This window comes from Diplotaxodon limnothrissa, linkage group LG23, assembly GCF_057381915.1.
Source record: "Diplotaxodon limnothrissa isolate DT_005_m linkage group LG23, D_limnothrissa_male_GT1.1, whole genome shotgun sequence".
NCBI lineage: Eukaryota > Metazoa > Chordata > Actinopteri > Cichliformes > Cichlidae > Diplotaxodon > Diplotaxodon limnothrissa.
The window spans coordinates 50,212,554-50,356,732 of NC_140617.1; the positions used below are offsets into that span (position 1 = coordinate 50,212,554).

General features: G+C 41.4%; 2 protein-coding genes across 3 annotated transcripts; both read left to right on the plus strand.

Moving 5' to 3' along the window:
• Positions 1 to 24,478: 24,478 nt before the first annotated feature.
• runx1 (RUNX family transcription factor 1) lies at positions 24,479 to 55,502 on the plus strand. Of its 2 annotated transcripts, none has more exons than XM_085348857.1 (8): positions 24,479 to 24,566; positions 29,471 to 29,622; positions 29,692 to 29,802; positions 31,856 to 32,012; positions 39,803 to 39,907; positions 45,643 to 45,843; positions 54,736 to 54,882; positions 54,961 to 55,502. In XM_085348857.1, exons 1-8 carry the CDS (start codon positions 24,479 to 24,481, stop codon positions 55,500 to 55,502), a joined length of 1,503 nt encoding a protein of 500 aa, XP_085204983.1. The 2 variants fall into 2 exon arrangements, with proteins under 2 accessions (XP_085204983.1, XP_085204984.1); XM_085348858.1 differs by lacking the exon at positions 24,479 to 24,566 and adding an exon at positions 28,094 to 28,121.
• Positions 55,503 to 66,185: 10,683 nt separating this feature from the next.
• Positions 66,186 to 85,137, plus strand: donson (DNA replication fork stabilization factor DONSON). The gene is made up of 12 exons (XM_085347787.1): positions 66,186 to 66,684; positions 66,812 to 66,886; positions 67,014 to 67,208; positions 77,756 to 77,934; positions 78,956 to 79,031; positions 79,102 to 79,204; positions 79,569 to 79,671; positions 83,294 to 83,431; positions 83,517 to 83,715; positions 83,817 to 83,886; positions 83,983 to 84,113; positions 84,575 to 85,137. The coding sequence occupies exons 1-12, from the start codon at positions 66,262 to 66,264 to the stop codon at positions 84,713 to 84,715; spliced, it is 1,833 nt and encodes a 610-aa protein (XP_085203913.1). The 5' UTR covers positions 66,186 to 66,261; the 3' UTR covers positions 84,716 to 85,137.
• Positions 85,138 to 144,179: the final 59,042 nt, after the last annotated feature.

The window sequence follows — 144,179 nt, forward strand, 5'->3', positions numbered from 1 at the left end:
ACCTGGACACATGCGCAGAACCCAGATGTAAAAGTTCAAGTTGTTTATGGAATAATTATGGAATAATTAGCACGATCCATTATGAATAAAGATCCAGGATGAAGGCAGCTGTGTGATCTGTCCCGTGCTAACCTGCCATGTCATGACTTTCTCTTGCTACTGTCATGATCCTGGGTCCTTTTGACCCAGCGTTTTGTGTTTTCTCTTCGCGATTTTGGTTCTGTTCTCCTCTAATCGGTGTTTACCCTGTTCCCCCCCCCCCCTGTGTGTTCCTGTTTTATTGTGAAGGTCTGCGTCTTATGTGAGTGTTTTCAGTTTGCCTCCCTGGTCTCGTCATGTTAATCACTCCCAGCTGTGTCTCCCACCTGTGTGTAATCTCCCTGTGTTCTCTGAATGTATTTAAGTTGTATTTTCTGTCTTAGTAATCGCTGGTTCGTCTGTGTTGTTTCCCCTCGGTCTCCCTGCGTCTCCCCGTATGTATTTCTCCGGACCTCCCTGCATCCTCATTCTGGTTTGTCTTATTAGTTTACCCAGTTTAGGTTTCCGGTTTCATGTTTTGTTGCCACCGCTGTTTGTACTTACACCCCTGTAAATAAACACTCACCTGCACCAGAGCTGCTGCCTTTTGGGTCCTTTTCTACATTCCACACGGCTTGCCCCGGCAATCCGTGACAGTATGAACCAGCCACCATGGACCCAGCGGCAGTAAATCCGTCCGAGGAGCTCCAGGACGACATTACGTACAATGTGGAGATTCTCCTCGGGCTATGGCTAGAGAACCCTCCAGAGGAGCTCCGTCGTGCCGTGGAAAGTCGGCTACAATGGCTCTTTTCTGGCCTGCCATGGCTTCTGCAGTCGCTCCCTCCGACCATGCAGGCTTTTCTCCGGCTCACACCGCACCTTCTCTCAGCCACTCCTGCCTCGCTGCCCGACTCGCCGGATGTGATCTTGCCCGGCCCGTCGGAGCCGTCTGCGGGGAGGAAACGCCGATCGTGCCGCACAGCCGGACGTTCGGGCTTCTAAATCGCCGGCTGTGGTGAGTGAGGACTCTTTTTCATTTTCGGACTGTATGACTGTTCATTCAGGGGCGATGTTCTGTGCAGCATATGATATTGTGAACAGCATATCACCTGCTCAGTTAGCTCCCCCGCAGCCACTCCCAGCTCAGTTAGCTCCCCCGCAGCCACTCCCAGCTCAGTTAGCTCCCCCGCAGCCACTCCCAGCTCAGTTAGCTCCCCCGCAGCCACCCTCAGTTCAGTTTCCAAAGCCTCCAGTGTCGCTTTCAGCTCAGTCTCCAGTGTCCAGCTACGTGTCTGTGAAGGTTCTCAGTCATACAGGTCATCATAGCTTAAGGAGCTTGGAAAGAAAAGCGTCTGGACTTCTTTAAGTTGCTTGAAGACGTTTCACCTCTCATCCGAGAACCTTCTTCAGTTCTAAGGTCAAATGGTGGAGAGTCCCAGATATTTCTTGCTACGTTTTTCCTCTAAGATCCTTGTCTGTGTGTGTGTGTGTGTGTGTGTGCGCGCACGTGCATATGGGTTCTGGTGTTCTTGTTTTTGTGCCGTGTTGGGACTTTATGGAGGGTCCCCGTCTTTTGGCTGTGATGACCTTGACAAGAGCCACTACTGAAGGCAGTTGCTGAGCTTGAGTCTACGCTAGCTTGTTGAATGACAACCATTGAAACCCTGAATCATGCATGAAGCGATTCTATCCTACGACTCTAAAGAAACCTTACCTTTGTTCTCTTTGTTCAGGAAACCTGTGGTTTGGGATAGAGTACTGAGTGTCTTGTAAACGTGATTTTGTTTACAAATAATATGTATCACTTATAAATAAAGTCAATGTTATTTTTAAGGAAGTCCTGTAACTGAGTCCTGTTTTGCTTACAACAGACCCGACATAATTTCCATTTCATGGTTCAAACTCTGCTGAATCTCAGCTTCTGTTTCACTTTTTGAAGCAAAACTTTTCCTCAGCAGTGGATACATTGGGCACAGCCTACAAGGTAACTCCAAAATAGTTACTTCTTTCCAGTACTCACAAAGATGACAAGCCGAGCAACTTAACACATGTGGGGTAACGATGTAGTGTCTGGTGAGGAAAAACCTCCATCCTAACTCAGCCAGCAGAAATCTAACAACTGCAGCCTTCAACAAACATTTCTGGTGGAGACCAAGGTAAAACTCTGGAACACACAAGGCTCAAGACACAGCCACAAACCAACCCAAGTATCACGGTGGGCTGGCGTGTCTATTACACATTTTGCCTGATATCAGGTCGCACAAACACAGAGACAAAGAAGGGAAGAGAGTCAAAGGGAGAGTCAAAACTGGACAGAGAAGAGGAAAAGGGCGAGACAGACCAGTAGGACCAGGACACCCTGACCAGGGATGGGATCTGATAAGAATTTAGCAAATCTGATTTCATTGATATCACCTATCAGTTTGATTCCTTATCACTTCTTTTATTTATTGTCATTATTTTCTCATTGGCCCCACCTTGAGTGTCACTGCCATCTATTTCATTTGTGTAAATTAATTGCATTTTTGCATTAGCAGCAAAATGCAGTTGTTTCTGTCCTGGATGCAGTTTCAACTTGTCTTTTTATTTAACGTATAAATAAAATGTTCATATCCACACTGTACGTTGTAGACTGCGCCACTATTTTCCTCCTCCGGCACAAGGAATGAAAAGTTGATTGTAGTGTAAGTAGAACTGATAAGGGGGATTGATAGGCAGCAGACTAACAATATCAAAGAACTGAACTAGTCATTTCCCAACCCTAGTTTAGAGATAGTTTTATTGATTCAGCTCTTTTAGTCAGAATATTTTTGTCAGACAACCAGACTTTCTGACCTGGAGAGTAGTTGGGGCCTGAGATTTGATGGCAATCGGCTTGGTGCTTGTTTTGTTCCTGCATCCTTAGAAATGCTGTTTTGGTGTCTCTCCAAAGGCAACAGCAGCAATGGAGATGATGCTGGATGGAGGGAGCACAACACTTGCTGTCCTGGGAATGCAAACAGAAAACATCTGGAGTTGTGTACCTACTCTAGCTAAGCCAGCTGGGTACTCCACATAGGCTGGTTTGATTGGACCACACAGAGCCTGGTTGGCTGTCTTGGTCTGGCCGTTGGTCTGTGCATGGAACTTAGCAAAGAGACTAACCTTGTTGACCGAGGCCCAATGGGAAACTTGAAAATTTGCTTTGGGCACAGACAGGGCAGGTGGAGACATATTACACCTGGAACCAAAGACAGACACCAAAACAACCTCTGGAGAAATAAGACTGTCCATTACTGCCTTAGTTGGCAGTTGAACCTTACAGTGTGAGCCCAGAGGATTACCTGGGGCCTTATTGCTGTAGGAACATAGAGTCAAGTAGGTGGTCCACCTCCAGGATTGGGTTTGGTCTGCTGCTGTCTTGACCAAGTATCCGATCTGTCAGGAGACCTTTAGGACAACACAGGTGGGCAACAGAACGGGCTCAGGTTATCAGATTTATAGATTACCAGTCTTCCTTCAAAGAACAGCTCGCTTGAAGTTAAACCCATTCTCACTCCATATGTCTGTGTTTGGGTTTTCTCTCTAACCCATGAGTCCTATAGCTACCTACAGCCTTCTGACAGCTTTTCTTTATCTTTTTTTAACGCCATCGTCTATCTCTATTTTCAGTCACCTTCTTCATTTCGCTACACTTCCCTGCTGACTTTAAGCTCCTCTGAAGTTTGGAGAAACCGCTAACAGCAAATAGCCATCTGGCAATCGATGAATACTGAAGCTTTTTCAGTATTCCCTACATTTTCGCACAGCCACATTGGTTCCCCCTCAGCCTTAATGGGCAAAATGCCGGGTGCATATCTGTAAAGTCTAGTGTGACAGGTGTCCTATGTGAGGCAGGGCAAAGTCCCTTTAGTCTTGTGGTTAATGAAGAAGTCATGCAAAGAGTTGCCTCACCCATTTCTCACTCTTCCTCACCCTCTATTTTCCCTCCATTTCCATTTGTTCCCACATTGTGGTTAACAAGTGAATGCAAAGTGTTGTCTTTGTGCTTGGACTGTACCCATTAGTGCCCTTATATTCTGTATCGTAAATGCCACCAAGTGACTAAGCCTTCTGATTTATTCATTGGCTCGTTTGGGATTTGTGTCTCCTTGTGTGGTTGGTTTTAAGATTGGCTGCCTCTGCTGCTTGCACCACTGACCTGCTTATGTTTTAACAGATCTTCTGGGTTACTTAACATGTGCACATACACAAACACACATGCTACAAAGGCATAAAGTAATGACATCTTGAGGGGTGTGAATGGCTAATTAGTTAATTGGAAGTCTCCTTCTCAAGCTGTCTGAAATGATCTATGTCATGAAAGACAGTCATTGATTTTTGGGCTTGTCTGTAGTTACTTCTGTATTGTGTATTTACTGTCTGTGCCTGTTCACAATCCAGTGTTTACCATCTTAAAGCCAGATGTATCGTCAAATAGCTCTTCTATTGATATATCACTTCAGTTCTTACAGTTACTCTTTAGACATTACACCGAGTCAAGGCCCATATACATGAACTTTTAAAGATTAACCTAGTGAGGTTTCATGGTGTGAAGTAACACTTTTTATGTGAAAACATGCAAATGTTATATAATGTATTTCTTATTGTTGCTTCTTTTGGTTAAGGTACGATACGAAGTAACAATCCGATTACTCAGAACTTACAGGGCTAACCCCAAAGCAACATTAGTCATCCTTATATTGAAAGAAAACATGTACAATCCAAAACATGTGATACAGGGTGAGTTATTAGCAACAAGCAGTAGCAGCAAATGCCTTGTATCAACCCAGCAAGCTAGAATATTAATGACTGAGCTGGGCCTCTATCAGAACAGCTTTGTTGCTGCTTGTTACAGATTCTCCAGTCTTAGAACTGAAAAATAATTTCTCTTCATGAAGTGATGAACGCTATTCTTAAACCCCTCCATAGGGGAAGCAGCATGTGCTCTTTTCTATGGATTGGGCTACTCAATTTCAATTTACTGGTGTTCAAGTAAAGAATGGCACGAGGACCACAGCGCAGAACAACATACATTCACACAACCAACAGAAATGCATGATGACACATGAAGATTATGGGGGTTTTTTTTGTTTTTTTTTTAAAAGAGGACAGTACAGGCAGAGCACAGCGGCCAGCCCAACACAAATTTGGGACTGTTTGCTTAAACTAATTGTCAGGACAGCTGATGCTGTTTCTTTAACAGTATGAAGTCTCCCATATATGTTCAGTTGGGCTGAGATCTGTGAGGTGTATAAATCACATCATTTGAGCTTGTACCCCATCACCAATACCGAAACTGGTTTTCCTGTTTTTGTTACCTGTTTGTAGGACATGAGTTTACATAAAGCTCTATGTATTAAAGTGGTGATGTGCAGAGGTTCCCCATTTATATTACAGGTTCACATCTTCCAATTGTTGTTGTGAGAAAAGATTCTTGTAGGTCTTTGGCCGTAGTAATGTCCTGGTTCCACTGCACAGCTGTGAAGTCCTGACATCACAGCCTTTACAGTGATATCTGAATTCTGAAGTATTCTTTATTCAGTATTCATATCAGTGTTGCTATGTCATAGCAAAGTGTGGTTGAGGTCACAGAGATTTCAGTCACGCAGGCACATATATATTACAGTACACATTTTTACATTTAGATAAGGGTATGCAGATTGTTCAATCACAGCTTTTATTCATTTACAAAATATCCACAACGTTGGGAAGTAAATGCTGTTAAAATCAAGGCTCTAGTTTTCTTTTTGCAGCTTTCACTCAAGCTGTTTTCCTCACAGATCTCCATTTCTCTTCTCATTCTCCTTTTCCTGCTCTCAGAACCTGAATTCAGTCCTCCATACCACACCAGTGCTGCTGCTGCTCCATCCATCCTCCTTGCATTTTGTGCACATTTTGTCATGAAATCACCATAAAATCTTTACACAGAAGAGACACACTTGTTTTGGATAGATTTGCACCAATATTGTGTAAGTGTAGCTGATGTATGGAAACAGTCACCTTTACTAAAACAATCAAGAGTCTACTAGTTCCATAATGAAATGTCGTGAGATCAGAGTATTATATTTAATCAAGAAACAGGGTAACTATGTGCGAATGCTGTTTGTTGATTACAGTTCAGCGTTTAACACAATAGTGCCCTGCAGACTGTTCACAAAGCTCAGGGTCTGTGTGCATGGGTGTTGGACTTCCTCACTGGCAGAACTCAGGTGGTGAGGGTGGGCAGGTGCTTCTCCAACAGCATCACCATCAACACAGGAGCACCTCAGGGATGTGTCCTCTCGCCACTGCTCTACTCCCTCTACACTTCAGACTGTGTGGCCACCCACGGCTCCAACACCATTGTGAAGTTTGCTGACGACACAGTGGTGTTGGGTGCCATCTCCAACAACGATGAGGCGGCCTACATGGATGAAGTGAAGAATCTGGCATCGTGGTGCCAGGACAACCACCTCCAGCTGAACGTCAGCAAGACCAAGGAGCTGGTGGTGGACTTCAGAAGGGGTCAGCACAGAGACTACAAGCCCATTATCATCAATGGAGCTCCAGTGGAGAGGGTGCAGTCCTTCAAGTATCTTGGTGTTCACATCTCCTCAGACCTGACATGGGCTGCCCACATTCAGGTCCAGACCAAAAAGGCTAGGCAGCGCCTGTATCACCTACGACAACTGAGGAAGTTCAGGGTCTCTCCAAAGATCCTCAGGATTTTCTATACAGGCGCTGTGGAGAGCATCCTCACACAGAACATGACATCATGGTTTGGGAACAGCTGTGTGAAGGACCAAAAAGCTCTCCAGAGAGTGATCCGCACAGCAGAACGCTGCTGCAGGATTGCTCTCCCGCCGCTTCAGGACACCTACACCAGGAGATGCCAGACTAGAGCAGATACTGAAGGACCCGTCCCATCCTGGCAACAAACTGTTCCAACTTCTGTTGGGGCAGATGCGGAAGGCTTGGTATGTGTGTAGATTGTGGTGCAGGAGTGAACATTGAATGAAGGGCAAGAGAGAGGGTGTGTGTGTGTGAGTGTAGTGAGATAGTGATAGTAGTAGTATATGATAGTAGTAGTAGTAGTGTGATATTATATAATATTTATATAATATATATATATATGTGTGTGTGTGTATATATATATATGTATATATATATATGTGTGTGTGTGTGTATGTGTATTTGTTTTTATATATATATACATATATATATATATATATATACATATATATATATATATACATACATATATATATATATACATATATATATATATATACATATACATATATATATATATATACATATATATATATATATATATATATATATATATGTATATATGTATGTGTATATATATATATATATATATATATATATATATATATATTATATATATATGTATGTGTATATATATATATATATATATATATATATATATATATATATATATATATATATATATATATATGTATATATGTATATATATATATATATATACACATACATATATATATATATATATATATATATATATATATATATATATATATATATATATATATATGTGTATGTGTATATGTATATATGTATGTGTATGTGTATGTATATATATGTATGTGTATATATATATGTATATATATATATATATGTATATATGTATGTGTATATGTATATATGTGTATGTGTATGTATATGTATATATGTATATGTATATGTGTATATATATATATGTATATATGTATATGTGTATATATATATGTATATATGTGTATGTGTATATGTGTATATATATATATGTATATATGTGTATGTGTATGTGTATGTATATGTATATATGTATATGTATATGTGTATATATATATATGTATATATGTATATGTGTATATATATATGTATATATGTGTATGTGTATATGTGTATATATATATATGTATATATGTGTATGTGTATGTGTATGTATATGTATATATGTATATGTATATGTGTATATATATATATGTATATATGTATATGTGTATATGTGTATATATATATGTATATATGTGTATGTGTATATGTGTATATATATATATGTATATATGTGTATGTGTATGTGTATGTATATGTATATATGTATATGTATATGTGTATATATATATATATGTATGTGTATATGTATGTATATGTATATGTGTATGTGTATATGTATGTATATGTATATGTGTATATATGTGTATATGTATGTATATATATGTATGTATATATGTGTGTGTATGTGTATATATATATATATGTGTATATATGTTCTTCCTCTTGACATGTCGAGGAGCGTGTCAGGCTACATTTCACTGTGTGTTATACTTGTATAACTATGCATGTGACAAATAAAGAACCTTGAACCTTAATCTGTAAACTATATTCAGTGGAGCTCAATATTGTCTGTACAGATTCCAGTGTTGTCCATTTAATAGTGCTTGTAGAATTTTAGTGCGTACAGGAGTAGCACTGTCATGTCCTGAGCCATTACACGCATACACTACGTCAGCTGCAGTTCCTGATAACCCAATAAGCTTTGTTTTTTGTAAAGGCAGCAGTAGCTGAGGTTCTCTGACCATGTGATGCTTTCTGTATATTACCTCACATACTGTCAATTCATCTAATGGGAAGTATTAAAAACAGCTGCATCTGCGACTCTGTTTCTAAAGTTTTAAATGTCATTCTGCCAGACGTTTATCAGTCCACTACCCATTTTACACAGTAATCGGTCAGATGACCACAGGTGAAAAAGAAGCCAGAATTTGCCCTGCTTGTGTTGCTTTTCATGTGCCCACATAGCAAAATTGGTATGGCCCGGATCTGGCCCACACAATGTGCTTACACATGGCCCACATACCGCAAAAAATGACGGCCCCTTGGAGGCATATGTGAAATGAGAACTTGTAAAGGTACTCATCTGTCCTGGTTGCCTCTTGCAGGATGTGGAGCAAAAGAGTGAAAGCGGCTCAATCACCTGTTTAAGAGCTCTTGGAGCAGACCAGTGTGCCAGGTTAGGGAGTATGGTTAAAGAGGGTTTTAATTTAGATAGAAATGGGTGAACCTTATGTTATTGGTTTGTTTATAGCATGTGCTGGAAATATGTATATGTTTGTGATGTGCTTTAATGTTATTGTATGTTTGTTTGTGTGGAGGGTTATGTTTCATGTTGATTAGTTAACCCCCATACTTGGGCTATTCCGGATGCTCACCTGAAAAGGTAGAGTATAAAAGGAAGCCATTTTGTTTAGTTGTAGTTAGTGTTATCATGCTCCTTCTTTAATAAAGTGCCAATCCATGGATGTCTTTTACTCCAGTCTCGCGTCATATTATTGGACAGAACCTATGACCGCCGGCCAAAACTGACAAGTGGTGGCCCACACATCGGCCATTACAAGGCCAGTTGCAGACACACTGCTGGCCCACAACAGTTTCAACTCTGGCCCCAGATGTTAGCCTAATGTGTACCTTAATCAAGCCTTGTAATGACGACATGTGCTGGAACCTAATAGTGCAAAAGCAACATGATGAAACTCTGTTCAGACTAATTCTTATATAGCACTTTGCTACTCTCCCGGTTTACTCAAAGTGCTCTATACAACAGACCATATTCACCCAATTCCTCTAAACTGAGTGCTTCCTAACTACAGCCACACACATTCTCACTCTTGCAGACTGGAAGAACCAGGGATCGAACCACTAACCTTCTGATCAGTAGGTGACCTGCTCTTCCTCCTGAGCTACAGCCACCCACTAGAAAAGATGACTAAACCGTCACTAGGTATTGCTGCCAAAGGAATCTCTGAAGAAACTACATGCTCAATTTGTTGGCTTTGTTTGATTATGCAGCTGTGTAAAAGATCAGCCCTGATCTGAACATCATTTACTGCATCCTTTAAAATCATTGAATCCTTTTCATATATTTATTAGCTCTTACAGTCTGATGCTGATCTCAGTAACAAACGGGCTGCTTCCTTCCCTGTAGGAAGGTTTGCAGATGTGGCTAAAAGAGGGTGATGCACTGTCATCAGTCAGTCAGCAAAGGAGACTGTTTTCTAAGTTTGATATGTAGGATTCTCTCATACTGAAATATTTATTTAGCATAGAAATCGTTTTTACTTGACAGTGTTTTGTGCTGAAATTAGGATTATTTCATATTAAATAGTGATGTGCATTGGCTGAATAGCACTAAGTGGGAAGGAGACTTGCGTTTTAAAACTTTTGTATTGTTATGTTTGGATTACCTGTGTCTGAAGAATACTGCAAAGAGAGAGAATAAAGGCATGCTCACATTTACAAATACATCACCATTTCCTTGTAAAAGCTGTATTTATGTTATGTTATATTTAAGTTCATATTATTCCTAATTATTCAATAATTCCTCATATTTGTTCCATGAACACTACATTGAATAAAATATATTGTGTCAAGCTTCAGATATGAGAGTATAGATCGTTCCCTGGGTGCCTGATGGAAGCATTGGTCTGTGCTGGGGCAGGAATAACACACACACTCGATATGTACTGTGCCCAGCTGAATTGTTGGCTTAAAAAGGCATGGAACAAAAAGGGATGGTAGAAACTGCCTTATGTGAGCACGCCTTCATTCTTTCTTTTAGCACTTTCTGTTGTCAGAAGGGAGTTTCCCGATATTCTGGACATACAGTGGGGCAAAAAAGTATTTAGTCAGCCAACGATTGTGCAAGTTCCCCCACCTAAAATGATGACAGAGGTCAGTAATTTGCACCAGAGGTACACTTCAACTGTGAGAGACAGAATGTGAAAAAAAAATCCATGAATCCACATGGTAGGATTTGTAAAGAATTTATTCGTAAATCAGGGTGGAAAATAAGTATTTGGTCAATAACAAAAATACAACTCAATACTTTGTAACATAACCTTTGTTGGCAATAACAGAGGTCAAACGTTTACTATAGGTCTTTACCAGGTTTGCACACACAGTAGCTGGTATTTTGGCCCATTCCTCCATGCAGATCTTCTCGAGAGCAGTGATGTTTTGGGGCTGTCGCAGAGCAACACGGACTTTCAACTCCCGCCACAGATTTTCTATGGGGTTGAGGTCTGGAGACTGGCTAGGCCACTCCAGGACTTTCAAATGCTTCTTACGGAGCCACTCCTTTGTTGCCCGGGCGGTGTGTTTTGGATCATTGTCATGTTGGAAGACCCAGCCTCGTTTCATCTTCAAAGTTCTCAGTGATGGAAGGAGGTTTTGGCTCAAAATCTCACGATACATGGCCCCATTCATTCTGTCCTTAACACGGATCAGTCGTCCTGTCCCCTTGGCAGAAAAACAGCCCCATAGCATGATGTTTCCACCCCCATGCTTCACAGTAGGTATGGTGTTCTTGGGATGCAACTCAGTATTCGTCTTCCTCCAAACACGACGAGTTGAGTTTATACCAAAAAGTTCTACCACATGACATTCTCCCAATCCTCTGCTGTATCATCCATGTGCTCTCTGGCAAACTTCAGACGGGCCTGGACATGCACTGGCTTCAGCAGGAACACGTCTGGCACTGCGGGATTTGATTCCCTGCCGTTGTAGTGTGTTACTGATGGTGACCTTTCTTACTTTGGTCCCAGCTCTCTGCAGGTCATTCACCAGGTCCCCCCGTGTGGTTCTGGGATCTTTGCTCACCGTTCTCATGATCATTTTGACCCCACGGGATGAGATCTTGCGTGGAGCCCCAGATCGAGGGAGATTATCAGTGGTGTTGTATGTCTTCCATTTTCTGATGATTGCTCCCACAGTTGATTTTTTCACACCAAGCTGCTTGCCTATTGTAGATTCACTCTTCCCAGTCTGGTGCAGGTCTACAATACTTTTCCTGGTGTCCTTCGAAAGCTCTTTGGTCTTGGCCATGGCGGAGTTTGGAGTCTGACTGTTTGAGGCTGTGGACAGGTGTCTTTTATACAGATGATGAGTTCAAACAGGTGCCATTTATACAGGTAACGAGTGGGGGACAGAAAAGCTTCTTACAGAAGACGTTACAGGTCTGTGAGAGCCAGAGATTTTCCTTGTTTGAGGTGACCAAATACTTATTTTCCACCCTGATTTACGAATAAATGCTTTACAAATCCTACCATGTGAATTCATGGATTTTTTTTTCACATTCTGTCTCTCACAGTTGAAGTGTACCTCTGGTGCAAATTACTGACCTCTGTCATCATTTTAGGTGGGGGAACTTGCACAATCGGTGGCTGACTAAATACTTTTTTGCCCCACTGTATCTGCAGTACCTTCAGTCTCGACATCCACACAGCAGGAGAGATATGCTTAAATTTTCGATGGTCACAGATGGACGTGTGTGTGTGTGTGTGTGTGTGTGTGTGTGTGTGTGTGTGTGTGTGTGTGTGTGAGAGAGAGAGAGAGAGTGAGAGAGCGAGAGTAGAAGGGGGAGAGTTAAAAGTTTCTGCTCTAATGCACCTTGTTATCCATTCATACTGCACTAAACACAGCCTGAGGCGATTCTATCTCTCCCTCTCTATCACTCTCTCTGTCTTGCTCCCTTTTATGTCCATTTCTATGTTAAAAGAATGAAGATTTAAATAACTCTGACTGTGTGCAAGACTGAATAGGTATGTCTCCCCTCCCCCCAAACCCAACCCCAACATCACCATCACCACATTTCTTGTCACAAAATCAATTTTTAGTTTAGCAAGAATAAACCTGTCTCCTTTCATCGCAGAGGCTGGCTAAATAATTGAGTACATATATGCACACACATACACCTAAAAAACAATTACACACTTTTGCACTTGTAAAGTACTTTTTGTGAAAAGGAACATTGCTGAGCATTTTATCATTTTTCTTTCTTACATCAATGTGTGTCTGTGATTTTGATACATTTTAGAGAATTATTAAAGATATCCCTCCGAGACATTAAATCTACTCTGTGTTTTTGTTACAACATACCATAAAAATCAAATACAATAACATATTCATTATTGGACTCCACTCCTATTTACATGACTCTCAAATACATAGATGCATAATCCAACCACTCCAAGGGTGTTCTCGAACTGACCCACATAGCAAAATTGGTATGGCCCGGATGTGGCCCACACATGGGCCAGCACAAGGCCAGTTGCCGACACACTCCTGGCCTTGTGCTGGCCCATGTGTGGGCCACCTCTGGCAAACCTGGTCTGGGCCACCAAAGGGCTGTCATTCTTTGCGATATCTGTGCCATGTGTAAGTTGTGTGCAGCCACGGGCCAGTTGCAGACTGCTGGCCCACAACAGTTTCAGCTCTGGCTCCAGATGTCAGCATAATGTGTACCTTACTCAAGCCATGTAATAACAGAATATGCCAGAACCTAATAGTGCAAAATTAACATGACAAAATTCTGTTCAGACAATGAATTACCTGAATCTTACTGTATACTCCCCTGGGTTACTCAAAGTGCTCTATACAACATGCCACATTCAGACACTTCCTCTAAACTGAGTGATTCCTACTGCGTTCATACACTTTCACACTCTTGGCACGCAGACTTGAGGAGCCAAGGATCGAACCACTAACCTTCCGAGCAGTAGGTGACCTGCTCTTCCACCTGAGCTACAGCCACCCAGTGGTAAACCTGAGTAAACCGTCACTAGGTTTTGGATAAAGTGTACACTCACAAACCTGCTTTTGAAACGTTGGCTACCATAGCAGTATAGTATTGCAACATGGCATTTGGATCTTCTAACTAAAATAGGAAAATAGGAACATAAACAGTGTCATCATTGCCAGACCTGGCCCACATCTGGTTGACATACACTCTGCCATGACAGTCCGAAGTGCCTGCTTGATGCCAGATCCAGGCCAGATCTGTTTTCTATGAGCCTGGGCCACGTAAACCAAACCACAATCGGGCCAGATATGACATGCCATCACATAAACAGTGCCATCTATGCCAGGCCAAGCCCAAATCTGGATGACATACCACTCACCATGCCAGAAGTCAGCCAGCAGTGGATACACAGGGCAAAACGAATTCACACCAGCAAGACTGAGGTACAAAGGAAAAAACAGGGCTTTGGAGTCACAGCAAACTAAGACGAGGCAAATGAAACCATCCGTTCAGTCAGCACGGATTCTTTGAGGTCCTCTAGCGAATGAGGCAATATAGTGGATGAGCCTAGAGCATTGCTTAAGACCTAGAGCAAATACAACGACGTTAGTATTATATACTGATCTCAAACTTGACAGTCTGATAGTTTCTGGCTTCAGAACTTTTTAGGTAGCTCTGAGGTATTTCAGTGACTCCTACAGCAGGAAAGGTGGAGACCAAACAACACAGGGTATGTGTGGAGTCCTATTAATTAATGCTTAAATATGATCTTAAACCAAATCTACCTTTATTAATGGTGTATGTACCACAGGCCTTCAAGCTGGCTGTAGTTAAACCTTTACTCAAAAAGCATCTCTAGACCCAGCAGTCTTAGCTAATTATAGGCCAATCGCCAACCTTCCTTTCATATCAAACATCCTTGAAAGAGTAGTTGTCAAACAGCTAACAGATCATCTGCAGAGGAATGGTTTATTTGAAGAGTTTCAGTCAGGTTTCAGAGCTCATCACAGCACAGAAACAGCTTTAGAAACAGAAACAGAAACAGAAACAACATACAGAAGTACTGTGCTGGGGATGCCTGTACTCCTAAGCTTTCCAGTCCAGTGAAACAGTGAAATATGCCACCTGCAGAAGTTCTCTGTTCCCACCACAGTGGCGGGGTCTTTTAGAGTTGGGCAGGAACTGGGGAATAAGGAACTGGTAAGATTTCTGTGGAGTAATCCAGCAGAACTGGAGGGCCAACAGTTATGCTGTGCACAAGAAGCGAATGGGAAGATTCTATCTTCCGAGGAAGCTCAGATCCTTCATCATATGCAGCAAGATGTTGGAGATCTAATGCCAGTGTCCATCTATTGACTGCCCGCCTGTCCACCCGTCCACCTGCCCGCTCAAACCAACACAGTGTATACAAGAAGCAGGCTCTATTTCCTTAAAGAGGATGAGATCTCCCAGTGAGTGTGTGCAGTAAAATAATGAAGGTTTTCTATGAGCCAGCCGTGAAAACTGGAGGAGCAACATCCCTTAGGAAAGCTGGCTCTGCGGTGGAAGCATGTCATTATTACCTGTTACTGTGGATAAACTCGACCACAGCATGTACAGAAGAGGCAGCGGAGTACCTTCACACTGTTTAAGCTTCGCTGCGAACAAGAAACCTTGATACATCATCTACAACAGAGCTGTCTAGAGCATTGTTTGCCACACATTATTATTATTATTGTTGTTGTTGTTAATGATAATAACAATAATAATGGTGTCATCATCATTTTAACTGCTGTAACAAAAGAATTCCTGAAATATGACAAATAATATTAATAATAAATCTAATATTTTGCAGCACATTGTACTTCCTTAATGATTCATAGGTAGTCACAGGGAGTTGATTTTTTGTGGCTGACAGCCTTTTACTTCTCCCACAATTTGCAATGACAAACTGTGAAAGCACCCATCTGTGTCATAAAGTAATCTGAGTGATTAGCACCACGTTAAACATGCTGTACTCATCACAGTAATCAGGATAAATTCTCAAATCCAAAGGGGCAATGATTCAGTTAAGGACTGTCTACGTTTATGAGCGATCAAATGGGAAGAGGGCAGAATGAGACAGTTTACTGTGTAATTCTATAATGTGCAGTTAGTGCACATCGTGGTGCAGGTCTGCGTTTTATCCAGACTCTTTGGGTCTATTTGTGTCATTTAGTGCTGCTGCGAACTGATATGTCAGAAAATCAATTAATTACTTTGAAGTGGCAGTTAACTGCATCCGCACAATACACCCCATGAATTATAGATGAAGTGTGTGTGCAAATAATCTGTGTGTCTCTGTGTGTGTGTGTGTGTGTGTGTGTGTGTGCAATACCAATGGTTTCTCTGTTAACTAGAGACAATTGCTAGCTCTTCTGTCCCTAATAACTTGATGAGAGTGCTTTGACACAAATCCACTGAGTTGTGAAGAGTCTGAAGCAACTGAAATGAATAATAGGACAATAATACAAAGATGTCAAGTAACATGAAAGAAACAAAAGTTAATGAAAATCCAATAAAGCATTTAACGTGATGTCTAAAACATTTCACTGCTGTACATTCCTTTGTGTGATCTCTCTGTATCATTTTCTGGAGAAATTCAGTGATGCTCGTAAAGATTGGATTTTATCGCAGTCTGAACTCGAAATTCTGCTTTTGAGAAAATATGATGAGACATGTTAGAAAAAACAAAGGATTCACCCTCAATACAGCCACTGGTTTCTCAATCCATTGATCCCCTGCTGAAGGTGTGTGTGTGTGTGTGTGTGTGTGTGTGTGTGTGTGTGTGTGTGTGTGTGTGTGTGTGTGTTGAACAAGCACTGTCATTAGCCTCAGGCTGGCCTCAGTTCAGGCGACGACAGGGACTGACAGCCACTGGCATGGGTGGGGGCGGGGACCATGAGGTCATTTTATCTGAGTGCTTTTTCACCGGACTCTGATTATACACAACTTAGTTACATAAACTGCACACAATATCAAATAGCATGTATTTATTATTACAAGCTGTTGTAATTAAACACTTACAGTTCAAGTAGTACAGAACTTTTGGTCATTTAAATGAAATCACAAAACAAATTATTGCATTTGGTTCCTCATTCAGCCAAAATGGTGAAAAACAACAGAAAAAGAAAGACAGTTTCTCAGCTTTCAACATGTTCTGCCTGTTAAATTGTTGAATTTAACACGTGGAGTATCATTGCAGTTCCCCTTTATGTTATGTTTTTTTAAAGCAGTCCTACAAACTCTAACGTATTCAATAAACCCATCCAACATTTTCTTCAACTTATTATTTTTGATCAACTTCAGCTAGTTTGCATATTACATTCCTGCTACTTAAAATATGATTATTTCTTTTAATAATGTAATTTTACTCATTAATTTCATCTTTGGAAGGTTTTATTGTTTGGGTCGATTTGACCCCAAACATAAAGAAATCTTTTGTTTTAAGTCTTTTGTCAGCTGTTCACAAGTTCTTGCACTTCCATTATGTTTAAGTTGAATCATTTTTGGGTTGCTTTTATTTATTTATTGTAAACTGCAGGGGAAAAATCAGTATGAACATCTTAAAAAGAGTCAACCGACTTTTTAATTTAGGGTTTTAACTTTTTAAATGCATTTCTTTCTGAGGTCATTAAATAATGTGAGGTAATCTACTGTCCAACAGTGTCTTCAGTTTGTCTCCCAAGTCTAATATAATTAACCAAAACTCAGTGACCCAAACCCTTCCAGCTGTTCCTTCCTGTAAAAAAAGGATTTACAAAGTTTCATGGATTTGGAAGTTAGCAGTAGAGTTTTATACATACCATGTATACCATGGAGCTGTGCTATCACTGCAGGACATCTGGGAGCTGAGACAGACCTCTAAGTTTATAAATTATAGACAATGTGCTATTCTTATTTGGTGCAATGGACAGACGCACATTATAACAAAGTCTAACCTTTCAAAGTGAAGGGGAATCAGTGGATGAAAGAGAGCTGATGAAAAACACCTGCAGTTATTCCCAGGTAAAGAGAAATGAATTTTTATCCTCGGATACAGGAGGAACAATGCGGTTTTTGTCCTGGTCGCGGAACACTGGACCAGCTCTTTATCCTCTCGAGGATACTTGAGGGCACACGGGAGTTTGCCCAACCAGTCTACATGTGTTTTGTGGACTTGGAGAAGGCATTCGACCGTGTCCCTCGGGGTGTCCTGTGGGAGGTGTTGCGGGAATATGGGGTGTCTGGCCCATTGCTACGGGCCATTCGATCCCTATACAACCGTTGCAAGAGCTTGGTTCGCATTGCCGGCAATAAGTCGGACTCGTTCCCGGTGGGTGATGGGCTCCGCCAGGGCTGCCCTTTGTCTCCGGTTCTGTTCATAATTTTTATGGACAGGATTTCTAGGCGCAGCCAAGTGGCGGAGGGCTTTCGCTTTGGTGGCCTCAGAATCTCATCTCTGATTTTTGCAGATGATGTGGTTCTGTTGGCTTCATCGGGTGAAGGCCTCCAGCTCGCACTGGAGCGGTTCGCAGCCGAGTGTGAAGCAGCGGGAATGAGGATCAGCACCTCCAAATCTGAGGCCATGGTTCTCAGCCGGAAAAGGGTGGAGTGCCCACTCCGGGTCGGGGATGAGTTCCTGCCCCAAGTGGAGGAGTTCAAGTATCTCGGGGTCTTGTTCGCGAGTGATGGGAGAAGGGAGCCGGAGATCGACAGACGGATTGGGGCTGCAGCTGCAGTAATGCGGACGCTGCACCGGTCCGTCGTGGTGAAGAGGGAGCTGAGTGTAAAAGCGAAGCTCTCAATTTACCGGTCGATCTATGTCCCTACCCTCACCTATGGCCACGAGCTGTGGGTAGTGACCGAAAGAACGAGATCGCGGATACAAGCGGCAGAAATGAGCTTCCTCCGAAGGGTGGCTGGCCTCTCCCTTAGAGATAGGGTGAGAAGTTCGGCCATCCGGGAGGGGCTCAGAGTAGAGCAGCTGCTGCTCCACATCGAAAGGAGCCAGCTGAGGTGGTTCGGGCATCTGATAAGGATGCCCCCTGGGCGCCTCCTTGGTGAGGTGTTCCAGGCATGTCCCACCGGGAGGAGGCCCCGGGGCAGACCCAGGACACGCTGGAGAGATTATATCTCTCGGCTGGCCTGGGAACGCCTTGGTATTCCCCCGGATAAGCTGGAGGAGGTGGCTGGGGAGAGGGAGGTCTGGGCCTCTTTGCTTAGGCTGCTGCCCCCGCGACCCGGCCCCGGACAAAGCGGATGAAAATGGATGGATGGATGGATGATATAATAAGTATGTATGATACGTAAAGAAATGGCTGAACATTTTGGGTGGAATATGTTGCTGCACATCTGCTCAGGTAAAGCAATGCAGAAATCTACAGCCAGGATGACGGCCGGTCAGAACATCCCTCGCACTTGTGTTTGAAACAAATACCGCAGCAGTAGTCACGCTGCATCTTTGTTGTTTTTTTCAGTGTAGGTTTACTCAGAGTTTCAACATTTAAAGGAGGATTCAGAGGATGCAGGACACTTTCTACACCAAACTTCCCAGCCTGCCAACCAAAAAAGTCAAATCAGCAAAGGTTCTGGGTGAAACATTAAAGTTTCACAGTGCAAAGAGATCGTTTAATGTGAACCTCAAAATGTGATTTTTGACCAGTAGTTTACTTTGTTTTCCTCTTTCTCTTCTTCCTCTTTTTAGTGCTTTTGTAGATCCTTGCACACTGTGCCCACTGTCCCTCCTCCTGCTGGAGTCTAAACCATCTCAGCCTTTCCTCTGTTTGTCATCTGGGTTTGGTGACCATACACAGGCGATCTGTTTTGATCTCTCCGTTTGTTCTCAAAACAATTATAAAAATACAAAGTAACTAATATAATACGTAGCTTTCGAGCATTAAATAATAAACTGGAGATTTGTAAAATCATCATCTGATGAGCCGAATCTGAGAAGGTGCCTGTCGAGTCCAGCATCATTCAAAGCGATGGTGTGGAAGTCTGAAACTGCAACCAACTGCTGAGGAATTGATGCATGCACCATACCTACAGTACTACACTGCATTCATTCAGAGTACAGCTGGAGTCTGTTTCAGACCACGCTATCTTGCTTTGTATTTTCAGTGTATTTGAGTTTTGTGTTACATGTTTTGGAGATTTCTGAATTTCAGCTGACTGACTTCTGTTTAATTCAAAAGGATCACAGAAATGAACCGTTTTCTAAACTCAAACATGTGACTCTGTTATGTCAACTTATTCTATGGGATATTGATTTAAAACATTTACTACATTTACTCAAACCATTATTTGGTCAGATAATATCTATGCGCCATTCTTCCTGTCAGTATTCATTACCAGTGTATGAATGTGAGAGTGAATGAACAGTGGAATTGTAAAGCGCTTTGAGGGGTCCCGAAAAGCGCTATATAAATCCAATCCATTATTATTATTATTATTATTATTATTATTATTATTATTATTATTATTATCCACTAAATACATCAACGCGATGATAAGCAGTGATGTATTTGCATCCAAGGAAAACCATCATAGGGATCAAGGTAACTGTCTGTGTTGGTTTTCACTTCTGCATTATGTCGAAGCATCAAAGCAAGCAGATCTGAAGCAGGCCTCGACCACGACCACAGCGGCTCACCAAAATCACAGAGAGTTTTTGGTCCAGCAGTCACATACACGCTATAAGTTTGCCAGAGCCACTAAGGGGAGACAGATAGACGTCACCAGCTAAAAATCCTCTGTGGGAGGCTAAGTGAGCACCGATGTTGGTGTGAGGTCTGGCAGCATGCACCATCTCTGCCACGTATAATACTCTTTTACATCTATGTTGAAATGTAAATCTGCACATACCATGTAAGCATGTTGGTGGACTAGAATTTATATAGGAGTTTTCTAGTGTCACTAAACACACAGAGTACCAGCAACATTTACCTTTGGGCCATGTATAAAAATGTCCATTCTCCTAAATATTCATGTAATACTTTTGTTAATCCCCTTGAGGTGCATTAAACTCATTTGCCCATTGGCCATTAAACTCAAACTCACATCAAAATCACATTTATGTGTCTATAACAGGGGTCGGCAACCCTAGGCACGCATGCCACAGCTGGCATGCGACGGGTTAACTGATGGCACGACCATAGCTGGACTGGCTGGTGGGCCGATGATTATTTTTTGTAACGGTATAAACAATGAGAGGTGGTGGATTGGCCAGATGCTGGCCAGTGTGTAAAAATAACTCAGTTGTTTGGTGGTGGCTATGGCGGAGCTTCCACAGATTCAGTAACATTAGCAAGTGGTGGAGGCCAGCAGGTGGATGAGGGAAAGGGGAGGCAGGAGGAGGAGAGACACCCGAGGCGGCCGCCGGTCCGAGTATCAGGTGAAGTGAACTTCAGGTAAGAAGTTATGACCTGCAGTCTCTCTGGGTCAGATATGAACCAAGTTTAGGTGGAGTTTATTTTAGCTGTGCTGACTTTTTACAGTCAGTTACAATACCTCATACTGCTACTAGCTAGCATGACGGAGTTTCTATACAGCTGGGTGGTGCTATGATGTTACTGATAGTGAACTTTATTTTATTCATAAGGTTAGTTAGTAGAGTTGCCAACTGTCCCGTAAAAAACTGAATCATCTCGCATTCAGAGAAAATATTACGAGTTTCGTGTTGAGCTGAAAAGGAACAGTTTGTCCCGGACTTCAGCTACAATGGAAAAAGACACAAAGCTGGATTTATTCTGTCTTTATGCTGCAGCTGCCTCTTCTTCTCTCCCCTCCCTCTCCTGTTGCTACTTCAATCATGAAACTGATCAATGATCAGCTGATCGTCTCTCTTGTTTGTTTATCGCTCACTTTGCGCCAGAAACAGGAAACCAGCGGATGTCGCGCTAAACAACAGCAGCACGTTTAAGCTTGATCAGCTGTTGTTAGAATTTATTTAATATTAATTTCTAGTATCAGCTGATGTTTGCTGGAGCCACAGCTGTAAAGCTGCTGGTCATGATGTCGGTTTGGATATGTGGTGAGAGGGAAACATGAAGATGAAACCAGGAGATGTCCTTACTGGATCATCAGAGCTGAACAGGTGATGGAGAAACAGGTTTACCTTTTAGGTGACATGGATGAGTTGAAGTTATGAACTGTTTCTGAGAGACACAAAGAAATACTTTCTTATTCTCATTTAAAATGTCTCGCTTTAATAAATAATTATCTGAATCTTACAACCAAAGTTTTCATCTGATGTAAAATGTATAGAAATCATACATATACCAACAAGACTGTACATCACTGTCACAACAGCATTTTCATTCAAAGGCTTTATGGCTTTAATACCTGGGGGGCCGGTCTCTAGTCAAAATGCTGATTTTTGTCCCAGTCCAGCCCTGGGCACGACACACAGTGAGTTAATCTGAGAAGGTGCATTAAAAAATAAATGGCCGCGCCAGCGATGCACATAGCAAACTAGCTCACATAGACACATTAGTTGTGCTGCTTCTTAATGACAGTATCTTAGCTAACAACCCCAACTACCAGATTCACCTTGTAATTGGCTAAAAATAACTTAGCTACCGGTGAGAGGGACGTTGCTAGCTGGCAGTTTTTTCAAGCGATGTTAAAATTTCCACATTCTGACACTTCAAAAGTTTCAGCAGCTGTCTGCTCAGCGCAGCATCAGCACCACGGAGATACACGGATACATCCGTAGACTCGAGACAGAATTCACAATGTGTTTTGGGGACTTTCAGGTGTTTGGACCAATGTTTTCTTTTCTGATCAAACCAGAAATCTTTAATGAGCAGCTGGATTTGTCTCACATTAACTGGCTGAGTTAATGCCAGTTAATGCAACACGCAGCTGGAATCCACAGCTGTGCGTGTTCATGGAGCTGCATGTTCACCTGCTGGACATCACTACCTGACAAGTTTAACTGTCTTCAGAACATTGCAGAGGCCTTACTGACAGTATTTGGCTCTACATGTCTGTGTGAGCAGATTTTCTCTCACATGAGTCCTCAGGTAGCCTCTGAATGCTGGACACTGGGAGACCTGTGTCTCTGAATGGGAGACCAGAGATCACATTAACATGTGTCTCTGTATTAACAAACATGCCATATTGGCCCAGTTTGTTTTTCTTATCATTGTTGTGAGGAGACCATAGAGAGCATTTGTATTTTCAGTTGTATAGTTCATTTGCTGTTATGGATAAAAAGTCTTTTTTTTTGTTTCCAAATAGCTGATAACTATTCACTGATAGCTGCCAACATCTGCGAACACATATAATTCTATAAAGTGGTTCTATATAGTGTGTAACTGTTCATATAGAGCGTTATTAAATTTATTGCTAATGCAGTCATATGGCACACTGACCTCTGAGGAAATTTTAGATGCACTCGTCATCAGAAAGGTTGCCTACCCCTGGTCTATAACAACTGGGACATGTACCAGCACATCAGGGATGCCAAACCTGCCCAGGATGAGTTTGTTGGGTTTCAGGTTCCTGAGCTAGCCTGAGCTCATCTTTTTAAACAACCCACAGAGCTGTCACTGGTCGCTATGGTGACAGTGTCCAGCAGCAGCCTGTATCACTTTGAATGCATCTAAAATAATGTCTTTCAGTGTAAAATCTCACTTTTGGGTAACGGCACAAACACTAAGAAACGACAGAGAACATGTCATTATTACAAAGCTGTAGCTTCTGTTTTGCCCACATTTATTGATGATGATTTCACATAACTAAGCAGTGTACTGTACTCTCATCAGTTATTTGGGCTCTTATAATATTTAAGAAAGAGCACAGAGAGGTGGTACGGGTACAGGAAGGACGACGGAGCAAACAGTGAAGTTAGCTGAAAAACAAACGTTATTGTTTATAAAGTAATTGTTCGTGTATTTCAAGGATCTGTGCTTTCTAGTAGCACACTTAAAAAATGCCAGTGCACATTCTAAACAGGAAATATTGATATGAATGGTAACATTTCACAGGATGGCTGCTACACTGATGTGACGGACTACAAGTCTACTCTCCACTCATGAAATTGGGGTACACAGTGCTCTGTGCTGAGACTGCATAAAAAGGGAGGGCTGTATTTTATTACAAAACAGCTCTATTACCAATTTGCTTTGTGTGCAGGTCTTTGAAATGAATAATGCTGCTTTTGGTGGACTGGGATGGTCCATATGTCAAATATCAGTGATGTAATATTTAGTTAGCATGGTTTCAAATTGAACACAATAGCTATCTGCAAGTTCAACACCTAAATAAAGCTCATCATACTGATTGTTTGACCTCAGTGTTCAAGCAGATCTTAGCAGAACCAAATAGAAAGAGCAAAGAGCAGATCGAGAGATGGAGAAAAAAAGAGAAAATTATTTGAGCGCTTAAATAAAATTAGCAGCTTTAAAGAGCCTGAGGGCAAAATGGAGTTGTGTCCCTCGTGGCTATGCTTTGAAGAAGGGGAGAATGAATTAAGCTTGACTTGCTCCTCTCCCTCCTCCTCCTCCTCTTCTTTGCTCTCACTTTTAACTCCCTCACTTTTCTTCTGGTTTGCACTAATATGTAGGGTGACATGGAGGGAGAGGGAGGGGGTTGAGGAGATGAACGAGGGGTATAAAAGCAAATGATGAAGGTAAGGGCAGGCTGGAGCACTTCATTGCTGAACAGCTTTTTGGACTCTCTTACACATGTTGTTCTTAAGTTTCACAAATACTTGATTTGTTCCCTTCCTATTTAAGTTCTCTTTTTCCTCCCTCTTATCCTTCTCCGTACAGTTTTTCCCTCATACGTTCTGAGTATCTGAAATTGGGCCCCAGTTGTTGGTGCTTCTACACACAGGACCGGAGCATGAACCCCGGGGCTTTCTCCAGCTCTGGGCCTCTGTCTTGGGCTATGTATCTGATGAGGAAAGGCCGGACAGGCAGCGGACTCTTTGGTAAAGCTGATTCTTCTTCATGTTTGACGTCACCTCGATCACTATCATATCTGCTCTGTTCGTGATTATGTTGTTTTTGTTCTTAACTATTTGTTCTGTTGGGGCTCCTTATTGGGAGGTTTTGCATGACCTAAATCCTCACAGTACAAACAGTTAAACTGAACTGTGCTGCCCATCATCAGATGGCTCTTACCTGTTCCATTTTCTTGTCTAATTCTGTTTCTTGGATTTCTACAAGCATTTGTAGATGGAGTTTCAAGGCTTTTTGAAATTCTGCTGGGTGCTTCAGTTGGTTCTGGCTAAAGGCTACCAAAGTTTGCATTGTCTCAGATCTGCAGCCGTGCCTGTTTATTGATATAAATCATCTAACTTTAAAAGAAAAATAAACAAAAAAACCATCAAACGTGTGAGAAGCACAGCTGACTCTGACTGCAGATATCGATCAGTGTCAATCACTATCCTGGACAGGACATATCTCTTTAGTAAACTTGTCCTCCTGCTATTTTAAAGAAGCAGCTTCTGGTTTTCACAATGAAATTTTTATGTCTAATAAATAATTAGAAAAGGAAAACAGTTGCATGCACACTACTGATCCACACTGTATTTCTATGAAAGATATCAAGCAATGTTAGTATCAATAACGTTGATAGGACACTGTGGCTGAGTATTGATTATAGATCAGAGGGCAGTAAGCAGCTCACATTACAAGATAGTCAGCGGTAAATGCTGGCTTCGTGAAATCCAACTCCACTGCCACTGTCATCACTCTTTCTTTCTTTCTTTCTTCATCTGTTGTTTTATTTGACTTCTCAGATGTCTACAGAGGACTTTCATTGAAATAGTGTTTAGCAGGCTGCTCTTTGTTTTTTCTTTTATTGTGATGAGCACCAGAACTCTATTTCTGTCTTCAGAGATATACTGTTTCAAACAATCCTTCAGTATTTGGAATATTTAGCAGTTTACTCATAAGAAAAGGAAATGTCACGTTTAAAAAATCTATATTTTAAAACAACTTGTACTTGTACTTGAAGGAAAATAATGGTAAAAAGCTGTGAAGTCAGCCTTTAATAGGTTTAACGTTTTGATTTCTGTTAACTCCTGATGACCTGCACAGTGTGGACAAACAGGCATGATGTGAAAAATGGATATTTCCAAGAGCAAAACACACCGTGTCCATCTGGGGCTGGGGCATTTACATTTTTTATTATCCCCCGTTGGCTACAAAGACAGACGGGTGTCTGCATGGACAGCATGTGTTTCTCAGGCAACACAAAGCTGTATTTAATATAGTTTTATAGTGAAAGGAATCATCGCTACTGTGTGTACAGCATAGGTTTACTCCTGTTTCTGGAAAAACTCCAAGCTGCTGATTCCTGGTTTTTTTTGTTTGTTTTTTTTTAAATTTTATTTATTTTTGGCCTGTCCCGTTTGGCTCTTTTGCCATCAGAATTGTTGTCTAAAGGCAAAGAAAGATGCCCAACGGATTTACTTTACCAAATTGACCATCCCAGCCTTGCCGTAATGGTCCATTTGATTCACCTTTTATTGTTTATTTTATTTTCACTTACTGAATACGGGACAGACTTGACTGGGGGAAAGAAGGGGAGAAAGAAAGAGGGAAAGAGAAACAGCTGAGAAGAGGGACGGGGGAGAAGGGCAAAAGACATAAACCAACAGAATGAGCAGAAATTTTTATTTCATTTTTTAGTTTTTATTTCCTCCAAATATTAATGGAAGAGGAAAACAGATATTTGAATTTGGCTTCAAAGCAAACAACTGCAAAATGATTTCAGAGATACGTTCACTTATAAGTTGGTGTGCTGCGGTTTGACATACAGATATACACAGACACAGAGGAACATTAACGTCACGCACACACAAATGAGTGGATCATTTTCTCATTTTTGGATAAAAAAAGAAAGAAAAACATGATTTCCTACACTCGTTTTAGTCTTTAAGATTAGAACATAATGTAAAACTGAAACACATGAACTCCCACGTGGTTACTGTGTGACTCTGTAAGTGCTGTTGGAGTTTCAGCAGCAGCTTAAACACAGTTTAGTTCTTCATCATTGAGACTTTTTTTAGTTGAGCAGATAAGTCATAGTTACTTTTTTCATCTGTCAGCTCTTTCCCTGTTGCTGCTTTCTTCCAGAAATGGTTAATAGCTCCATAATAATAACCTTCCTGGTCATCTTCATTTATATAGACTTTACATACAGTACATGCAGAAGACAGAGTGCTGAAATGAACTCAGTATCTAAACCATTTTTTTGTGCATTAAAGTTTTTGTGTGTGCATGAAGACAATGTGCATGTGCAAATGTTGTTCAAATGTGAAATTAATATAATAGCAATATAATAAAAAGAGCTTTTCCTTCATTTAAAGTTATTTTTGGTGCTTAATTTGTTTTGTGAAATACTTTCCAGTAAAAACTTGAGCGGGATTCAAACTATCCCTGGTCAGTATAGGCAGCAATAACACAGTGTTCACAGTTATGATGATAACATCACAATAATGCAATTTAGTTAGAGGCTGAGAGCATTATAAAACGGTCAGGAGTTCAGAGGTATCATTTATATCAAAGTACTAATGCAGATGTTTGAATGTGTATTCGAACTCTTACTATTAGAAACAGATGAAATCACATGAAAGTGTCATCCATGTGAGTCGGCTCGTTCGGCCTGTGCCGTCTTCATTTAGGATCAGTAACGTGCTTTAGATCACCTGCTGCCCTCTATCGTCTGTATGTGCTACTGACAGCTTGCATATATAAAGCACACAGATTCTCACGCCTCGGTCTGCTGTGGTGAAAAGAATAAGAAAACAAAGATTTGGAGGCATGTGACTCTGACTTTGATCCGCAGTGATGCATTCATATGCCGTTAGTTTGTTATGTGTGGATAACGCACATAACCACACAGTGTCACGCAGGAAGAAGCGCAGCTCTGCCTCCTTGTTTCTCAGCTAAAGCCGCCTCCTTTCGGACGCACAGGATGCTGATTGGTCTTGTGTTTTCGGCGACAGCCTCTAGAACGTGTCCTGATTGGCTGAGAGCAGGTCTTTGCGCAGACGAGATGCAAATCCAGAGCGGTGCCGGTAAAAGGCTGACGCCAAGATCGGAGATGGCCATTCATCTGCAGCGGAAAGGACATAGAAGTAGTTATGATGAAAGCGCTTACTTACTTTGAAATACAGTCAGATACTCTCTCCTTTTTCCCCTCCAACGTCTGCCCATTTCCTTCCACTTTCAGTATGAGCGGAAGTTTGTTCTGCTGAGCTTTGAAGACTACAGAACCCATCTCAAGTCTGCCTTTGACTTCTACTCTGTATGGAGGACGCATCAAACACATCTGAAAGCGTCGGGGACATGTTTGCACGGATTTAAATGTGTCGCGTTTGGTCGGGGTAGTTTGACAGATAAGTACTGGACGACGCGCACACAGGAATCCGCTTCTTGGCCGCAAACAGGAGGAAAGCAGGAGGCTTATAGTGAAAGTCAGCGAGAGGAGACTGTGGACGCACAGATGGTGTTTCCGTGGGACGCCAAATACGGTACGACGTATTATTCTGGTTGTTGTTCACGATAAAGTATGAAGACATGCGCAGAGAACATATTTGTTCTCTTCAGCTGTCACATTAGTTTGACTGACTGAGCTTTTGGAGAAATGGTCTCTGACGGCGCGGTGTTAGTCCGTGGTTTGTCGGTCCGTGTGTGTTTGTGTGTGAGCAGTGATGGTGATATCCATATACTGGAATGTGTGTCATTGTACAACAACGTTGTCATTTACAGGCCTGTAGAAAACTGTAGCTTTATACATAATATAGCACAATCCAGCGTTCGTGTACCGGTTTACTCTGTGACATCCAAATCAGCTCAAACGATCATTGTCAGGTTATTGGTTTGATCCAGTCCACGAGTCAAAGTTTCTTAGATTTAAATATACAACCCCACCTTTTCTCAGTGACTGCGTTCGTGAATGGAAACAGAGTTATTGTGTGAACTGGTGAATGTGGTTTGTAGTGTTTGTAAAAGGGGAAAAAGTGGAGTCTGAGTTTTGCACTGCTGCCAGAATTCTTCAGAGATTGATGCAAAATGTTAACCATGTGTTGAAGTGTTCATTCTGAACTAACAAATGTGTGCTATAATACGAATGAGTGTTACCTGAGCTCACTAGGATCCAAAACTTTGGATTTGACTGAGAAGGTCATCAGGTTGGTCCAGTCTGCATGCCATCCTTGGGCAACATACGAACCCCAGGGTACTCTCTGTGCTCTCAGTGTGAATGTGTGTGAATGTTAGACCAAAAGCGCTTGTATGAAAGGACGTGAATGAGGTGTGTTGTATAAAATACTTTGAAGGCTCCAGATTAGAAATTTAAAAAATCAGATATAAGAATCAGTCAATTTAACATTTAGATACAAATGTAACTATTAGCAAAATAAACGGTCACACCTGTTCACCTGGTTACCTTCTCCTGTGGTTGTGGTGCCCCGACAAGTGTACAACTTAAACATCTCTCAGTCTCACTCTGTGTGTGTGTTTTATAGATCCCAGTTCACACACACCTGTACAGTGAAACAGGTGTGTGTGTGTGTGTCTTTAACCTGAATAAAAAGCAAGCGTAGTCATAATTTGTCAAACACTATCTATAGAAATCTTTCTAGTCATTACCTACTAATCTACTTACTGATTGATCATAAGTTGTGACAGAATAGTGAAAAAAGTCCTTGTTAGTGCAGACTGGGGGGAAAGAAAATATCTGTGAGCAAACAGAATCGCTACGTTTTCTTTCTCTGCTGAAATTATTTCTTAAACAATGAATGAAGAGTGAAAATATATTCTCATACTGTTCTGATGATTACGTGATTCAAAGACTATTTTTTCCTGGGTTCTGTCACAGACCCTGCCCCCGGTCGCCGCTATACTCCCCCCTCTACCACCCTCGCCTCGGGGGGGAAGATGGCCGAGGCCCTGCCTCTCGGAGCCCAGGAGGCCGGTGGTGGAGCTGCTATGGTGGGAAAATTGCGAATTGCAGACCACGGCATGGTGGAGGTAGGGCAGCACGGGACTGGTTGCTTATTTCTGTCTTAGACTAAAATAACTGTGCTGCTGTTTTTTCAGGTGATGCCAGATCATCCAGGAGAGCTGGTGAAGACAGACAGTCCCAATTTTCTGTGCTCTGTGTTGCCTACTCACTGGAGGTGTAATAAGACTCTGCCCATTGCTTTTAAGGTGTGTATGTTGTCATTTTAGCACGGGCCGTGCTGTACATTGTAATGGACTGTGCGTACTTAGAGTTCACATACATACCAGGTTTTACTGTTACGTATGCAGTCAGCTCCACCTCTAACCAAGTGATCACGAACCTTTCACCTACTGAAAGTTTCCTGATAATAACATGTAGCATTTATATATTATTACATCATCATGAGTTCATCTCTCTATTACTTTGATTGCCTTTACTGTTCTTGTCCAACATGCTGTTCAGTATATTCACTGACAAACAGAGAAAAGCAGCATTTCCTCACATCTGGGAACAAATCTTTGACATTTTGCCTTTAAAAGTTAATTGATGTAAGTGGTCCGGATGATTTACGACTTTAGTGTTTAATGTACCAAATCTAACATTTTGTACATTTTCCAGCATCACTCACAAAGGTCCGTTTTTACAGACCTTTATACTGTCTTACCAGTGGGTCATATGATCCATCCACCCTCAGTGATTTAACACAAGTTTGTTTGTTTTTGCTGCGTTTCCCTCATGTGGATGGTTTTCCTGCACTTTGAGACAAAATGCATTTGTGGAAAAGCGGCTTTTAGCTGCAGAAAACACAGTGGATTGATTTACTGAGTTTTATGCATTAGTGTTTGCGCATACATGTGTGTGTAAGAGAGAGTTTGGTGCATTATGCATCATTATGGAGTGTCATGAGCGGATGTCACTGCCTCTTACTGATAATGGATGACTGTTGAGATGAACACGCACATTTTATGCACACAGCGAAAGACGTGCATCCATATTGTATGTAGCTGATAACACACACTCTGCAGGTATTGTTCTGTATACATAGACAGACACACATATTTGCTGGGCTGCTTTTTTGCTGCTGCTCCACAGTCTGCCCGACGGTGAATTTACTGTTTGTTCTTGAATAATTTCTAAACCCAGTGAAATGCTTATTGCAGCCAGTGTGATTCCATCAACTTATCTCATTACTGTGACCGGCACTGGTACTCAGTCTCACACCACTTTAAGTGATTACCAATAGGTGGAAGGTATAATTGTCGTTTTAATACTAGTGTGGCAGTCAGCGCTGGTTGGAGCGCTCTGGGTCACAGACAGAGATGCTCCATAGTACTATATCTGCCCTGCTTATTTGCACAATGATGCTTTGGTGTGATTAGCCACAATATGGAAATCAGCCTGCCTGGCTCTATATTTGTGTAGGTGTGGAAAAGGAGAGTGTGCTTTCTAGTGCGCTGAGCTCTCGTGGAGGGTAAAGCCTAACAGTATGCACAAAAGCTTTATTCAACAACTTTTAGTTAATCATTTGCATCTTTTACTGTCCATGAAGTTCAGTGTAAAACTGCCTCTTTGCCTCTCAGTCAAACCAAGCGTATGGTCAGTTTGAAATTGTGCTAGCCTCTCAGCAATTCAGTCTTTATATATGAACATTAGCTGCTCAGTCACTAATAGATGACTTTTTTGTTGTACTCTACTTTGGATCATCCCACAATCATCCCATCTCATAGGTGTCAAACTCTGGCCCGCGGGCCAAATTTGGCCCGCAACCTAATTACATTTGGCCCGCGAAGCCATACCAAATTACTATTAGAGCTGGCCTACTGGTATTATACAGCTAATATATATATTGTTTAGTATTAAGCTTTGCTTGTTCCATATTCAGTTTTTCAGCAAAACTTATTTGAGTCCATAAGAAAAGATTCATTCTTATATCTGGAGGAAGATTTTTTTTTCAATAAATGTTAATGTTAGCCCACAACTTTGTTCCAGTTTTGAATTTTGGCCCACTGTGTATTTGAGTTTGACACCCCTGTCCCATCTGCATAATCAGGAGTTTTGCACTCCTGCTTTGCATGGACTGACATTTGGTGCAAAGTAGCATCAGGTGTGTAAAAACCTCTGTGGGACGTGTGCACTGAAAAATGGCACCGAACAGGTTGGATACAAAGATGTTCTGAAAACCTCAAACTTGGATTAAACCCTCACGCAGACACAGCGCACACTCGTGCTTTTCTCTTGTTTGTGCCAACATGTCACTAGGTGGTTGCCCTGGGCGACATTCCAGATGGCACCTTGGTTACAGTGATGGCAGGAAATGATGAGAATTACTCAGCAGAGCTTCGCAATGCGACAGCTGCAATCAAGAACCAAGTGGCCAGATTCAACGACCTCCGCTTTGTGGGCCGCAGCGGTAGAGGTACGCACAGACACGCAAATACATACATGGAAATGTGAATGCAGATTTACTGTACAGTGTAAAAGTTGTACAGTGTGAAATTAGCAGGCACCAGTTTATTAGTATGAGTGACATTAGTCAGAAGAGTTTCACCTTTAAATCTTCCACAGGTTGAAAATTAATAGACATGTTTTGTACAAGCATACAGCATTAAATTAGGGGAAGTACATGTGAATAAAAACAGCATTCACACAACTTCCTCCTAATATCCCATCCAGTGTCTGCCTCTTTCTTTCTCCCTCTCTTTTTAACGGACACACAAGCACAGTTACTCTAAATCAGGCACAGGCAAATGTCCCTACTTATCTATTTAAAACACCAGTCTTGTGTACACAAACCCTGCTAACATACAGACACACACAATATTGATAAATCCTCCCCCAGCCAAAAGAAATTGGTATAACTGTCAATATTTTATCAGCTGTGCAGACCTTAAGTTGAAAAAATGAGCATATTAATATTTCAAGTGCAGCAGAATTCAAATGAAGAAGAGTGAGGAGTCTAAATTTGTTTCATGCAAATTTAACAGCACAGAATACAATGGGACCATTTTCTCTCCCAGCAGTATTTTAAGATAGTGTTTTTGTAATGTTGACTTACAGCTGGAAGACTGTAGTTGCATCTGTCTGTAAAACAGTGTCTGACCCAAACTGCTGTGACACGCAGTGCTTTGTTCTCTGTGCGTCTAGTTCTTATTAATGCGTTTCATGATAAGGTGACAGGAACAACACGCAGGAAGGACGCAAATCATTTACACACACATGTGTAAGACGTACAGATGTGACGGAGACGATACAAACCTGCACAAATGTCACTTTCATTTCCACTAAATGGCCAAAAGTTAAATTGGAAATTGGTGAAAAATTTGTTACAGACTTGGTAACAAAACTGGTGGTTCGTGGATCAGTTCTCAGAATGCAATTATTGGACTCTGTCTGGAAAAATAAAGCAGTCAATATGGAAATAATCTGGTGAAAAATCTGGACCTTGCTTCTTCATTTTTGAATAAATGTAGTGGAGACAGTTACATACAATATGCCTCGTGCAGTAAATACATATTTTATTTCTTACCGTTTTCTATATGTGTAAAATCACATCTCACCGTGTTTCTGTTTGCTTTTGATAAACCTGTACACTCATGGATTCAAGTCAAGATCATTTTTTGTGCAGATGTCATCATCTCATGCTCACTCAATCAAAGCCTGATTTCGTTTATTCACGAGTGCTGCCTTTGCTTTGCACAGAGCTGTTCTGACTTTAGAACGTTTGCCTCGCTAACCTGTATTTCTTCTTTGTTTATGCTTTCTGATGACTTTTCAGTCCCCTCGTAGGGACCAAAATCCACGTCCCCACGAGGTTCAGGCGTTTTTCACACTCAAAATGTGGTTTTAGTGTCATGGTTACAATTAGGTTATGGTTATGTTTAGGGCTAGGCATTTTTGATGGTTAGGGTAACCGGCTCAGGAAAGCATTATGCCAATGAGATGTCCCCATGAGAATAGCAAACCAGACGTGTGTGTGTGTGTGTGTGTGTGTGTGTGTGTGTGTGTGTGTGTGTGTGTGTGTGTGGCCATATATCGTGAAATACAGAAATCATGGTCTTGAAAGAGGAACTGAGAAAAAGACTGAAAATTGGTTACATACATGTGCACACACACACACACACACACACACACACACACACACACACACACACACTCTGTGTATATTTAACTGAGTGACTGCAGAGAAAACATTTGTTAAGACGCACACAGGCTCTTTGTTATCTGTTAATGTAGTGTGTGTGTGTGTGCATGCATGTAACTCTTTTTGTAAACAAGGGAACAGAAATGCTGTTATACATTTTTCATTCATGATGTGCTTTTCCTTTGCTTATATAGAGCAGAGAAAACACTGTGTGTAGACCAGGATCACGATCTCTTTCTGTTGGTTGCACAAAGACAGCAGAGACACACTGATGTCAGCTGCCATCTAGTGGCCATTAATACAGCTGAGAATGGCATGTGTTAATCGTTAGTGTTTCCTATAGAAGGGTTCTAGACAACTTAAACTGTTATTCAGTTCTGAGCTTTGTATAGCACTATATATGTTATATAATATATGACTACGTTTCATGTATCATAATTTAAGACAATGAGAGGAGACAGAAAGGGAGAGGGAAATGAGAGTAACACCCGACACACAACAGCAGTGGAGCTCTGCCATGTGCAGTGTTTACATCTAGCACAGTGTTAAGTGACTGCTACTTCACACAGACACAGAGATAGTCCTATTAATGTGTGGTACATACACTCATATCTCTTAGATATGACCGCAGTTAAACACTGGTTTGTGATTGGCTGGCAGGTGTCTATTAGAAATGGGACACAGTAGTTTTCTAAATAAGTAATTAGGCTACATCCAAAGCCAAACTTTAAGTCACTCAAAAAAGTATTTGTCATTTAAATGATCAAACCTTTACAAAAACTTGTTTTTATAACATTTAAGGTAAAGCAGATAATTTCGTTTATAAATGAAAGACAGTTTTTTAGTTTTTCTCTCATTTTTTAAAAATATCTACTTGAAAAGATTGACTGCAGATATGTGCGAATAGCTTCATAATACCTTGTAATATTCATGATTACAGGTAACATTCTGTATTATTGTAGAATATGTAATATTCTACATTTGAATTGTTAACTTTGTCTATGACCACAAGTTTGCATGAAAAAACATTTTCATGTACACCATCCTTTTTTCTTTGCTCCACAATCTCAGGAATCAAGTCACATCCAGCAAAGGACAAAGTAATAGTTTTTTATTCTCATACATATTGTTTGCTTTTCAAAAACTTTTTTACTTTCAGTACTTTTTGTATATCACACTCAGAAGCTGGAATAAAGTTTACATATCGACCATTACCAATAAAAACCAAATGCAATGTAATTTCCAGGATTACTATATAGAAAGAGCCAGAACCCCCACAAAGCACCTCAGCACTCAATGTCTTTATCCACCCTGAAACACTGTTGACAGTGTTCACTAACATTTTCAACACCTCAATGCAGATATGTCATGTGCCAGCCTGCTTCAAGGCTGCCAATATCATTCCTGTTCTGAAAAACAATGATCACAAGCCTTAATGACTACAGACCTGTCGCTCTCACCTTTGCCTGTCCCATCTACAGTCAATGATTGACCCCCTCTCTCTTGAACTCCCTGTGTTTTGCGTACAGAGCCAACAGATCAGTAGGTGATGTAGTTAGCATGGCACTAGACTTCATCATCCAGCATCTGAACTCTGCAGGAACTTAGTATAATGGTTTTGTGGACTGTAATTCTGCTTTGAATACAATCATGCTGTAGGACAAGCTCCCCCACAAGCACCCCCACAAACATCTTCCTTGGTTCCTTATACATATACATATATATTGGCCGGTAATTGAATGGGAATGGCGCAGGACCCAACCAGGCCCGTTAGAGGACCCGAGCCTGAATCCTTTCCCCCCCGAGACCTAGCCTTCTCACACATATATATATATATGTATATATATGTGTGAGATATATACATATATATACATATATACATATAAAAAACACCCAGCACGCCCCTGCGGGCGGTTTATCCTTCAAGCTCGGGTCCTCTACCAGAGGCCTGGGAGCTTGAGGGTCCTGCGCAGTGTCTTAGCTGTTCCCAGGACTGCGCTCTTCTGGACAGAGATCTCCGATGTTGTTCCCGGGATCTGCTGGAGCCACTCGCCTAGCTTGGGAGTCACCGCACCTAGTGCTCCGATTACCACGGGGACCACCGTTACCTTCACCCTCCACATCCTCTCGAGCTCTTCTCTGAGCCCTTGGTATTTCTCCAGCTTCTCGTGTTCCTTCTTCCTGATATTGCTGTCATTCGGAACCGCTACATCGATCACTACGGCCGTCTTCTTCTGTTTGTCTACCACCACTATGTCCGGTTGGTTAGCCACCACCATTTTGTCCGTCTGTATCTGGAAGTCCCACAGGATCTTAGCTCGGTCATTCTCCACCACCCTTGGGGGCATCTCCCATTTTGACCTCGGGACTTCCAGGTTATACTCGGCACAGATGTTCCTGTACACTATGCCGGCCACTTGGTTATGGCGTTCCATGTATGCCTTGCCTGCTAGCATCTTGCACCCTGCTGTTATGTGCTGGATTGTCTCTGGGGCATCTTTACACAGCCTGCACCTGGGGTCTTGCCTGGTGTGATAGACCCCAGCCTCTATGGATCTTGTGCTCAGAGCTTGTTCTTGTGCTGCCATGATTAGTGCCTCTGTGCTGTCTTTCCGTCCAGCTTTGTCCAGCCACTGGTAGGACTTCTGGATATCAGCCACCTCCTCTATCTGCCGGTGGTATATACCGTGCAGGGGCCTGTCCTCCCATGATGGTTCCTCGTCTCCCTCCTCTTTCTTGGGTTTCTGCTGCCTGAGGTATTCACTGAGCACTCGGTCAGTTGCGGCCATCTTCCCAATGTATTCTTGGATGTTCGTTGTCTCATCCTGGACTGTGGTGTGCTGACACTCACCAGTCCCCGGCCCCCTTCCTTCTGCTTAGCGTACAGCCTCAGGGTGCTGGACTTGGGGTGAAACCCTCCATGCATGGTAAGGAGCTTTCCTGTCTTTATGTCAGTGGCTTCTATCTCCTCCTTTGGCCAGCCTATTACCCCAGCAGGGTACCTGATCACGGGCAGGGCGTACGTGTTGATAGCCCGGATCTTGTTCTTACCATTCAGCTGACTCCTCAGGACTTGCCTGACCCTCTGCAGGTACTTGGTGGTTGCAGCTTTTCTAGCGGCCTCTTTATGGTTCCCATTTGCCTGCAGGATCCCCAGGTACTTGTAACTCTATGTCTGCAATGTTGCCTTCTGGTAGTTCAATCCCCTCAGTTCTGACTACCTTCCCTCTCTTTGTTACCATCCGACTACAGTTCTCCAGTCCAAACGACATTCCAATGTCATTGCTGTATATCCTGGTGGTGTGGATCAGTGAATCGATGTCTCGTTCACTCTTGGCATACAGCTTGATGTCATCCATGTACAGGACGTGGCTGACAACTGCTCCGTTCCGTAGTCGGTATCCGTAGCCAGTCTTGTTAATGATCTCACTGAGGGGGTTCAGGCCTATGCAGAACAGCAGTGGGGACAGAGCATCTCCTTGGTAGATCCCGCACTTGATGGTGACTTGTGCTATGGGCTTGGAGTTTGCCTCTAGTGTTGTGTGCCACATCCCCATTGAGTTCCTGATGAAGGCTCTTAGGGTCCCATTGATCTTGTACAATTCTAAGCATTCCAGTATCCAGCTGTGGGGCATTGAGTCATAGGCCTTCTTGTAATCAATCCAGGCCGTGCACAGGTTGGTCAGTCTATATATATATATATATATATATATATATATATATATATATATATATATATATATATATATATATATATATATATATATATATATATATATATATGTATGGGGGCTGGGGTCTATCACACCAGGCAAGACCCCAGGTGCAGGCTGTGTAAAGATGCCCCAGAGACAATCCAGCACATAACAGCAGGGTGCAAGATGCTAGCAGGCAAGGCATACATGGAACGCCATAACCAAGTGGCCGGCATAGTGTACAGGAACATCTGTGCCGAGTATAACCTAGAAGTCCCGAGGTCAAAATGGGAGATGCCCCCAAGGGTGGTGGAGAATGACCGAGCTAAGATCCTGTGGGACTTCCAGATACAGACGGACAAAATGGTGGTGGCTAACCAACCGGACATAGTGGTGGTAGACAAACAGAAGAAGACGGCCGTAGTGATCGATGTAGCGGTTCCGAATGACAGCAATATCAGGAAGAAGGAACACGAGAAGCTGGAGAAATACCAAGGGCTCAGAGAAGAGCTCGAGAGGATGTGGAGGGTGAAGGTAACGGTGGTCCCCGTGGTAATCGGAGCACTAGGTGCGGTGACTCCCAAGCTAGGCGAGTGGCTCCAGCAGATCCCGGGAATAACATCGGAGATCTCTGTCCAGAAGAGCGCAGTCCTGGGAACAGCTAAGATACTGCGCAGGACCCTCAAGCTCCCAGGCCTCTGGTAGAGGACCCGAGCTTGAAGGATAAACCGCCCGCAGGGGCGTGCTGGGTGTTTTATGTATATATATTCAGGGCTCTAGACTGCGACCAATTTGGTTGCAAATGCAACCAAATTTTTCAGTGGTGCGACTAAAAAAAAATATTTGGTTGCACCTGTGCGACCAACTGTTTGGGTAGCAAAAAAAAAAAAATCTGCAACCTTCCCTGTGGTCAACAACAGACACACATTATGCCCCTATCGTGGACTAAACCAATCAGAGATAGTAAGGGGCGGGACCTCTCTGATTGGCCGTGGTCCAGTTGAAAGTGCAGGTGGAAGTGGGAGGTGAATAGCTTGAATAAAGCGATATCAATTCATTAAATCCTGAATCGACTTTTAAATATAACTGTGTTTTGCCAGAAACGCCAGATTCTCAGATTAAAGCTCACAAAACCATTTCAACAACAACCAAACAGCAAATGAGAGCAGGTACACGGATTCCACACAAAGACGTAAACACAGAGCGGACCGACGCATCAGAATCAACTTAGTCTTTCTCGGCTTTCTCACCCGACGGCCCGTAGACGGACACGCTGTCGGAGCTTAGCGATTCTGATGCGTCCGGTCCGCGCTGTGTTTACGTCTTTTTGCGCTGATTCTGAGCTGCAGGTTTTGTCTCTCTCCAACCAAAATTCACCGAGCCAGCACCAAAAGAAGCAGCAAACTGCGCTTCACATTTGATCAATGTCGTCATGAATTTTGCTGTTTTGCTTCCACGACTATTAAAATCACACTTCATGCACAGCTAGCTCTCTCTCTCTCTCTCTCTGTACTTCAAGAACAGTTTCCTGTCTCCAATCTCTGTTTTCTGTATTATTCATTCGCTTATTACCCACCAGTCTACCGTTGTTTACAGCGCTGTGGCTGCTGTCTTTTTCTTTTCTTTTTCTTTTTTTCACTTAAATGACCTCGGACAAGAAAGCCTATTTTTTCTGTTATTCAATACTGAAGAAATTTAAACTTTATATGCAGAACATTGTAGAATATTTTTAAGGTTATCTGCTATAAAAAGCCAGACCAGGAAAATCTCCTTCATGTTTTTCTGTGTTTTATTCTCAGTTACTTTCACACAAAGGCATCTGCTGTGATGTTCACAATTCTGATGAAGTCAGTACTGATAAATGATCAGAATTATAATATTTCTCACTGTCTGAGGCTAAGTTGAATCGAATCGGGACTTTGAAAACCGGAATCGAATGGATTATAGGAATAGGAAAAGAACTATTGCTAACTTTTCTGTTAAGGCCTGATCCTTCTGAAATTCATAGCCAGTGCTCTGACACGGTGTCATCAATCTTTGAATGCTGAAAAAGCACAGTGTATCCAGAAAAACACATTATATTATATAAATTATTATAAATTTGTGTGCACCTAACTTTTGTGCCAGTACGCCTAACTTTAAAAAGTTAGGCGTACTGGCACAAAAGTTAGGTGCAGTACGCCTAACTTTTTAAAGTTAGGCGTACCGGTATGCCCATGGCAAAAAGTTAGTCTAGAGCCCTGTATATATATATATATATATATACATATGTTGTATAAAGGTTTTGCCCTGTGATTTTTGTCCATTCCCTTTCTCTCGTCATCTCTCTCTTTTCACCCTCCTTTTTCTCCCTTTCTTGTGTTTTCATAGGGAAAAGTTTCACACTGACCATCACAGTATTCACCAACCCTCCACAGGTGGCCACATACCAAAGAGCCATTAAAATCACAGTGGATGGTCCCAGAGAGCCGCGGCGTGAGTACTACTGACATACAAATGTTCACATTTTCCTCCTAGGCAAACGCTAACCTGGTGTTAAATACAGTTCGCTTGTAGATCAAATCAAATTACAAAAATACATATGCTTGTGGTCAGAAGTTTACGTACAGTCATGATGGGCATGAATGTCATGGTAATTTGGGGGTTTTAGTGAGGTTTAAATTGCTCTTTTTTCAAAGTGGAATGATTGTATATGTATATATTTATTTTCATTTCATTTTCATTTTTCATTTTATTTATAAAGCATCAGATCACCACAGCTGCCTCAAGGTGACTAAAAATGAGGAATTGGGTGAACAAGTTTGACTTCATTTTGGATTTTCTAGGATCTACACAGGCTGGTTAAATTGTTTCCTTTCCTGGCATGGATCCGGTTAAATGTTGTCCTTTGGGAAGCTTTGGGAAGGGCATTGCAGAATCTTTATGTTAGCCTGCTTTATCCATTACAAAACCAGTTTAATGTATCTTTGTTATCTTTGAGATTATTATCCTGTTAAATATATTGTTGTTTAAAAGTTTTAACCATCTCGCTGTTGACTGAAGTTAAAGAATTTGGAGGTCATCCTCCTCCTTCATCACTAGGAGAATAACAGCCCCAGAGCTTAACACTACCATCTCCATGCTTGACAGTTGGTACAGTGTTATTAGGCCTGAATGTTTCAGACTTACACCTAGAAAAATTACCTCTGGACACCTTGGCCAAATAGCTCAGCTTTTCTCTTGTATATCTCTTTCTTCTTCTTTTCTTCTTCTCTTGTAAATATTTAGTTTTAGCCACGCTTGAAGGCCTTGATTTTGGAATAGGGGTTGACAGTCGATGGTGACACTAGTGTTCATAGTCCATGCCAGGATTGATCCTTGATCAATACTGCATTTTTGTTTATAAATGGTTCCAAAAGACCTTCGCAATTTGTGTTAATCTATAGTTCTCCTTAGATCTTCACTGAGTTTGTCGTTCCCCAGTTCCATGGTTCTGAGTATTGGTCAATCCAACAAGCGCTGTCGAGCAAACTCTTTTTATGCCACACAAGTTCTAATTGCTAACATGAAGTTAATAGAGCTTGGCCTTTAAAACATGAACCAGGGCTCTAGAGTGCGACCAATTTGGTCACAAATGCGACCAAATTTTTCGATGGTGCGACTAAAAAAAATCGTAGGTCGCACCGGTGCGACCAAATGTTCGGGTAACAAGAAAAAATCTCTGCAACTCTGAAAGTCTCCGTGTGGTCAACAACAGACACATATTATGCCCCTATCGTGGACTAAACCAATTAGAGATAGTCAGGGGCGGGACCACTCTGATTGGCCGTGGTCTAGTTGAAAGTGCAGGTGGATAGAGAGAGATGAGTAGCTTGAATGAAGCGATATCGATTCATTAAATCCACTTTTAAATATAACCGTGTTTTGCCAGAAACGCCAGATTCCCAGATTAAAGTTCACAAAACAATTTCAACAACCACCAAACAGTAAATGGACACGGACACGCCATCGGGGCTGAAAGCCGACAGCTCGCTGACTCTGATGCGTCGGGTCCGCGCTGTGTTTATGTCTTTTTGCGCTGATTCTGAGCTTGTCTCTCCAACCAAAATTCACCGAGCCAGCAGCAAAAGAAGATCCAAACTACGCTTCACATTTGATCAATGTCGTCATGAATTCCCTCTTACTATTGCTGTTTTGCTTCCACCACGATAAAAATCACTTCATGCACAACTCTCTCTCAGTGTACTTCAAGAACAGTTTCCCATCTCAAATCTCTGTTTTCTGCATTATTCTTTCGCTTATTACCCACCAGTCTACCGTTGTTTACAGCGCTGTCGGCCACTTTTTCTTTTTTCTTTTTTACTTAACGACCTTGGATAAGAAAGCCTAGTTTCTGCAGTTCTATACTGAAGAAATTTTAACTTTTTTAAATCTATGCAAAATTGCAGAATATTGCAGAATATTTTTAAGGTTATCTGCTATAAAAGTCCAGGCCAGGAAAATCTCCTTCATGTTCTTCTGTGTTTTACTCTCAGTTACTTTCACACAAAGGCATCTGCTGTGATGTTCACAATTCTGATAAAGTCAGTACTGATAAATGATCAGAATTATAATATTTCTGACTGTCTGAGGCAAAATTGAATCGAATCAGGATTTGTGAATCGGAATCGAATGGATTATAGAAATCAGTGATGATACCCAGCCCTAGTGAGCAGCCTAGGCCTGACAGAAGTGGATGTACAGTGGGGAATAAGAAAAGATGAAAATAACTATTGATAACTTTTCTGTTAAGGCCTGATCCTTCTGAAATTCATAGCCAGTGCTCTGACACAGTGCCATCAATCTTTGAATGCTGAAAAAGCACAGTGTATCCAGAAAACACATTATATGTCGTCATAAATGCACTGCCCAAGTGTTCCCTCTACCACTGCCTTTCAGCGGCAGGCAGCAGCAAACAGGTCGTCAGAGGAGGTCGAGATGATGATTAAGTTGAACATTTTCTACAATATTGCCAAAGAGTGCCAAAGCACTTTAAGCACAAAATTGTTAGTTAATCATTTACAAATGAATACTGTCTATATGGACTGCAATTTCCCCCCCAAAAAAGTGCACATGTAAAACTGTGGTGTTAAGCGATGCAGTTGAAAAATTTGAGTGCACCTAACTTTTGTGCTGATGCGCCTAAGAAAAAAAGTTAGGCGTACCAGTGCAACCATGGCGAAAAGTTAGTCTAGAGCCCTGTGAACTGTCAGAATCATCTTTGAACCTGTGAGCAGAGAAAATCCCAAATAAAGTCAAACTTGATAACCCACCTCTCATTTTTTTAAATCACTAAAAATGTATGCAGTGCAATCATTCCACTTTTGAAAAAAAAACAATTAAAAGAATTATTAAAAGCAAAGAATTACCATGACATTCATGTCCAAGTGAAGTACAAACCGGACTGCAAAAAAAATTGAGACACTAAACAAATTGTGAATAAAACCTGAATGCAATGATGTGGAGATGGCAAATGTCAATATTTTATTCAGAGTAGAACGTAGATGACAGATCAAAAGTTTAATCCGAGAAAATGTTTCATTTGAAAGGAAAAATATGTTGATTCAAAATTACACGGTGTCAACAAATCCCAAAAAAGTTGGGACAAGTAGCAATAAGAGGCTGGAAAAAGTAAATTTGACCATAACGAAGAGCTGGAAGACCAATTAACACTAATTAGGTTAATTGGCAACATGATTGGGTATAAAAAGAGCTTCTCAAAGTGGCAGTGTCTCTCAGAAGCCAAGATGGGTAGAGGATCACCAATTCCCACAATGTTGCGCAGAAAGATAGTGGAGCAATATCAGAAAGGTGTTACCCAGCGAAAAATTGCAAAGACTTTGCAGTTATCATCATCAACTGTGCATAACATCATCCGAAGATTCAGAGAATCTGGAACAATCTCTGTGCGTGAGGGTCAAGGGCGTAAACCCATACTGGATGCCCGCGATCTCCGGGCCCTTAAACGACACTGCACCACAAACAGGAATGCTACTGTAAAGGAAATCACCGAATGGGCTCAGGAATACTTCCAGAAACCATCGTCAGCGAACACAATCCACCGTGCCATCCGCGCTGCCAGCTGAAACTCTACAGTGCAAAGAAGAAGCCATTTCTAAGCAAGATCCACAAGCTCAGGCGTTTTCACTGGGATCATTTAAACTGGAGTGTGGCAAAATGGAAGACTGTTCTGTGGTCAGACGAGTCACGATTCGAAGTTCTTTTTGGAAATGTGGGACGCCATGTCATTCGGACCAAAGAGGACAAGGACAACCCAAGTTGTTATCAACGCTCAGTTCAGAAGCCCGCATCTCTGATGGTATGCATGAGTGCGTGTGGCATGGACAGCTTGCATGTCTAGAAAGGCACCATCAATGCAAAAAAAATACATTCAGGTTCTAGAACAACGTGCTCCCATCCAGACGTCATCTCTTTCAAGGAAGACCCTGCGTTTTTCAACAAGATAATGCCAGACCACATTCTGCATCAATCACAACATCATGGCTGCGTAGGAGAAGGATCCTGAAATGGCCAGTCTGCAGTCCAGATCTTTCACCTATAGAGAACATTTGGCGCATCATAAAGAGGAAGGTGCGACAAAGAAGGCCCAAGACGATTGAACAGTTAGAGGCCTGTATTAGACAAGAATGGGAGAGCATTCCTGTTTCTAAACTTGAGAAACTGGTCTCCACGGTCCCCAGACGTCTGTAGAGTGTTGTAAGAAGAAGGGGAGATGCCACACAGTGGTGAAAATGGCCTTGTCCCAACTTTTTGGGGATTTGTTGACACCATGACATTTTGTATCACCATATTGTTCCCTTAAAATGATAAATTTTCTCAGTTTCAACTTTTGTTCCGTGATTTATGTTCTGAAGAAAATATTGACATTTGCCATCTCCACATCGTTGCATTCAGTTTTTATTCACAATTTGTTTAGTGTCCCGACTTTTTTGGAATCCGGTTTGTATTTTGGCATTGTTTATTGGGCTCGCAGAACAAGGCATGGTAATAATAAATGAACCTGAAAACTAAAAAACAAACTTCTGATGTGCCATTGTTTAAAGGGTTTCCTTTTAACAACACATTAGACTCACCAATAATAAACAACTTTTTTTTATTTAGTTTATTACAAAAGGTCGACCTACCAAATGTAAGACCTTTTTACTGTATTTGGTGCTAGGCTGCATTTATATCATGCCATTTTAATTGTCCCGACTCAACAACAGCTGACCTACCTCAACTGCAATTTGCACATTAGTACACTTTGCACACTAACTTTATTTTGCACATTGAGCTCCTTTGTACATCCATTTACATCTGCATACCTCACTTGTCTTCACTTACTTATTTTTGTACTTATTTATTTAACTTTCACTATTTTTATCCTTATTTTTATCTTTATATATCTAATATCTTGTCTTATTGTTATCCTTGTTTATCTTGTTCCTCCAACCCTACCTACTTGGCATTTGTGTATGGACAGCAAAGGAAGAATTTCATTGCACAGAGAAATGCTATTTCTTCTGTACACATGACAATAAACACTTTGAATTATACTAATATCATTAACAAATTCTTAGGATACTGTGTTTTATTTAATGTCATTATTTCATCAATTTTATTTTATTTTGTGAACTGCATACTCAATGAAGACGCACCCCTGCAGACAAACTTTCAATTGAGTGTTTTCATAAGGGGAACCTGATGCAACACTTACTTCCTCTCCCACTGAGTATGATGAAACATGGGGATTTCTTTAGGCTTACGAATGGGAGAAGAAAGAAGATAGACGTGTTTCTTCTAATAAATGCTAATAAGTGTCATTAAAATAACATTAGTCCACTTCACTTCCATATGACATGAACAAAGTGAAACTGGTCAGAACAAGAGGAGAAGTAACAAAACAACAGGAGCACTTGTCAAATCTGCTTAGCTGTGAATACCCATCACTCGTCTATAACTCACCCATGCACACACAGTATAAATACACAAATGCACACTTCCCTTGTTGTGAGGAAGTGCCTGTAACTGGAGCTCAGTATCAGAGCTTTAAAGTGCAGCCACACACACACACAGTGTAATCACATCACAAGCATGGAGTGCTTTGCTGACAACTCAATAAATTTCAGGAATTTTGAGCTCAGGAGTGATACTTGAAATTCTAACGATTTCCTCTTAACTTTCTGCCTCAGGTCATCGTCAGAAGATGGACGAAGTCAAACCAGGCTCCCTGGCTTTCTCTGAGAGGCTAACAGAACTGGAACAGCTGAGAAGGAGCTCCATGAGGGTGACACCTCCTCATCACCATCATCAATCGTCAGCCAACAGTCGCCAACCTCCAACTCTCAACTCTGCCGCTTTCTCCAGCCCCACGCACACTCAGATAACTCCTGGTAAGGATGTTTATGTCCTTCAAATCAGTCACTCATGTTCCTACCTGTCCACAACTGTACAACTGTTATATATATCACCATTTTCATTAACTGATGCCCCTTTAATGTGGATCCATATCCATGACAGTCATCCAGCTTTCCTGATGTAGGTGTAAAGGATATAGTAGCTGTTTTTCAACCAGACCCAGGTTCATTGTACTATGTGTCAGTGTTAAATAGCAAGTTCGAAGGTGAGATGAAGTTGTTATCACCATGGGCAGAGAAATGACCATCAACGATTGTGAAGTGGGTCTGGGTTTATTTCACGTTAGATCAAAGGAAAGACACACATGAACTTCTCAACTCTTCAAAAGAAAACTAAGTTGGATCCAAGTGGGTCACTACATCCAGGTCTTCACACTGTATATACTGGTTTGAAAATAGGGATTGTCCTTTTCCCGATTTACTTTTTTATATATGTTTGTCACATTTAATGTTTCAGATCATTAAACAAATTTAAATAGTAGACAAAAAAAAGGAAACACAAAATGCATTTTCTAAATGAAGGTGTTTATGATTAAGGGGGAAAAAAATCCAAACTCTAATCTCTTAATCATTTGTGTTGAGAACAGACATGGGCAACGCGTTACGGTAATCCGATAAATTTTTGTCAAGTAACGACTAAGGTAAGGGATTACTGTTGCAAAAAAGGTCATTAAGCATGTTGCGTTACTGTGTTACTAAAACCGTGATTTTTTTGTGAGAGTGTCTCATGACAGTGACGCAAGCGTGTGCGACGTTCGTGACAACAGCTGTGATCAACAATGGATCATATAACAAGTGCGGCAGAGAGTATGAGCGTGCAGCGTTTAAAGCGTGGAAGTGCTGACCTTACTTAGAGTTTGATTCCATAAAAAGTGACAAAAACATTAGCGTCCTCTGTTCACTGTGTGGGAAGAAAACTTCTTTTTACAGCAAAAACCCCCCAGAACTCCCGAGCAAACGCCAAATACGCTGCCGCTGGAATGTGCCATTCACAGAGAAACTGCCGTATCCTTCCACTGATTGCTGCGGCACACTTGCACCAGGGTAAACCTCCGCCTGCCCCACTCCTGCTAAACAGGTGTAAATAGAGCAACAGGACCACTGAGTCTTTGATTTTATTTATTTTCTGCTGTGTTTTACTTCATTCTATTTAAAAGACTGAGTGTTAACACAAAAAATATTTTATTTTATGTGCTGGAATGACAGAAAACAGGTTTAAATGTTAAACAAATTTCTCCCAGTCAGAGAATGTTGCAGATAATTTAATGTTTGCTTGATGCATAAAGTTAAAAGATTAAAACTAACTAACTTTTCCATTTGATTACATTTTGTATGATGGATTATGCAGAAAAAGTAGAATTGGGCTGAAAGATCTATCGATTTATCACCTATTCAGGTTGTAAATCATGTTTTAAAAAGTAACTAAGTAACTAATCACTTCTGAAAATAAGTAATAGGTAAAGTAACAGGATTACTTTTGGGGGGAAGTAATCAGTAATTAATTACTAGTTACTTTTTTCAAGTAACTTGACCAACACTGGTTAAGAATATGATTAAAATACAGCCACATAAATAATTATTTGATTCCCTGCTGAATTTATAAGTTTGCTCACAAAGAAATGACCAATATCTAATTTTAATCAAGACAGATAGCATATCAACCCAAAATTCAGAAAAACCACATTTCATAAACGTTATAAATTGATTCGCATGTCACTGAGTGACTTAAGTACACATATGAATGAACACTTCGGATTGTAAAGGAAAAAAAAACATCATACTGGATGGCTATACTGATATGGACTGGGTATGTTTGATGGAAATGAAGATGATCAACCTACAGAGGGCTGAATTCAAAGACACTCCAAAAGTCAAAGACAAAATTTTTGCCGAAATTTCATTGCAGCAGTTGAAAATGGTAGTCAATAGGTTGCCATGTGTCACGGGCATGTTCCTGTTGAGACTACAGATCATCTCCTAGGGGATCTCATCCCACATCTGGACAAGGGCATAACAGTCTGGACGACCTGACGTCCAACCTGGTGGTGTTGGATGGAGCAAACCATAATGTCCCAGAGGATTAAACATTAGATTTAGGTCAGGGGAGCATTGGGGAAAGTCAGTGGTGTCTCTTTCTGAAGCTCCATGCAAGATCTTGCTCATTCGATCAGTTCCTAATATTTAAATTTACAGTAATGGATTACACAGTAGTGGGAATACATTTCATTACAGCAGAGTGTCTTTTGGAAAGTGCTGTAACTAAATTTAAGGACATAATTCCTCTACTTTTACACTTTTCAATACCATGTGCCAAAACAGTACAAAGCAGCTATCTAAAGTCTACTGCGGCAGAAGTTGATTATCTTGCTGTTACATTCATACTGCAAAGTGACGTGCAAGGGACGACACAGCCATGAGGGACAATGCGAACAGTAACAGAACCAAAAGCAGATCTAAAAAAAGCAGATAATGAGGGAGTTGGCCTGGCCAAGAGGTTAGTCTTAAAGGCTGCAGCAGCTTGAGTGGCTGGTTTGGCCATAAGGCAAGGTCTACAGGCAGGCATTGAGGAGGTCTGCCTTGGAGGCCAACAATTTAGAAAGGAATTGAGGGGGCATCATGGGTGACAGTGTTTGAGGAGATGTGGCCAATCCAGTTATATGGCAGGAGGCTATTTTTTACTCCGGCGATGATTTATTGGACGCCAACTGTGGTGTCAGAAACCTTTGAGCGACAGGAGTGGAGGCTGACAATGGTGGCAAAGACTGGATTCCAGCGACTGCAGCAGAGCCTCTCCGGTGGTTTGGATGGAGGACAGCATCGAAGGAAGCTCTCAGATGGCTGTAAGGTGATTAGAGTGACAGACTCCCTTAAGCTGGGTTGGAGGTCCACATAGGCAGTGGAGTTGACAGACCCCATCAGATGGCTGTACCGGACACACCGGGGATCGGTGAAGGTGGAGTCAATGGAACACCTCTGGAGGCTTGGTAGGGGACCAGCATTGGCGAAGGCGACGGATACTTGGTCCAGATGACGCTCGTTAATGCATCAACGCATTAACGAGCTAGCCGCGCCAACACGTTCACGCCATACAGCCCTCGCACGAGGCGATCTGCGTTAACTAACGGGGATTTGGGCTGATGAGTCCAAATTTGTCTACAGGAAATCATACTATCCAGGGAGAACACGAACAAAGATCAAAGGGAGACTCGGACACAATATTGGACGGTTGTTAGGGAAGTGGGGACAGCTGGGAACACATCAGGGACAAATCAGGAGTAACAAGACAGGGGAAGCAAAACTGAATATGCCACACACAGGACAAGTGAATAAAACTGGAAGTAGCACTGAGACCAAGACTAAGAAACAAGCTTGACACAGGGACAGAAGACAAATCATGGAGACAAGACCAAGGGAAGAGAATGGGAACACGAAGAGAAACTATAACTGCTAACCAACTAAAGGCACAGATGACAGGAATAATCCAAAACCCATAGACAGAAATAAGAACCAAGAATAATCATAAAAACAAGACAACCACCAAAAATGCCAAAGCTCAAAATCCTCGATCAGCAACCCAGGAAAAGAAGGAAAAGAAAAGCTAGTCCATTTAACTCAGCTTCTAGTGATAACAGGCATTTGTGTGTCATTTATCTTCTTGTGGCTTTAGTTAATGAGATCTGTTATCTTCTCCATGGATGCTCTATGTTGTACCGAAAGAAAGTATTTGTTTCTCCTCATCTTCAGTGGAGGTGACACAGAATGCCAGTTCCTACTAATGTGTGCATTTAAATATATCTATGTGTGTGTGTGTGTGTGTGTGTGTGTGTGTGTGTGTGTGTGTGTGTGTGTGTGTGTGTGTGTGTGTGTGAGGACACAACTGGCAACTTAAGGAGGAAATGAGAGTCAGCTAGCAGGAAGTGCTACTGTGAGAAAAAAAAATTTGTATGTAACTGTCACAAACTAAAAAGAAAAAGCTCGCATACTACAGCTGCCATATGTAGCTTAAATGCCCCTTCCAGCTGAAACAGTTCAGAAGTGAATCAACTGAACTGTTTTTGTGCTGTTTAAAAATATGTTAAAAGGAATAAAACTCAAAGTAAAATTCCAGATAACTAAGCAGCCAAACATCATAACATTGCTCAAACGAACCTGTTTTAAGGAACCTTAAGTTCAAATACGCAAAGAAATATATATACATTTGTTGGATTCCTGTTATAACATTCTTACTACCTTTAAAACGACTGTACTGTAGCATGGCATGGAGGCATGGAGGTAATGTGACTGTGGTGGATGATTGCTTTCTATGAACAGTTTGATATTTCTTTCATGTATTTTCAAGCTGTGACGATGAGCGGAGATGTAAAGTAGCAGAAGAGGTGTGTGTACACTGAGTGAAAAAGAAACAGAGGTGATCTCTAAGTGCTTCCTACTGTCATGGACCCTGTTAAAATGAAGAAAAAAATCAACGTTCAGCAGTTAACTTACTTTTTCCTCGCCCTTTCTTCTCTGAACAACCTGTCGCTCTCACTAACCCCACCAAGCGTTCATTTCTAATTTGTCTTCCTTTCTTTCACATCTATAATTTCTCCATGCTGTGAATAAACAAACATGCACGTAGCTGTATCTCCGTTACATTTGAAATGGCAGCTTATTACACATTTGTGTTGTTGGCTCTCTCTGCGCTATTGTATCACTTCCAGTTCCTGTTAAATGCACAGTGGTATTTTGTGTAGCCAATTTAATTTAAACCTTCAGATAATGACTTATCACATAGTTTCATCTTTACGTGCCTTATCCAAAGCACACGCCACTGAACCAGCTGATAAGTTTCTAGTATTCATTCATTTTGTCTTTAGGTATTCGCTACCTTAGCTCATAGCCAAGTCACTGGCAGCGTGGCTTCTTTACTTGTCCCTCCCACATTTTCCTGCTCAGCATGTCAGACATATAGCTACTCTTCAGCATCCTTTACAAATATTTGTGAGAAATGTAGCCTATTTGCAGCTCTGGAGGCCAGGCTTAGTGAATTGGAAACGCGACTCCGCAACCTGGGAAATCCTTAACATAGTGTACACTGTTAAGTGCCAGGAGGATTGCCAGGATTTATACATGGGGGAAACCAAACAACCTCTGGTGAAGCGGATGGCACAAAACAGAACAGCTGTGGGGTGGCTGTGGCTCAGGTGGTAGAGCAGATCAGCTGCTGATTGGGTGGTTGGTGGTTCGATTCCTGGCTCCCCAGTCTGCATGCCAAATATCCTTGGGCAAGATACTAACCCCAATTGGCCCACCCTCCTCGATGCGTTCATCGGAGTGTGAATGTGTGTGAATGTTAATTAGTTGCACTTGAGTTTAGAAGTGCCTGTATGAGTGGGTGTGAATGGGTGAATGAGGCATGTTGTATACAGCGTTTTGAGTACTCCGGGAGAGTAGAGAGTAGAAAAGCGCTGTATAAGAATCAGTCCATTTACCATTTACCGCCTTGTCAGGCCAGGACTCTGCAGTCTATCCTACACCTACAGGCCAGTGGACACTCTTTCAAGGATGAGGATGTAACATCCTGGACAGGGAGGAACGCTGGTTTGAGGGTGGAGTCCAGGAGGCCATTTACGTGAAAAGGGAAAGACCATCTCTGAATCGAGGAGGGGCCTAAGGGTACATCTGTCATCAAATCAAATTCAAATTCAAATTTTATTTGTCACATACACAGTACGATATGCAGTGAAATGCTTAGACAACTGCTTGTGACCTAAAGAAAAATGAAAAGGCTATGAATAAGATAGGAAATAAATATGAAAATTTAAAAGGGTAAATTTAACTAGGAAGCAATAAAATAAAATAAAATATAAAAATTAAAGTTAAAAATGAAATAACTGTACAACACAAATTAGAATGAAGGGTAAATTTAACTGGGAAAGAATAAGATAAAATATATGAGTTAAAGTTGAAAATAAAATAACTGTACAACAAAATACACAATATAAAGTTTAGAAATATATAAGAATGTATGAAGAAATATAAATATATATATACAGTAACAGCAGCTGTACAAGTATTAAATGGAAATGAAGAAATATAATGTCCAGTGTTGTGCAATCCACATTTGTAAGCGTCGTACACCATCTTACATGCTGTGATTGCAGCCATTCCCCAACTCTCTGTGAATGGGACTCATGGATATTGATCAGTGGTCTTTGATCAATGATCAATGGTCTTCCTTACAGATGGACTTCTAATAGGATCAGTGCCTTTATCGTTACAAAACCTTTGAAGAGATCATATAGGACCATTAAAAACAAAGGACTCTGATGCTGAACTGGCTTTTCTACAGGCATTTCAAAGTTCCTGTTCTTGCCAGTCTTTTGGACCTCAAACAGCTCAAGACTTGATCATTTTGTTAAGACTTGACAAAGTGAGTCCAAGAAATACAGAGTTAGAATTAACACGTGTTGTGTAAAAAAGCTTTATATATCTTTACATACTTTGTCTGCATAGCTGCAATTTTCAAGTCTTCCACTGCCCACAAATATTACCTGTTGGGCTGATTAAGACCCAGTTTGCCTCTTATAGCACCAGGAATGCTCAGATGTATCCTCACTTTGTGAAAGGTTAGGATCTACTAATACTGATACAGGCAGATAGCCCTTTAACTCATGGGACTACCATCAATACCAGTGTGAAAACCCATGCCAACCCAACCAATTCCATTTGTGAGTGACTGGGAGAAAATCCAGAGAACAAGCCTCCATACTTAAGCTCTGGGTACAGAATACCACCACAAGTTGGAGGTGGAAATACACTGGCCTGCCACTTCATTAAATACTAACCAGGAGCAACCCATGAGCCAGTAGCCTTGGTAAAAGCCTTGAAATAAACAAAGCAAGTAAATGTCAAAACAGGGTGCTGGTTGAGCTCAGTTGGATAAGCAGGTGATCAAATGCTGCATGGCTGAGAGTGGCCAGCCCAGGTTTGAGTCCGACCCGTGGCCCGTTGCCATGTCTCCCCCCTCTGCTTTCCTGTCAGTCTTCACTCCACCTTTCTAATAAAGCTGTAAGAAGGGCGATTTTTGTTTGTATGCGGCATCAGTCCATAATTCCTTCAAAAAAAGAAACAATCAGGAGCCAAAATCAATTATCTAGAAAGACTTCTGTATTGTTTCATGCAAGCTGATGCAATGCATCATTTAATTTATTAAGCTCGTACATGATTATTTCTTGAAGTGTCATGTAATTTTATTTTTTCATCTGATGTTTAGTTTATGCTTAAAGAGTTACTGGCATGAACCTCTTCCCTTAATTTAATCTCAGTATAGCAGGTTAGTTATTTTTCTTGAATCAGTCGTACCACACAGTTTTTGTTATCATAGAAGTTGCTTATTACGATGAATGTAACTCCAAATTCTCAGTGTAATAGTTAACAAATTAAAATTAAATTCTAAAGTTTTATATCTCAGAACATGTAAAAAAAATAATGTGGTCTGTAGTAGGTCTTAACATTAGTTTAATACAAACTCAGATAAACTATAAAATGTGACATATTACACTGTGTTATTATTTATTTACTAAAGAAAATAAGCCAAAATGCAGAAGCAGTGTATAAAAAACCAAGCACACCATTACTACTTCCATGAAGATGTTAATCAAATGGTCATGATTAAATGATCATCAGCGAGTGTGCCCACCTCTATAAAGGCAGACATTTTTGGTCGTTTGCTCTGTGGGGTATTCCTTTGGGATTTAATGCAACACCAAGGTAGAAAGAGATCAATGTTAGAGGCTCATCAGTTCCAGGTTTCTTTCAATGTTTTTCTTTTGATTAGAAAAAACTGAAGAGGTATGGCTTGTTTGGTAGCATTGTCAGCCAAAAGCCTTGTATCCCTAAAACCTTAGCTTTGCAAAATGGCATCTGAGCAAGCCACAAGACTTCTGGGACGATGTTGGATATACAAGTCTAATGTGAATATGTTTGGCCAAATTGGCTTGTTTGGTGAAAGGAAAAAAACACAGTATTTCAGCACGAACATATCATACCAGTCCTCAATCCTGAGGTAAGAGTTTTGACTTAATTGCAGCCCCAACAACAGAGTAAGGAAGACATAATTAACGTTGTAAGAAAATAGATGGAGGGACATAATTAGGAAGGGAGAGATTGGGGTAAAATGAATGGCTACTTTGAACATGAACATTTCTTTAAAGTGTGGCTTTGAAGTTTTTAATAGTCACATTCAACATCCATCCAGTCTCATCCACTTATCCTTGTCAGGGTCGGGCTGGAGCCTATCCCAGCTGTCATAGGGCTGGACAGGTCGCCAGCCTGCCGCAGAGCTAACACAGACAACCATTCATACTCACATTCACACCTATGGACAGTTTAGAATTACCAGCTAACCTAACCCCAACTGCTAATCTTTGGACTGTGGGGGGAAGCCGGAGTACCTGGAGAAAACCCACGCGAACACGGGAGAACATGCAAACTCCAAACAGAAAAACCTGGGGGTGGAATCAAACTCAGGACCTTCTCACTAAATAGAAACAGTGCTAATCACCCCACCCACACGCAACATAACATAAACTGGGAGTGTCAGTAGCACAGGAAAAAGTCATGTGAAAAAAACTTTTCTTGAACCTCCTGTTCATCTGGACGTAGCGTTTTCAGTGGGAGAAACGTTTCATCCAGATGACTTCTTCAGTCTCAGCTGACTGCGGGATTCCAACCTTATATACAGTACATTTGCACAGTAACTGAAACTAGCACTGTTGAAGGAATAAACCTTTGAAACATTTTACTGCTCCAAAGGTATCAGTGATTATATATTACATGTATTTTCGCTCACAGTCCCTTTCTCCTGTCTGCTTGTATCTCTTTCAGATTCCAGACAGATGCAGTCATCACCATCATGGTCTTACGATCAATCGTATCCTTATCTTGGCCAGATAACTACACCCACTGTTCCCACGGCTAATTCTCTATCACCTGGTCGTTCTTCTCTCAGTGACCTGTCCTCTCGACTAACAGGTAACAAACCTATGCGTGGTGACACACGTAGGGAACACTGTGATTAAGTTGTAACAATCAACCTTTGTCTTCTTTCAGGCTCTGAGCTCACTGCCTTTGGTGACCCAAGGATGACCTTAGAACGGCCTTTCAGTTCCCTGCCCTCCTTGCCTGACTCACGTTTTTCTGATCCCCGGGTGCACTATCCTCCCACTGCAGCTGCCTTTACCTACACCCCATCCCACAATCCAGTCTCCAATGGTGCACTCGGTATCACAATGGCAACAGCCATGGCCACCACCCCTGCAGGGAGGTACCACACCTACCTGCCTCCACCCTATCCTGCAAATGCACCCCAAGCTCAGAACGGGCCCTTCCAGTCCACCTCCTCACCATATCTCTACTACTCCACTGCCGCTGGCTCCTACCAGTTCTCCATGATGACAAGCGGAGCAGGCAGCAGTGATTCACGCTCACCACCAAGGATCTTGCCACCATGCACCAATGCCTCCACAGGTTCTTCCCTCCTGCACCCCTCTTTACCCAGTCAGAACGAAGGGGTGGGTGCGGAGGTGGAGTCCAGTCACAGTAGCTCACCAACAAACATGGCTCCTGCTGAAGCTGTCTGGAGACCCTACTAAACGAGCAATGGCAGAAGTGAAGGGTGCACCCACCCACTTTGTCATATGATGCACACACTGGCAAGGGTGGAACAAATAAAATGAAACGGTAACATCCGGTGGGTCTGCCTACTAATTAGCAAGCAATATTGAGTTTTAAGTTAAGCTGCATGTTAAGACCAGTTTATGTTAGAACTGGCTAATGTCGGTACCAAACATCACACAACTAGGAGCCAGAAGAGTACAGCCAGTAGGAAATACTGTCACATCAGGGTCTATCAAGATAGGATTGCTCTCTGTAGAGGAGAAACAACAAACTGAAGACACTGTGCTCGAGCAGGACTGGACTGATCTCAGCCAAGCATCCTTTGTTCAGTACCAGGACTTATTCGTCATAATGTGGTTGATGATGTGAATATATTATTTGCTCCTGACAAATGTTGTGATGAACTGTTTGTGTTTACTGTATCAGCATTCTTTCTCCCTTTTTTCTTTCTCAACTAAAGTTCAAGAAATATCATTTTAGACATGAAATAGTTCAAAGTTTTCCATTGTTTCCATTTCCAAAGTTCACTGTATCCCATTAGCTGTGTTCATCCAAGATGGTCTTCTCTGTCCTCCAAATCCACCACCATTTAATTTTGAACCAACAAACCATTGCACCAAAGACTGCACCATTGTAAAAGCATTGAATTTGTTCTCATGACACCTTTTTAGAGTTTATTTCATATTTGTTCCTGTCTGTGTGCATATGTGTGTTTGGGTGAGAGTCCATGTAATTGTGTGTCTGTGTGTCAAATTTTCCAGTGATCCACTACTGATTTGTACCATATATAGCAATGACTGTATATGACACCCTAAGATTGTTTTCATCACCCCTTCCTCTCTCTCATTGTCTCTCTCAAATAGACACACAGACTCAGAGAGACATACAAAGACACACACACACACACTTACGTCATAGTTTGCTATAACACTGTTGTGTATATTTCAATTAGACTGATGTAAATATAAAGAAAACACAACTGTTTCCTGGTCCTTTAATATGTTTTCATTGTTATTTGTCTCTTCATGAATAATCTGTCCTAAGACAAAACACACACACACAACACACACACGATCTTTTGCTGTTTCTGACCCTGAACCTGAAGTGCAACACCAACACACTTAAAAGTCGAGTGAGATACCTGACACCTGCAGCCTGGAATTTAATACCAAATGAGTAATATCGTTCCCAAATGTAAGAACAAGAGTTGGTACTCTCTAAGGTGTGTAGCATGATGTTTCCATCTTATGACGACAGGTATTGGTGCTTTCTTTTGAGTTTTGATATATGATACAGTATACATTATATTGTCAAAAGCATTTGCTTGTCGGACTTCACATACATATGATATCCCATTCTTAATTGATTAGGTTTTCCACAAGGTTTAGGAGTGTGCTTATAGGAATGTTTTAGCATTCTTCCAGGAGTGCATTTATGATGTGAGTCACTGATGAAGGACGAGAATGCTTGGCTTGCAATCTCCACTCTAACTCATTCCCAGGTCTATATGCAGGCCAGTCCAGTTCTTCCACTCCAAACCGCTTTGTGCACTGGTGTGCACTCCTGTTGGAACAAAGTTTGGTGCTTGAAATTGGAATACTTTGGTATCCTAAATTATTAAGAGTTCCTTTAACTGGAATTAAGGGTCCCAGCCCAAGTCCTGAATAGCTATCCAACACCATAATCCCCCCTCCACCAACCATTACACCTGGCACGGTGCAGTCAGACAACTAACTCCTGGCAACAAACCGAGACTTGCCCATTAGACTGCCAAATGGAGAGGCATGACTCTTCACTCCAGATACCACATCTTCACTGCTTTAGAGTTTAGTGGCAGCATGCTTTATTTTTATCCAACACTTTGTGTTGTGCTTGGTTATGTAAAGCTTAGATGTAGGTCCTCATTCATGGAAACCCTTCCGATTAAGCTCTTTGTTCTTGAGCTAATCTGAAGGCCACATGAAGCTTGGAGGTCTGTAGTAATTGACCCTTCAGAAAATTGAGTACTGAGCAGATGATCTATTGGACTTAGATCAGGCAAGCGTGGAGCCCAGTGCATTATATTATTTCCTCCATCCAAAAGGATGAACTACTGTTAATACTAGAGATGGACCGATCCGATATTACGTATCGGTATCGGTCCGATACTGACCTAAATTACTGGATCGGATATCGGAGAAAAATAAAAAATGTAATCCGATCCATTAAATATCACGAAAGCACCTCACAAAACTTGCAACACGCCGTAACTCACCTCAGAACGTTAGCACGTCGGAGCAGTATGCATCACGTGATAGAGCGGCTGTGGCATGCAGGACCTGTCGGTGGTCTGGATAGCATGTGGAGCTTCGCTAGCAACCCGGCATTTCATCTCCGACAAAGTTATCCCGAGAGAAGTATAGCAAGTGTGTAAGTCCATCTCTGAATGTTTGTAAAGCATTCCTGCGTTAAGCTTACCAAACGATATATGGAGCGACTGCCTCTTCTTGCTGCTACTTCAATCATGAAACTGCTTAACGATCAGCTGATCGGCTTTTCTGTCGCGAGTCCGTGTCTCTAGTTTGCTTTTGGCCCACTTTGCACCAGAAAGAGGAAACCAGCGGCTGAACAACAGCAGCACATTTAAGCTTGATAAGCTGTTGTTAGAATTTATTTAATATTACTTTCTACTCCAGGATCTTTTTCTACGTAGCTGACGCTGGTAACTGTGCAGGGGCGCATCTAGCAAAGTTTAGCCAGGGGGGCCGATAGGGCATTAACAGGGAAAAGGGGGCACAAAGACATACTTTTCTTTCTTATTCTCATTTAAAATGTCGAGCTTTTAATAAATAATTATCTGACACCCAAAGTTTTAATTTGATGCAAAATGAATAGAAGTCCATTACTGTATATAGTAACTATTAAGTCTAATATATATACCCTAGTAAGCTATAGTACTTTTTCCTTTGGGAAGGTACCATCTGTGCAGTCTGCAATTTTGTTGAAGAAAGATGTTGAATCTATTTAATATTTCTTGAAAAATAATTGATTTCTGTGCATTTTTTTTTCACACTGCATCAAATTAAGGTTGATTACGTTGATTAAGCATCATGAGGTGGAGTGTGAGGGGTGGTTCCCTATTTTTTATTTATTTATTTTTGTTGTTGCTGGGAGTTGGAACCCTATTAGTTAGGTTGCTTAATATTTACGCTAAGTACTCTTTAAAATACCAGAATAGGGAGGATGGTGTAGGTTTAAGTTTATTAGATTGATCAGTATTGCTGAACTATGAAATATTTTTTTTTTGCATACAGGTATAACAGAATAGCTTTAGTGTAGTTGTTGTTTTAAACTTGAGTATGAACTTATACAAAATGCAGCAAGATATTTAAAAAAAAACAGTTTTGTTGATTAAAAAACATTATATCGGATTCATATCGGTATCGGCAGATATCCAAATTTATGATATCGGTATCGGTATCGGACATAAAAAAGTGGTATCGTGCCATCTCTAGTTAATACATGAGGGAGGCCATTGTCATGCATTGTCAGAGGAAGTCAGAGCCCACTGCACCAGTGTAGTGTCTAATAATGTGTTAAGACAATTTAATCCCAGTATCTAATGGTGGTCAGGGTGCCATTGCCTAGCCTGTAGAGGTCTATGCAATCCATTCATTGATTTGTCTTCCCAGATCATTACTGGCACAGTACCCAAATGGTTATGTAGAACGATGATACAAACAACATAAATGACAATTGGACCTTCACACCACTGGCCTGCTGAAGGTCATTTTGTAAGGGATTGGCAGTGTTCATCCGGATACTGTTGCTGCTGACTGTTTAAAAAGTTTTTGTTCAACTGTCCAGAGTAGCTGTGTGTCTCCTAGAATCTCCTCCATGCTCCTGAGACTGTGCTGGGAGACACAGCAAACCCTCAGGCAATGGTAGAGTCCAGGTATCGCCTCATGCTACCCATAGTGACACTGAGCCTCGCCAAATCAAAACTAGTGGAAAAAACTCTGAAAAGATGAGGATAGAGTCAGCCAATTGTTTCCCCCTTATTAACACCCCCCACACAACTGACCAGATGAGTATCCCAGAAATGTAATACTGTACTCTGATCCAGGTGCTCCATTTTTTGAGCTCTGTATGACTGATGACAGATTAACAAGGAGCTGGATTCTCATAAAGTCTCAGTGATCATCATGACAGGGAAACAGGAGCTACAGTGAGAAAAAAAACCTGAGACTATTTGTTTCGCTGTTTATGATTTTCCTTCAATAGTCTGAACAAACTCGTTAAAAATTTAAACTTGTATTTTGAAATTTTCATTTGTAAAATTTCTCACACAAATTTGAAATTACAGTTACAGTTTAAATCTCCAAACCTGTATTCACATTTTATTCATGTTTATTTATTATTTTAATATTTACAAACACAGCTCTGTGAGCTCTTAAATCAGTGAATACAAGTGCTCAACTGCACATATTTACATATTCTATGCTTTGACTTTTGCAACACTTGTTGCACTTGTAGCTGAAGGGGGGAAGTGGCGGTTGGGGGTGTGGGGGTGGAAGTCAGCCAATCAGAAAGCAAAAGACTGAGAGGTCTCATTCGCAGCTGCCCTCATCTTTACTTCTACTTGCCATTCACAGTGGAAAGATTTTCCACAACTTAAAGCACATTTAATAGAAAAACTTTATTTGAAAAAGACAGGATATAAAAAGACCAAGAAAGAAACATGTCACTTGAAGTCAAACCATCTTCCACCATCGCAGGACCTGTTGAAGTGAAATTTATAGATTTACTTTTACTTTTTTCCTTGTATTGACTGCATAACATACGTGATATTGTCTGATTGGTCCTGTCTGATCTTCACTGTACTAACCATGGTTCTCGCTGTTCCCCTGAATCTCCAGTGTCACCCACCATGCTCATGACCCAACCTAAACGCCACTGACACTTTCATCATGCTTCATGACCAAGCACCTACCTACTTAACTCCCTGCATTTCACCTGTTCAGCCTGCGCTGTCCTGCTGCCCTTCTTTCATCTCCAGAGGCCAGTTTTAATATATACATCAATGTAAATATATCCCTTTGATTTATTTGGGTCCACGTGTTGTCAAATACAATGATAATATAAGCGCATTAGTGTTTTAGAGATTCTAACTAACCCTCCATCTCAAATTAAACATCTGAGTTCAGAGGGAACTGCCACAGATACCAACTACAAATACAGGAGACTCCTGAATCTAAATAACTACAGATCCACTTAAACATTTATTTATATCACGATTTTCAGAAATACCTTAAATGTGTTCAATATTCCTTAACAGCATATATCAAATCTTCAGGCTCTGACATCCATCTGAAGCACTGCGCTGGTTTCTGCATTAATGCCTTGTGACTGAACAAAAAAAGAATCACTCTTAGACACGCATTTGTCTACTTTTAATACAATATAATGAATAACACATTGAACAAAAACAGTAAACCCTTAGTTTTAGTCAAACTTTACATTAGAAGTTGACTTTTTTTAAGTAACTAGTTAACATCTGTTGCTCTTAAAGCCTGTTGAGTTCAGGGATTTATTATACAAGTGTGAGTATGAACTTGGTATAGTTTCCTTTTGGAATAATAACCATGGGCGAATCAAAATGAAAGTACTGAGGAAAACTCTGGTCTGTGTACTCTGGTGATGCCTGAGTGAAAGTGTGATAGTCCTGTAGTTTTTTGTCAGGGGTGAACTAACAGTTCTGTTTTACTGCCAACAGTGGGACAAACTAATACTGCTGGATTGGCATCTTATTTTCATGTACTGGACATTTAAAATATGTTCTATTAAAAGTCTCTTTAGATATAAAATATGCTGTGAAAGAGGATCCTCTGCACTCCCATGGAAATCTTACATATTCATACTCTTTTAAGCTTTAAAAAATATTTTTAAATAGATCTTTTTCTATATATTAATATATTTAGTATGGGATCTCCTCTTTGGAGACCTTTACTTACTTGGACTTAGGTCCTCCTGTGCTGTTCAGCGCATTGGGCGGCAAGTGTCCACCAACCTACTCGATCGGCTGCTTCGGCCTCATCCCATGCAATGTCTATGGTGCATAAGTCATCGATGAAGGTCCTCCGCCATGTTGTATGGGGGCGGCCTGGTTTGCGTCTTCCATGGGGTGGGTTCCATGTGATGGCAATCTTGGGCAGTTGATGTGGGGGTTGACGTAGAACATGACCTCCAAACCGCACACGCCACTCAGTCACAATGTCCTGGAGGGGACGTGTGGCAGTTCGATGGTGTACTTATTCGTTGGTGACATGGTCCCGGTAGGAGACCCCCAGAATATGTCTTAGCCATTGCTGCTGGGCCACATGGAGTCTTTTTGCAATTCTGGCTGATGTTTTCCACGTCTCACAAGTGTAGATTGCAGTAGGTATAACGATGGAGTTGACCACGATCTTTGGGGTCGACCAGATTGGCCGGAGCTGCTGAAAGACCGCACCTGCTTTAACAATTCGACACACAACGTCATGCTCAGCATCTCCATCACTTGCCAGGATGCTGCCCAGGTAGGTGAATTGATTCACCTCCTCCAGTGGTTGCAGTCCTACCGTAATGGGGTCCTGTTTCGTCACGTAACCTGTCCTCATGACCTTGGTTTTGTTTCCACTGATCCATAAGCTCACTTTGGCTGCCTCTTGCTCCAAGCATGATGTCATAGTAGTCATGATTTTCCGGACGTCAGCCAACAAAGCGATGTCGTCTGCAAAGTCGAGGTCCTTGAGGCATGTTGGTGGATGCCAAGGTATCCCAAAGCCATCTTGGTCCATGGCCCTCTGCATAACAAAGTCAATGGCAAGAAGGATGAGGAAGGGAGAGAGGATACCCCCTTGCCTCACACCGGTCTCAATGGTGAAGAAATCCGTGTAGCCATCCTCTGTGTGGATGCAGCAACTGGACCAATAATTGTGATAATCTGCAGGGAAAAATGTTGTGCAGCTTATTTCTTCGCTTAACAGCACTTACACATAAAGAGGAAGTCTTTAGCCAGCTAGGAGCTACATTTCATTTGAACATATCAAATCACCAGGTCTATGTTATCATCCATCAAGCTTTTGTCCTCCACTGGGATCAAAACTACCAAATATTTAACAATATTTTTAACTGGGATATTTCTGTATCAGCAATGTCTTTTAAAGCAAGAATGTCAAAATTATTTAAATTAAGGTTTAAGCCTGATGTTAATAACAGATCAGACTTTGAGATTTCATTTGTGTCATTGTGACACATTGAGGGGCAGGGATAGCTCAGTAGGTAGAGTGGTTGCCCCATGATCGGAAGGTCGGGGGTTTGACTCCACTGAACGGCTCCCCTGAGGTACCCCTGAGCAACGTACACATTATTATTATTGTGTTTGAGAGAGTGGAAAAGCACCATTCATATCAGTCCATTTGCCATTAATACAATCACTTTTTTCTTATACTTATGTGCTTTTTATCTAACAGTCACACACATTCGTACTCAAATGGATGCATCAGAGAGCAGCTTGGGGTTATTTATGCAGACGGGGATCAAACCACTAAAGTGACCCACTCTACCTCCTGTGCTACAGTCACCCCAGAGACAGTGACTTGTGTATATTTAAAGATAATGCAACTAAACTTATGGTAGATTATTGAAAGGTTCAGAATTTGGCTTACCGCTAAGAAGAGATGGGACGGCCATAACGAAATTCCCCTCTTAATCTGAGTGATGGCAGTTTCACCGATGATGTCTTGATTGCTTTGATAAAAAAAGTTATCAAATTTTTAAAAATTTAGGGTTAAAGATAAAATTGTGGAGAACTGTAGAGAATCAAGAATAAAATCAGGTGACTGCCAACAAGCCATTATTTGTAGTTAGCTCCAAAAACAGGTGAATATTATTGAGATATGAATGCCACTCACGAATCCACAGTGGGATTCCTGAATTCTTTTATTTGGATCAGTGTTTCAAAGCTTTGCTACTATGAAAATTGTCATTTTATAATCATTGTTGAGTGTAATTGGTCTCCAGTTATCAATAAATAAAGGATCTTTGTTGGTTTGGGGAATTAAAGGGAGATGTCCTTTCTTCAATGAAGGGGACAGTTCTTCTTTTACAGATCGCTTCATTAAAGAGAGCAGCTAATCATTTAATTGGTAAATTGACAGCAGAAACATCATTATTTTTTCTATTTTTGAGCTATTTTTATGTGCTTGTTTTTTTGCCATATGCAGTGGCTATCTTTCTCATTTAAAACCTTAGAAATTCCCAGTATTTTCCACATACATTACTTTTTGAGGCCAAATTCCAGGACTTTCCTATAACATCCTTGATATCTGATATGGGCTGTTCACTCTTCAGAAGTGAGCTAGTCTGAGCCTAACCCCTTCTATTGTTCCACTTACTGATATTTGGTGTCAGTGTCAAAATGTTGTGGTCTTTCAAAATAGCAGGAAAAATGTCTGCCTCATTTATATTCAGTGATTATAGACAGAGTAGAATCTTTGGATGTAAGCCGTTTCCACAGCGCTGCTCTGACCACTCTCGTTCTCACCAAAATGAAGCTTCTTCTCTTTCAGGAAGGAACTGTTGTTTGCTCTCTTTCAGATGTTTCTCACAGAGCAGAGGACGATGATTGCACATGGCTCGTCTGCCCAGCGTGTGCGTCACATCAATCATTGCCTTCTGTCTGAGCTCGGTAGCAGCTTTCTGACAGAATCAGGATACTTTCTGTCTCATGTCCTGTTCTCTTGTTCATTCTCAGCGTACAGATGCAGACGCCATCCTTTTTTGTAGCACTCCGCTTCAGATAATCTGTTACTGATATCACTTTGCTGTTTTTGAATAGTTTCTCAAGAGCTTGTTTTTTTCTTTTGTTAATGCCATTGATTTCTTCATAAGCAAACTCTAGTCATGTTTAAGCTTCTCTATCATATTGGGACCACGTTTTCTAGCTTGTTTGCCTTGTTTACCTCGATTGTGAGAACACTGATTATATTAGTGTGGAACAGGGCATTGGTGTTCCTCTTTTTGACCCCTGGCCTATTTTGAAATTCTAACCAGGAAGGAGGAAACGGGTTAAACTGGACCACAACCATAAAATATAAGAAAATAAGATGTATTAAATTTTATATGCCATGGGACAGATTTACTAAGCGAGGCAAATTATTGTGATATCAAAACTGCAGTGTGGAGCAATTTATAAGCAATGGTGCAGTAAGAGCACTTCAGTAAGACCAGTACAAAATACTGGCTCAAAAATCCAGTGTAAGCTCATGACCGGACCTGGGGCTTGCAGAACCTTGGCCCCTTTGGGAAATGGTCATGGAGGGAGTGGTTCCCTCTTCCTACCACTTTCCGCTGGACGATGCTGCCCCTCCCTGGGATGTAGGGAGGGGCAGCATCCCAGGGAGGGATCAACGGCATGTGGCTGGATGTTCTGGTGTGGTTGTTGAGCCGCTCCCTTGCTGGTATGGGATGGCTTGGACCTCTTCCTTGTTAGGGGGCTCTGGCTCAGGTGCTGGCCAATTCTTGGGCGCCTGGAACCCTGGGACCCTGTTCTCGGCTCGTGCCACTATCCTTTTATTATATTTTCCCTTATTTCTTCCCTCCTTCCCCCTTTTATTTCTCCTCTTGCCTGTACTGCCTTGGACATTGTCATACTATACCACACATAATGTAATAACTGAAATGACACAAAAAGAAACGAATAAATAAACTGATAAAAGATACACATGAACAAGAGGAGCCTATAGCGAATTTATAGAGCTGATCTTGAAAAGGAAAACTGTACTCACTCGAGAGGATGATACAACCATGTTGTTCCCTCTATCTGCAGCTGAGCACTGGTTGGCTTTTCCCCACAGAAGAGCGTTCAGCATGTAACAACAGATTATTTAAACCATATACTAACCTTTACAGGCTACTGTATAGTGTCTGCAATGATAAATAACGCTTTCAAGTTTGTTTGTTTTTTAGAAAGAAAAGACTACTTCATCTGAAAACAAAATGCAGGTATACAATGGAAGCCCAAATGTCCCAGTTTTACACTGGAACTTGAAAGCAGCTTACATTTGTAGATCTGTGCGAAGCTGGCGACGTTAAATTTGTCTCAAATCCCCTCTAAGTTCCAGGTACTCGTCACTGTATATCCGCCGGTAAGGCACAGGAAGCCGCTGCAGTATTCTCCTGGATGATAGGCGTCGCCACTCAGACAATATTGCCACATAAGCGCTGATATAGGAAGAGAAGAAGTCAAAGCCGGAAGTCAAGGCTTTGCCTTGTGTTTTTCTGAAAAGGTCTTTCCACAAACCCTCAAGTTTTCAAACTGTTCCAACATCTCCTTGTGTATACGTCTCTGATTATTATTAATTTAAATCATACAATTCAAATGTAGTAAAACCCGACACGACGTCACATCCTGACATAACGTCCAAAGTTCCCGATGAGTAAAGGCTCCAACAGATACAATAATTGCATTTAACACTGTAGATTATTGTGTATTTATTTTTAACGTGCGTCACAAAAACAAACGTAAGCAAATGACGTCCGTTTAGCTCCTTTTCACAGCCATTAACACGCGGGGACTCTTTACGTCAGCACGCTGCGCGCCAAATTTTTACAGCGCAGAAAGCGCAAAACAAAAACAGCCGCGGGTCCTGCGCTTTCTAAAGGAAACAGCGCTAAAAGCGGATTGTTTGGGGCAAACTGCATCTCCACAGGATGTCGGAACACTTTGGATACTCACCCAGCTTCAAGCGACCAGCGGAAATTTTGCGAATGAGGTGCAAAAGAGCCCGAAGCGACACCGGTGCCGGGTCCACAGACCGCCCCGAACAAAGCGGCTCATCTCCGACGTGCGTGCGGACTTTCTCCCCGGAACCGCTCTCCGGCGCCCAGAACCATTCCGGGGTTGGAATAAAACGCAGGAACCCGTTCGCAAAAATAGAAAACACTTACAGTCCCAAGAAGAAACGTCTGACTTTCAGCGACGCCAGCTGTAACCCCGAAAACTCTGATAGCTCCGGGATCACAAACAATGAGAGAGATGAAGAATCATCGAAGAGAGAAGGCGCGCTAGATCTGGCTCTCAGTTTCAGGCTCGATGAGGCACAAAAACAGGAGTACCGACAAGCTTCCAGCCAGGTTGGTCTCGGTCCTTTGCACCGCCCGTATCATCAGAAAGCTCCTGTGTTTATGTGGTAGAGATGTAAACATGAAGGGAGACACTATAGGACCCCCTCTTACCTTTCCTGTCTGTGTCCTGCTGCAGAAATCTGGATCTCTGTCTGACAGTGATGTGTTGTTGGAAGAAGAACCGGAGCATATTAAAAGCCCCCTGCTAAAGGTGGGGATTTTTTCTGTATTTTTTTAAATGCTGACTGACATATCTGTGAGAATTGTCACTTTTTCCCAGGTTTTCTGTTGTGCAGTGTATAACCGTGTATTCAAAGGATTCCCCTCTGTCCTTCTAGAGCCCCCAAGCCAGTGCTCCCACTGCAGCTCCTGTGTGCACCCAGTATCCAGCAGACTGGAGCCTGAAGACTCGTCTCCTCCTGACCTCTCTGGTCTCCCTTTCATGGGCAGAGCAGCTCAAGGCTCAGGAAGAAGCTCAGGGGCTCAGCCAGCACTGCAGGGCACAGTTCAGTTCCCTGCCACACAGTCCACAGGTAGGCTCATTGCATACATGTGGAAGATGGACAGGCACACAATAGTCACATATGTTGAGACACCAGTGACACCAGTTACAGCCCTCCAAATAAATATTTTTTTCAGCACTTGTTGAGCCCTCACCATCTCACGACTTTTCGATTTTAGACCTACTTCAGATGTTTAAACCTAAAATCTTGTTTTTTATTCAGCCAGATTATTTTTTCTGTAACCAAATTAAAAAATGATATCACAGAATAACAGAGATGATCAGTGTCACCGTTTCCATGTAAACCTGGATCAGTTTGATGATTCTGAGTCTCAGTCTAAAACAAAGATGTGTGTCTTAATAATTATTATTTATAATAATAATGAAAATTGCAGGTCCCTGCTGTCATTAGTAGGGATTTTGTATAAATGAGCTCTTTAGCCAGTAGGCGTGGATGATGTCAGGGCCTGGTGCTGCCCAACACTTCATGCTTGAGACTCTTTCATGGATGTCTGCCGCTGTGATGCTTAATGGATCCCGTTCAGAGAGGCTGCTGTGGTCCGCTCTTAGATCCACTGAACACTGAGCATTGCTGTCACGGGTTGTGTCCTTCTGCTGTATACTCTTCCGATATTGCTCCATCTCCAGCACCTCACACCTCAGATGATTTGATTTTCATGGCTTCGATCTCTCTGGTGTACCTCTTCAAGCTGCTAGCCAAAGCTGTGAGTCTTTGATGATCAGGTATGACCAGCTTGCTGTACTTCTTAGACATCCCTTCCTTTATCACACCTTTCTGCAGCTCCGATACTTCCCTCTATGCTGCCTTGACCTTGGCCTCTAGTTTCCTTCTCCATGGAGGGTACTGCTCCTTGTGGGTGCTCATTTTGTTGCCAAAAATCTCACTGATCACTGCTGTTGTGGGGTAGATCAGTTGGTTGGTTACATTGATGACCACAGTGGGGATTGTCTGTAATGTTGCATTCACATCGCACGGGGGCTGCACGGCCTCGAGTCCTTTCTTTTTCTCAAAAATCGACAGCGCGCCTTATGTATGAATTCTGGTTGTGCTTACTGACCGTGAACCGATTTTATGTACACGGCGCTCAGCAATCTGTCAAAAATGTTGTAGTACGACTTTGGTAGCTACGAAGCTGCACCGCTTGATGGATTGTCGGAGCATTACGGAGTGATACGTACTGTGCTTCAACGCAATACTACCGGACTGTGTGCGTATAAGCACCACAAATGGCACCTGTTAAGAGACGTGGTTATGAAGCCAATTTCAAACTCCAGGCTGTCAGTCGCGCAGTCAACTTGGGAACAGAGCAGCTGTGAAATCTGTCTTTGTTATTTTTTTTTTTTAACATTTATTTATTGGTTTTAACCGGTTTTACATGGTGCACCGCGAGCATTAAAAATAAATAAATAAATACATAAATAAAAACAAAACCACAACAACAACAGAAACAACATAGTAATAGAAACAAAAACAAAGCAAAGCATAACAGAAGGGAAGGACAGATATACAAATCAAGTTAGAGTTTCAGGCCGTTAAGTCCACAGCGTGCACGCTGCAGTTCTCCAGAAAGTTGTAGAATTTTGACCATAGAGCCCCAAACTTGTCCAGTTTATTTCTTAATGCATAAGTTATTTTCTCCATAGTTAGTATAGATGTCAGTCCATTAAGCCACTGAGATAGTCCACATATTTTTTGATTTTTCCAACTCAGGAATACAGCGCTTGGCTTCCACAAGTCCAGTCGTTAACAGAGCTCTATTGTTTGCAGCAGGCACAAAATTATTCGGGTATATATTTAAAATACATATTTTAGGATGAAGTGGAATCACATCACCAATAATTTGACTCAACAGATTTATTACCTTTTCCCAAAAGATTTTCACATGTGGACAGTCCCATATACAGTGAAATAAAGTGCCTGTCCACTCCACACTTAATACAGGAGTCTGGGATGTTTGAGTTAAAATGATGCATTTTTGACGGAGTAAGATATTGTCTTGTTAACCATTTATATTGAAGTAGTCGAGATTGCACATTAATTGTCTGACTCTGGGCTAGGGATGGGTATTGATAAGATTTTAACGATTCCGATTCCATTTTCGATTCTGTTTAACGATTCGATTCCTTATCGATTCTCTTATCGATTCTTTTTTTTTAAAAAGGAGAACACTAAAGTCGATTAGCTTAGAACTGTGTTTTATATCTTCTCTTTGAACAAGATAGAAATTTAGGAGTAACATGGCCTTACAAACCCAACAGTGAGATCTTAAGAGATCCACAGCCTACGGCTCTTCAATGGGGCGTCACAGGGTCCCCAGGAAAAAAAATGTATATGTAAAATAATAAAATAAATATTCTCCTGTAGCAATAACAAAGTTTAACATAAATTATTCTGTAGCAATTACACAAGAATATCCAGTAATGTCCTGCCTACAATTAAACACATTCACTTACCAAAGTGAAATCGGGGGCATCTGCTGTGGCAAATGGGTGCAAGCCTTTGACCACAAACTTAGACACTGCTCGGTGACATTCGTCTATCCTGGCCTGAAAGGAGACGCTACCGGTAGACTGCAGTGAGAACTGCCAGCATCTGAGCCAGCCAGACTCTGTCTCTCTCATCATGGTTATCTAAATGCAACGCACAGTAATAGCAGGTTTTGTAATAAGGTAAATCGCGCTAACATAATGTGCAATGCTAATTGATTAGTTACCTGCAGTATTAACGGGAGAGGACGTGGAAACGCTACCGCTGCTGCTGGGTTGAGCTTCGCTAGTCCGGAGCGGATCAAAAACACGACATTCGTTGAAAGCAATCGCGTGTTTTTTGAGCAAATGCTTTTGCATGTTCGTAGTGTTTCCTCCCTTTGATGAAATCTCTACTTTGCAAGTATTGCACGTTGCCCTGTTGTCATCCTTTCTCATAAAGTGTAACCAAACTTTTGAGCGTTTGTGCCGCTCAGGCGCCGTGTTTCCTACTGGGTAAAAGACGTTACTCAACGTGATGACGTCATTCGGGGCGACTGGAATCGATAAGGGAATCGTTTATAAAAGTGGCAAACGATTCCAAGGAATTGAAACAGTGGGAACCGGTTCTCAGCAAGAACCGGTTTTCGATACCCATCCCTACTCTGGGCCAAGGAGCATGATTTATACCACTCATCATCAGATATGTTCATTTGCAAATCATTCCTCCAAGCCTCTAAAATAGACTGTGTTGATTCTTTGGAATTGCCCATAAATAATTTGTACAATGCAGAAACTCGGCCTCTCCCATTTAGATGCTTTATAACTGTGCTCTCTAGAGAGGAGTAGGTGGGGATTTCTAAGCTGTTACCTTCTGTGGTTAAGATAAAATTTCTTAATTGAAGAAATTTAAAAAAATGTTTGACAGGAATAGAAAAAGTACTTCTAAGTTGTTCAAAAGACATAAGAGTATTATTCCTAAATATATCAGACACTTTTCTTATACCTTGATCAAACCAAAATTTAAAACCTGCATCCGCCCTACCAGGAAGAAAGCTGTTATTTCCAAATATCGGAGTAAACCTAGACAGCTGTATCATTTTTCCCAAGTAGTTATGTGTTTCTAACCAGATCATTATGGTGTTTTTTTTTAAAAAGGGGTTCTTAGTTTGCTTATTTACTGTCTTCCTGTCGGCTGAGTAAAGATATAAGTTCGGGGGAATTTTGATTTCTGTGGATTCCATAGAAACCCACACTGAAGTCTGCTCATTAACAAAATAAAACATTGCCGCTCTGATTTGAGCAGCCCAGAAGTACCACTTTAAATTTGGAAGTTGTAAACCCCCTCTTTCATAAGGAAGGTATAGTAATGAGACTCTGAGTCTTGGTCTTCTGTTGTTACAAATAAAGTTTCGGAATAGTTTTTGCAAATCTAAGAAGAAAGAGTTTGGTGGAGAGAGAGATACTGATTGAAAAAGGTAAAGATATTTTGGCAAAATTGACATTTTTAGTATATTAATACAACCAATTAAAGATATAGGTAGTTTCATCCATCTGTTTAGAAGTGTAGTAACTGACGTCATTAAGGAATTATAATTGGATGCCAGAATATTTTCAATTGAGTGAGTTAATTTCACACCCAGATAAGTAAACCCATGTTCACTTGTACAGCTGCTGTTATTGTGTATATATATATATTTATAATTCTTCATACATTCTTATATATTTCTATACTGTATATTGTGTATTTTGTTGTACAGTTATTTTATTTTCAACTTTAACTTATATATTTTATCTTATTCTTTCCCAGTTAAATTTACCCTTTTTAATTTTCATATTTATTTCCTATCTTATTCATAGCCTTTTCTTTTTTTTTCTTTAGGTCACGAGCAGTTGTCTAAACATTTCACTGCATATCGTACTGCGTATGACTGTGTACGTGACAAATAAAATTTGAATTTGAGATAGCAGAAAGGGAGTGTTGATTGGAGGATTTTGTCGTTCATTTTTATTCAAAAATAATATTTCGGATTTATCAAAATTTATTTTATAACCCGAAAATGTACTAAATGTATTAATGAGACTTAATATGGATGGTATTGATTTGTTTAAATTAGTGCAGAACAGGATCACATCATCTGCATATACAGGGCTCTAGAGTGCGACCAAATTTTTCAGTGGTGCGACTAAAAAAAATAAAATAATTTGGTTGCACCTGTGCGACCAACTGTTCGGGTAGCAAAAAAAAAAAAAAAAAAAAATCTGCAACCTTCCCTGTGGTCAACAACAGACACACATTATGCCCCTATCGTGGACTAAACCAATCAGATAGTAAGGGGCGGGACCTCTCTGATTGGCCGTGGTCCAGTTGAAAGTGCAGGTGGAAGTGGGAGGTGAGTAGCTTGAATAAAGCCATATCAATTCATTAAATCCTGAATCGACTTTTAAATATAACTGTGTTTTGCCAGAAACGCCAGATTCTCAGATTAAAGCTCACAAAACCATTTCAACAACAACCAAACAGCAAACGAGAGCAGGTACACGGACTCCACACAAAGACGTAAACACAGACCCGACGCATCAGAATCAGCTTTGTCTTTCTCGGCTTTCTCACCCGCTGTCGGAGCTTAGCGATCCTGATGCGTCCGGTCCGCGCTGTGATTACGTCTTTTTGCGCTGATTCTGAGCTGCAGGTTTTGTCTCTCTCCAACCAAAATTCACCGAGCCAGCAGCAAAAGAAGCAGCAAACTGCGCTTCACATTTGATCAATGTCGTCATGAATTTTGCTGTTTTGCTTCCACGACTATTAAAATCACACTCCATGCACAGCTAGCTCTCTCTCTCTCTCTCTCTGTACTTCAAGAACAGTTTCCTGTCTCCAATCTCTGTTTTCTGTATTATTCATTCGCTTATTACCCACCAGTCTACCGTTGTTTACAGCGCTGTGGCTGCTGTCTTTTTTTTTTCTTTTTCTTTTTTTCACTTAAATGACCTCGGACAAGAAAGCCTGTTTTTTCTGTTGTTCAATGCTGAAGAAATTTATATTTTATATGCAGAACATTGTAGAATATTTTTAAGGTTATCTGCTATAAAAAGCCAGACCAGGAAAATCTCCTTCATGTTTTTCTGTGTTTTATTCTCAGTTACTTTCACACAAAGGCATCTGCTGTGATGTTCACAATTCTGATGAAGTCAGTACTGATAAATGATCAGAATTATAATATTTCTGACTGTCTGAGGCTAAGTTGAATCGAATCGGGACTTTGAAAACCGGAATCGAATGGATTATAGAAGTCAGTGATGATACCCAGCCCTAGTGAGCAGCCTAGGCACGACAGAAGTGGATGTAGCTGTAATAGGAAAAGAACTATTGCTAACTTTTCTGTTAAGGCCTGATCCTTCTGAAATTCATAGCCAGTGCTCTGACACGGTGTCATCAATCTTTGAATGCTGAAAAAGCACAGTGTATCCAGAAAAACACATTATATTATATCAATTATTATAAAATTTGTGTGCGCCTAACTTTTTAAAGTTAGGCGTACCGGTACGCCCATGGCAAAAAGTTAGTCTAGAGCCCTGATATAGGGCAATACAGTGGTCAACATTGCCTACTTTAATTCCTGATATGTTTTTATGATTCTGAATTGCCATCGCAAGAGGCTCAATTGCCAAGGTGAACAAGAGAGGTGACAAGGGGCACCCTTGTCTAGTTCCACGATATAATCTGAATGATGCGGAAAAAAGACCATTAATTAAAATCTCTGCTTGAGGGTTGGAGTATATCAATTGAATCCATTTAAAAAATCTGTTTCCAATACCAAACTTTTTCAAAACTTCAAATAAGAACAGCCATTCGATCCTGTCGAAGTGTTTTTCCGCATCCATTGAGATTAACGCATTGTCTCTTTTTTCTCATAAATGATATTCATGACCCTCCGTATATTGTGAAACCCCTGCCTCCCCTGGATAAAGCCGTTCTGGTCTGAATGAATCATCTTAGGCAAGAGTGTCTCTAGTCTTATAGCTAATAGTTTGCAAAGTATCTTGTAATCATAATTCAACAGTGAGATTGGTCTATAAGAACTACAATGTGTTGCATATCCAATAAAGGCTGGATTAATTTATCTTTAAATATTTTAAATATTTCTATTGGTATTGTGTCAGGTGCAGGAGTTTTGCCCCCTTTCATGTTCCTTATAGCATTAGTAATTTCTTCTACTGTTATATTAAGCTCTAGTTCATCCATATCGTTTTCTGGTAGTCTAGGAAAATGCAGTTGATCCAAAAAGATTTTTTGTTTTGATGAAAATGACTTTAAATGCTCAGTTTTGTATAGCTGTTTATAAAAAGTACAAAAAGAGTCATTATATGTTTAGGATCAGCTGTGATCTGTCCTTCATCTGTAGTTATAGAGTTTATTGTTCTTTCAGCCTGAGTTTGTTTAATACGCCAAGCCAGTATTTTACTTGCTTTTTCACCCTGTTCATACTGTGACTGTTTCAGTCTTAGTAAACTTTTAGTAGCTTTATTTAATGACAAAATATTAAATTTAGCTCTGAGTTTATTTAACTCTAGAATTTGAGCATTAGATTTGGATATAAATATCTCTTCCTCAATATCTTTTATCTTTTTCTCCAAATGAACCAGTTCCATCCCGGATGCTTTAAAAAGCTTGTAAAACTGATCATTTGCCCCCTCAGGAAAGCTTTAAAGGCCTCCCATTTTATAGTCGCCGTAGTTTGAGTAGTGTTATAAGCAAAATAATAATCTATTTGCTTTCCAATATATTCTAAAAATTCTGGATCCTTTAACCAGAAAGATTGCAGTCGCCATCTAGTGGTAAATAATGGTAAGTTAGGTAAATTTAGTTGAAAGGAAACGGTGGAGTGATCTGATATAACAATACTATCATACCAGGATTTAGTTACCATGGGTACCAAAGATGCAGAAAGTAAGAAATAGTCAATTCTGGAAAAAAAACAAAAAGCAAACAAACAAAAGAAAACAGAGCCGCTCTCTAATAATAAAACTAATAAAATAGAAAAGTTAACTAAGAGTGGATGGTCAGATATTATAAAATAATAACAGTAAATTGCCACCACAACGAAAAAGAATTAAATCAGGCCATGACACTTCTATACTCAAAGTATATTTGTTATTCACTAACTATATGGCCTGGAATGAAATTATCCTTAAATCCAACATTACAATCATGACAACAGAAGCTTTACCGGTAAGTGAACATTTGCCTTTCAGGTCGTAACGTTCTCTTGTCCATTTGGCTTGAGCTGTTGTACATATGAACTTGCCTCAGATGGATTAACAAAAATATGTCGGTCCCCTTGAAAGGTTATCAACATCCTTGCTGGGTAGATGAAGCCAAAACGGAGGTCCGGGATGCAAAGTGTTAACAGCTGGTTTTTTTTTTACCGGGTCAAACAACCTTCGTTGTTTACAGAGCTCCACTGAGAAATCTGGAAAAAACATGACTCTCTTGCCCTCATAAAGTACGCTGCCCTTTTGCCTGGCGATTCTTAGAACCCGAACCTTATCAGCAGAGTTTAAAAACTTCATTAACACCTCGCGGGGCCGTGTTGGATTTACTGTTGACTTTGAAACATCCCGGGGTCTCCCGATTCTGTGGGCTCGCTCAATCACTATGGGTACTGGGAAAGATTGAATCCCAAGCACCTCTGGGACCCACTTAGTTAGGAATTCACACATATCTGTGCCCTCTTCTCCTTCACGGAGACCCACCAAGCGAATATTATTTCTTCGGCTGTCATTCTCCAGCTCTTCTACCTTGCGTGTTAGTATCTCCAACTTCGTTTCCAAAGTATTCGTAGCTTTAACAGCAGCAATGTCGTCCTCGTTTGTTCCAATTCTGTCCTCTGCCAGCGCGACACGGTTTGCCAGAAGTTGTATATCACATCTTGCGGCATTGATTTCGGCAAGCACAATATCAAATCTTTTCCCAAAGTCTACTTGCATTAACTGAAGTACGGATGTCGGGACAACTTCGCTAGCATTAGCATCCGTAGTTAGCTCATCTTCTGTGATCTCGCTAGCTTGTTGTTCCGGATCTTGAACCAGGTTAGGCTTTTGCTGTTTTGAGTGTTGCTTTGTAGTTTTGGGAGGCATCGTATATATTTTTTTTGAATTTGGCACTTCCAGTAAAGCTAGAATTTGATGTAAATTCGATTAAATTAGTAGTGAACTTCTTGAAAGTTAGGAGCGGCTCTGCCACGCGACTGCTCAGCAGCGAACCATAGCGGAAGTCTATGGTCTTTGTTATTATGCTCAGCGTCTGTTAGTTCACGTTTTGACTGCACAATTGTGAGCTTTTTGTTATGCACAAAAACAACATTGTTTTCTTTTATTTATGGAGCATTATTATTTAATAAATGCTCATAATTTATTTCTGAGTAATTTTTTCATGTACATCTGTGCTGTATGATAATGAAAGTGCCTGTGTGACATCTGGGACACAGCTTTGACTAAGAACTCTCTTTTTGTTCTTACTTTATGGCTTTAAAAAAATATCGAGATATATATCGTCATCCAGCTAAAGAATATCGAGAAATGAATTTTGGGTCATATCGCCCAGCCCTACTTCACATAGTCTTCGTAATCATTGAGGGTCCAGATTTTCCTCTCAGGTCAGCGGCTCTTTCAAATCTCTAGTTGCAATAGCAGTTGCTTCTTCTGCATGTTGGAACACTGAGCTACTAGTTATTTCACCATTAGGTTTTAATACTTGTGCTTATCACACAAAATGCATGTGTGTATTTGTTATTAGTCAATACCAGATGACAATTAATCTGCACCAGTTTAAGAGCACCAGAGTGAACAAATTATCTCCAGAAGTATAGAACTAAATACACATGTGTAACATACTGTATCGTTAAATAATCTCGTCTGTAGGTCTGCCACAAACGATTATTTTGATAGTCGACAAGTCACCGATTATTTTTGCGATTAGTCGACCAATCAGATCATCATCCATTGGACGTAAAACGTACAGCTTATTGCACCAGCAGCATCTGCTCTTATATAACTATCATTAGCTTACAGCTTTAAGTGTTTACGTATGTGCTAACTAAAAGTAAAGACAAGATGAATTAAATTTTAATGAAATCTGCAGGTTGTTTCAGTGGAGTTTAATAAACTCAGCCGTCTGCTCCTTACTATCTAAAATATAACAGGACACCGGAGTAAATTCTCCAGCATCTCACACTTCTGATAATCAGCTGTCTGCTTGACATTTATTCAGCTGTGTAAAAACTTTAATCTCAGCCAAACCGATTTACTCAGGAACAAATAAAATACTGAAAAAAAGCCAAACAATAACATTTGTAAGTTATCTGAATGACTTATATATCCTGTTTAACCTGAGTAGCAAAAGACAGCGGTGGGTTTGAAAACGATTTGCCGGGAGTCCGGTGTTCTCACGGCTCTAGTGAGCCTAGCCCCCGGTTAGCTATCGAGCTAGTGGGTAACAGACGTCTCCGAAAACGTCGGAGCGCTTTTGAAAATATGTGGTGTCCTGATAAACTGAGCAGATATTTGAGGTTTACACAGCTACATTCTCGCCTGAAAATATGTTAAACGTTTATTTTGTGACCCAGAAAGAATAATAAGAGTAATATTAAAACTAACTAGCTGCCGCCATTGTTGGAAACTGAGCTGGGCCGCGCTATGAATTCTGGGACACAGCTGCTTCTTCTTCTTCTTCGGGGTTTAACGGCAGCTGGCATCCTTGTACATGCAGTGCTGCCATCTTCTGTTTCAGTCCGTTATTACACTCTTAAATTCTACTACTTATTCCTGCGTCTTTTGGGATCTTACAAAGCTTCAAACGACGCGTCGACTATCAAATTTGTCGTCGACGATTTTAATACTCGTGACTAGTGACTAATCGTGGCAGCCCCACTCGTCTGTTACTGTTACTTTACTGGAGCAACTGTAACCCACATAATTTCCTTAGGTATTAATAAAGTATGCTGATATGGATACCCGACAGCTCTTAGTTTATCTTGGGTTCTTCAGTAGCTTGTTCCTCAGCCCGACCTGTCTCTGTGCCTGCTATAGGATCCCAGGTCCTGCTCAGAGCTACGTTGTGCCTTCCAGCAAAGCCTGGTCTACTGGCAGCATCCCTCCATACCCTGGCTGTCTCTGTTCCCTAGGATCAACGCTGAAAGGAGCTTCTTTGGCAAGAGCGCCCCCTGGGCTCATGATGCAACAATACAGCAGAGTCTCATGACAGAATGGTGAGGCTGACAGGGTGACAAGGTTTTACTGCAATGATTCATTTTTCTCTCTGTCCTGATTTTAAATGAATCAAGATGCGATTGAATCACAGACTTTCAGCTTTAACTCGACGGATTTTAATAAAAATATTGTTTGTTTAGGAATTGCAGCCATTTTTATGTATAACTGACTGATAGGTGGTTTCACTGATATGTCCTATTGATAAATGAATCATTAAAAAAAACTGAACTTGATTCTAAGATTTGAGATCTTTACACTGGAGGTCCGAAGAGATGTAGATGAAAGAGGTCATTGTTAGGCTGAGTAGCCCCAATAAATCTGACAGAGAGAGAAGGAAGTTACGACCTCCTTAGACTGTGTTTTAGTATCAGGGACCTTTTTTTCCGCCGAGTTATCAGCTCTGTCACAGTTAGCTAACACAAACCCAGTCTGTTAGCAGCAGCCAGCTAACCATCGGACCCAGTGACATCACGCTCTGTACTAGCGCTAAACATGTTTAAACACTTCTTTCCTGAATCCAGCTTCACAGGTGGGGTTAAATCTCACACAGCAGGGTTGCACATTAAATGAACCTTTGTACAGTGAAGTGTTTCATGGCCAAGTAAGAGCAGCCACACAATGAAGTAGCATTTTTAGGTGGAGCTCCATGGTGATGCTCTGCAAAAAGACTTCTGACATTGTTGTATCTCCTGGACCAGGTGACGTATGCGTGTGTTCAGCTGTGAGTTTGAATGTAACTTTACTGTAGCTGTGACAAACAGGTCAGGTGTAGTTATAAAGTGAAACGGGTGTTTTAACGCCAGCCTGTATCCAGTAAAGGTTTTAGTGGAGCTTCCAGGAACAGGTGCTGCCTTGTTGAGGTCTTTTTTGTAATTCAAAATACTCGATGCAGCCAGAGTCCAAATGAATGCTGTGTGTACTGTGAAACTGCTGAACACTGGCTGCTGTGTTCTATATACTGTACATGTATTCAGTGGCATTATTCCCACACTCCTTCCTTTGTCCATGTTTGTTGCTCAGGTCCGTCAGTCTGTCATCTCTCTACAGTCTGTTAAAGGCCAGACTGTGTCCGTACTTCTACCTCTGTTCCTATCAGGTAGGTGTTAATATGCAATCTGAACTGTGCTCAGCAACACCGTCCTTCAGCTCATCTGTTTCATTGTCAGTTCACAGTGTTGTTCCGGGCAGCAGGTCTTGGAGGATCCAGCAGCATCACTGCTTTCATTTCCCCCACAACGAGGGGCCTCAGAGAGGCAATGAAGGCTGAAGGTGAGAGCTGAACTGTAGCTTTGGTCTCAAAATTAATTTTCATTTGATACATTTACAGCCGTAAAAGGCTGATAAGGTATTGTTGTCAGCCGGCCGGGCAGGCAGCGTGGACAACCAACATTTTCTTTCCACTCGTCTGAAATGTGACATGTAGTGGCAGTAAAATAGTCCACAAACCTGACCGCTGTATGAAAAAGCTTTGCCTGTAGTTTATTCTTTAAGACATGACTCAAATAAAAAAGTACAAGAAAAATTAGCTGTAGGAGTCAAACAATGTCAGACCTCTAGCCTGAGGTTAGGACTGAACAGAGGACATGACAGCTTCATCATTCGCTGCTCCTCACTGATCAGTTTACCCATATAGGTATAGAGTTCACCCTCCCTCTGCTGGAGGAACAGAGGAGGTGCAGGGAGGCACAGAAGCAGACCATTCACCAAGAGGAGGAGCAGGAGGAACAAGAGGTCACGTAAGTGCTGCTCTTTCATTGTCTGTGCTCAGTAGGGCTGGGAGCTGTCGGGGTTCTGATTCTGATCACTGTTTTGAAAATATGTGTAAAATATCAGTTTGGACTCACTCAGCAGTTTCCACACAGCTTCATATCATTCTAGAATAGCTGACTTCTCATACAGCTAATAATAAATAATAATACTTCCTTTTTTAAAATGAAAAATCATTGGGTAGTTCACATCTGGCGGAGCTGCCAGATGGGAAAGATTTTTAAAAAGACGATTGAAGAGACAAACACGATGTCTGAGCGGCCATGAGCCAATTTAATAGTAGATGCGTCATTTGATGCTTTGTAGGATCCCGAAAAACGCAGGAATAAGTAGCAGGACTTAAGAGTGTAATAACGCCTGAAACAGAAGATGGCAGCAATGCATGTAAAAGGGTGCCAGCTGCTGTTAAACCCCAAAGAAGAAGCGGAAGAAGCAGCAGCTGATATGGAAGAGTGGAACTCGAATCTGCATTCATGAGCAGACCTGGAGGCTCCCACCATGTGGAGGCCTTGGAAGGATACAACATCTGATTCTATAAATGATTTTATTAAAACAGCTCAAGAGCCCTGAGTGGAGTCAAACTCAGAATACAGCAGCAAAACTCGAAGCAAGACATTTGATCCCAGACACCAGCCCTGCTGCCACAATAAAAGTGTACAGGCTGGTAGTGTACAGCAGGGCAAACAAGGCAGTGAAGGATTTAAGGAGACCAAGGGGATCTGCTTCACAGGACACCTCGAGGCGGAAACTGAGAAGCGCCCAAGTCAGGACTAGAGATGGCACGATACCACTTTTTTATGTCCGATACCGATATCATAAAATTGGATATTGGCCAATACCGATATGAATCCGATATAGTGTTTTTTAATCAATGAAACTTTTTTTTTTAATGTATTGCTGCATTTTGTATAAGTTCATACTAAAGTTTAAATAAACAAACAAACACTAAAGCTATTCTGTTATACCTGTATGTAAAAAACACACTGCACCCAAAATATTTCATAGTTCAGCAACACTGATCAATCTAATAAACTTAAACCTGCTCCATCCTCCCTATTCTGGTATTTTAAATAGTACTTAGCAGAAATATTAAACAACTTAACTAATAGGGCTGCAAACTCCCAGCAAAAAAAGAAAATAGTGAAACCCCCCCCCACCCTCCACCTCATGATGCTTAATCGACGTAATCAACTTTAATTTGATGCAGTGTGAAAAAAAAATGCACAGAAATAAATTATTTTTCAAGAATAATTAAATAGATTCAACATCTTTCTTCAACAGAACTGCAGACTGCACAGATGGAAAAAGTAGTATAGCTTACTAGGGTATATTAGACTTAACAGTTACTATATACAGTAATGGACTTCTATACATTTTACATCAGATTAAAACTTTGGGTGTAAGAGTCAGATAATTATTTATTAAAAACTAGACATTTTAAATGAGAATAAGAAAGAAAAGTATGTCTCTGTGCCCCCTTTTCCCTGTTCATGCCCTATCGGCCCCCCTGGCTAAACTTTGCTAGATCCGCCCCTGCACAGTTACCAGCCGTCAGCTGCGTAGAAAAAGATCCTGGTGTAGAAAGTAATATTAAATACACGTTTAAGCTTATCAAGCTGCTGTTGTTCAGCCGGTGGTTTCCTCTTTCTGGTGCAAAGTGGGCGATAAACAAACAGGAGAGACGGACTCGCGACAGAAAAGCCGATCAGCTGATCATTGATCAGTTTCATGATTGAAGTAGCAGCAGGAGAGAGAGAGAGAGAGGCAGTCGCTAACGCTGGAATGCTTTACAAACATTCAGAGATGAACTTACACACTTGCTTTACTTCTCTCTGGGATAACTTCCTCGGAGATGAAATGCCGGTTTGGTAGCAAGGCTACAAATGCTCAACCAGACCGCCGACAGGTCTGGCGCGCCACAGCCGCTCTATCACGTGATGCATACTGCTCCCACGTGCTACGGTTATGAGCCGAGTTAGGAGTTGTCGCAAGTTCTGTGAGCTGCTTTTTTGATATTTAATGGATCGGATTACATTTTTTATTTCTTTTTGATATCCGATCCAGTAAGTTAGGTCTGATACGTAATATCGGATCGGTCCATCTCTAGTGAGGACATATGAGAGCTAACAGAGCAACCCTGCAAAGCTTCCAATGGCTGTGCTAAATTACAACTTTGCAACTGAAGGCAACAGTTTGAAAGAACTGCATGGCAATAATGAAGAATTTGGGTAAGAGAATGTGCAGGTAGAGAAGTCGACACCAAGCATGTGGAGTAATGCCATCGCTGGAATGTTTAATAACTGATCGTGGTTCACATTTCACTTTTATGGAACCACATTTTCTTGGTTCCTGCGTGGACAGAACTCCGGTTCTCAGCGGAGTCGCCTTCTCACAGAATTATTCACTGAAGCTGGTTCGTGTGGACGTTCATACAAGCGCAGTACCACACTATGGATTCAAATACTGGATGGAGCAGCCAAGTACTGGCAACACTTAGTACTACAGATGTTTCTTCTAACATTCATAGTTTCCTGGCCTTTGCACTGGATGCTTGGACCGCTGACAGCAAGGCGAGTGCACCAGGGAGTGTCTGGCCTTACTATATCATTGAACCCAACTTTCAATGACTTGGTGGGTTATGACTGTTTGTATGTGCATGATGACCAGGTACCCCTATGCCTAACATAAGCATAATTCAGACTATCCACTGAATAATGAAACATTTGGTGAAAGATCGAATCTAAATGGACAAAATGCACAGAACACACTTTAGAAGTTGTTGTTTTTTTTCCTGTTGCATTAAGGGGGCTCTGCTGGGTTAGCTACATTATCCCTCGCACACCAAAATAGCTAACGCTAAAATGAAGTTCTTCCAGTTCTGTTTTCTCTCTGTCATTCTTTCTGTTTGAAAATATCCATCAGTGTGCTTCATAGTTCTGCTACAGCTCACGTAACTCAACTGTTAGAACAAAAACCAACCAAATGCAAAATCAAGTACGTAGTATGATTACCCTTCATGTAAATGGTTTGCACAACCCAATCAAGAGGAATAAAGAAAGGATTTAATTAGATTGCAGCAGAGGCTTCGGTAGTCCGAATACACAGTGGAGATTAGGATATTCATGCGTCAGATACAACTGATCTAATACTTTTAAGAGACTCAGATGCCTGGATTATTCTTGTTAATTAGGTTAAATTAAATGTTAATTAAACGGGGAATGACTGGAATAACTTTTTGGGCAATAAAAAGAAACCTGCACCCTACAGACTTAACACAAGCACTCTACAAAAGATAAGAAAAGTAAAAAGTTTAGTTATTTTTATGATAAAGACCCAAGGACCATAAAACTGTTAGCAAGGAGAAGCAGGGAGCACCACATATGAAAGTCTACTTTAACGATGGTAAGTTAAGCCATAAAGGCCTGTAGAAGGAACTAGATATAACCAGTCGTCATGCTTTAAATATACCATAAGGAAAAATGAGGCACTATTAACCTGGAAATTGTACAAGTGTAATCAGTCAGACATAAGAAGAACCTTTTGTTGTGGTGTTTTTGTGCCATCGTGTGTAAATGTGGTCTCAATGTATAGGTGCTCCAAGCTGAGCGATACAGTTGATGGAGGAGACCATGATGGAGACTACAGAGATGAAGACAGCACTTTGTCTTGGCTGAAAGAGATGGGAGTCCAGGACAAAATCAAGAAGCCAGACCTCCACACCCTACAGCTGTATCCTCATTAGCACTGTCACGTTAGTCTGTTTTACATGTACTCTGTGTGTTTTTCTGTGACAACTCCTTGACCTCTTCTCTAGTCATAAGGAGGGCCACGTCATGTCTGTGGACCATAAGCCTGAGTCTGTGATATGTGTGAAAGGACTTCACACTTTCACTCTCATCAACTTCTTCATCAATTGGAAGGGTGTGGTTGCTTCATCCGGCTCCCAGGCAGGGTTACCGCCCACACTGTTGGCTCCCAGTGCTTTTAGAGGCGCTACAATGCACACTCTGAAGGTGTTTGGAGCACACACACGAAGCTCTGTCTGTAACCATCTCACGTATCATTTATACTTCTGAGTTGAATTTGACACTGTGTATGATTTATGCTTTGATAGAGCCGTTGTGTGAACGTGAGAAGTCAAGTTGGTTCTTCCTACCAGAACATCAGCAGTCTGGAGATCACAGGTACGCAGCTGGACAAGCAGACTTTTGTCTCGTATCAGTTCTCAGCTCCCACTGTGTGTGTTAGTGTTCAGTATACTTGTACTTGCCACACTGCAGGACCTGTCCTCCCCTCATCTCTCCATGCTATCCTAACGTTACTTCGGCCTGCGCAGAAAGGAAACTTCTCAGCTGCGCTTTACACACATACTCCTACCGCGGTTATGAACGTACACGGCACCAAGCAGCAGGTAACACACAGAAAACATGAAGCTGCTTTTTGTTTGATTCATGAATGTCATGCATGTATGAGCTGTAGCCTGAATGTGATCAAATCAACTTTAATGTCAACTTTACTTCTTAGCAAGCAACCTGCAGATGATGCCTAAACCATAACCAGGGTTATCTGCATGTAACGTGTGAAGCCTCTGTCTTCTTCACACAGTCGGGCCAGCCACTTAATTCACGATAATTTACTAAATGTACCCACTGAGGCGCTCAGGTTTCTGGCACGTGCATTGGTAATTTAAATAATGCAGATGTTGAACGAGCTAGTTTGCATGGCTGGTTTTGCTGTTTGTCTGTTAACCTGTGTCAACGTGCTGTCCACAGCACTTAGTGCCAGCTAGCAACCTCAGATTTATTCTAAAATAGGAGTTGGAGAGAAAGTGTGAATTAGTGTAGGGGTATTTATTCTGTGAACACTTTGCAGGTTGGCGAGGCCTCGGTAGAACTGTCCTCTTGTGGTCTCCATCCTGCTTCCATCCAGCAGCTGCAGCAGCCTTCCACCCTGGGAAAGACAGCCCTGACACACATCACCATGAACAACTACAGCTACACATGGAAGAACTAAGAACGTGCTGAGAGTTTACACAACACAAAGAAGTTTGCATTAATTTGAGTTAACAGCTGCAATCCTGAAACTCAGATTTCACTGTGACGCTGTGTGCATACTGGAAGAGATTCACAGCTACACGCTGACCAGAAAGTGAAGGGTGTTCCACGACTACAGCGGGCAAAATAACCACTGGTGATGTGAAGTAGACGGGATTCAGAATAAAAGTTTATTCATTTTCAGGCGTCAGGTGAAAGCCTGAAGTGCTACCTGTGGGAATGAAGAATATTGTTGATTTACAGGGTAGTGGTATCTGGGCAACTGGGGCGTCAGCAAGCGACCAACCACCAGCTTCAAAGCAATGTGTGATGAGCGAATCACTTCCGGCATGTACACAGCTTAAGTGTCTGTTTATGTTGAGGTTTCTTTTAAGCAAACTTTATTGCACTGCACCGGATGTGATTATTTATTAAACTCTATATTGCTCAATTACTTTTAATCTTTCTTCTCATACAAGATTTATCAACGATAAATGCTGGAATGTTTTCAGGTACTGGAATGCTGATGAAATAAATTGTTAAAGTTACTGAGCTCGAAAGATTTATTAACTGCAGTATCAAGAAAACATGGTGAGCAAGTTTCTTGCTTTGATTTTTTCAACATATTAGATGGGTGGATGAAGTCATTTATCAACTCCAGTTAAATAAAAGGAGAACATGAGGAAAGTAAGAGCGAGGCCGTCTGCCAGGACTGCTTGAACAAAAACCTTTTGGGCATTGACTGTCACTGACAGTCTCCATTAAACACAGTTCTTTCCTTAAATACATGCAGGAGAGCACATAAGTGGTCCTACAGGTGCACATGTGCTGTCAAACTAAAAGACGCGCACCAGATAAGAAGTTGCAACGCGCGTTTGCGTACATAAGATTTTCTGGAGGAGGACAGACATTTGTTTAGAACTCTTAAAAATGTCGAAGAAGCTCCTTTAAATGGACTGATTCTTATAGTACTCTCTCGGAGTACTTAAAGCGCTCTATACAACATGCCACATTCACCCAATCACACCCATTCTCACAAGCACTTCATCTATACTGAGTGCTATCTAACTACATTCACACTTCGACGGACGCATCGGAGAGCAACTTGGGGTTAGTATCTCAAATTCAAATTTTATTTGTCACGTACACAGTCATACACAGTACGATATGCAGTGGAATGCTTAGACAACTGCTTGTGACCTAAAGAAAAAAAAAAATGAAAAGGCTATGAATAAGATAGGCAATAAATATGAAAAATTAAAAAGGGTAAATTTAACTAGGAAGGAATAAAATATAAATTAAGGTTAAAAATGAAATAACTGTACAACACAAATTAGAATGAAGGGTAAATTTAACTGGGAAAGAATAAGATAAAATATATAAATTAAAGTTGAAAATAAAATAACTACAACAAAATACACAATACACAGTATAGAACTATATAAGAATGTATGAAGAAATATAAATAAATAAATATATATATACACAATAACAGCAGCTGTACAAGTATTAACTGGAAATGAAGAATATAGTGACCAGTGTTGTGCAATCCACATTATGTCTTGTGCAGTGCAAATATGCTTAAAGTGATTTAAGTGATGAAGTGAAAACAATGTCCAGAATGTCCAGTGTGTGTGTAAGAACTATATGTGTGGGTCAGTACTGTGTGGTGGTGTGATTGAGAGACCGTATCGCCTGCGGGAAGAAGCTCCTCCTTAGTCTCTGTGTTGGTCTTCAGGGAGCGGAATCGCTTTCCTGACCTCAACAGAGAGAACAAAAGAGAATCTTGCCCAAGTATACTTCAATTCAATTCAATTTTATTTATATAGCGCCAAATCACAACATAAGTCGCCTCAAGGCGCTTCATAGATACAGAGAAAAACCCAACAATCATATGATGAGCAAGCACTTTGGCAACAGTGGGAAGGAAAAACTCCCTTTTAACAGGAAGAAACCTCCGGGAGAACCAGGCTCAGGGAGGGGCGGGGCCATCTGCTGCGACCGGTTGGGGTGAGAGAAGGAAGACAGGATAAAAGACATGCTGTGGAAGAGAGACAGAGGTTAATAACAGATATGATTCAATGCAGAGAGGTCTGTTAACACATAGTGAGTGAGAAAGGTGACTGGAAAGGAAAAACTCAATGCATCATGGGAATCCCCGCAGCCTACGTCTATTGCAGCATAACTAAGGGAGGATTCAGGGTCACCAGGTCCAGCTCTAACTATATGCTTTAGCAAAAAGGAAAGTTTGAAGCCTAATCTTGAAAGTAGAGATAGTGTCTGTCTCCCGAATCCAAACTGGAAGCTGGTTCCACAGAAGAGGGGCCTGAAAACTGAAGGCTCTGCCTCCCATTCTACTTTTAAATACTCTAGGAACAACAAGTAGGCCTGCAGAGCGAAGTGCTCTAATAGGGTGATATGGTACTACAAGGTCATTAAGATAAGATGGGGCCTGATTATTTAAGACCTTGTATGTGAGGAGCAGGATTTTGACATCCAGACTGGGGGAGCCTGGGATCGAACCTCCAACCTTCCGATCAGTAGGTGACCTGCTCTATCTGCTGAGCTACAGCCACCGAAGAAATTACTTTGGTGTTCCTCCACTTCCAAAGAAATGTCAGCAGGAGTACGAACAGCAAAAGAAGTGCGTATTCTCAGAAAAGTGGTTGCAGGAGGTGAGCTGGGTTCAAAGCAATGAAGAACGCACAGAGATGTGGTGCAGAATATGCTGTGAAAATCATTTGAAGCCAGCTCACCTTATCTTGCGTACATAAGATAAAATCTTATGTAAGCAAACGTGCGTTGCAACTTCTTATCTGGCGCGCATCCTTTATTTTAACAGCGCATGCGCACCTGCGGACCACTTGTGCACCCCTGAATATATGTACACTAACACAATCATTCATTACCTAGGGTTACCTCTTAAAGTCTTCAAACACCGGAAGAGACACCCAAGCACAAAGAAAAAGCTCAGAGAGTGGAGACTGCACACAAAGGAAGCATCGGTGATCATCGGAGACTCCAATGTGGGCATGATCCCTCCATATGTAGCGGAGGGAGTACAAATTGACAGCTTCCCAGGAGCCAGATGGGGCCATGCAGAGATCCATCTAGATGAAGCAGACTATGACACATCGGTGGAGAAGCTGGTTCTCTCCTTCGGCCTGAATAACAGGCGTCAGAGGGATAAAAATGCACCAATAACGGAGCTGAGAAGAACGCTGAGGTCGGCACAAGAAAAGTTCCCCCAAGCTGACATTTATATCCCAGTGATTAACTTCTCTTCTGCTCTTCCCAAAACAGAACAAGACACATTATTGCACATAAACAATTTCATTACAGGTCTAAAGGAGCACATACCTGCACTACCTGCGGATAAATTCAGCATGGAATCAGACAATCTCCGCTGGACTGACAAGACTGCAGAGCACATGTTGGATCATTGGAATGATCATGTTAATGGGGCATCTCCATGAAACCAATTTGAGTGACTGATTTTATGTATTTCTGTGCTTGAGGGAGGCTTCAGATGCCATTATGTGAGAGTTTAACCCCAATACAACCCACTAGAGGGTGCTGTAACTCCAATTAAGTGAATTTTCCCCTTCTCTTTACTTTTTTCTTTTTTCCTTCACTTTTTACTTGTATAGGCCCTTTTATGGCCATCCCATTATAAACTCCTGGCCCTGAGGCCTTCCCTAACCTTAACCCCCTTTAACCCCATGCAGGGACTTCATTCCGGCCCTAAACCTAACCGCCTGGAGCCCCAACCGGACATTGGGCCCTAATTTCAATCCCCATCTTCTTCCAGTCCTAAACCTAACCTCTGGGTTCCCTAAGCCCAGCTTCAACCCCCTTATTCGGGACAAGAGAGGACACTTCCCTCCTGGAGAGCAATCCGTGAGTGACGTGGGGGCCCGGGATGGGAACAGGTATGGACTGTGCATGGAGTTTGGCCACCTTTGGTGGCCAACCTCCCAACTTGAGCTCCCCCTAACCCGCCCGTGCCGCCTGGCCCCCCACTCGGGTCACCCTATGTCCTCACATTGCAACAACTGAGAGGAAAAGGGGTCCCCAACTAGGGGCATCAGCTGAACTGGACAATAAAAAGATGTGCCTTTTGTGTATTTTGATTGTGTACATAGCTCAGAGGATCATTATAAGCTCTGTACATCCATTATTGTTTACAATCTGAAGCCCAATTCTGATTTGATGTTTTTTAATAATAATAATAATAAATTTTATTTATGAGCGCCTTTCAAGTCACCCAAGGACACTTTACAATAGGATAAAACACTTAGTAAAACAATGGCAGAATAAGAACAATAAAACAAAAGCACAAGGTAAAATTAGCAGTGGATTCACAGTGAACATGCAGATTTGAACAGATGAGTTTTGAGTTGGGATTTAAACTGGGGGAGAACCAATGTTTCTTATTTCTGGGGGCAGAGAGCTCCACAGCCTGGGAGCAGAGCAGCTGAAAGCTCTAACCCACTTATTGGGACAATTTATGTTATTATGAGGACTTTTTATGGACAAGCATGATGGGCTCAACATAAAAGAAACTTTTTTGAGGAAGCCCATGTCATGGCAAACTGTTCTATGGGTTATACTCATGACATGATAAGTATGTTTATATGTTTTACAGACTTTGAACGGCCATTTTGCCTTACTACTGTTCATTGGTACGGTCTTATAATGTGGAGATTGATAATTTGTTTTCCAACGGTTCCTGAAAGCAACATGCCTGTGTGCGACCAATCAGAATGGTGTTTTATAAGGACCTTTGACCCTAAGCATGAGACTCTTTGTTATTGGTTATTTTAGCTGGGAACTCTAAGCATTATGGGAAATGTGGTCTGATTCACACAACACTGCATGGACTTTCTGTTGAGCACACACACCTCCTGCTTCGAAAAAAAAATATTGAAACCGAAAAAAAATATTGTAACTGAAATAAATGTACTGAAAAATCTTGTATTGAAACTGAAAAAAAATTGATAGTGAAAAACAATTACGGTAATTGAAACTAATTTCTTTGTTTCCGCTTACAATTTTTTTTTTTCAGTTTCAATCCATTTTTCGGTTTCAAACCATTTTTCAGTTTCACTCTGCTGGCACTGTTTTGGCGTCGGGGGTCGCGCTGGGGGGGGTATTTGCATACATTATAATGCTGACCAATGACTGGAGAAAACACTGACGACGCGGCTGCGGTCACGGACAAACTTGCATGTGTCTGTTCTAGTGATGGGATTTCCGGCTCTTTTTAGAGAGCTGGCTCTTTCGGCTCGAGTCACTAAAAAGAGTCGACTCTTTCGGCTCCGAACCGGCTCTTCAGGTTGTTTTGTTGCTTGAATTAATTTATTATTAACAATAATATAAAATTATGCACAAAAGGAATTACTGATGTAAAAAAAAGTGGTTTTATTTATATATGTTTATATATAAATATGTGTGGTGGCCCCTAGAGACAAAGCACGTACAAACTCCAAAACACATTTCTAGAGTTAACTGAACTCCCAAAACAGAGCTACCTAGATCACTGAAATTACACAATTGAAAGCATATGTGTATTGTTTGTGGGTTAGGGTTAACTTGCCTGGGCCAGGTCTGAGTCCAGCTTTGCCAGGTCACATGACACAGGGGTGTGCTCTGATGTCAGCAGGCAGGTCAGTGGAGCCCTCTGGTGACGGATATATGCCAGTAAAACAGGAGGAGGCCTGAGAACAGACAGCAGGCGTAACTAGCAGGACAAAGTAGCATGTAGTACTTGAAGGAGTCATCACAGCCAATCAGTTCTCAGGAAAATGGAACATCACATAAATTTTCTCTTCTTTGATTTTCATCAATGTATTTTTCTGTCAATACTTCTGCCTGATTAGAAGCTCATAGGCAGTTACTGTCACTCTACAATAAAATAATGAAAAGGCTGCCCTCTCTGCCATCCCACTAGCTGACCTAACTGACACAAGTAAACTGTGCTAAGATGCCCTACAAGGTTCTTGGCCACATACATATAGATATACTTGGCTGAAGAAATCCTTCCATGAAGCTCCCAGCACACATTTTTGATGCTTCTGTCTGTGGCAGAGCAGGTTTGGAGCTCGGCAGAGACTTGGCGACTTTTACTGACTATGCACCCCTACCCACATGTATGATTTAGATTTATACTTATGTGGCAGCTATTCACTGGCCTGACAAAGTTATTTTAAATGATATCATGTCATGAACAGAGATGGGCAGTAACGCGTTACTTGTAACGCGTTACTTGTAACGCGTTACTGTAATCTGATTACTTTTTTCAAGTAACGAGTAAAGTAAGGGATTACTATTGCAAAAACGGTAATTAGATTACCGTTACTTTCCCATAGGAACGCTGCGTTACTGCGTTACTAAAACCGTGATTTTTTGCGAGAATGTCTCACGATAGTGACGTAAGCGAGTGCGCCGTTAGTGACAACAGCTGTGTGCAGATCAACAATGGATCACATATCGATTGTGGGAGAGAGTATGAGCGTGCAGCGTTTAAAGCGTGGAAGTACTGACCTTACTTTGAGTTTGATTCCATAAAAAGTGACAAAAACATTAGTGTCCATCGTGCGTGGGAAGAAAACTTCTTTTTATAGCGAAAAAAAACCCCTAAACTTCCAAGCAAGCACCGAGTGCGCTACCACGTAATGGGAAATTCACAGAGACACTCGCGGATTCTTCAACTGACCGTGGCACACCTGCACCAGGGTAAACCTCCGCCTGCCCCACTCCTGCTTTACAGGTGAAAATAGAGCAACAGGACCGCTGAGTCTTTGACTTTATTTATTTTCTGCTGTTTTTTACTTGCATCTATTTGAAAGAGTGAGTGTAAACACAAAAAATATTTTATTTTATGTGCTGGAATGTGTAGAAAATAGGTTTAAATGTTAAACTAATTTATTCAAGTCAGAGAATGTTGCATATAATTAAATTTTTGCTTGATGCATAAACTTAAAAGATTAAAACTGATAAAACAAGTTAAAAAAAAAGAGAGACTTTTCCATTTGATTACATTTTGTATGATGGATTATGTAGAAAAAGTAGAACTGGGCTGAAAGATCTATCGCTTTATAACCTCTTCAGGTTGTAAATCGTGGTTTTAAAAAGTAACTAAGTAATTAATTACTTTTGAAAATAAGTAATCAGTAAAGTAACGGGATTACTTTTTTGGGGAAGTAATCAGTAATAAGTTACTGATTACTTTTTTCAAGTAACTTGACCAACACTGGTCATGAATAACACAAGTTATTTTCCATGAAAAGTAAAAATGGTGAAATTCTCAAAAAACGAATGAGACATGCATGTAATTTGACATATTTTGTTGTTTTGTGTGTGTGTTTGTCTGTGTGAAGTTTTGATGTGTATTGTTATGAAATAAATATATATTCTTAATTTTTGTTTTATAGAGGCCAGACTAGGAGAACGCCAGTTTGAGCACAATGTCACAGAGTACTGACAGGAAACTGCATGCTTTTGCAGAGAACAGGAAGTTTTAGTGCAGAGCTGCACAGGCGTATTAATAAAATACAGGAAACCAGACAAAAAGCAGAACTAAGTAAACTGTGTGTCGGTGTGACGCAGTGCAGAAATATATATACGGATTTAGCTGGCAAAGAATTCAGACCTGAGCTTGTGTGTTCGTGTGGCGGGTCTCCATTTTCGGAAATGCAAACATAAAGATCATTTTTGGAGCTTGACCACTCTGAGTCCAGTCTTTGTCTGTCGCCAAAAAAATTCAAAAGAATGGAATTTAATAGTATCTCAAAGCACAATTTTGGAAACACTGGAAAGACCTCAAGACATTTTTTCTTTTGCTTTCTATGTAAACAAAAATTCCCACCAAGGCTTTTCATTGTGAAATTTAGTGTGTAGAGAAAATACCTGTGCCAGGTTGTCTCCATCTAGTGGTGAACATGGCCTTACCACTACATCAGGTGAGTTTTTCTCTGTGCACAGTGACACAAAACTCATTCAGCAACGCAAACTATTTAAAAAATGATGTAGGCAGATCAAGGCAATGTTACAGATTCAGTAAGAACAGAAGTTTATCGCAATCCTTCAAATATGCAGGGCGTCACACTAACGCAGTTGCTTATGTCCAGCATCGCTCTGTTATTATCAATTTGATTCAAAACGTGTCCAGTTTAATGTCTTAAACTAAACTGGCATTAAAGTTTCAATGAACTAAAGGGGTCCCATGTGAGTCAGCACCCAGAAAGCTCGTCTCTTTTAAAAATGTGGCCATAAATACGAGCGCTGCTGGGATCTTAAAACACTGGGGCTAAATCCAGACCTGAAATCTTTGTTTCACTCAGTAACAGCACCTTTTTAATATATATAATAATAATAAAATGTCAAACATTATACGTTAGCTAAAGGTTGAAGTCACAGAACTATACTGAACAACAATGCAATTTGAGTTCTTCTTGTTTGTTCTTTATATTTGATTTACTGTAAGCAGCGGGAGTAAAACCTAAAGAAAAAATAGTAAAAACATGAATGAATCTCTGCTCTTACAGCTTTTATTGTGCCATGATGTCTCCTTTGAAACTGTCCTCTTGCTCGTCTTTTGGATGCTCACCTCTTCTTCACCTTTCCTGTTCCTTTCACCAAACTGCTGCACTCTTGTTCTCTGCTCTCGCCTCCTGTTCTGGTTATAATTAGAATGCAATCAGCATGTGCCAAACAAACTTGCTCCAAATCGATCATGTTTGATATGATGATGAAGTTTTTAACATCTTATTTATCAACTTATTTGATGCACTGTATCAATCAATTAGTAAACAAATATCAGACTGTAGAAAAGCCAATAATAATGCACTGAGCAAGTTCATGCCATAAGAGCTAAATGGCCATCAAAGAAAATCCTGAATGCCTGATACAGGACAGGCCAACATTGAATGCAGCCACAGATGGACATCAGTCAGCTTTCTGCACTTTCCACCTGATCACATCTGTCCTCAAAGTCATGTCACTTCCTCTTTGGTTCATTTATGTTTACTTTTACATTTGCAGTTAAAATAACTTTAGTGACATAGTGCACACATTATTTCCTATGGACTGCTGGGTTATCTTGGTTTATTTAAGTTAGTATTTTTAAAGGTGCAGTCAGTCATTTTTTAGGTTATTTGATAGAAAAAAGCATCTTGTACTCATAAACAAACAGAATAGTGGATAACAATGACACATTGTTAAACGTGTCATTGGTCACTGCTTACTTTCCTCATTATTTAAGCATTACTCATCCTTAGTATGTCATTTATAAATACAGATATACGTTCTTAGAAAGAACCACTTCTGAGCCTGATCTCCTTACTCCAAGGAGCTTTTCTGAGTTATCATTGTGCCAGAGGAGGAGGGCATCCACTACTTCTTTCATTTCACCTGAGTTCACCTGTGGGAAAGCACAGCGCCGGATACCCTGAATATTTCTTTGAATTCAGGAGGACTTGGGAACTAATCTTGAGTGATTACTGAATTATCTGAATAAAGCCAATGAACCAGAGAAATTCTAAACTCCTAAACATCCCAGAGATGTCTGAATATATGTCTGCACCTTCAGACTCCAGATATGAAGGATCAAACCTGTTTTACCTCCAGTGTTGTGCCAAAAAGTCATCGTCTGACAAAAACTGATTTCCAATGTCTTTACTTATATTGGTAAATAGACTTTAGTGAACATGATTTAAAAAGGGTATATATCAAATTTAATGATGACCCATTTTTCCAAGTATATTTATAACTCTGTGTTATTGTAACTATATCAAAACCAACCCAGTCCTTTTGGGACACTTAAAATATGTTTAGAGAACTATTATTATATTTGTTGCAATTTCTGCTGTCCTCTTGGCCAGATTACTCTTTAAAAAAGTCATTTTAATGTCAAATGAATGAATAAGAAGTAAAAAAAGCCAAAAAGTGATTGCAGCTTCTACCTTGTGACAGGAATGTTGTTTGTGGCACAAGATGACTCGATATCACTCATGAGGGATACATTTGACATGTTTCACATATTATAGACCAAAAAGTTATCTATAGCAGTTTAAATATGATCAACTGGTTTTTGACAAATACCGGGAATTAGCTTATGGCAGATATGACTTTTTGACACAACACTGGCTAACTGACAAGACCTAGTTATAAGCTAATATTACGGCTGAATATTATTGCACCTAACCTTGGGCTCCAGTATTCTGAAATCCCCACTTCCCCTCTGAGAAACCACATGATTATGTAACAAATATGTCAGCTTACCAAAGAACAGAGGACAGTTTATTCAGGGTGTGACAGCACTTTACCACCTGTGTCCAACATATCGTACACATTTCTGGACTGGAGCACGTACATCCTTAAAAACTCCAGGACTTCATCACAGCCTCTCTCACATCCACTTCACATGTGTAGTTTACAGGAAACTTAAATAACACTGGCTGAATATGTTTGTAGCAGGATAAAATGAGGGTCCCTTATATGATGGGATTTAAACAGGGAGAAAGAAGAAAATGTTGGCATCAGTCCCAACACTTCACTTAATATCAAATTGAGACTCACTTGTGTTTAACCCTGGAATATGTGAACAGATTACTTATTGAGTCCTTTCTCAGTCCATGGGTTGTAAAACCACAAAACCCTGCATCTGTAGTAAGAGAAAGCGTCTGTGGCAATAACCATACAGCCTTTGTGAATAAGAAAATGGCTGGCCAGGAATTTTTTTTTTAATTTTTAAAATGTATAGAGCTAAATATGAAACGTGTCTGTGAGTCCTTCAGTCCAAATACTAACCCTGAGCTACCTCTGAGAACCCCACAGTTTACTCCCCAGCTGACTGTCGCGAAAGAGTCGTAAATCACCGGCATTGTAAAACTTTAAATTATTCCAGGGCGTGTTAAAAACAAAACACCAAACAGATGTACTGGATATTAAACGGCATCAAACGACTAAATTAACACAGGGTTACAATTACATTCTACCATCGTCACATCGAGAGTTTATTCATTAATCATCAGAGTTCAACAATGTTACATCCAGTTGAAAACAGCTTCACTAACGCCAGCAAAACAGGCTAACAGTAAATAAGAGCACAAAAACAGCCGTGCTTATCGACAGCTCGACATATCCTCAACAACTCACCTCAGTATGGCTGCCATCGGTCACCTTTTAACCGTCCGTTTTCCAGCCTCTTGCAGAAAATGAACGCTTACGCGGTACACAGTACACATATACAGTATATTGATTTTATTTGGTTTTAGAGTTTAACCTGAAATCTTTGGCTGCTGAGCAGCAGAGCTCAAAGCGTCCCCCTGTAACCATGGTTACGCAGAGGCGTAACAGTGTTCCAACAGTGACGTCACATACTAGAACCTGTGTCAGACTGATACCTGGATCAGTCTGCAACTTTTATTGGCACTTTTCTGCTGAGATCCGGAGCTCGTGGGCCTGGCGGCCTGGGATCAGATGAGTTGCTGTGTTTTTCATGGAGAAAAAATAATTAACATGGAATAATGTCAGTCTCAGATGGAAAAAAAGATGCAAGCAAAAGAGGACAGCAGATTGAGAAGAAATCTCTTCTCAATCTGCTCAATTTTGCTCTGATAGAAATCTTAATTAGTCTTTTTGGGAATTTTTTTTTCCTCCATTAGATTGTTTGTGGACAAATTTGCAAAAATACCAGATTTTACAATCACGGAACAAACTAGAGTAAAGAACAAATTGCCTATTAAACAGTAATTTGGAGTAGAGGGGCAACTTATTCATAGTTCTCTAGAAAGGCTCTTGGTAAAAAAAAGGGGACACAGCTGTGACCCCAGAACACACAGATTTTTAAAATAGGGGCAGAATAATCCCCTGATCTGTGCACCGGCTAAAGGGTAGTCTAATCCCTGCGGTCGAAGAAAGAGGCCAGGCTTTCTTTCACATGCCTGGTGGGCGGTGCCACCCCATCACAAGGGTTGGCCAGGGTCTTTTAAGATTTCAGGACCACAGCGGCCACAGGGGTGGCGAGAATCCTGGAAGCCCGAGACCGAATGGAACCAACCAGAGAAAGGAGAAGAACAGAGCACAAAGACACCTAGTTGTTGACATTGCAAAGAAGATCAAAAGCTTGTTAGACACAGGTTATAATGGGAGCATAAAAGTAATGAGAGGGACTCTAGGAATAGCTGCAGGATTTTTATGTTATGTAAATTGCCCAAACACAGTGTTCAGGCAGGATATGTGGTACCCGTTAAAGGGGGAGAAGAAACCAGTTCTAAGTTTTAAAGATGAAACGGGTGAACTCTATAGAGGATGTTTCCAAAGGTTGACAAAATAATCTAGGACCTTTTACCAGGAAAAGCTAATTGTATCTTTTGGAGTTTACAGTGTACACTGAGGGAAGTCAGGAATAGTTTTAAACTGGGATTGAAAGAAAATTAAACTGGGATCCTAGTTGAAAAGGGGATGAAGGAAGTAGATTTAGGACAGTTCACAGCCTGGCGTAAACGCAAGGTGCTGTCACACAGCTTGATTTATTTGTTTGATTTATTTTTATGACAAAAATAATAAGGAAACATTGAAAACATACAACCCGTTGAGAGGACAGATAGGGTTGGGCAATTGAAAGGTTTTGTTTTGTTGAGCATAACTTCTTTTGTTATATTTTAGCTTTTAACATGGAACACGACTTTCTGGAGCTTCTCTCCTGATGCTACCCCGTCAAAAAGCCATCTCCATAGAGACTGTGTCAGCTCCCAAACAGACAAAAACAAACTAAAAGCCAGCAATAAACAACTTAAACATAAACAATCACAAAGAAAGAACAATATATAATCCACATCTGAACTAAAGAGTAAAACAGTGAAATGTGGATTATTAAATATTAGGTTTCTCTCCTGAAAGTCTCTGTTATCTCACCCCAACCGGTCGCAGCAGATGGCTGCCCCTCCCTGAGCCTGGTTCTGCTGGAGGTTTCTTCCTGTTAAAAGGGAGTTTTTTCTTCCCATTGTCGCCAAAGTGCTTGCTCAAAGGGGGTCATATGATTGTTGGGTTTTTCTCTATACCTATTAAGAGCCTTGAGGCAACTTTTGTTGTGATTTGGCGCTATATAAATAAAATTGAATTGAATTGAATATTAGAAGACTCCTTGGGCATCATTTACTACTATGTGCAAAGACATGTTTTAATGTGTGCAACAAAAAACAACAAACAAATAAATAATTGTATTTATGTAGCACCTTTCTAGACAGAATCACAAAGTGCTGCACATAAGATAAGAAATAATAAAAGGGTGAAACAGTGTCATGGGCTGGGTCTGTGACCCAGTGTTTGAGTTCTTATATATATTTTGGTATTCATTTGTGCCCTAGTTTAGTTCATCTAGTTAATTTCAAGGTTGCTGTTTAGTCCTTTGTTTCTTAGTTGTTTATGTCATCTCCCCCTGTACTAAGTCTCCCTGGTTCGTGCGTCATGTCTGCGTGGTTATGTTTAGTTCAGGTCATGTCTAATCTCCATGTTTCCTGTTTTACTTTGAAAGTCTGTATTCAATGTTAGTGTCTTCAGTTTCACTTCTCCGGTCCTGTCGTTAGGTTCATGTGTGTCAGCTGTGCTCCCATGTGTGGCCACTTCCCCTGATCATCCCCCACCACGATTACCCACACTAACAAGCTGATCTACAATACGGCAGCAGTGATCAGTGAGATGCTTGGCTACAAGTTGAACAGCCACAAGGGGCAGTACCCTCCATGGAGAAGGAGGCTAGAGGGCAAGATCAAAGTAGCACGGAGGGAGGTTAGCCAACTAACGGAGTTGCAGAAAGGTGCGACAAAGAAGGTGCATAAGAAATACAGCAAGCTGTCCATACCTGAGGCCTTGGAAACTGCCAAGCAAAGACTCACAGCCTTGGCCAGCCGCTTGAGGAGGTACTCCAGAGAGATAGAAGGCAGGAGAATAACCCAGCTGTTCTCCACAGAACCAGCAAAGGTGTACTCTCAGTGGCAAGGGAACAATAATAATAAGAGAACAGCACCACCAAGGCTGGAGACGGAGCAATACTGGAAGAGCATATGGGAGAAGGACGCAACCCATAACGGCAATGCTCAGTGGCTAGTGGATCTGAGGGCAGACCACAGCAACCTCCCTTAACAGGGTCCAGTAACCATCACAGTGGCAGATATCCAAGAAAGGGTCTCCAGTATGAAGAGTTGGACAGCGACCAATAACCTGCCTCAGTACTACATGGAAGCTCCTGTCAGGCATCATATCGGCTAAGATGAACAGGCACATGGGTCAATACATGAGCGGGGCACAGAAAGGGATTGGCAAGAATACCAGAGGCGCAAAACACCAGCTACTGGTAGACAGAACAGTCAGCCGAGACTGCAAGACCAGACTGACCAACCTGTGCACTGCCTGGATTGATTACAAGAAGGCCTATGACTCAATGCCCCACAGCTGGATACTGGAATGCCTAGAATTGTACAAGATCAATGGGACCCTAAGAGCCTTCATCAGGAACTCAATGGGGATGTGGCACACAACACTAGAGGCCAACTCCAAGCCCATAGCACAAGTCACCATCAAGTGCGGGATCTACCAAGGAGATGCTCTGTCCCCACTGCTGTTCTACATAGGCCTGAACCCCCTCAGTGAGATCATTAACAAGACTGGCTACGGATACCGACTACGGAACGGAGCAGTTGTCAGCCACCTCCTGTACATGGATGACATCAAGCTGTATGCCAAGAGTGAACGAGACATCGATTCACTGATCCACACTACCAGGCTATACAGCAATGACATTGGAATGTCGTTCGGACTGGAGAAGTGTAGTCAGATGGTAACAAAGAGAGGGAAGGTAGTCAGAACTGAGGGGATTGAACTACCAGAAGGCAACATTGCAGACATAGAGGACAGTTACAAGTACCTGGGGATCCCGCAGGCGAATGGGAACCATGACGAGGCCGCTAGAAAAGCTGCAACCACCAAGTACCTGCAGAGGGTCAGGCAAGTCCTGAGGAGTCAGCTGAATGGTAAGAACAAGATCCGGGCCATCAACACGTACGCCCTGCCCGTGATCAGGTACCCTGCTGGGGTAATAGGCTGGCCAAAGGAGGAGATAGAAGCCACTGACATAAAGACAAGAATCTTTGGGCTGAAGGAGGGACAATACTCGGTGTATAAATGCTCAATCAACAATCATTTATCTTTACAGGTCTACCTAAAAAATCAGTCAGACAACTACAGCTCATTCAGAACTCTGCTGCTCGAGTCCTCACTAAGACCAAAAAAGTGGACCACATCAGTCCAGCTCTGAGGTCCTTACACTGGCTGCCTGTCCATCAGAGGATAGACTTTAAAGTTCTGATGCTGGTCTATAAAGCTCTGAATGGTTTAGGACCAAAATACATCAATGACCTCCTGACCCAGTATGAACCATCCAGATCCCTCAGGTCATCTGGATCCGGTCTTTTATCAGTTCCCAGAGTCAGAACCAGACACGGAGAAGCTGCATTCAGCTTTTATGCTCCTTATATCTGGAACAAACTCCCAGAAAGCCTCAGATCAGCTGAAACACTCAGTTTATTTAAATCCAGGTTGAAGACTCACCTGTTCTCAGCTGCATTTGAATAAAGCACCAAATCCACACTTTAAGCTTAAATTTCAAAACTTACATTTAACTACTGATTTTATCTACTGTTCTGATTTTATCTGTTTTGATTTTATATACTGTTGTTTGTTTGTTTGTTAATTAGTTAGTTAGTTTATTTGCTTGTTTTATTCAATTTTAAATCATGCTTTTTATTTGTTCTTGTTTCTAATGTCTCTGTAAAGCACTTTGAATCACCTTGTTGTTGAATTGTGCTATACAAATAAACTTGCCTTGCCTTGCCTTGCCTTATTTCCATACAATTCAACAGTCAGAGCATTACAACGTCCGGACGGGAGAGATGCTACCAGAGGGTCAGGCACATGTCTCAAAATGGTGATGGGTTGCTCAGCTTTTTATAGTCTCTAGTGGCCCCCAGCTAGTCATAAAAGCCAAAACATCACATTTTTTCTCTGTTACAGCGCCTAAGTTATGACCTCGGCAGTTGTTTCTCTGCTTTCTGTACGGTGGGGGTGTGGAATGTGGTCTATCTATCTCCCCTGTCTTTAGACACAGAGTCTCCTGCTTACAATCTTCTCTTCATGATTCAACAATTAAGCATGTAACACATTCACAGCAGATCAAGGATACAGAGTGATGCACACTTGTCTAATAAACTAATAAGTGAATATGTTCTTTTAACTCAAAAGTATAATGAGAACTAAACTACATACAGCTCACACACTCTATATAAAAGGGTATAATATGATCTACAGCAGTATTCTAATTCAACTATTTTGATTACATATATAAGGTAACATATAATAACAGAATAATCTAATAATTCCCCCTTTTGATCTCTGAAAGAGATCACTTATAACATGCACTCCAGCATTGCAAGGTCCAGTTCTTCTTGATCCTGAGGCCCTCTGTCCCCCTTTAACTGGTGGACCATATGTGGGATGTCCTCTGTGTTCACGCAGTTCAGATGCAAGCAAAGTTAGATTTACAACCATAACAGCAGTTACAGATGACACTCCCATCATTCCCAATTTTCCCACAGCTTTATTTTGGTGCTCCAGTTTTCCACTCCCATTTTAATGCCCCCTTATACCTTTCAAATGTACTTAGACTAGAACCTCTGTCTAAGGAGCTTTTAACCTTCATTTTTATTGCTGCAGCTACCAGTGTCTTCCAGTTGGGTGATTCTCAGCTTCTTTCTTCGACCTCCGGGGTTAGACCACCCTTTAGTCATTGCACAGTTCTGGGGATTATTCTGCCCCGATTTCAAACAAAGATCTGTGTGTTTTGGGGTCACCGCCGTGTCCCCCTTTTTGCCAAGAGCCTCTCGAACCTCGTTGGTCTGGTGTTCCTGGTTTTCGCCAACCCCTTCATGATTATTGCTGTGTTTATGGGATCCATCTTCTCAAGGAGCTCAAACGCCATGACACTTGACCCCAGTTGCTGTCTCGGCAGTCCCTACATCTGTCTCTGCTGTGAAGGGTCCTCACATCTCCGTGTCCCCGTCTGGTGTCTGTTCCTTTCTCTGCAAGAGACAGAAAACCAAAACACCTCTCACCCTAGCCTTGATAATCTAATATTGTTATCCATTGTTGTTCTAATGATTCAAATTTGGTTTAAAATATTATGTTCAGGACCTATTCTAATCATAATCTATGTGTGTGTAAAAGAAATCAAAAATTAGTGAACCCTTTCTAAGTCTAACACATTATAAGCTTAAGTTTTACCATAGCTAAATTATTAAACACAGAAATAACGTCATAAGATGTTCATAAAACCATTGTTTGATGTTCGGACTCAACTTCCCCCTTTTTGACACACTCCCATGTGTCAATTCATTGGAGCTAGACAATTAAAAGAGAAGGTTGGTGACATCATATCTCAGAAAGTATCAGAAATTCTTCTCTCGAGTACCGTTGCTCCAGCCTTGTCATCCCTGAGGATCTTCGATCCCGAAAATGTCCCTTCTCCTCATGTAATAAAGTCTGTCATCCTTCCATGCCCTGGTAACTGGTCCATCCAGAGCTGTAACATTTTGAAATGTACATACAACAAGCCAAACCACACCTTGGTCACACCAACCCTTTTCTGCCCTGAAGATGTCCAACACCATCTTAGTCTGGACCAGGGTTGTAATAGTTTTGCAATTTTCATCAGTTTTAATCAGTTTTTACCAATTGTTTGCTAGTTTAGTTTAGTTTTTATTTTCTGAAAATCCTTAGTTTCAATTTAGTTTTATTTGTGTTTTGCAAAAATTAAGTGTAACAAAATCCCAGTTCCATCATATCAGTCATGCTCTTCTGGTTATCCTTGGGTGTTGAGACTAATAACTATTAACTCTTGCCGCACCGTGTGGTCCTAATTTTGGTTGAAGTGAATTGATAACCTTTTGAAGGCGATTGTTTCACAGCTTTATTTAGATGTCCCAGTCCTGTTGTCTCGGGATACATCACGCTGCCTTATCTGGGGTTAGCTGTCTTCTGGGGATGCGGGTTGAGTGGGTGAGCTCTTCAAGGAGGGGGAGTGTGCTCCCCCTGATGAGGTCTTCTAGGTAAGCTAGGTTAACCTTCTTGTGTGAGCTTTTCAAGTGCACTTTAAGGTTAGTGGGACTTTTAGTTTTATAAATGTCCCTCATGACCCCCTGATGACCCAGTATTTCATTTTTGCACACTGTAGTACACATTTTAGTTTTTGCTTGTAGCTCGCATACTCTACTTGCCACTCCTCTAAGTCCTGATGTTTCTTAGAGAGGGCAACAGTACCTTTAAAATTATATCACATGTGTGGGGGTGTGGCCTTGCCAATTGTTTTGCCCACCTTTTCAAAATGGCTGGCGTGCCCACAAGCACATTTCATGGAAAAAGAAAGGTAAGCTTGATATTTACATTTAAAATGTTTTGTTAAACTCAGATTTTTATTTTATTCTTTTTGCAAGTACCCCTCCTCGGTGGCGAGAAACTGTTGGTGTGGTCAAGTGGGTGCTCTGGAAACAAACGCTCAGGACAGAACAGTTATCAGTCATGTACTTCCTACAAATTTTGCATATGTTTTATTTCATATTGATCCTCTGAGTGTAATGGTACATTTTAATTTGAATTTATCCAAACTAAACACAATATTTTCTTTATTTACTTTGCTCTTGTTCTTTTTCAGTACCACATCCTATCAAATGTCCCTGTCGATTATATTCTACATTTAATAACTTACTATTTCAAGTGAGAACCTAAATCACGTGGACCAATGTTTATTATTGCATATCTCTATTCTGAATGTGGCCAGTCATTCATAGGTATTGTTCAATTTTGGCGATTTTCCTCTATAAAATTTAATTGACTTTTTACAGTGGCCTGCTGTGGTTAATAATAACATATTCCAGTCATGAGTGGTATCAAAAGTCTTCTCCACTGTAGCATTTGGCATTCCCAATAATATAACATGATACCTTAATCAAAACACAGTTAATATAGCACAGTTTTCTTAATGCAAACATCGGTAACTCAAAATCAGCAACCACAGTGTTAAGTCTGCAGTTCATACTTATGTGAAGCTAGAGTCTCCTCCTCCAGTCTCTCTTATCCTCCTGCTCCTGAAAAAACAAAACAAAACAAAGCGAAGCATCCACCCTTCTCTTGTCGGCTGGGTGAATTGTTTATGAATTGTTTATTGGCATTTACTAATCCTAAAGTGGGTGCAGTCATTGTCTCAGTATCAAGTCAGTCAAAACTTTTAGTCGTCAGTCCATCACAGTCCATTCACATGCATACCTCCATACACATTCATACCAGATGTTGCTGATAATGGAGTCTCACGCGCAACCTATTCGAGCATCCATCACCAGCAAGATGACGTCATCATTTTAAAGGAAAACAATTCCTTGTTGTTTTTTGGGCCGGATTGACTCGGTGCAATCCTTTTAGACTCAGAACTTCAGTGTTCCCTATAAGTGAATTTCTCCCAAGCCAATTACAATCATGGAGAAGCACACTTTGCAACTGTTTTTGTAAGAATATTTCATAGCGCTTTAAATCTCAATCTTTCAGGCCTGGTTTAAAGAGCTGATTGTTAAATCATGAACTCACAAAATATCAACATATCACCATATCACCATATCACCACCGGTGGATCACACCTCTCCGATTTTCTTATCTCAGTGCACTGTAACAAAAACGAAAACAGACATAACCAACAAAATACTACTAAAATAACACAAACTAGGGCCCGTTGCAGACATGTCCAAGCATAAAACTATCCCTCTCTCGCTTACGAGAAAGAACACAAGCCAAAGCTCACTGATAACATCAAACTAGCGCTAAACAAAACCAAACAATCAACCAGAAATTCACAGGAACGTTTTTGCTTCCTGCCGGGACAATATTGTTTGGGAATGAGAACCTCAGGTGCCGTAACACCTTTTGTTCCTCCTTGAATTAAAACTCAATCACAGAAAATGCCATACTCCAACCTAACCTTACACTATTAATTCATCAATTTCACTCTGTGCCACTGTTCCTCATCAGGGCTGTGTGAAGCACAGCAAAGAATTCAGTCAAGGCCTTGAGCCATAAACAGACATCACGCACAGACATTGTTTTCATAACCAAACTGTTTTAGACCTTATTCCTAAAATCTACACAAATGCCCTCTGGGTGACATATAACACATTCTAAGTAATCAATGGAAATCAATGGCTCCTCATAAAAATTATGCATTGGGATGTTTGTGTGCAGCATTTTGCATATCAGCATAAGCAAAGCATTCTTCATTACATCAGCGTGTATGTGTGTGTGCGTGTAGATCACTCTTCATTGCACAAGCGTGTGCATGTGTATGTGTGCATCACTTCTCAGTGAATCAGCATTCCAATGTGTGTGTGTGTGTGTATGTGTGTGTGTCATTTCTCACTCAACGAGTGCACGTGTTCATGTGTGTATTTCACTTCATTCTGAATCTGTGTGTTTGGAGACGTGTGTGTGTGTGTGTGTGTGTGTGTGTGTGTTTGTTCATCACTTTCCTGTTCTGGTGTTCTGGGTAAACCACTGCCTGAAGCATGGCCTGGGGTCCTGCCCCCCTCCTTTTCAGTTCGTTTGCGACCATTGCTGCTGCTGCTGCCCAAAGTTCTGTCCGTCCTGGTTCTGACCCCAATTGGGGCAGAGTCGTCTCTATTTTTTGAGGCGACTGAGGTCCTTCAACATCTGCCAGAAAATGCTGAGGATTTTCTATGAGTCTGTGGTGGCCAGTGCGATCCTCTATGCTGTTGCATGCTGGGGGAGCAGGCTGAGGGTCGCAGATGCCAACAGACTTAATAAACTGATCCGTAAGGCCAGCAATGTTGTGGGGATGGAGCTGGACTCCCTCAAGGTGGTGTCGGAGAGGCGGATGCTGTCCAAGATAAAGACAATGTTGGATAACACCTCCCACCCACTCCATGACATGTTGGTCAGTCACAGGAGCTCGTTCAGTGAGAGACTGAGATTACCGAAAAGCACCACTGAACGACACAGGAAATCATTCCTGCCTGTGGCCATCTCCCTGTACAACGCATCCACTTAACACACTGTTTGCTGCTACAACTACACAGTTTCTTTTCCAAATATTTATTTATAAGTGACTTATGTATGTATGTATGTATATATATGTATATATTGTACTATTCTTAGTTAGCGTATTGTCTGTCTTGTCTTAATGTTGGTTTAAAATGGAGCACTGTAACAAAAAATAATTTCCCCCAGGGATCAATAAAGTATTCTGATTCTGATTCTGATTCTTCTGTGTTTTTGTCCATTCTGAGGTGCCTTCTGACCTCAGTTACTCCTCCTGTCTCGGTCACGCCCTTTTTGCCGCCCGATCATCCGTGTTGGTCCATCACTGTCCTGCACAGTGTAAATGCAGAGTTATCAAGGTCAGCATTCTTTTGCTCGGCCTTACTTTTCCTTCGGGCTTGGCGGGCGTCTCTTTACAGCTCTGTCAGCTGACGCAGTCTGGGAATTTTCCCCCGTGTAGTGAAACGGGCCTTAGGTTTAGTGCTCTCCGTCTCTGCTGCATGAGATCACATTCCTGCAGCTCTGTTGACATTCTCAGGTCGTTGTTGTGGGTCCAGCTGTTGCAGCATTTGGTCAGTGTCACGTATGGGGGAGAGCAGGAGTCCAGTCAGCCTCGGCTTTCAGGGCCGGCAAAGCAGCCTGTAATTAAATATGTATAGAAAAAACAAAAACAAAACAAAACAAAAACAAACTAAAAACAAAAACAAACGAACAGGAAAATGATGTTGTGTTGGCTGTGTTATTCAGAGGGGAGACACACCGGGACCAGGCCCTGTGTCAGCCTTCTCTCCCCCTTTTTTTTTTTTTTTTTTTTTTCTCTCCCGATATAATCAACTCCTAACCCACCAAGTTGACAGGACAACACAAGTACATATTAAAATTCTTAAGATCATGTTTAAAAACCCAAAAAAGGAATTTTCTTTCATTCAGTAATCACTTTTATTAATCAATCAACAGAAAACATGTCACAATTTGACTCTTTTTACCACTAAATTTGTTGTGTCTTGCCTGGTTGGTTAGACCAGTGTTCCTTTTTTTTTTTTTTTAGTTAAATTGTTGTCCTGCAACCCAGAGGGTTTCTTTGTCAGTAATGTATAGACTTCATCATTTAAGTATGTTAATTTTTCTTTAACCTTGCTGGAAAATCTTCACGTGTTCATGAGTGTAAGCTGTTTCTTCATTGCGTGTATGTGCATTTGTATAAAAGCAGGTTAATTTTATCTTTTCTCAAACTAGGCGTTACCTTAAAAGGAGCCTTTCTCTCAGATTTCTCTGCTTGTGTGTGTTTTTGTTTCACCTTTTTGTTGTGATGCTCCGGACGCCTTCCCAACCTCCACAAGTCCGTTGGCCCCAATTTTATGTGTTAAAACTTCTCTTAATTTCTCCTCTAATTCTCTCCTCGCTGCTGTCTTTTTCACAGCTGCTGATTCGTGCTGGGTGTGGTTCCCATTACCTATAATTTTGCTTCGGCCGCTGTGCTTGTGGGGGCAGTTGGTCCAGGTCCGCAGCTTCCTGTATTAACACACTAAGAGATTTATTTAATTTCATTTTCATCACTGTTAAACAGATAAGCAGGCAACCCGCCTACCTTGACAGCATAAACTGTACGCCAGTCTCCCAACACATTCCTCTCTGTACTCCTCCATAATTCTCCACTGCACACCTCTTACTATCTCTCCTTTTTATTTTTATTACACCACAGAGTAATACACCCAATTATGCCCGTCTATCTCTATGTGGCTCCAAATTCCCTCTTTATTTTAATTTCACACTCGTCAGGGGACAGGCACACAACAATTTCAACCACTGAAACGAGGAATTCAACCTTTTTATATTTCTTTACTAATCTAGACTCAACCTTTGTTCGCAAAATGTGTCTTGTTCTAGTCCGGAATAAATGTGAACCCGTGATTACACGGCCGTTCCAGTGTTATTTCCGTAGCTATGCGGGGGCCCTCACCTCCCCAAGTCACCACCTCGGCACCCGGACGACGCCGGTCCTGGCCACGCGTCCACGGACAGGAGGGTCGCCACTCCTAGGGCAAAATGTTCCACAGGTACACTAGGCATCAACCTTTGATCCTAAAATGTGTATTTGCTCTAATGTCCTCCTAATCAAACACATCAACCGTCACTGTCACTGTGTTCAGACTTCACACACACAAAAAGCACACTCAGAGCGCGCCTCACCCACGGCCAGAGCGCGCCTTACACACACAGCGCGTTACACCATCAGTGTGACACACAGAGAGCGCCTCTCATCAGCAGAAATTTGCACAGAAACCTCTGAGCTCAACTATTAGATCTTCTTAAAGCACACTGCACCATAGACCAAAATACCCCTTTCTCTGCGCTTATGACCGCCACAACGGGGCAAAGTCGCATCATAAAAGTGATGCTTGCATCCCCGAAGTTATACCTGACATCATAAACCAGGTGTTGCTCTATGTACTTAAAATTTTACTTTGTATTATGACCGCAGCCCTTAAAACTCGACTGACGCCACAAACCACCGTCCAACCTCTATCCAATGTACTAAAACTAGCACCAACCACTACTGCACTTCACGGCCGCACCACCGGAACACGCCGTATCATAAACCAAACCTACGGACGTGTTTCGCTCTCGCGTTGCCAGCGTTCAACTGCACCGTGAAGCCAGCATCTGCTTTTCCTTAAATCAACTTCTATTTCATAGCCGGCAAAAGCCAGGACGTCACTGACACCATAAACAAAATAAACAAACCTCGACTTCAATGTACTGGACTAATGGCCGCGTCTTCAGAAGAAATTCTAACGTATTATTGCTACAGAAGCCAGTATTAGACAAAATTAAATGTGGAAGGTAAAGTGGCTGCAACTAGTCCAACGTAGTATGTTATTAGTATCTCGGTAGAAGCAGTTTACTGCAACTAGTCCAACGTAGTATGTTATTAGTATCTCGGTAGAAGCAGTTTATTTAACACACTGGAATTCAGCCTCAACTTATGTTGTTAGTATCTTGCGCCAAAAACCAGACACCGACAAATTTACTGTGAAAATACATGTGACTCAGCGAACAGATTAATTTGGAAAGCCCAATATGCACATTTGGTATTTATAATACAACAGGCTGTGCTTACCTTTCTGTTTTAGGCCGGCCTTCTGTTCACTTTGCCCCACGATCTCACCAAAGGCCAAATCTACACCTCCTCAGCACACCAAAGATCCGGGTCACACGGCACCAAGTTGTTGAAATCTCCCAATTCTTTGAATCTTTGGGCTGAAGGAGGGACAATACTCGGTGTATAAATGCTCAATCAACAATCATTTATTTCCATACAATTCAACAGTCAGAGCATTACAACGTCCGGACGGGAGAGATGCTACCAGAGGGTCAGGCACATGTCTCAAAATGGTGACGGGTTGCTCAGCTTTTTATAGTCTCTAGTGGCCCCCAGCTAGTCGTAAAAGCCAAAACATCACATTTTTTCTCTGTTACAGCGCCTAAGTTATGACCTCGGCAGTTGTTTCTCTGCTTTCTGTACGGTGGGGGTGTGGAATGTGGTCTATCTATCTCCCCTGTCTTTAGACACAGAGTCTCCTGCTTACAACCTTCTCTTCATGATTCAACAATTAAGCATGTAACACATTCACAGCAGATCAAGGATACAGAGTGATGCACACTTGTCTAATAAACTAATAAGTGAATATGTTCTTTTAACTCAAAAGTATAATGAGAACTAAACTACATACAGCTCACACACTCTATATTAAAGGGTATAATATGATCTACAGCAGTATTCTAATTCAACTATTTTGATTACATATATAAGGTAACATATAATAACAGAATAATCTAATACTCCTTACCATGCATGGAGGGTTTCACCCCAAGTCCAGCACCCTGAGGCTGTACGCTAAGCGGAAGGAAGGGGGCCGGGGACTGATGAGTGTCAGCACCACAGTCCAGGATGAGACAACGAACATCCAAGAATACATTGGGAAGATGGCCCCAACTGACCGAGTGCTCAGTGAATACCTCAGGCAGCAGAAACCCAAGAAAGAGGAGGGAGACGAGGAACCATCATGGAAGGACAGGCCCCTGCATGGTATGTACCACCGGCAGATAGAGGAGGTGGCTGATATCCAGAAATCCTACCAGTGGCTGGACAAAGCTGGACTGAAAGACAGCACAGAGGCACTAATCATGGCAGCACAAGAACAAGCTCTGAGTACAAGATCCATAGAGGCTGGGGTCTATCACACCAGGCAAGACCCCAGGTGCAGGCTGTGTAAAGATGCCCCAGAGACAATCCAGCACATAACAGCAGGGTGCAAGATGCTAGCAGGCAAGGCATACATGGAACGCCATAACCAAGTGGCCGGCATAGTGTACAGGAACATCTGTGCCGAGTATAACCTGGAAGTCCCGAGGTCAAAATGGGAGATGCCCCCAAGGGTGGTGGAGAATGACCGAGCTAAGATCCTGTGGGACTTCCAGATACAGACGGGCAAAATGGTGGTGGCTAACCAACCGGACATAGTGGTGGTAGACAAACAGAAGAAGACGGCCGTAGTGATCGATGTAGCGGTTCCGAATGACAGCAATATCAGGAAGAAGGAACACGAGAAGCTGGAGAAATACCAAGGGCTCAGAGAAGAGCTCGAGAGGATGTGGAGGGTGAAGGTAACGGTGGTCCCCGTGGTAATCGGAGCACTAGGTGCGGTGACTCCCAAGCTAGGCGAGTGGCTCCAGCAGATCCCGGGAATCACATCGGAGATCTCTGTCCAGAAGAGCGCAGTCCTGGGAACAGCTAAGATACTGCGCAGGACCCTCAAGCTCCCAGGCCTCTGGTAGAGGACCCGAGCTTGAAGGATAAACCGCCCGCAGGGGCGTGCTGGGTGTTTTTATTTTTATAAATATATATATATATATATATATATATATATATATATATTTTTTCAAATAATTAAAAAAAAAAACTTAATTTACCTGTTACTACCACACACCCAATCCAATTGTTGGTACTTTCTGGCTTGTGTAGCCACTAGGTAACAAAAGCTCAACACGGCTTCTAGCATCCCGGAGCACTTCTGTTGCGTTTTGGAGTTTGTACGTGCTTTGTCTCTAGGGGCCACTGTAAATATACTTTGATTTATTCACTCAAATAAAATGTAATAAATAAATTATAAAATACAAAAACCAACTATTTACATTTCATACATTTCAACTTTTAATTACTTAAATTTTCAGCTTTTTCCTTTTAAACAAATTCAAAGTGAAACAACACAAAACACTGCAAACCACAACACAATTAAATATAAATTAAAATATGGAAAAAAAAGGGGAAAAAAAGAACACCCAGATCTTTAATTAAGGGAAAGGTTGGCATTTAGAAATATTAATATCACACTCAACTGACTGCGTTTTATCCTCTTTGGTGCCTGTGCATGTTGTTTGTGGAGCTCTATATGATATCGATTCTTGCAGACTCTACACTCTGCCTTTGTTTTGTCAATAAGATTGAAATGGTTCCAGACTTTGCTTCTTTTCTTGGTGTCACTCATTTTCTTTACTGTACCTTTCCAATGTGACGGTGTTGTCTCCTGTTGTTGCTCCCGGCTCTCTTTCTTTTTCTCTCCCTCCTGCTCTTGTTGTGTGCTACTGCTGTTGCGAGTGTAACTACCGGCCCGCCCCCTCAGCTCAGCGCTGAGTAGAGGGGCGCAAACGCAAGGCTCTGTTTGCCGTCTCTGCTCAGCGCAAACACAAGGGTGACTTGCAGTATAAAGCGAAAAAAGGTGAAAAGGAGGGCAGGATAAAGAAAAAAAACCCCACGGCTCCCAATAAGGAACCGGCTCGCATCGTTCACTTCAAAGATCCGGCTCTAAGAGCCATTTCGTTCGCGACTGATCCATCACTACTTGAGAGCAAACTGCAGCTGAAGCTTAACCATCATTTCACTGACTGAAGAAACAATTTATGGTAAAGTGAGCCATACACATATGTACATCCACATAGTGGAAATTTGTATTTGTCTTTTATAATTAGTTTTTCTCTGATTTCAGTGTTTATTTGTGTGTGTAGTTTTTATTTGAAATATTTTCATTCTGATGTTTGTATTGCATGTTTTTAGTGTTTTTATATTACATTGTGTTAATCCACGGTCTATACTTCAGAGTATTTTAGTATACAAAGAACATTTTATAGTTTTGTTAGAATGTCTATTCCTGTGGAATTTTAGCACAGATGTGGTTTTTTTTTTGTTTTTTTTGTTTTTTTTTAATTCCTGCTGCCCACCTTGGGAATAAACTTTTCCTGATTATACCTGTTGCATCTCTGTGTCATTTGTTTCTGATTTACTTAGAATAGAATAGAATTCAACTTTATTGTCATTGCACATGCACAGGTACAGGGCAACGAAATGCAGTTTGCATCCATCCAGAAGTGCTTAGTGATATAGATATATTACAATATATATTAGCAATAATATAGATATGTAAGTATATTACAGAAATGGGTCTATTATGTTATAATGTACACGGTATGAAGTATGTTGTGAATATTCTATAACTATATGTACAGGCTGTAGTGAGTACAAGCTATGTACAGGATATGGACAGGATATAAATATGAAAAACTATACAGAATATGAAATAAATAACTTTACTCCTTAACTTAAATAACTTAATCCCTCCTTGTATTTAAAAGAACCACCCCTAGTATGACATTCTGGCACATCAGCTGTAATCTGTTATGTTGAAGTTGCCTCGTTCTAATGTTTTCTCTGAGGCTGCTGTAAATGCGAATATATTTACTGTGGGTTTTGCGTGAAAAAGCTTTACGTTGTGAAAAACTGAAATCTGGAAATTAGAATTGTTGTGCCTTATTTTGTTAATGGTTTTACATAATTTGTATTTGAAAATATTGAATTTTGTAGATTTATGTATTTTTGTTTGAATGAGCATTTATTTAAACAAACTAAAAGCATAATTTAGACAATACAACCAGTTACTCCGTACTTGAGTAACCTTTTCGCCAACTACTTTTTTACTCTTACTTGAGTAAGTTTTTGGATGGCTACTTTTCACTTTTACTTGAGTAATAATATTTTAAAGTAATGCTACTCTTACTTGAGTACAATTTTTGGATACTCAACCCACCTCTGGTTGTTCGCGTTGGCCTGAGGAGGGATGTAAACTCCAACCAGCACGAAGGAAGAAAACTCCCGCGGTGAATAAAACGGTTTACAATTGATGAAAAAACTTTCCAAGTGTGGGCTGTAGTTTTTCTGTAACACTATGACATCAGTACACCAACCTTCATTAATGTAGAAGCAGACTCCACCACCCTTTGTTTTCCCTGAGAGCTTCGTTTCGCGGTCCGCCCGGTGAAGTTGGAAGCCCGGCAGATTTAAGACAGCGACAGCTCACTGAGCCAGGTTTCAGTGAAGCAGAGGGCAGCAGAGCGTGCAAAGTCCTTGTTAGTCCGGTTTAAGAGCAGTAATTCGTCGACTTGGTTTGGAAGAGAGCGGAGATTCGCGAGGTGAATGGAGGGGAGTGCCAGCGCACTAGCGCGAGTCCCCCGTCTATGTCTCCTCCAGGAGCCGCAGAGAGCTGCTGCGCCTCCAACTAAAATCTCCAAAAAACTTGTGGGTTTGCGAAAAATGGATAAGAACTATAGTGAGACAACTGCCTGATGTTTAGCAATTGATCTCTGGAGAAAGTGATGTGGTCTGAGTGACCAAAAGCGCAGAAAATAAACAAAAACAATAAAAGTGCGATAGAGCGCAGTACTGAGGCTGCCATCTGCGGTGCCATCTTGTAAAAAAAATAGACTTTGTTAAATCTATTAGAAGATTTAACAAAATAAGCAAGGGGGGCTAGATTTTTTATTACCAAAGGTACAATTTTATCACGAGCAAAGACAAGGACTTCAGTTTTCTCAGCATTAATTTGAAGAAAATTACCAGCCATCCAACCTCTGATAGAATCTAAGCATCACTGCAAGATTAGAAGTTTAGAAACATTATGTGGCTTAAAGGAGATATATAGCTGAATATCATCTGCGTAGCAGTAATACGAAATGTCCTTAATAGTGCTGAGAAGTTCCTGAAGAGGGAGTAAATATAACAAAAACAGTACGGGTCCTAGGACAGAACCTTGTGGCACACCATACGCAAGAGAAGTGAGAGAGCACCTGAACTTGGAGGTAGCCACAGAGAAGGATTGTTCACACACATAGGATTTAAACCACTTCGGCAGTTCCCGATATACCCACCCAGTGTTTTAGTCTATCAAACAGAATATGATGGTCGAGACTATCTAAGGCAGAGGTCAGGTCCAACAACAGTAAAACAGTGCACTCACCAGCATCATAATTCATTAATACACTCAACAAAAATATAAACGCAACACCTTTGTTACTGCTCCCATTCCCCATGGGATGGACGTAGAGACCTAAAATTCATTCCAGATACACAATATAACCATCCCTCCCAAACAGTGGTAACAAATCAGTCCAAATGTGTGGTAGTGGGCACATCTGCCATATTGAGATAATCCATCCCACCTCACAGGTGTGCCACATCAGGATGCTGATCTGACATCATGAGTAGTGCACAGGTGTACCTCAGACTGCCCACAACAAAAGGCCATATATACACACACACACACATACACACACACACACACACATACATATATATACATATATATACATATATATACATACATATATATACATATATATACATATACATATATATACATATACATACACATAAACTTTTTTTTTTTTTTTTAACACCCAGCACGCCCCTGCGGGCGGTTTATCCTTCAAGCTCGGGTCCTCTACCAGAGGCCTGGGAGCTTGAGGGTCCTGCGCAGTATCTTAGCTGTTCCCAGGACTGCGCTCTTCTGGACAGAGATCTCCGATGTTATTCCCGGGATCTGCTGGAGCCACTCGCCTAGCTTGGGAGTCACCGCACCTAGTGCTCCGATTACCACGGGGACCACCGTTACCTTCACCCTCCACATCCTCTCCAGCTCTTCTCTGAGCCCTTGGTATTTCTCCAGCTTCTCGTGTTCCTTCTTCCTGATATTGCTGTCATTCGGAACCGCTACATCGATCACTACGGCCGTCTTCTTCTGTTTGTCTACCACCACTATGTCCGGTTGGTTAGCCACCACCATTTTGTCCGTCTGTATCTGGAAGTCCCACAGGATCTTAGCTCGGTCATTCTCCACCACCCTTGGGGGCATCTCCCATTTTGACCTCGGGACTTCCAGGTTATACTCGGCACAGATGTTCCTGTACACTATGCCGGCCACTTGGTTATGGCGTTCCATGTATGCCTTGCCTGCTAGCATCTTGCACCCTGCTGTTATGTGCTGGATTGTCTCTGGGGCATCTTTACACAGCCTGCACCTGGGGTCTTGCCTGGTGTGATAGACCCCAGCCTCTATGGATCTTGTGCTCAGAGCTTGTTCTTGTGCTGCCATGATTAGTGCCTCTGTGCTGTCTTTCAGTCCAGCTTTGTCCAGCCACTGGTAGGATTTCTGGATATCAGCCACCTCCTCTATCTGCCGGTGGTACATACCGTGCAGGGGCCTGTCCTTCCATGATGGTTCCTCGTCTCCCTCCTCTTTCTTGGGTTTCTGCTGCCTGAGGTATTCACTGAGCACTCGGTCAGTTGGGGCCATCTTCCCAATGTATTCTTGGATGTTCCTTGTCTCATCCTGGACTGTGGTGCTGACACTCACCAGTCCCCGGCCCCCTTCCTTCCGCTTAGCGTACAGCCTCAGGGTGCTGGACTTGGGGTGAAACCCTCCATGCATGGTCAGGAGCTTTCTTGTCTTTATGTCAGTGGCTTCTATCTCCTCCTTTGGCCAGCCTATTACCCCAGCAGGGTACCTGATCACGGGCAGGGCGTATGTGTTGATGGCCCGGATCTTGTTCTTACCATTCAGCTGACTCCTCAGGACTTGCCTGACCCTCTGCAGGTACTTGGTGGTTGCAGCCTTTCTAGCGGCCTCTTCATGGTTCCCATTTGCCTGCGGGATCCCCAGGTACTTGTAACTGTCCTCTATGTCTGCAATGTTGCCTTCTGGTAGTTCAATCCCCTCAGTTCTGACTACCTTCCCTCTCTTTGTTACCATCCGACTACACTTCTCCAGTCCGAACGACATTCCAATGTCATTGCTGTATAGCCTGGTAGTGTGGATCAGTGAATCGATGTCTCGTTCACTCTTGGCATACAGCTTGATGTCATCCATGTACAGGAGGTGGCTGACAACTGCTCCGTTCCGTAGTCGGTATCCGTAGCCAGTCTTGTTAATGATCTCACTGAGGGGGTTCAGGCCTATGCAGAACAGCAGTGGGGACAGAGCATCTCCTTGGTAGATCCCGCACTTGATGGTAACTTGTGCTATGGGCTTGGAGTTGGCCTCTAGTGTTGTACGCCACATCCCCATTGAGTTCCCGATGAAGGCTCTTAGGGTCCCATTGATCTTGTACAATTCTAGGCATTCCAGTATCCAGCTGTGGGGCATTGAGTCATAGGCCTTCTTGTAATCAATCCAGGCAGTGCACAGGTTGGTCAGTCTGGTCTTGCAGTCTCGGCTGATTGTTCTGTCTACCAGTAGCTGGTGTTTTGCGCCTCTGGTATTCTTGCCAATTCCTTTCTGTGTCCCGCTCATGTATTGACCCATGTGCCTGTTCATCTTAGCCGATATGATGCCTGACAGGAGCTTCCATGTAGTACTGAGGCAGGTTATTGGTCGGTAGTTGGAGGGGACCGGTCCCTTCTTGGGGTCCTTGGGGATCAGGACCGTCCGGCCTTCAGTTAGCCATTCCGGGTGTCTCTCGTTAACTAGCAGCTGGTTCATTTGTGCTGCCAGACGCTCGTGGAGTGCAGTCAGCTTCTTCAGCCAGTAGGCGTGAACCATGTCGGGCCCTGGTGCTGTCCAACTCTTCATACTGGAGACCCTTTCTTGGATATCTGCCACTGTGATGGTTACTGGACCCTGTTCAGGGAGGTCGCTGTGGTCTGCCCTCAGATCCACTAGCCACTGAGCATTGCCGTTATGGGTTGCATCCTTCTCCCATATGCTCTTCCAGTATTGCTCCGTCTCCAGCCTTGGTGGTGCTGTTCTCTTATTGTTCCCTTGCCACTGAGAGTACACCTTTGCTGGTTCTGTGGAGAACAGCTGGTTTATTCTCCTGCCTTCTATCTCTCTGGTGTACCTCCTCAAGCGGCTGGCCAAGGCTGTGAGTCTTTGCTTGGCAGTTTCCAAGGCCTCAGGTATGGACAGCTTGCTGTATTTCTTAGGCACCTTATTCGTCGCACCTTTCTGCAACTCCGTTAGTTGGCTAACCTCCCTCCGTGCTACTTTGATCTTGCCCTCTAGCCTCCTTCTCCATGGAGGGTACTGCCCCTTGTGGCTGTTCAACTTGTAGCCAAGCATCTCACTGATCACTGCTGCCGTATTGTAGATCAGCTTGTTAGTGTCGGTAATCGTGGTTGTAGGTATTGCCCGTAGTGCTGCATTAACATCATCTAGCAGACCTTCTGAGGGTACTTCACGTAATCTTGGTAACCGGCTACGGGGGATCCAGGTTTCAAGCTTGGCCATGATCCTATTTTTCAGGTCAGTTCCTCTCGCACTCAACGATCCTTCTCCTATCGCACTTGGGGCTATGTACCCAATCTCGGGTGGGGGTGATGATATCTCCCCCCTGACCTGGCGTCCTGACTCCTCCTTGCCGTAGCATTTGTGTTGTACCTCGTCAATCTCTAGCTGTGAGAGCAGTCCCTTCTTTCGAATGTTGGAACACTGAGCTACTAGTTGTTTCGCCGTCATTGTGGATGTTGGGTATCGAAGAATCCATAGGTCCCTCATCCTATTCATGTAGCCCCTTCCGCCGGGGTTACTTGCGTAGTAGCATTCCAACAACGCCCTGTTGTTGGAATGCTACTACATATATATATACATATATATATACATATATATATATATATATACATATATACATATATATACATATATATATATATATATATATATATATATATGTATATACATATATATATATATATATATACATATATATATATATATATATATATATATATATATATATATATATATATATATATATATATATATATATATATATATATATATATATATATATATATACACACATACATACATACACATACACACACACACACACACATACATATATATATATACATATACACACACACACACACATATACACACACACACACACATATACACACACACACACACATATACACACACACACACACACATATACACACACACACACATATACACACACACACATATACACACACACACATATACACACACACACACACATATACATATATATATATTGTTGGATTATAATATTATCTTATGCCATGTTATACCCCTAATTAAAGATTGTGAATTATTATGTAGTTTTAGTTTGCATTATTCTCCTGAATTAGAAGAAGCTGATAACTATTGCATTAGTTAAACTGATTTGCATTAAAGTAGACTGCTGATTTATTGTGGATGAATGATATTGTTTTATGATGCATTATACTGCTGACTTATAAGAAATACTGTTTGCAGAAAGTCATCGCCTTATTTGTCTGATTAGAAGAGAACAGAACATGCTGGAGTTTTCTGCCCCATCTCAGCAGGAGCAGATAAACAGGGAGCCAAGGTCGTAGCTTAGGCGCTGTGTGAGAGAAAGCATGTGAATGTTTAGGCTTTTTATGATAAGGTGGAGGCACCAGAGGCTATAAGAGTTTGAGCAATGCTCCACCATTTTGAGATCTGAGGCTGTCTGCATACAGTGTCCATCTCCCACGTGTGTGATCATTAAAATCATCGTTTGACTCAACCCAACCGGACCAGTGTTGTTATTGTGGTTTTTCCTCTTGCGTCCATCCCCAATTTTGAACCTTAACAATATATATACACACACACACACACACACACACACACACACATATATACACACACACACACACACACACACACACATATGACATACATATGCTTTCAATTGTGTAATTTAAGTGATCTAGGTAGCTCTATTTTGGAAGTTCATTTAACGCTAGCAACGTGCTTTGGAGTTTATACTTCTGTTGAAGTTTGTACGTGCTTTGTCTCTAGGTGCCACTGTATGTATTTATATATAAACATATATAGATACATACCAAGTTTTCTCACATTAGTAATTCCTTTGGTGCATAATTTTATATTGTTCTTGATAATAAATTAATTAAAGCAATAAAACAACCTGAAGAGCCGGTTGAGAGCTGAAAGAGCCGGCTGTTTTTAGTGAGTCGAGCCGAAAGAACCGGTTCTCTAAAAAGAGCCGAAATTCCCATCACTATTTGTAACACTTCTTCCTGTTGGAGCAGAGCCAACGTTTTGTGGCGCAGTATTTTTAGGACTGACATGTTGAATCCATCTCTAAAACACATCTACACAGGGTTAGGGTTAGGGGGTGGGGGGAAGACTAGGCCCGGCTATGCCGGAACCTAAGTGCACGGTCCATCACTGGGACTGGTATTGGTGCCCCCTGATCAAAAAATTACCCTAAGCGGGTGTAGTGCACTGTGGTGGGCCATTCGCGACGTTTCGGCTCAATGTGGCCTTCTTCAGGCTGGCCCACCCGCTTTTGTGTTTAGATTTGCCACTCTGGGCCTTTTATACTCTTCTTTTTTCATTTCTGTTTTTCTTAACTTTTTCTGTTTCTTAGTTTTTTCTTGTTCTCAGCTTTGGCTGCTTTAGCTCTCCCTTTTTCTATCTTTTTCTGTTGTTCTTTATCTTTCTGTTTTTCTTTATCCTTCCCTTTGTATTTCTGTTATTCTTTATTCTTGTTCTTTATTCTTTCTGTTTTTCTTTATCTTTCTCTTTGTATTACTGTTGTTCTTCATTCTTTCTGTTGTTCTTTACTCTTTCTGTTTTTCTTTATTATTTCTCCTTATTTCTCTTGTGTTCTTTTCTTTATTCTTTCTCATATTTCTTTAAATGGCACCCCCTTCTCTTTAGACATCCCGTCCTGTGGTCTGTATTTTTCTTTTATGGCACCCCCTTCCTGTAAATCCTTTCCTTGTGTACTCTGTTCTTTCTTTCTGAACTTTCTTGTCTTTTTCTCCTTTTATTTAGGCTTTTAGAGTTCCCTTAGGGTTAGGGCTAGAGGGGGAGGGGGGAGGGGGGCAAAGGGGTTAGGTATTAGGAACGTGAGCTTTTGTTATTCCGTCAATACGGTTCAGGTGCACTGGCAACAGAGGTTCATTCCACCCATTTATTCCTGTATCCCCTGTACTTGAGGCCTCTATTCTCCATCGGTTCCCTGGTAGGTCTTATTGTATGCCTTATTGCATTATATTTGTAAAAAATAACAAACACATTTAAATATATATATGTGTATATATACTAATATGATATCAGTCTTCCTAATGGTATTTCCAGTTGACTCATGTTTTGTATTTAAATGCTATTTTCCCACAGATAAGAAAAAAAAAAAACAAGAAAAAAATCAGGCTCCAATTGGAGTTCACACCTTCCAGACCTAGATGCCTCTCCTTGGAGGAAATATAGCGGTCAAGGTAAGTATTACAGGTAAGTTTTAAATTTTTTTTTTTTTTTTGGGAAATGAGACCAACTGTGATAAGTGACTATAATATCATAACATGGTAAGACCCATACAGGTTATCCTAAAATTGTAATTTAAATAAAGTAAATGCTTAAACACTCCTGGCAACACTACTGCAGTAAAACTATCTTTATTGTCACATTCAAGAACAGAGAATAGCAAGTTAACATTCATTGATGTCATCTGAAGTTTAGCCCAAAAGGAGCTTTGGTGTTTAGTTTTCTGATCCACAGGTCTCCTCCTCTGTCCCTCCGTCCATGATGCACAGGATTGCAGTCCCAGAATACCCAGGGAGTTTGGTAAGTGGATTTGAAAGTGTTTGACTAAGGGAGTATTCAACCTGTTTATCCTAATGCTATACAAGTGTTGTTTCAATCTGTCCAACAGCGTTTGACCCGTTTCCCCGACATATATTAACAAACACTGTTCACAAATGATACCATAAACTATATTTCTACTATTAGGTGTAAAGTTTTCCAGAATTGGAGCTCCAGCACCACCATGTGGGTTGAACAGGTATCGCCCTGCATTTAAAAAATGCTGGTCTAAGCTTTGTGTTCTTCCCTGTCGGTGGCCTCCAAGTCTGGTTCTAACCAACATATCTTTAAGGTTTTTATTTTTCCTGTTGGCCACTATTATTCTACAGTTTTGGAAGGGGGGTGTATCAGTTAGGACTCTATTAAAGTTCATTTTGAAAGTCCTGTTCAAAGGTAAGTATGAGGTAGAGTACATTGTGATCAGCGGTAAAATTTCCTTATCCTCCTCTGTCCCGCCCTGTCCCTGACTAACTACTTGGGGTGAGAGAATGTCTGCCTCTCTGGAACCCAATTCCAATAAGGTCTTACTTTTAATTGTTCTCAGGAACCTTTTTGAATACCCCCTTCGTCTGAGGCTTTGGAACAAAATCATAATGGACTTCTGGAGGTCTGTTTCACGGGAGGAGATTCTGTAAAATCTAATGATCTGCGATTTCACAATTCCCCTGAATGTATGTTTGGGGTGATAGCTAGCTTTATGAAGAAGTGCATGGGTGTCAGTTGGTTTAAAATATACCCGAGTAAGTATTTTCTTCTGTTGTTCATCTAACTGCTCGAAGAAAACGGTTGTATCTAAGAAGTTGACCTCATTTGCGTCTAATGTATACTTTACTTTAATCGACCCGTGATGATTATTCAACACGCTAATAAACTCATCAAACTCCTCCCTGCTATGTGACCAGGCTCCTATAATATCATCAAGAAACCGAAGATAAAAAAGAGGCTTACATCGGCATTTACTCAACGCACCCGCTTCCCATTCACTCATATAGAGGTTGGCATAAGAGGGAGCATATCTGTGCCCCATTGCAGTTCCTTCCACCTGCAGATATCGATTGCCATTGAACTCAAAGTCATTACACCTCAGGCAAAGTTCTAAAAGTTGTAACACCTCCTCATCCGGTCTCTGAGCATCCGGATTCCTACGAAAGGTGTTTCGTACTGTACTTAAGCCTAAATCCGTATTAATGTTTGTATATAAGCTCTCAATGTCAATTGTAAATAACAGAGCATTGCTGGGTAGCACTAATCGTCTAACAACTTCCAAAAAATGGTAGGTGTCTTTCAAGTAGCTCGGATGTTTAGTAGAGAGAGGACCCAGGAAATGATCTATATACAGGGAGACGTTATAAGTGGCGCTATTGCAGTCAGACACTATAGGTCTGCCCGACGGTACCCGATGTGGTATTGGCCAGCTTTCCGGTTCTTTATGGATTTTAGGTAGCAAATAAAATTGTCTCTCACGAGGGGAAGTAGGTCCAAACAAAAAGTCACGCTGTTTAGCGGTGATATATTTTTTGTAATATAGCCGATTGATGATGGCATAAATCTGACTTTGGGACGTTTTTTGTAAACTCTCCCCAATTGATCTATAATATTTGGTATTTGCAAGTTGTCTGTGTGCCTCCCTTACATACTGTTGTTTGTCCATGATGACAATTTTACTGCCCTTATCTGCAGGTTTAATCACAATGTTTTTGTTTTCCCGCAGCTCCCTAATTATTTCCCTCTCCTCCTCAACTCGTCCCATCCCTCCATCTATGAACGGAAGAAACTGATGAAAGTTATGGATGTCTGACTGTATGAGTTCCTTCACCTCCCCACTGATCTGTTCCCATGTTGGCTCCCAGTGAGACGGCAAGGTAAACTTTGCCTCTGTATTACCTCTGTTTTTATAATTGGTTTGTGAAAAGTAATCCATAAGTTTGATTCTTCTATGATATAAATGAAGATCTCTCCGTAAACCAAGCCTATCATATGATTTTGGAGTTGGTATGTAGGTTAAGCCCCGTTCTAGTAGGCACACTTGCTTTTCCGTGGGGCAAAATAATTCAGACAGATTCAATACATTACAAGTCGAGTTCCATGATAGATCAGTAGACGATGTCCCTCCCTGCCTAGGGTAGCAAGCTACTGAAAATCCAGATTAATTTGTTTACACCAGTTTACCAGTATGTTTTGGGCCGTTTCTGGTGTCCAGTGGATATTATCCCCCACAGTATTAAATTGATCACCCGGGAGTGGGTTCAGTACCTGAAATCGTTTAATCGCAAAGTTGTTGATGCTGGTTAGATTCTGTTGTTGTTCTTTTGGAAGCAGAGGTGAGAAATTAATTAAGGGAAAGAAAACGTCGGCATTAGGAAAAACAGATTGTGCCCGTTTGTAGAGCATTCTTAATTGTTTGTTAGAAGTTTTATCTGCATCTTGGTCCTTGTTATTGATTCCGATGGATAAAACTACTAATTTGACATCTGGGTGAATTGGTGTCTTTTCCAGAATCTGGAGAAAGTGGTAAAATGAAGCCCCTGGGTAACTATCAATTTGTATATTATCATTATTGTAAGCTGGTACACGATTTAGATTGGAATCCCCTAGGAACCAAACTGGTCGAGTCCCACGAAATACCCAATCTATGATCTTTCTGCCCTTTCGGGCTTTATGATACGTCGGGCGACACTGGTTAATATTTTCAACCTGTTGGTTCTCGGTGGCTGTCTGTCTCTCTTGTCTGTTTTCTGTTGTTACAGGAGCAGTGCCCCTGGAGGAGCCAAGTTCGGTTGGAGGAGCGGCCAGGTGGTCATTTTTGTGGTCAGATGGGGTCTTCATGCCTTTGTGTTTAGTCACACTGTGGTTTACAGACCCCCCCATCATCATGTTGGAGTTGTTCACCACCAAGTTCGTTAGGCCGCTCACGCTCCTTTCACCAATGGAGTTCAAGTCCATGCTATGTGCTCCCCCAGGGGACGTCCCTGCATCATTAGCTGAGGCCCTGACCGCAGAAGAGAAGGTTTTACTGGTCGTTTGAGACCCCTTGCTGCAGGTTTGTATCTCTGGGCTGTTCTGTAATACCGAGACATTAGAGTATACACTTTTAGGCAGATGAAGTGAATTGAACTTGGTTGTAATCACATTTTTCTGTGGATCGGATCTAATTTGTATCTCACTTCTATTTGCTCTATTTGTAGGTTTTTTCAAATTTGTAGTGGATTGGAACAAATCCTCATCAGTCTGAGGGGCCACAGGTCTAACTTCAAGTCCCCCAGGTCTCTCCCCCTCCCCCCCTAAAATCAATTCTGGATGTGAAGTTGAGAGGGGACAAAGAGGCTCGTGAGAAGGAGGCATTGGCACAGGGGGCCTTTCATCTGTTGGTTTTGGATCAAGAGTAAACTCAGTAGACCGCTGGTTGCTATCAGGGAGAACAGGGGAGATAACCCGGTTTGGCAAAATACTCCCGGTGGTATTAAATTGTGGTAGCGGTACATGGTCATCTAGTAAGGGAGTCGATTGTGAATCCCGGGTAGTGGGGTTCCTCATGATCCGAACCTCAGGATACAAGGAGGTTTGATTTAGTTTATTGACTTGACTCAGAGGTGGAAATTCCTCCTCATTTTCTAGGTCTAGTTCCTCCGGTGTTTCCTCTTCCACAGAATCTACAAGTGGTGAGGAAACAGATGTCTGAACCCTCCCATTGTTCGATCAATAGGGACCTAGTAGCTCCCAGAGTATCTGTAGCTAATCTAGCTTTATAGCGTTTTATCATCCAGTTTGCTGCCACCTGAAAAGCTGTGTCATCCCATATTGTATATTGATATTCTAACACGATTTTAGCATAATGTTGTTGCAGTATGGAGAGGCTATTCTGTAGCCATGTCTGCGTGTTCAGATTTACTGCCTCCCTGAGTTCCTCCGTGGGGGAGGAAGGTCTAATGAATGCCGTAAGTTTTGTAATCTGTCTAGCCATTCCCTTAGGGGGAGTTTGAGTCAGAGTAGCTTTATCAATGATGTTTTTGTGGTGTACGGCCTGCATTAGCTTGAAATAACTTTTTGCAGTCTGTCTAGTATTTGCACTTAAAGGTTGATATACAGAGTTACGGTTACGTTGTGAGCCTGTATGTCCCCCCTCTCCCTCCCCCCCTGCCCTCTGAAAGTTATTGTGGTGTTTTCTAGCAGATGGGCCTCCCCTAAACTTCGCTGGAAAGTTGGATTGGGCCCGCTGGAACCTGTAGGAAAAGTCCATAGTCAGTAAATGAGGCTCACCTGTGTTTGGGCCTCGGCTCCATTCCACCCTGGGTCCTCAGCAGTTCTTTTTCCGTCTCTCTCGGTGTTGTGTCCGTGAACTTGTCCAGGTAGAGGGAGTCCCAAGCACTTTGTTTATAAATTAAGTCCTGTTCCTTGTCAAAAGATGACAAAAAGAAGAGAGGAGAAAAGAGGGGGGCCTTCCAGTCCACAGATTCCGGCCTCCGATCAATAAAAGTGTGATTTAAACAGGCTTCTACACCAGGTAAGACCTCACTGACATACTAAAACCAAATTTTTATTAAGGAAATTTAAAAAGGCTCAAAAAGCCAATTGCGGACGAAATTAAGTCCAATAAAACCAATTTTCGAAAAGTCCACAGGGTTGGAATTATATTCCACCCTTTGAGACCAAAAAGTTTAGTCAAAAAGGCTCCGTTTGGGCCCAATACAGCTTTTACCCCTAACGTTTCGCAGCCTGTTGCTGCTTCATCAGAGGGAGTACCAGCGAGGAATGGTCAGGTGTGTTAATGAGGATCCTGGAGGTGGGAGTGAAGTCCCACCCCCAGGAGCTCATTGGTTAGTACCACTCTGGGTGTAATTTAGGTGACCCATCTGCCTGAATGAAAATAATTGTATAAAAAATAAAAAAATAAAAAAGTACAGCCAAAATCAAAATTAATTAATTACTGGGTAGGGGAGTGGGGCCCGTGAGGGAGTCTTGGGGCTGTCGCGGGCCAATGGGGAGAACCCGACACCGGGTAATATCCGGAGCAGGAACGTGATCGGGGAGAAAAAATATATATATATAAAAATATATATAAAAAGAAATATGTTTTTTTCAAAAAACAGCAAAATTAAAAAACATGTATAAGATGAAGAGTAACAGTCTATTGAATCCGGGCTGGATTTGGGTGTTTCTGGTGGAGTAGGTACCGTTCATGAATCATTCTGAAAAAAAACAAAAGCAAAATGGGAAGAGGGGAGGAAAAGGGGAGGGGAGAGAGGGAGGAGGAGAGACAAGACCCCTGTTCCTATTATGATGGACCCCTGGTTGAGGTTAGGTAAGGTGCTTTTCGAGTTGGTCTATCTAGACCTTATAACTGTGCATCATGAAGTAGGGGATTAAAACTCAGAAGGGGAAGGAGGATTTTTATCCCTAATTCATCTCTGGTTGAGGTTAGGATTCTATGTCCCGATCAGGGTTTGTTCCCTTTAGGTGACTAGAGGAGGAGAGAGGAGAGGTATACACCACTTATCTGATATTCAGATGCCTGGTTAAGGAAAGGGATTATATCGTGTTTTTGGAATATCTACCATTGACTTTATCATTGAATTTGGAAGAATTCCACAGAAAGTGTTCCCTTCCAATTTAGTTCATTGGTGGGAATATGGAAGTTTAGGTTGGACAGGGATTATATTGTGTTTTTGGAATATCTACCATTGACTTTATCATTGAATTTGGAAGAATTCCACAGAAAGTGTTCCCTTCCAATTTTGTTCATTGGTGGGAATATGGAAGTTTAGGTTGGAATCTGAATTCCAACCTAAAATCATTGCAAAAAATGACCACCAGCACGATTAGGGAAAGGTTGGGAAATTTGGAATCCTTCCAAATTCTTTCTCTGGGAGGGGCTCAGAATCCCCAGCTAATTAGTGAAGTATAACTATAATTCCAAAAGTCCACAAAGTCAAAGTTTATTCATATAGCACATTTATAGTGGACTCTTATAAGTACCTGGGTGTTCACCTCAACAATAAACTGGACTGGACTACAAATACAGACGTCCTGTATAAGAAGGGCCAGAGTAGACTCCACCTGCTGAGGAGACTGAGTTCCTTCGGAGTCTGCAGGATTCTGTTAAGGACATTCTATGACACTGTGGTAGCATCTGCCCTTTTCTATGCAGTGGCCTGCTGGGGGGAGTGGAAGCACGGACAGGGACAGGAGCAGGATTGACAAACTGGTGCGGAGGTCTAGCTCCGTGCTGGGATGTCCCCTGGAGTCTGTGGAGGTGGTTGGCGAGAGGAGGATGTTAGTAAAGCCGACATCCATCATGAACAACCCACATCACCCACTGCATGAGTATGTGAGTGGGCTGAGCAGCTCCTTTAGTCAGATACTGAAACACCCTCGCTGCAGGAAGGAGTGCTTTCGCAGATCATTCATCCCAACAGCAGTTAGACTCTATAACTCCTCATTCACGATGTCATAAGTCACTGGACACTGTGAACATCCACGGTCACCACTTCATGCATAATGGATCTTCCATGACCTTCCAAGCTATATAGTTTATGTCTTCCATATTTCCAACTATATCCATAATCACATACTGTGTATGCTACCATTGTATATAGTGTATTATCTTACTTTTTTCATTGATTGTACTTATTTGTATTTTTGTATTTCCTTCATATAGCTGTACCTGAGCTGAGGTGACGCAAAACTTTCCCCGTTGTGGGATCAATAAAGTCTTATCTTATCTTATCTTTTTAAAAAATTTTTATATTCTTTATTTCTACAATATTACTTCACGAAGGTGATTACAGGCATTAATCGACACAATTTACAAGGGAAAAACAAAACAAAACGAAAAAGAAAAAAAAAACACAAAAAAGCCCAAAGAAAGAAAAAAAAAAAAGCCCAGTCGGGAGTGAGCAATTAGCTAGGTTGGTGGTTTCAAAGCTATTTGAGAGAGAACCATTAACTTTAATTCTTGCGGTGGGGTTAGTATATAATGCCCTCACCGTATCAACAATTCCCTTATGTAAACCGAATTTATCCAAGACTTTGTATAGAAAGTCCCAATTTACAGAGTCGAAGGCTTTTTCTGCATCAATACTCATAAGCATGGCTGTACTCTTAGATGTCTGTATCTGATGTATTACATGAAGAGTTCTACGTATATTATCCTGGGTCTGTCGTCGTCTTATAAACCCCGTTTGATCATTGCTAATCAAGTCAGGTAAAAATTCTTCCATTCTCCTGGCCATTAGCGAAGTAAACAGTCTATAATCTATGTTAAGGACAGAAATAGGTCTATATGAGCCACACTCCATTTTGTCTTTCCCTTCTTTCGGAATAGCCGAGATAATAGCCTCCTTCCAACTCGGTGGAATTTGCGCTGTTTTTAACACCCAGTTAAAAGTAGTGAGTAGTGTAGGGATCAAGTCCTGTTTGAATTCCCGATACCACTCCGGTGTAACCATCGGAGCCTGGTGACTTATTTGATTTCAACCTATTGATGGCATTCATAAGTTCAGCTTCCATCACCTCCGCTATCATCATTTTATTTTGTTCCTCGTTAAGGCTTGGTAGGCATAAAGAGTTCAGTTATCTTATCTTAAAACAAAAACAATTGACCAAGGTGCTGTACAATTAAGATAATCAAAATGAATAAAAACATAAGAAGACATGATAACAGTTAAGAAAAAGAATTATAAAATTAGAAGGTTTGAGTAAGAAATAAGAGAAATAAAAGTAGTACAAACTCATTCTGCCCAACTCATTCTCGTTTTGTTTTTATGTCCACTGACAATTTCATATATTTCCTTCTCTTCCACTGCTTCCGGCGCTCCAAAGTACTTTTAAATCTGGCCCACGAAATCATTTTATATAGATTTATTATTATTCTTTCACATGGCCCGGCGATATGAGGCGCTAATAACAAACTAACTACAGATCCCATAATGTAGCGCTGCAGCCTCCTTGCCGGCTAGGCTACATTTCAGAAGATGTTTTTCATCACAGCAAAATCACAAAGTGAAGCTGTTGTGAAAGCAAATTTTATTTTGGCAGAGGAGAAAGCCAAATCAGCCCATTTTTCACTCTGAGGAGCTGAATGATGAAGGTGTGCGATGTCTTGTGTCCAGACAAAATGCAGATTTTGGCAAATGGCAAATTTGGCAAATGTGAGCCTGAGCAGAAATACGATTGCTGATCGGGTTTGTGAGAAGGTCACTGATTTAAGAACACAGTTGTGTCAAAGAAGCAAAGACATTATTGCACACTCTCTTGCTGTGGATGAATGTACAGACATGATGGACATTGCACAGCTGGCCATCATCTGTGGAGTGGACTACAATTTGCAGGACAAGGACATTAAATCGATGCACTGGACAACAACAGGAAAAGTTTTAAAAATGTCTGTCAAAGTGTAATCGACATGCCCTGGGACAAACGTTTTGGACTTCTAATAGATGGAGTGCCGGTGTTATGAGGTGAAAAAAGTGGAGTAGTCAGCAGGATGTGAGTAAAGATGCAGGAGGAAAACTGTACTGCTTAACAGAATACTGCATCATGAACCAGGAAACGCTGTGTGGTAAAGTCTTGAAAATGGAGAATGTAATCATCACTGTGATGCAAACCATAAATTTTATCTGAGCTAAAAGTTTAAATCACTGTCAATTTCAGTCTTTTATGTGGAAAATAGATTCAGTTTGCAGTTTGCCTTATCATATAGAGGTTCATTGGCTGAGTTGGGGAAAAGTTCTCAACAGTTTTTGAGCTCAGCAAGGAAACCTGTCAGTTCATGGACATGGCATGTATGACGCGATGAAGGCATTTCAAGTGAAGCTGTCACAAATGCACCAGTGCCTTACTTTTTGAACCAAGTCGGCACACTTTGCTGATAAACTGAGCGAACTGCGCACTGAGTTCACTAAATTATTCATTTTTATGTTTAAAAAACAGTGGGTCTTAGTGTGTGTTTTAGTGTGTCAGTAAATTTTTATCTTGTTTGGCCTGCGACCTTAAGTGTGCCTTGAGTTTTTGCACGCTGTGAAATTGAGTTTGACACCCCTGATCTACGATCATCAAAGGCAGCACTGAGGTCTAATAATATTAAAATCGCAAAATCTCTCAAGTCAGTAAAAGTTAAAAGGTCATTAGAAACTTTTAAAATAGCAGTTTCAGTGCTCTGGTGCATTTTAAAACTAGACTGAAATACTTCACCAATGCCATACAAAGGTCTGGAGCTGACGGGGGACAACTTTCTCCAGGACTTTAGAAAGAAAAGGCAGTTTAGAAATTGGTCTGTAGTTGGATAAAACTGCTGGATCCAGGTTGTGTTTTTTTAAGAATAGGTTCCACCACAGAATGTTTGAAGTCAGCAGGGACACACACAGACTGAATACTGCTATTGACAATACAAAGCAAACACATACCCACAGTGTCAAAAACATCATCCAACGACTTTCTTTAAACAGGATGGAACAATATCCAGCGTACATCTTGTGGGTTTCAAATTGCTGACTTCTTCACTCAGTAATGAAAAGGAAAAGGGCTTAAAATGATCAAATGCAATTGAAGCTGCCGTATGAACAGATGACCTGATATCCGCAATCCTATTAATGAAGAATTTCAGTAAGTTTTCACGTTGCTTTCGATGCTGCATGGGGAGCTGCAGTAGGTGGATTAATAACAGACTTAATCATGCTGATATGAGGTTTGTGACAGTTATTAGACACAATCTTATAGAAATACTTTTTGCTGCTCTTAAAGCTTTCTGATAATTTATCAAAGATTCTCTAAGTACATCAAACCATACCTGAAGTCTGTCTTTTTTTCCATTTTCGCTCAGCTTTTCTACACATCTGAGTTCTCTGGTAGCATTATTATACCAAAGCTGGGTTTTAGATTTTAGACAACTGGTTTTGAGTGGAGCAATGAAAATGCTTTAACGAAGCCAAAATCTAAACCCAAATTCCAATAACACACTCGATCATAACAAAACTTTTTTCTTTTTTTCAAGTACACAATCCCAAAATCCAACATTTGCATCTAAAATCCACTAATAAACTCTTTAATACCAAGAGTTATATCTCAGTTCCAAGATCTAAATCTCAAATACCAATAGCTGTGTCATTGTGAAAAATTTTAAAATTAATTGCAAACACCTGATGAGCATCTTTTGATGTACATTTAATAACATATTGCAATAAGGAGAAACCAGAGAAACACGGCCTTGATGTCTTTTATACAAACACACAGACAAAAGTATTCAGCAACATACTTACTACCTACTTGCTCCCTGATAAGGAGGAGCCCCGATATCTGTTTTACATCTCACATGAACTTACAATGCCTCAACTGTGTTGTGTATCTGTGTGTGATAGAGCATAAAGACACATTTATTCTACAGACATATAAATGAGTAAGACTAAGTGACTAACTGAAGTTTACTAATACTAAAGTGATCAATACATAACAAAATAAATGTTCAATTACATTATCAAGGTTCCAAGAACATCTCTAGCGTTTAGCATAATGTCAACAAGAAGCAAGGTTATTATCCTTAATGAAAACTAACGAAATAATGAAAACTAGAAATAAAATAAAAAAATGTTAACAGAAATAGAAATAAAAACAAGACTGGACAACTAACTAAAACTGAAATGACCGTTCACAAAACTAACTAAAATTAACTGAATTTATAGAGAAAATGTGTTCAGTTTTTGTTCACGTGTGTGTGTGTCATACATTAGTCTAGGGCAGGGGTAGGGAACTCCAGGCCTCGAGAGCCAGTGTCCTACAGGTTTTAGATGTGTCCTTGACCTAACACAGCTGATTTAAATGGCTAAATTAGCTCCTCAATATGTTTTGAAGTTCTCCAGAGGCCTGGTAATGAACTAATCATTTGATTCAGGTGTGGCAACCCAGGGTGAGATCTAAAACCTGCAGAACACCGGCTCTCGAGGACTAACGTTTCCTACGCCTGGTCTAGGGGGAAAATGAACTGTAGTTTCCATTTTTTTTCTTGCTTTGTCTCATTATGCCAGCAGGTGGCAAGTACCTCGGTCGAGTCGTCTGTGTTGCCGCTCCGTCCACGCGTAGCATCTTGTCAGCAAAAGTCAAGAGAAAGCGCTAGAGTCGAATTTGGGATTTCTCTGAATATGACTGTGTTTTGGATAAAAGCAAGTGTCTTTTAGTGGAAAGAGATAAAAATTTGTGGGACATTTCTAAAGGGCAAAAAATCCCACAAACCTTAAAGTGCACTTGAAAAGTTCACAAAAGAAGGCTAAACTAGCTTATCTTGAGAAGGTAAGTGTGCACGCCCAAGCCCAAGGTTGGTCCATTCAGCCTGTACATACTTATAGTTATAGAATATTCACAACATACTTCATACCGTGTACATTATAACATACCATAATAGACCCATTTCTGTAATATACTCACATATCTATATTATTGCTAATATATATTGTAATATATCTATATCACTAAAGCACTTCTGGATGGATGCAAACTGCATTTCGTTGCCCTGTACCTGTGCATGTGCAATGACAATAAAGTTGAATTCTATTCTATTCTATTCTATTCTATTCTATTCTATTCTATTCGCAGCAACATCACAAGCGAGAGGAAGCGTTGGTGAATATGTTTATTGAGATTGGGATATCTACACAACTGTGTGAGCTAATAGTCTGATTGGGGCCGAGATGGATATAGCAAAGCAGAAACTGAAAGAACTAATAAAAGAAGCGAGGAAGCTAACTCTGTGTGTAGATGGCTGGAGCAAAAGGGGATTAACAGGATCTTTCATGGGTGTTTCCACTTGTTTTTACCACCCACCTGGGCCAGGTCCATGATGCTTTGCTTAACGTGCAACGAATGGAGCACCCACATACCAGGGAAGCCATCGCCCGCTGCACTGATCAGACATTAGAAGAGTGGGCTGTAGGGAAAGAGAAGGTGCTGCTCGTTGTAATCAATAATGGGGCCAACATCGTCAAGGCTGTACGGCTTCTTCAGAATCGCATGTAAACTGATTGATACCAACGGTTCTCAGGATGAGCAAAGAGCTGCTGGAAAGGGCCAAGACAAAACTGTGGATATAGTCTGAGTCGGAGGAGTCAGACATTGAGTGTGAGGAATGTGGAACACTTGGTGAGTGTTCCACAGACCTGGGAGCTTGAGGGTCATGCACAGTATCTTAGCTGTTCCCAGGACTGCGCTCTTCTGGACAGAGATGTCCGCTGTTGTTCCTGGGATCTGCTGGAGCCACTCGCCTAGCTTGGGAGTCACCGCACCTAGTGTTCCGATTACCACTGGGACCACTGTCACCTTCACCCTCCACATCTTCTCGAGCTCTTCTCTGAGCCCTTGGTATTTCTCCAGCTTCTCATGTTCCTTCTTCCTGATGTTGCTGTCATTTGGAACTGCTACGTGTATCACTACGGCCATCTGCTTCGTTTGTCTACCACCACTATGTCTGGTTGGTTAGCCACCACCATTTTGTCCGTCTGTATCTGGAAGTCCCAAAGGATCTTAGCTTGGTCATTCTCCACCACCCTTGAGGATATCTCCCATTTTGACAAAGGAGCTTGCAAAGAAAAGCGTCTGGACTTCTTTAAGTTGCTTGAAGACGTTTCACCTCTCATCCGAGAAGCTTCTTCAGTTCTAAGGTCAAATGGTGGAGAGTCCCAGATATAAACCCAGTGGGAGTGACCCCCCACAGAGGGACAAAAGGACCCCCTGATGATCCTCTAATCGCCTGAGCCAAGGTGTGAAACTGGGTGTGGGTCCCAATCAGCCAGAGTTTCGGGTGAGTTCATAGTGAAACCTGGCCCCACCTTATCATGCGAATTCCTGAGATCAGATGACCCAGGATGTGAGTGGGCGTTAAGGCGTCTGGGAAGGGATCTCAAAACTGGATTATAGATGGCAGAGAGTTGGTGTCGTAAACCCCCGCCTCTGTTCAAAGATGGTCGCTCACAGTGGACATAGATGGCTTCTTTCACTCCTCTTTCAAACCATCTGTCCTCTCTGTCCAAAATGTGAACATTGGCATCCTCGAAAGAGTGTCCTTTATCCTTAAGATGCAGATGGACTGCTGAGTCTTGTCCTGTGGAGGTGGCTCTTCTGTGTTGTGCCATGCACTTGTGAAGTGGCTGTTTGGTCTCTCCGATGTAGAGGTCTGGGCATTCCTCGCTGCACTGTACAGCATACACCACATTGTTAAGTCTGTGTTTTGGCGTTTTGTCTTTCGGGTGAACCAGTTTTTGTCTGACCTCCACCACTCTTGGCATACAGCTTGATGTCATCCATGTACAGGAGGTGGCTGACAACTGTTCTGTTCCGTAGTCAGCATCCGTAGCCAGTCTTGTTAATGATCTCACTGAGGGGGTTCAGGCCTATGCAGAACAGCAGAGGGGATAGAGGATCTCATTGGTAGATCCCGCACTTAATGGTGACTTGTGCTGTGAGCTTGAAGTTGGCCTCTAGTGTTGTACGCCACATCCCCATTGAGTTCCTGATGAAGGCTCTTAGGGTCCTGTTGATCTTGTACAATTCTAGGCATTCCAGTATCCAGCTGTTGACTGAGTCATAGGCCTTCTTGTAATCAATCTAGGCAGAGCACAATTTGGTCACAAGAAAAACAATGGTGTGCTTGGTTTCAACGTAACCGACTAATCTTGACTAATCTTTTGTCCAGTATTAAATATTGATTACGTTTCACTCATAGCTATGTGACTCACACTATTAAGAAATAAAATTAATTAAAACAGGTCTGCTTGCAGAAGAGACCTGCAGCACAGAGCTAATGTCCGTAGATTGAGAAATTGTTTTTATCAAATCAAATACATACCTCAAGTGGAAATATAACAATATTTTTAGATTATTGCTTCTATGTCTATAATGTTTACACGTTTTATAATTGTCTGTTTTTTGGGGTTTTTTTAGACATTGAGCTGCAAGAATATGGGGAAAGCAGCAAGTTCCACAGAATGCCGCGCCTAGCACACACTCTCCATCTCACAATGAAAGATGCCATGAAACACCCAACTGCTGATTCAGTCATAACGAAAGCAAGAAATCTGGTACATGTTGTTAGAAAATCATCAGTGACAAATGAAGAAGTGTTTAAAAGGTGTGACAAAAGTCTGATCTGGGATTGTACCACTTGTTGGAACAGTACCAAACCAGAGCTGAACTAAACCAACTACTTGAGAAGCTGGGGATGGATACACTTCTCACAAGTGATTGGACCAAGATGGAGAACCTTGTCAAGTTGTTTGAACCCTTTGTCATTCATACAGACAGTGTTGGGGAGTAACAGAGTACATGTACCGCCGTTACATATTTAAAATACAAAATATGAGTAACTGTATTGTTGCGGGTCAGTATTGTTTGGGTTTTGTTTGACAGCTATGCTCTGTTGTTCCAGGCGGCAGCGTTACGGTTGCCATGGTTACATGGTGACGCACTCTCTCTTTGCGACTGTGTGTTTCCAGGGTGAGAGAGCGCCTTTTTGTTGTTGTTGTGCTAAGCTAAAAGGGAGAGTGTTACAGACTTAGCTCTAAAGAATGTAGCCTCATGGGCAGTGTAGTCCTTGCTGCAGGGAGAATGGACTGCCATACCCGTTATGTGTCTGTGAGCGCGAGGAGGGAGAAAAAGGAGAGTGGAAAAGTACAAGCTGTCATTGAGCAGAAACGGGAGCTGGAAGCATGTAAATATAATAATAACCACTGCAGCCAAGAAGAGAGCCTGACGAGCCCAGTTGTAAGTAAGCCATTAAGACTCGACTGTACACCGTGTTTGTATTTTCCTCCGAAACAATAAGTTCTGTTGGAGCAGCCTTTCAATGCCTCTCTCTGTCTCTTGCTAGCAAAGTTGACCCAGACAACAAAGTAAAGCTATGGTGTTGATTTTCCACCTCTTTCGCACAGTTGCTTTTTATTAAAACAACAGTTAAATCATGACTGGAAATCTACCTTTCTTTATAGGTATTTTAACCAATACTAAACTACTGCATGTTTCCATCAATACTTCAACCACCTAAACACATAATTGTACTTATTCCTTAAATTGGACACCCTTTATAAAAAAAAACCAAATGTCTCACAATGTATCATGTCAATATTAATATCCTAAAATAAGAAAGCATTGCATGTGATGTAACAGAGAAAAAAAATAAACAAAAAAAGGTCAATAGGCATGTTTCGTTTGCTAAATACTTTATTAAAAGACAGTTTCCTATTTACGTTTATATGATTCACAGAAGTTTGTAATTTTTTGCATGATGTGCGTCCTGCACCAGCCAAACGATCTGGGGCGTATCGGAGCTATTTCTGCACTGCTTGTGCAAAGACAAACTCGGACATAGAGTTTGCCCCTAACTGCTGCGTCAGGCTCCAATCAAGGCAAAGCGTCTCACCTATAGACACATTTTAAGAGATGGAATTAGCGTGTCTCATGTCTTAAATGTGTATGCAAGTGCTTGTGTGTTTAATCAACAGGCCGTTGTTATGTATTTAAATCACATCTGACAGCTATTACACTTTATAGTTACAAAGTGTACATAACCTTTATATACTTACCATTGCCTTATTTGCCTCTTGTGATTGAAGAGCTGGCTCTGCATTGTTTAGCTCCTCAATGTTGTGCAAGGGCAAATCCAGAGGCAGTACCCCAGCATCTACCGATTCATTGCAGCCGGTATTGCGGATGGCTCTGACCTCCTCACAGAGTTCGTTAACAGCTCTCGTCAGGTCTGACAGAAAAAGATAATTTTTTTTAAAGTATTTAAGAATACAGACAACTTGTCAAAAGTTTCCTTGTGTCTCACACACAGATATGTACAAAGACACTAGACAGTATTTTATTACCTGGTATTTTCACTCGAGGGGCCTGGGGAAACCATTTTTTTGTGGGCTGCTCATCCTCTGAGTCACTATATGTGTACAGGGGATTTGGTCTAAAGAAAAAAAGTTGAAAAGGGTCATAAGTAATTACAAATGTGCTTTTGGAATATTTTTTCCTAAAGTTACAGTTTGATTTATAACAACACACACAGGAAACGGAGATGTGCAAGAAGGTACAGTATACAAGGAATTTTTGAAGTGCACAAGTGTATACGGCTTTGCATTTATAAAAAGTTTACAAGCTTCCACTTTTTGGACTATATTATGTGGTGATATTGCAGTATGCAAGCACCACAGATATGTATAAAAGACAAGATCATAAATTCTTAGCAATCAAAGATATGTTTGTGAAATAAAAAAAGTTTTACTTGTGCTTTCTTTTATGACTGGTCTGAGTTTCAGCTTCGGACTGAAGGTCAGACATATCACAGTGTTCACTTAGATATTTCTGAAGACTGCGTTCTGCTTCGTGAAATGTGTCTGGAAGTACAAACACAATGTATGGCCAGACATAAATTAGGACACGAAAAACTTGTTATTGTTACATTTATACAATACCAATCCAGATGATACCCACCATGGCCTATTAGAAGTCAGACTGGTGCATAGGTGAGCCATGTTGCACCAGGATGAACTCTCCTCTTTACTGCGTCGTGGATCCTGAATGTGTCTCACGGAGGATATGGAGGCCATGACAATTTCTCCCCATTTATCCATGATCTAGGGACTATTTCTGTACCACCAGTGCTGAACTGCACAATGCACCAGTCTTTCATTTTTATCTTTTTTTTTAAATTTGGAGTCCTTTTTTGCCCTGTCTAGGATAAACAGGAAACAGATAATTACAATATATTTCATAGTCACTACAAAACTTGATCTATTGATTGAACTAAATAATAAATAATAGCTTAAAATGTATATAGGCAACAATTACAAGCAAACCCGTATATGTAAGCATTTAAACACTGAAGATAATAAAATTAACAGTATTTTGTCTATGTCTGCCATTGTAGGAATTCATGGCACCATGGTTTGGAGTCTTCTCTCACCCCCGTTCTCTGCGGCCTGCTGGAGCGGGGGGGCTAGGAGGAGTTGGCCGTCCAACTGCGGTCTGGAGTGTGGGGCCTCCCTGCTGCTGCGGAGTCGGGGCGGTCTGCCTCTCCCCACCGCAGGGAAAAGGGTAACACCACCTGGGTCTGGGTGCAGTTCCTCCCTCCAGGGGCAAGGGTACCTAGACCCGGTTCGTAGAGTATGCTTGGGGAGTGTGATCGTGTGTACAGCGTCTCTTTATGTCTGTCTCCATGTTGGTTGAGTGTGGAGTAAGTGCATATGAGAGCATGAGGGTGGGAATGGATGTTTGTGTCTGTGTGTGCCTGTATGTCTGTGTCTATATGTCAGGTTGGGTATCAGACGCCACCTCTCTGGGGACATCTCAGGCCCTCCAAGGTTTGGAGGCCTATCTCCACCCACCACTTCCCCTGCCAGTGGCGGACTCCCTCAGGTGTCGGTGCGTTGGTGGTTCTTTGTGTCTGGGGGTGGGCGTCCGGGTACACACCGGCTCACTCCTTGGCGGCCGCTTATCGGGGCCTGGAGCCTGGGGCTCGCTCGGGCCACTTCGGAGGTGGGGTGTCCCCGGCCTCTCGGCCTGGGGCTCGGTCACTCAGGCACAGCTGGCTGCCGGCGGAGCTCACGGGCGCGTCACTGCAACTCCCCCTGGCTTCTGCTCCGCGGCTGCTGAGTGAGCCCTCATCTGGGACTCTCCTCAGCTCTTACTGGGACAGTGGCGCGGCTGCCCCTCTGTTGGTCTTCCTTGGTCTCTTGTGTTCTGGGGACCTCTGGATGTCTGGAGTTTTGATCTCCTCCATACCTGCTTCATACCCTGGAGGACGGGGCTGTGGCTCCCCACACTCCCTAGCAGATCGTTACATGGAGAAACCTTTGGAATGCAAGCATGCTGATCCACACAGGTATGCACACAGGTGTACACACGGGTATTCACAGACGCAGAATACAGCTTTCTTGGCTGCTGCCTCAAAGCACATTGTACGCTGTCTATCTTGCGTGCTGCACAATATCGTTTATTATTTAGTATCTACTGATATCTACTGCTAGCTAGTTTATTGTGATGGTGCCGTTTTTTTTATTATGTTGCTCTTTGTTGTTTGCTTTCTCTTCTGTTTTTTTTCTCCATACAGGTGACCCAGGTGTCTTGTTTTTTTTGTTTGTTTTTCTTTCTTTCTTCTCCCCCTTTTCACCGTCTCTTCTCCCCTTTGGTTTTCTTTCTCTCCCTCTCTTTCTTTCATTCTTTCTCCCTGTCCTATCCCCCAGTCATGTCTGTCCCGTTTGTAGCAACTGAAAATAAAATAAATTCATAATTATAATAAAGGTCAATCAAATGGACCAATATGGCAAGGCCATGATGATCCACTTGGTAAAATAAATCCGCTTGGCATCTTTCTTGGCCTTAAGACAACAATTCTGATGGCTAAAGATCCAAACGGGACACAAAAAAAAAAAAAAAAAAAAAAAAAAAGGAATTCATGGCACCGAGACAAAAACTTGGCGCACAGTGTGGCGTAAAAATAGGCGCACACCTTTGACGCTGCATTTTCTCCGTCTTCCTCGTCCACACGTAAATGCTAAACGCAGTTTACGTGTGGACAAAAGGTGCAAACGCAAGTTAGGTGAGCGTGCAGCGTAAAGTTTGAATTGAGTGCGAATCGAAGCGGGTGCTCACCAATCATTAAAAGTAACAAAGTCATTGAACACATTTATACCTTTACGTTTATCAATCATATATCACAGATTTACAATTTTTTGTAGTACTATGCTAAAAAGCAACTACAGAGCGAAAGTCTGGGTCAAGCGCCAAGGCGACGGCAAGAACAAAGGAACCCTCGAAGCGTTAAAGCTAGCTTTGTAAGGGTATATAACGGAAAAGTATGAAACGAAAATGTTTTCTTTGTTGATAGACTTTGTTTGCAGTGGAATTTATTGGTTGCCGGATTGTAAGATGAAAGTAGACACAATTTCGGGCTCCCACATTTTATCCGAAACTTTACATTAACAAGTTGTTTTTTTTTTACTGTTATTCAAATGCAACCGTGGAAATAACGAATAGAACAAAAGTCATTCATTCTTACCTTATACTATACTTATACTGGTGCAGGCCAGTGCAGTGCATGAACTGATGCCTTCTCCGGTCAATTCCACTGAGAGTAAATCTAATGTCCCGCTCTACTGTACAAGACAATGGTTACCTGGAGGCATGTACCAATGTGATAGGGGTGCTGCGGAATAGTCCAAGTGGTAGCAGCTTTAATTTCCCGCTCAACCATAAATCGATGGTATTTCAACGTGATTGTTGTCACCTTGTCAACTATAAATAGATCAACAATCAACGATGACAGAACAACAGTGAATCAATGTTATTTCAATGTCAGTGTCAGGTTTCATCAGTATTTCAATGTTGTTTCAACATTGGTTTTGTGTTGACATTTCAATCCTGACGATTCTGATGGTTCAGATGGAAAATCAACATCTGTTCAATGTCTCCTTGCTATCTGGGAAGCTAGTTTTTGGCTACGACGTATTAGCCAGAGGTCCCTTTACTACGGTTCGGAGCCGCAGATCTTCAGTAATAGTAATAAATCACATTCATGTAGTTGTAAACAGCATGATAATATATTAATATATTTTCTGTGTGTGAACTGCTGTCATCTTGGCTGAGAAACAGAACAACCACTTCTCTGGAGTAGCGAGTTTTCCTTAAGATCAACAAAAAACTGTTACTTCACTGATGTACCCTATATCCTTTTTGACCGACCTGGACATCCACACTTGCAGTTCAGTTCAGTGCCTTTTTTTTCATGTTTTACTGATGGATAACTAAACACTTAAAAACTACTCATGATGGCTTGGCTTTTGTGTTGTGTTGTGTATTGCCAGTCAGTTGCAGTGTTTTATCACAACACAACACAACAGTTGCAGCTTTCACTGACAGCACAAGTGGTCCTTGAACCTTTGTACTGTTTTCATTAATTAATTTTGCAGTTAACTTGTGAACATGTTGGATGATCTGTCTGCTGTCACTGGTTGGTGCTGAGGTCTGAATCTGATGACAGCTCCTGTAATCATAATGAGAACAGAATCATCACAAACTGAAATATAAAGTTTATTTCTCGAAATTGAAATAAAAGCAATCCTTCTCTGTCCTCACACACTGGGGATCTGAAGTTCTATTGTTACATTTTTTCGGTTCTACAGTTTTGCAGACAACAAAAATTAATGCTTCAATTATTTTCTTTCAAAGGATGTAAGTTGTACTGAGTACTGTACATTTAACCATGAACAATACTAAGAATTATCCAGACTGTTTCTTAACCTGAATATTTAGTATATTTGCAGAATGGCAGATAGAGACAAAATACTGTTACTGTTAATCTGACTATCTTCAGGTTTTACATGCTTACATATACACACGCAGTTACTGTCCCTCCATTTAGAAAGGCAGAGGCGTCAAGGTGTAATTATTTTACATGTCTTTGTTTTTTTTTCCTGTGTAATAATATTCAACATTGCTATCAATACATTTTTCAAAAAATGCCTCTCTGTGCAAAATGGGTTCAAAAACATAAACAACTGTGGGATGCTGTTTGTGATTTGAACCGGGGGAACAAATTGCGGCAGGATCAGCCTGATATTATTTTTATCCCACTCTAACTTTACTGTATAAAGAGCTAACATCTCCAACATGTCAGGAGTAGTTAGTCATTACAACAAGTGTGTGTGAACTAAAAATCAAGAATGTGGGATGCTGTTTGACCTACCTTGGACCTTGTTTGTTGCTCTGGACTTACTCCTTCCAACTGCAAAGCTAATAAACTGCTAATTTCTGATGACTTGCTTCTTTCTTTCAATTGCAAAATTACCTTTTCTATAACCAAGAGCCCTCGTACAGTTATTTTTCGGAATATTAAGAAAATCAATCCTGAGAACGTTTCTTTTGCTTTCTCTAGTCATTTGCATTTTCATAACCTGCTCAGCCAAGAGCACTTGGATTCCTATTATAACTCTAGTCTCAACAGTATTCTAAACTCTGTTGCCCCACTCAAAACTGAATCTGTATCATTCTCTCAGTCAGCACCCGGGTTTATAGCTGAACTAAGGCTTCTGAAAGCAAAAAGTCAAAGGCTTGAATGTCTCTATAAGAAAACTTACTATTCATAAGGAAATGTGTAATAATTCTGTTTTGTATTATAAGGAGTGTATTAATCAAACAAAATCTGCTTATTACTCCACCATTATCTGTTGAAATGAAGATTCAACCAAGATACTATTTTCCCTGTTCAACTAGTCTTTCACGTTACCAGATTTTTTACCTGCTCACCTTTACTCATCTTCCTTCTGTTTTTCTCCAATGTTATATTTCATTGAGAAATTTCACAAAATACACCAAGACCTGGTTTCTGATGTTCCATGTAGCTCTTCCTTTGCAATTCCACTCCCATCACACTGTTTTTCTGCTTTCCAACTTCCCTTTGTTGCTGATATTTCAAATCTCATCTGTAAGTTAAAAACTTTTACTTGTCAGCTAGATCCCATCCCTAGAGTTTTGGTCAAGGCCTGTCTACCCTCTTTGCTTCCTCTCATATCTGCTATCGTCTACTCTTCGCTTACCACTGGGAACTGTTCCTGCTCCCTTAAAAGTTGCTGTCATCATGTAAATATTGAAAACAAAATTCACACAGGCAGTTCTTCTAAGCTGTTAAGTGCTCTGTCTATCATTCATACACATTCAGACCCCGATGGATGAATTGTAGAGTTAGTATCTTAGTAACATGGGGTTCGAATCTTTCCCTGGAATATTTGGCATGCAGACTGGGATTGAACGACCACCTTTTTGGTTAGTGGCTGACATGCTCTACGAGCTACAGCCACCACAGAGTATTCTGCTGTGTACAGTGTCCTTGAGTGTTCTGAAAGGTGCTTACAAATAAAAGCTGTTTAAAAAAAAATTAAATTGTTATAATAATAATAATAATAATAATAATAATAATAATAATAATAATAATAATTATTATTATTAGTAGTAGTAGTAGTAGTATTATTATAACTGTATCTCAGTTCCAAGAAAGCAATTTCTAATATTACAAACATTATCTTAATTCCAAGCACACAATCCCAAATACCAAGAACTGTATGTGAGTTCCAAGAAAGCAATCTGTAATAACATAGATCAGGGCATCCCTGGGCACACGTGTCACCGCTGGCACGTGAAGGGTTTACTGATGGCACGACCATAGCTGGACTGGCCACCGGGCATACCGGGCACTTGCCCGATGGGCCGGTGGTGATTTTTCATTTTTATGGGCCGATGTGGAGGCTTTGTTTGTTTGTTTTTTGTAACCGTATAAACAATGAAAGGTGGTGGATTGGCCAGATGCTGGCTGATGTGTAAAAATAACTCAGTTGTTTGGTCATGTCTATGGCAGAGCTTCCAGAGAGACCCGAGGCGGCCACCGTGTAAACACCACAGTGTCAGGTGAACTGAACTTCAGGTAAGAAGTTATGACCTGCAGTCCATCTGGGTCAGATATAAATCAAGTTTAGGTGGAGTTTATTTTCGTTATGCTGACTTTTTACAGTCAGTTACAATAACTTGTACTGCGTACTAGCTAGCATGACGGAGTTTCGGTGAATCGTCTCGTATTCAGAGAAAATATTACTTGTTTCGTATTGAGCTGAAAAAGAACACCGTTTTTCCCGTACTTCAGCTAGAATGAAAAAAAGACACAAAGCTGGAGTTATTCTGCATCTTTACACTGTCAGCTGCATCTTCTTCTCTCATTCTCTTCTCCTCCCTCTCCTGTTGCTACTTCAATCATGAAACTGATCAGCTGATCGGCTTTTCTCTCTTGCTTGTTTATCGCTCACTATGCGCCAGAAAGAGGAAACCAGCGGATTTCACGCTAAACAAGAGCAGCACGTTTAAGCTTGATCAGCTGTTGTTGTTGCTGGAGCCCCAGCTGTAAAAGCTGCTGGTCATGATATCGTGTGGTTATCTGGTGTTGAGGGAAACATGAAACCAGGAGATGTCCTTACTGAATCAACAGAGCTGAACAGGTGATGGAGAAACAGGTTTACCTTTTAGGTGACATGAATGAGTTGAAGGGAAGTTATGAACTGGTTCTGAGACAAATAACACCAGGATCCTTTTCTATGAGGACAAGAATGGCTCTTGGTGAAGGCAGTCACACTTTTCACCTCTCCCTTCCCTTATCTTTCCTGCTTAGCGTCTTGTGTCCTTTTCTAGTCTTGTCTATTACTTTTTCCCTGAAACACTCTCTCACAATCTGTTCTCTAAAACATAAAAGACGAATTATGGATTTGATTAACTGGCCCCTGAATGTAATTGACA

Bases quoted from the DNA above. Each gene is read 5' to 3' on its own strand.
- runx1 (XM_085348857.1), top strand. From the start codon at position 24,479: ATGAACCCCGGGGCTTTCTCCAGCTCTGGGCCTCTGTCTTGGGCTATG. The intron at 24,567-29,470 runs GTAAAGCTGATT...GTTCTGTCACAG, and splicing joins GACAGGCAGCGGACTCTTTG to ACCCTGCCCCCGGTCGCCGC. The intron at 29,803-31,855 runs GTGTGTATGTTG...ACATGTCACTAG, and splicing joins CTCTGCCCATTGCTTTTAAG to GTGGTTGCCCTGGGCGACAT.
- donson (XM_085347787.1), top strand. From the start codon at position 66,262: ATGTCGGAACACTTTGGATACTCACCCAGCTTCAAGCGACCAGCGGAA. The intron at 79,032-79,101 runs GTAGGTGTTAAT...TTTCATTGTCAG, and splicing joins TCTACCTCTGTTCCTATCAG to TTCACAGTGTTGTTCCGGGC. The intron at 79,672-83,293 runs GTAAGTGCTGCT...CTCAATGTATAG, and splicing joins CAGGAGGAACAAGAGGTCAC to GTGCTCCAAGCTGAGCGATA.